The 144,179-nt window shown below is 48.9% G+C and overlaps 1 protein-coding gene across 2 annotated transcripts; it reads left to right on the forward strand.

Annotated features, from left to right (window-relative positions):
• The first annotated feature begins 33,315 nt into the window (after positions 1–33,315).
• LOC142304272 (intercellular adhesion molecule 5-like) lies at positions 33,316–90,314 on the forward strand. Of its 2 annotated transcripts, XM_075346493.1 has the most exons (8): positions 33,316–33,810; positions 58,575–58,847; positions 62,514–62,825; positions 64,598–64,885; positions 72,710–72,979; positions 75,738–75,971; positions 84,788–85,054; positions 89,521–90,314. In XM_075346493.1, exons 1-8 carry the CDS (start codon positions 33,756–33,758, stop codon positions 89,718–89,720), a joined length of 1,899 nt encoding a protein of 632 aa, XP_075202608.1. In that variant the 5' UTR covers positions 33,316–33,755; the 3' UTR covers positions 89,721–90,314. The 2 variants fall into 2 exon arrangements, with proteins under 2 accessions (XP_075202608.1, XP_075202609.1); XM_075346494.1 differs by lacking the exon at positions 75,738–75,971.
• The last annotated feature ends 53,865 nt before the right edge of the window (positions 90,315–144,179 follow it).

The following is a 144,179-nucleotide window of genomic DNA, read 5'->3' on the forward strand; positions in this document are numbered from 1 at the left end:
ATATCTATTACTTTACCCCTGCAGGTCCTATATCTATGACTTTACCCCTGCAGGTCCTATATCTATTACTTTACCCCTGCGGGTCCTATATCTATGACTTTACCCCTGCGGATCCTATATCTATTACTTTACCCCTGCAGGTCCTATATCTATGACTTTACCCCTGCGGATCCTATATCTATTACTTTACCCCTGCAGGTCCTATATCTATGACTTTACCCCTGCAGGTCCTATATCTATTACTTTACCCCTGCGGGTCCTATATCTATTACTTTACCCCTGCGGGTCCTATATCTATTACTTTACCCCTGCAGGTCCTATATCTATTACTTTACCCCTGCAGGTCCTATATCTATTACTTTACCCCTGCGGGTCCTATATCTATTACTTTACCCCTGCGGGTCCTATATCTATGACTTTACCCCTGCGGGTTCTATATCTATGACTTTATCCCTGCGGGTCCTATATCTATTACTTTACCCCTGCGGGTCCTATATCTATGACTTTACCCCTGCGGGTTCTATATCTATGACTTTATCCCTGCGGGTCCTATATCTATTACTTTACCCCTGCGGGTCCTATATCTATGACTTTACCCCTGCGGGTTCTATATCTATGACTTTACCCCTGCGGGTCCTATATCTATGACTTTACCCTTGCAGGTCCTATATCTATTACTTTACCCCTGCGGGTCCTATATCTATGACTTTACCCCTGCGGATCCTATATCTATGACTTTACCCCTGCGGGTCCTATATCTATTACTTTACCCCTGCAGGTCCTATATCTATTACTTTACCCCTGCAGGTCCTATATCTATTACTTTACCCCTGCGGGTCCTATATCTATTACTTTACCCCTGCAGGTTCTATATCTATTACTTTACCCCTGCGGGTCCTATATCTATGACTTTACCCCTGTAGGTCCTATATCTATTACTTTACCCCTGCAGGTCCTATATCTATTACTTTACCCCTGCGGGTCCTATATCTATTACTTTACCCCTGCGGGTCCTATATCTATTACTTTACCCCTTGCGGGTTCTATATCTATTACTTTACCCCTGCAGGTCCTATATCTATTACTTTACCCCTGCGGGTCCTATATCTATTACTTTACCCCTGCGGGTCCTATATCTATTACTTTACCCCTGCAGGTCCTATATCTATTACTTTACCCCTGCGGGTTCTATATCTATTACTTTACCCCTGCAGGTCCTATATCTATTACTTTACCCCTGAGGGTCCTATATCTATTACTTTACCCCTTGCGGGTTCTATATCTATTACTTTACCCCTGCAGGTCCTATATCTATTACTTTACCCCTGCGGGTCCTATATCTATTACTTTACCCCTGCGGGTCCTATATCTATTACTTTACCCCTGCGGGTTCTATATCTATTACTTTACCCCTGCAGGTCCTATATCTATTACTTTACCCCTGCAGGTCCTATATCTATTACTTTACCCCTGCAGGTCCTATATCTATTACTTTACCCCTGCGGGTCCTATATCTATTACTTTACCCCTGCGGGTCCTATATCTATTACTTTACCCCTGCAGGTCCTATATCTATTACTTTACCCCTGCAGGTCCTATATCTATTACTTTACCCCTGCGGGTCCTATATCTATTACTTTACCCCTGCGGGTCCTATATCTATTACTTTACCCCTGCAGGTCCTATATCTATGACTTTACCCCTGCGGGTCCTATATCTATGACTTTACCCCTGCGGGTCCTATATCTATTACTTTACCCCTGCGGGTCCTATATCTATGACTTTACCCCTGCGGGTCCTATATCTATTACTTTACCCCTGCGGGTCCTATATCTATTACTTTACCCCTGCGGGTCCTATATCTATGACTTTACCCCTGCGGGTCCTATATCTATTACTTTACCCCTGCAGGTCCTATATCTATTACTTTACCCCTGCAGGTCCTATATCTATTACTTTACCCCTGCGGGTCCTATATCTATGACTTTACCCCTGCGGGTCCTATATCTATGACTTTACCCCTGCGGGTCCTATATCTATTACTTTACCCCTGCGGGTCCTATATCTATTACTTTACCCCTGCGGGTCCTATATCTATGACTTTACCCCTGCGGGTCCTATATCTATGACTTTACCCCTGTGGGTTCTATATCTATGACTTTACCCCTGCAGGTCCTATATCTATTACTTTACCCCTGCGGGTCCTATATCTATTACTTTACCCCTGCAGGTCCCATATCTATTACTTTACCCCTGCGGATCCTATATCTATTACTTTACCCCTGCAGGTCCTATATCTATGACTTTACCCCTGCGGATCCTATATCTATTACTTTACCCCTGCAGGTCCTATATCTATGACTTTACCCCTGCAGGTCCTATATCTATTACTTTACCCCTGCGGGTCCTATATCTATTACTTTACCCCTGCGGATCCTATATCTATTACTTTACCCCTGCAGGTCCTATATCTATTACTTTACCCCTGCAGGTCCTATATCTATTACTTTACCCCTGCAGGTCCTATATCTATTACTTTACCCCTGCGGGTCCTATATCTATTACTTTACCCCTGCAGGTCCTATATCTATTACTTTACCCCTGCGGGTCCTATATCTATTACTTTACCCCTGCGGATCCTATATCTATTACTTTACCCCTGCAGGTCCTATATCTATTACTTTACCCCTGCAGGTCCTATATCTATTACTTTACCCCTGCGGGTCCTATATCTATTACTTTACCCCTGCAGGTCCTATATCTATTACTTTACCCCTGCGGGTCCTATATCTATTACTTTACCCCTGCGGGTCCTATATCTATTACTTTACCCCTGCAGGTCCTATATCTATTACTTTACCCCTGCGGGTCCTATATCTATTACTTTACCCCTGCAGGTCCTATATCTATTACTTTACCCCTGCGGGTCCTATATCTATTACTTTACCCCTGCGGGTCCTATATCTATGACTTTACCCCTGCAGGTCCTATATCTATTACTTTACCCCTGCGGGTCCTATATCTATTACTTTACCCCTGCGGATCCTATATCTATTACTTTACCCCTGCAGGTCCTATATCTATTACTTTACCCCTGCAGGTCCTATATCTATTACTTTACCCCTGCGGGTCCTATATCTATTACTTTACCCCTGCAGGTCCTATATCTATTACTTTACCCCTGCAGGTCCTATATCTATTACTTTACCCCTGCGGGTCCTATATCTATTACTTTACCCCTGCGGGTCCTATATCTATTACTTTACCCCTGTAGGTCCTATATCTATTACTTTACCCCTGCGGGTCCTATATCTATTACTTTACCCCTGCAGGTCCTATATCTATTACTTTACCCCTGCAGGTCCTATATCTATTACTTTACCCCTGCGGGTTCTATATCTATTACTTTACCCCTGCGGGTCCTATATCTATGACTTTACCCCTGCAGGTCCTATATCTATTACTTTACCCCTGCGGGTCCTATATCTATTACTTTACCCCTGCGGGTCCTATATCTATGACTTTACCCCTGCGGGTCCTATATCTATTACTTTACCCCTGCGGGTCCTATATCTATTACTTTACCCCTGCGGGTCCTATATCTATTACTTTACCCCTGCGGGTCCTATATCTATTACTTTACCCCTGCGGGTCCTATATCTATTACTTTACCCCTGCAGGTCCTATATCTATTACTTTACCCTTGCGGGTCCTATATCTATTACTTTACCCTTGCAGGTCCTATATCTATTACTTTACCCCTGCGGGTCCTATATCTATTACTTTACCCTTGCAGGTCCTATATCTATTACTTTACCCCTGTGGGTCCTATATCTATTACTTTACCCCTGCGGCTTCTATATCTATGACTTTACCCCTGCGGGTCCTATATCTATTACTTTACCCCTGCGGGTCCTATATCTATGACTTTACCCCTGCAGGTCCTATATCTATTACTTTACCCCTGCGGGTTCTATATCTATTACTTTACCCCTGCGGGTCCTATATCTATGACTTTACCCCTGCGGGTCCTATATCTATTACTTTACCCCTGCAGGTCCTATATCTATTACTTTCCCCCTGCGGGTCCTATATGTATGACTTTACCCCTGCAGGTCCTATATCTATTACTTTACCCCTGCGGGTCCTATATCTATGACTTTACCCCTGCAGGTCCTATATCTATTACTTTACCCCTGCGGGTCCTATATCTATGACTTTACCCCTGCGGGTCCTATATCTATTACTTTACCCCTGCGGGTTCTATATCTATTACTTTACCCCTGCGGGTCCTATATCTATTACTTTACCCCTGCAGGTCCTATATCTATTACTTTACCCCTGCAGGTCCTATATCTATTACTTTACCCCTGCGGGTTCTATATCTATTACTTTACCCCTGCGGGTTCTATATCTATTACTTTACCCCTGCAGGTCCTATATCTATTACTTTACCCCTGCGGGTCCTATATCTATTACTTTACCCCTGCAGGTCCTATATCTATTACTTTACCCCTGCGGGTTCTATATCTATTACTTTACCCCTGCGGGTCCTATATCTATGACTTTACCCCTGCAGGTCCTATATCTATTACTTTACCCCTGCAGGTCCTATATCTATTACTTTACCCCTGCGGGTCCTATATCTATTACTTTACCCCTGCAGGTCCTATATCTATTACTTTACCCCTGCGGGTCCTATATCTATTACTTTACCCCTGCAGGTCCTATATCTATTACTTTACCCCTGCGGGTCCTATATCTATTACTTTACCCCTGTGGGTCCTATATCTATTACTTTACCCCTGTGGGTCCTATATCTATTACTTTACCCCTGCGGGTCCTATATCTATGACTTTACCCCTGCAGGTCCTATATCTATTACTTTACCCCTGCGGGTCCTATATCTATTACTTTACCCCTGCGGGTTCTATATCTATGACTTTACCCCTTGCGGGTCCTATATCTATGACTTTACCCCTGCAGGTCCTATATCTATTACTTTACCCCTGCGGGTTCTATATCTATGACTTTAACCCTTGCGGGTCCTATATCTATTACTTTACCCCTGCGGGTTTTATATCTATTACTTTACCCCTGCGGGTCCTATATCTATGACTTTACCCCTGCGGGTTCTATATCTATGACTTTACCCCTGCAGGTCCTATATCTATTACTTTACCCCTGCGGGTCCTATATCTATGACTTTACCCCTGCGGGTTCTATATCTATGACTTTATCCCTGCGGGTCCTATATCTATTACTTTACCCCTGCGGGTCCTCTATCTATGACTTTATCCCTGCGGGTTCTATATCTATGACTTTATCCCTGCGGGTCCTATATCTATTACTTTACCCCTGCGGGTCCTATATCTATGACTTTACCCCTGCGGGTCCTATATCTATTACTTTACCCCTGCGGGTCCTATATCTATGACTTTATCCCTGCGGGTCCTATATCTATTACTTTACCCCTGCGGGTCCTATATCTATGACTTTACCCCTGCGGGTCCTATATCTATTACTTTACCCCTGCGGGTCCTATATCTATTACTTTACCCCTGCGGGTTCTATATCTATGACTTTATCCCTGCGGGTCCTATATCTATTACTTTACCCCTGCGGGTCCTATATCTATGACTTTACCCCTGCGGGTTCTATATCTATGACTTTACCCCTGCAGGTCCTATATCTATTACTTTACCCCTGCGGGTCCTATATCTATGACTTTACCCCTGCGGGTTCTATATCTATGACTTTATCCCTGCGGGTCCTATATCTATTACTTTACCCCTGCGGGTCCTATATCTATGACTTTATCCCTGCGGGTTCTATATCTATGACTTTATCCCTGCGGGTCCTATATCTATTACTTTACCCCTGCGGGTCCTATATCTATGACTTTACCCCTGCGGGTCCTATATCTATTACTTTACCCCTGCTGGTCCTATATCTATGACTTTATCCCTGCGGGTCCTATATCTATTACTTTACCCCTGCGGGTCCTATATCTATGACTTTACCCCTGCGGGTCCTATATCTATTACTTTACCCCTGCGGGTCCTATATCTATTACTTTACCCCTGCGGGTTCTATATCTATGACTTTATCCCTGCGGGTCCTATATCTATTACTTTACCCCTGCGGGTTCTATATCTATGACTTTATCCCTGCGGGTCCTATATCTATTACTTTACCCCTTGCGGGTCCTATATCTATTACTTTACCCCTTGCGGGTTCTATATCTATTACTTTACCCCTGCAGGTCCTATATCTATTACTTTACCCCTGCGGGTCCTATATCTATTACTTTACCCCTGCGGGTCCTATATCTATTACTTTACCCCTGCGGGTTCTATATCTATTACTTTACCCCTGCAGGTCCTATATCTATTACTTTACCCCTGCGGGTCCTATATCTATTACTTTACCCCTGCGGATCCTATATCTATTACTTTACCCCTGCAGGTCCTATATCTATTACTTTACCCCTGCAGGTCCTATATCTATTACTTTACCCCTGCGGGTCCTATATCTATTACTTTACCCCTGCGGGTCCTATATCTATTACTTTACCCCTGTAGGTCCTATATCTATTACTTTACCCCTGCGGGTCCTATATCTATTACTTTACCCCTGCAGGTCCTATATCTATTACTTTACCCCTGCAGGTCCTATATCTATTACTTTACCCCTGCGGGTCCTATATCTATTACTTTACCCCTGCGGGTCCTATATCTATTACTTTACCCCTGCGGGTCCTATATCTATTACTTTACCCCTGCGGGTCCTATATCTATGACTTTACCCCTGCGGGTCCTATATCTATGACTTTACCCCTGCGGGTCCTATATCTATGACTTTACCCCTGCGGGTCCTTTATCTATTACTTTACCCCTGCGGGTCCTATATCTATTACTTTACCCCTGCGGGTCCTATATCTATGACTTTACCCCTGCGGGTCCTATATCTATTACTTTACCCCTGCAGGTCCTATATCTATTACTTTACCCCTGCAGGTCCTATATCTATTACTTTACCCCTGCGGGTCCTATATCTATTACTTTACCCCTGCGGGTCCTATATCTATGACTTTACTCCTGCGGGTCCTATATCTATTACTTTACCCCTGCGGGTCCTATATCTATTACTTTACCCCTGCGGGTCCTATATCTATGACTTTACCCCTGCGGATCCTATATCTATTACTTTACCCCTGCAGGTCCTATATCTATGACTTTACCCCTGCAGGTCCTATATCTATTACTTTACCCCTGCAGGTCCTATATCTATGACTTTACCCCTGCAGGTCCTATATCTATTACTTTACCCCTGCGGGTCCTATATCTATGACTTTACCCCTGCGGATCCTATATCTATTACTTTACCCCTGCAGGTCCTATATCTATGACTTTACCCCTGCGGATCCTATATCTATTACTTTACCCCTGCAGGTCCTATATCTATGACTTTACCCCTGCAGGTCCTATATCTATTACTTTACCCCTGCGGGTCCTATATCTATTACTTTACCCCTGCGGGTCCTATATCTATTACTTTACCCCTGCAGGTCCTATATCTATTACTTTACCCCTGCAGGTCCTATATCTATTACTTTACCCCTGCGGGTCCTATATCTATTACTTTACCCCTGCGGGTCCTATATCTATGACTTTACCCCTGCGGGTTCTATATCTATGACTTTATCCCTGCGGGTCCTATATCTATTACTTTACCCCTGCGGGTCCTATATCTATGACTTTACCCCTGCGGGTTCTATATCTATGACTTTATCCCTGCGGGTCCTATATCTATTACTTTACCCCTGCGGGTCCTATATCTATGACTTTACCCCTGCGGGTTCTATATCTATGACTTTACCCCTGCGGGTCCTATATCTATGACTTTACCCTTGCAGGTCCTATATCTATTACTTTACCCCTGCGGGTCCTATATCTATGACTTTACCCCTGCGGATCCTATATCTATGACTTTACCCCTGCGGGTCCTATATCTATTACTTTACCCCTGCAGGTCCTATATCTATTACTTTACCCCTGCAGGTCCTATATCTATGACTTTACCCCTGTAGGTCCTATATCTATTACTTTACCCCTGCAGGTCCTATATCTATTACTTTACCCCTGCGGGTCCTATATCTATTACTTTACCCCTGCGGGTCCTATATCTATTACTTTACCCCTTGCGGGTTCTATATCTATTACTTTACCCCTGCAGGTCCTATATCTATTACTTTACCCCTGCGGGTCCTATATCTATTACTTTACCCCTGCGGGTCCTATATCTATTACTTTACCCCTGCAGGTCCTATATCTATTACTTTACCCCTGCGGGTTCTATATCTATTACTTTACCCCTGCAGGTCCTATATCTATTACTTTACCCCTGAGGGTCCTATATCTATTACTTTACCCCTTGCGGGTTCTATATCTATTACTTTACCCCTGCAGGTCCTATATCTATTACTTTACCCCTGCGGGTCCTATATCTATTACTTTACCCCTGCGGGTCCTATATCTATTACTTTACCCCTGCGGGTTCTATATCTATTACTTTACCCCTGCAGGTCCTATATCTATTACTTTACCCCTGCAGGTCCTATATCTATTACTTTACCCCTGCAGGTCCTATATCTATTACTTTACCCCTGCGGGTCCTATATCTATTACTTTACCCCTGCGGGTCCTATATCTATTACTTTACCCCTGCAGGTCCTATATCTATTACTTTACCCCTGCAGGTCCTATATCTATTACTTTACCCCTGCGGGTCCTATATCTATTACTTTACCCCTGCGGGTCCTATATCTATTACTTTACCCCTGCAGGTCCTATATCTATGACTTTACCCCTGCGGGTCCTATATCTATGACTTTACCCCTGCGGGTCCTATATCTATTACTTTACCCCTGCGGGTCCTATATCTATGACTTTACCCCTGCGGGTCCTATATCTATTACTTTACCCCTGCGGGTCCTATATCTATTACTTTACCCCTGCGGGTCCTATATCTATGACTTTACCCCTGCGGGTCCTATATCTATTACTTTACCCCTGCAGGTCCTATATCTATTACTTTACCCCTGCAGGTCCTATATCTATTACTTTACCCCTGCGGGTCCTATATCTATGACTTTACCCCTGCGGGTCCTATATCTATGACTTTACCCCTGCGGGTCCTATATCTATTACTTTACCCCTGCGGGTCCTATATCTATTACTTTACCCCTGCGGGTCCTATATCTATGACTTTACCCCTGCGGGTCCTATATCTATGACTTTACCCCTGCGGGTCCTATATCTATTACTTTACCCCTGCGGGTCCTATATCTATTACTTTACCCCTGCGGGTCCTATATCTATGACTTTACCCCTGCGGGTCCTATATCTATGACTTTACCCCTGTGGGTTCTATATCTATGACTTTACCCCTGCAGGTCCTATATCTATTACTTTACCCCTGCGGGTCCTATATCTATTACTTTACACCTGCAGGTCCCATATCTATTACTTTACCCCTGCGGATCCTATATCTATTACTTTACCCCTGCAGGTCCTATATCTATGACTTTACCCCTGCAGGTCCTATATCTATTACTTTACCCCTGCGGGTCCTATATCTATTACTTTACCCCTGCGGATCCTATATCTATTACTTTACCCCTGCAGGTCCTATATCTATTACTTTACCCCTGCAGGTCCTATATCTATTACTTTACCCCTGCAGGTCCTATATCTATTACTTTACCCCTGCGGGTCCTATATCTATTACTTTACCCCTGCAGGTCCTATATCTATTACTTTACCCCTGCGGGTCCTATATCTATTACTTTACCCCTGCGGATCCTATATCTATTACTTTACCCCTGCAGGTCCTATATCTATTACTTTACCCCTGCAGGTCCTATATCTATTACTTTACCCCTGCGGGTCCTATATCTATTACTTTACCCCTGCAGGTCCTATATCTATTACTTTACCCCTGCGGGTCCTATATCTATTACTTTACCCCTGCGGGTCCTATATCTATTACTTTACCCCTGCAGGTCCTATATCTATTACTTTACCCCTGCGGGTCCTATATCTATTACTTTACCCCTGCAGGTCCTATATCTATTACTTTACCCCTGCGGGTCCTATATCTATTACTTTACCCCTGCGGGTCCTATATCTATGACTTTACCCCTGCAGGTCCTATATCTATTACTTTACCCCTGCGGGTCCTATATCTATTACTTTACCCCTGCGGATCCTATATCTATTACTTTACCCCTGCAGGTCCTATATCTATTACTTTACCCCTGCGGGTCCTATATCTATGACTTTACCCCTGCGGGTCCTATATCTATGACTTTACCCCTGCAGGTCCTATATCTATTACTTTACCCCTGCAGGTCCTATATCTATTACTTTACCCCTGCGGGTCCTATATCTATTACTTTACCCCTGCAGGTCCTATATCTATTACTTTACCCCTGCAGGTCCTATATCTATTACTTTACCCCTGCGGGTCCTATATCTATTACTTTACCCCTGCGGGTCCTATATCTATTACTTTACCCCTGTAGGTCCTATATCTATTACTTTACCCCTGCGGGTCCTATATCTATTACTTTACCCCTGCAGGTCCTATATCTATTACTTTACCCCTGCAGGTCCTATATCTATTACTTTACCCCTGCGGGTCCTATATCTATTACTTTACCCCTGCGGGTCCTATATCTATTACTTTACCCCTGCAGGTCCTATATCTATTACTTTACCCCTGCAGGTCCTATATCTATTACTTTACCCCTGCGGGTCCTATATCTATTACTTTACCCCTGCGGGTCCTATATCTATTACTTTACCCCTGCGGGTCCTATATCTATGACTTTACCCCTGCGGGTCCTATATCTATTACTTTACCCCTGCAGGTCCTATATCTATTACTTTACCCCTGCGGGTCCTATATCTATTACTTTACCCCTGCAGGTCCTATATCTATGACTTTACCCCTGCAGGTCCTATATCTATTACTTTACCCCTAAGGGTCCTATATCTATTAATTTACCCTTAAGAGTGCTATACTTTTCTATATGTGACCAGCAGTGATTTCTCATTACTTGGCTGTTACTTCACTCCCGGCTTTCTCAGTTCCCAGCGATTTCCGGGAATTCATTCATTCTCAAAGAAAAGAAAAGTGAAAGGAGAAAATGCAGCGAGTGGATCAGTCTGTGGGGCGGCGGGGGCTCCCCTGAGGCTGGCACAAAATCACAGGAGCCTCTGCATAATATACACAGTGGGAGGGGGAGAAAGTTACGGGGTTTCCATATCCCACAATTAGAGAAAGCTTCCATTTACACAGCACGAATATCATTCACCATAATTTTGCAGCAAGGTAACTCAGTGGTTAGCACGCTACGGTGGCTCAGTGATTAGCACTTTACTCAATGGTTAGCACTGTACAGTGACTCAGAGGTTAGCACTGTACAGTGGCTCAGAGGTTAGCACTATACAGTGGCTCAGTGGTTAGCACTATATAGTGGCTCAGTGGTTAGCACTGCATGATGGCTCATTGGTTAACACCATATTGTGGCTCGGTGGTTAAGACTATACGGTGTCTCAGTGGTTAACACTGTGCGGTGGCTCAGTGATCAACACTAAATGGTGGCTCGTTGGTTAGCAATGTATGGTGGCTCAATGATAGGACTAATTACAATATGTGTTCTAACGAGCAAGCATACCAGTAGAGATTAACTCTTTCTAGCCTGCCTATGAATCAGCACACAGCAGATTGATGCCCGAGTCTGCCTGAGTTGATCCCAGACTCCAGAGAAATCATTGTGTCAGAATCTGCAATGTGAACAGAGCCCGATGCCGCCATGAAAGTCGGCAAAGTTTGTGCAAAACTCCGTATGACACCACCAAAGGCTTTCAAAACGTCCTAAAATACATTCTTCTGGAGCCAAAATAGACATTTAGGGGGTGAAAATCTGTGTAATTATAGGGGCACAAAGGCGGCCATCATAACAGAGGCAAACGTGTTCTCCTTCATTCATTAATATTCTTCCAGTAACAGCATTGCCCAAGTATCACTAACTATCCACGCGTTTTAGAGGTCACATCATCATTAGACATCCGTGCTCCAGACTGACTCCTAGTGACACCAACGGTGAGCCGGACGTTTTTCTTTACCACAACAGAGGCCACGCTGCCAAGTAGGCAAACACCATTATTATCAATTATATATGGAGAGTGGGCTCTCCTTCTATAGACTTCTCTGAGGCCCAAAAAACTCAGTTACGTCTTTGGAAACTTCCCATTACAATGCTATTATCAGGAGATCGCTCTCATACCAACCGTCAGGGCTGAGCTGTGGGAATTTCTATTTGTAGAGCTGCAGACAATCACTGGACAACAACCTGCAACTACGGCACTAATATAGCACTAGAGGACAAGGGGAAATTCCCAGCAATTCCCAGCAATCACCTAGATTGCTGTATCTTAGATATTTCACTCAGATCTTTCCTTCACTCCCTATATCCAATTACTCGCTCATTGATGTCACTTTTCTTTTAAAAATATCTAAAAATTTTGACCTTTTTTATCCTTTCACTCTGAAAAACTCTTGCTGATTTATTCTCGTTTGGACTATAGCGACTCTAAACTGATCTGTCTACCTCTAACTTAAGTCTCCTCTTTCCAATCTATCCTGAATGCAGGAGTCAGTGTCAGATTTCTGTCCAGAAGCTACACAGATGACTCCATGCTGTGCCAGCCATTGCACTGGTTACCTATTCACTACAGAATACAATATGACCTTATGACTCTCACCCACAAAGCTCCCCACAGTTCTGCACCACAAGGAGTGTAACTACTGCAGTCGCAAGGGTCGCCACTGCGACCAGGCCCAGGGGAGCAGCCCCTGATTGAGATAGATGTGTGTCGGAGGCTGTGCATCCAGCTGAAATACATTGCAGCACAGAGATCCGTCAGGTCCCTGTGCTGCGATGTGCCGGCCACCGATTAAAGCCATGGATATTGCTCCCCACACACATGATCGTAGGCATGGGGAGCAGAGAATATGCTTACAGCTGACACTGCTAAAAGTGGCCGCACATGACACTGACATCATGCGCTGCACCGCTTACACGCTGGTCAGTTTTCGGAATGCCAGCGTCGCAGGAGGACGCGGGGGAAGCGCAGGTAGGTGAGTACCATGGCCACCAGTCACACAGGGACGCTTTCGGCAGACAGTAGTTCGGGTGCCGCAGGGAGCAGTACTGTCATTTGCTGCTCCTGCTCTGCACAGGTTCCAGCACAGGGCGCCCTCCCCTCATCTGTTTCCTGTCAGCTCATGCGGTGCACAGGTTCCAGCACAGGGCGCCCTCCCCTCATCTGTTTCCTGTCAGCTCCTGTGGTGCACAGGCTCCAGCACTCCCGTCTTCACCACACAGAGAGGGGGGAGGGGCGCCTGCACTGCTGTGACCAGAAAAGCTGCTTCTAAAGACCCTCTGAACTCCAGGATGCCAAGAAGGAGGTGAGCATAATGTGAATTATGTGTTATGTGCTGTCTGTATATGTTATGTATAAGATATGTGTGTCCTGTATAGTGTGCAATATGTAGCTGTCTGTTTGTGTATACTGTCTGTCTGTCTGTGTATGCTATCTGTCTGTGTATACTATCTGTCTGTGTATACTAACTTTCTGTGTATACTGTCAGTCAATGTGTGTATACTGTCTGTGCATACTGCCTGTCTGTGTATACTGTCTGTCTGTACATCCTATCTATCCATCCTGTCTGTTTGTACATCTGTTTATCTCTCTATCTAGCTATCTATACATCTATTCTAGCTCTCGATACAAAATTCCATATTCCTCATTATGAAAGTGAACACATATTACAGTTGTTTTATTTTTTTTACTGTATGCTGTGCGGTAGTGGGCTATATAGCATGATGGAGGCTATATACTAGGATAGGTGGCTATATACCAGGATGGGGGTCTACATACTAGGGTGGAGGCTATAAACAAGGATGAGTGGCCATATACCAGGATGGGGGGCTATATATCATCATGGGGCCATGATGGGGCCATATATACCAAGGTAGGCCATGATGGTACCATATATACCAGGATGGGCAATGATGGGGAAATATATACCAGGGTGGGGCCATATATACCAGGCTATATACATGATCGGGGTCATACACCAGGATGGGACCATGATGGGGACATATACCAGGATGGGACCATATATTCCAGGATATAGGCATGATGTGGGGTATACACCAGGATGGGGCCATGATGGGGAGATATACCATGATGGGGTCATGATGGGGATATATATACCTGGATGGGGACATTTTTGGGGACATATATACCAGGATATAGCCATGATTGGGTCATACACCAGGATGGGGCCATGATGTGGACATATTTACCAGGATGGGGAACATATTTTCTAGGAGGTGGCCCAGGATGGGGGACATTACTACACAAGAAAAGGGGGAGGGGGGGCAACTTGTATGTCTTTATAGGATTTAGAATGCTACAATGGCCCGTACATCTGATGAGGGGGGAGGGGGACCCAGGTTCAAACTCTGCACCGGGGCCTATCAGACTGTAGTTATGCCACTGTGCACCACCATACATCTCCTTCCTCATCTCTGTCTACCACCATATTCGTGCTCTCCATTCCATTAACATCAAACATAATATGAACCTTCCTCTCCCGTCTACAGGACATTTCCTGTGCTGTGCCATTTCCAATTTATTGTGGTAAAATATAATAAAAGGGAAAACGGGTATATGCCGCGCTTAAAAACCACTGATGCAGAATTAATGTAGAAATTTCTTTTTTATTTCAGCATTTCAACGCGTTTCAGAGACAAGGACCGTCTCCTTCTTCAGGGTAAAAGAAATCATACACATATTCCCAGTCTATTGCTTTATAAGAGGATCTAGACTGGGAATATGCGATCCTCTTATAAAGCAATAGACTGGGAATATGCGATCCTCTTATAAAGCAATAGACTGGGAATATGTGGATCCTCTTACAAAATCCTTTTGTTTGACACCGCAGCAGGGACGCTACGCTACGTCTGAAACCACACAACGACCGTCGACGTCGCTATGATCGCTACTCCGTCGCTGCTTTTTATAACATGTTTGACAGCTTACTAACGATCATCTATGGTCGCTACGTCACAGAATATGGTGACGTTGCAGCGACGTCGTTGTCGTCGTCGTTATGTGTGACCCCAGCTTTACTGAAGCACTAAATTGGTTTTGTAACCTCATTGAGCTTTGAACTTCATAGGCAGGTGTATCCAATCATGAGAAAAGGTGTTTAAGGTGGCCACTTGCAAGTTGTTCTCCTATTTGAATCTCCTATGAAGAGTGGCATCATGGGCTCCTCAAAACAACTCTCAAATGATCTGAAAACAAAGATTATTCAACATAGTTGTTCAGGGGAAGGATACAAAAAGTTGTCTCAGAGATTTAAACTGTCAGTTTCCACTGTGAGGAACATAGTAAGGAAATGGAAGAACACAGGTACAGTTCTTGTTACGCCCAGAAGTGGCAGGCCAAGAAAAATATCAGAAAGGCAGAGAAGAAGAATGGTGAGAACAGTCAAGGACAATCCACAGACCACCTCCAAAGACCTGCAGAATCATCTTGCTGCAGATGGTGTCAATGTGCATCGGTCAACAATACAGCGCACGTTGCACAAGGAGAAGCTGTATGGGAGAGTGATGCGAAAGAAGCCGTTTCTGCAAGCACGCCACAAACAGAGTCGCCTGAGGTATGCAAAAGCACATTTGGACAAGCCAGTTACACTTTGCAAGAAGATCCTGTGGACTGATGAAACAAAGATTGAGTTGTTTGGTCATACAAAAAGGCGTTATGCATGGAGGCAACAAAACACGGCATTCCAAGAAAAGAACTTGCTACCCACAGTAAAATTTGGTGGAGGTTCCATCATGCTTTGGGGCTGTGTGGCTAATGCCGGCACCAGGAATCTTGTTAAAGTTGATGGTTGCATGGATTCAACTCAGTATCAGCAGATTCTTGACAATAATGTAAAAGAATCAGTGACGAAGTTGAAGTTACGCAGGGGATGGATATTTCAGCAAGACAATGATCCAAAACACCGCTCCAAATCTACTCAGGCATTCATGCAGAGGAAAAATTACAATGTTCTGGAATGGCCATCCCAGTCCCCAGACCTGAATATCATTGAACATCTGTGGGATGATTTGAAGCGGCTGTCCATGCTCGGCGACCATCAAACTTAACTGAACTGGAATTGTTTTGTAAACAGGAATGGTCAAATATACCTTCATCCAGGATCCAGGAACTCATTAAAAGCTACAGGAAGCGACTAGAGGCTGTGATTTTTGCAAAAGGAGGATCTACAAAATATTTATGTCACTTTTATGTTGAGGTGCCCATACTTATGCACCTGTTAAATTTAGTTTAAATGCAGATTGCACATTTTCTGTTAGAAAAATAACCTCATTTCAATCCAGAAATATTACTCAGTCCATCAGTTATTATATATATGAAACTGAAACAGCTGCTGCAAAAACCCAAATTGTTATAAAGAAAAAAGGTTAACATTAATAGGGGTGCCCAAACATTTTCATATGACTGTAAAAAAAAATCTGCACATTTGCCAATGCCGCTCATGGTCTTCTCCACAGTGTCTTCAATAACATGGAGCCAGAGATCACGGTTCGTGCATGCGCCGACTCCAGTGCCATTTTAATAAAGACATCAGTACTGTGGCACTGCGCACATGCCGCCAACAGCAGCAATGGCGTCATGGCGCGATATTTAAATAAAGAAAGGTGGGCAAGCCAGGAGGACGCAGGAGGAGCAATATAGACCAACAAAGGCCTGCACCACTGCACACGTCAAAGTGCAGGGCATTTCTGGAACTTAGGGTAAAGATATTTCTGCAACCAAGCATCCGATCTTCCTACAACAGGTATGTCTGGATTCAGCATGTTAGTGCCAGTATGGCACTGCCTTTACTTCATATACCAAAATCCTGGTGGTTGGTTCTCTTTAATGATTCCATGAACTGACATCAATAAAGGGCATGATCCCTGCTATATGGCCCATATTTTCTATGTAAACCCCAAGTCCAGTTGGAATGTGGCGCCCTGGACTAGCCAGGTCGTCACAGATAACACTCAAACACCCCCACCCCCATTAGACAGGGACACCAGCCAAACACAAAACCCTTGTTGCCTCCCTCCAGTGTCTGATGTCCACACCAGGTGGGGCGGAGCCAAGCGGTTGGCCCCACCCACCGAGGAGTTCACAGGCCTGGAGGCTGGAAAAGTGTCAGATAGAGTTTGGCGTTTGAAGTGAGAGGAGTTAGCACTTGGGTGTCTGGGTTTGTGGCCCAGGCACTGACAGCAAGGTTGGCAGATGGTGGTGGCCGTCTGCAGGAGTGGTGGAGCAACGTGGAACCGTAGGAGTGGGGTCGGGCATTGGCCCGCCGGTACCGACCGGGGAGCGAAGTGAAGCCAGCACACGCAGGCAGGGCCATCGGACCCCGACCAGGCTTGGAGCCGCCGACAATAGTCAAATCCGAATGTGACCGGAACCCCAGGGGTTTCCTAACAGCAAAAGTCCCGATTGAAGGCAACTGCCCACATCGTGAGGGTATACAGCTACCGCCTAAGGCTAGAGACCCAAGGGCCAGCGCCTGCAGGCAAACGGGCTCCTCCGGTACCCATACACCGGGGAGTGGACTACCGTTGGGGATCCATAGTAGTCAAACGAGAACATCAAGGTGCAGGGAAAGACTGCCGCCATCACCTGTCCGGGGAGAGAAACAGCAGCCGGCTGCGGGACCCGTCCATCCAGCCGTTTGGTTTACCGAGGACTTTGTACATTTCTTACTGAGTGAGTACACCCGTGCCATCCGGCACCGCGCCGCGCTGTCCCTGCAACCCTGTACCTCACCAACCTAGCCTCCCCGTCACATCATCGGGCCCCGGGACCACCGACCCCTACCCACGGAGGGGGAAAACAACATCCCAGCTGCTCCCTACCATCGCTCCCGGGATCCCCGTCACCAGCAGCGGTGGTGCCCATCTTCACCACGACCCGTGGGTGGCGTCACGGACTAAATCCCCCAAACCAACCACCCCTTTCACTCACGGGCGAGGAGCGCCGCTCGAGTCCCCGGATCCGGCCCACCGCTCGAGCCACCGGGCAGCAGCAACCGCACCAGCGCCGGACCCGAGTGTTAGCGAGAGCGCAGCAGCGGCGGCGTCCTCCCCGCCCGCGACAGGAATACTTCCCAACTGGTATGTCTATGAGATGCCGAGAAAATAAAAGAAATATCCTGGACTCACAGAAATTATGGAAACTTTCCCTGGTGCCCCTTGCCCTGACTCTATAACCCTCCCCCTTCAGTCCTGTTTATTCCTGGGCTCCACTGCAATGTCCTAATTCCAGGGCTGATATATTCAACAGTGCCAAGGAATAAAGAGGATTACAAGCTGCAGGAAAGAGGCGACATGAGTATCAGCAGAGTCTGATCTGGTGCTTTTATTACGCTAGGTTTCTAGTTTGGGGCCTGTATTTGTCAAAAGGGTCTCATCTAGGGCCTGTGTTACTCTAGGAATCAGGTCTGAGTCTGTATCCATCAAAGGGGTCTGGTCTGGGGCCTGTGTTACTCCAGACTTCAAGTCTAGGGACTGTATTTCACTAGGGGGTCTGGTCTGGGGCCTGCGTTACTCCAGGCTTAATGTCTAGGGACTGTATTTCACTAGGTGTTCTGGTCTGGGGTCAGCGTTACTCCAGGCTTCAAGTGGAGGGACTGTATTTCACTAGGGGGTCTGGTCTGGGGCCTGCGTTACTCCAGACTTCAAGTGTAGGGACTGTATTTCACTAGGGGTGTATTTGTGACGCCCTGGACTATCCAGGTTGTCCCAGGTAGTCACACACAACACCACACCCCCCTCCCGGTTAGGTAACACCAGCCAACCTAAAACCCTAGTCATCACCCTCCAGGTTTGATATCCACACCAGGGGGGCGGAGCCAGGCGGTTGGCTCCGCCCACCGAAGAGTTTACAGGCCTGGAGGCGGGAAAACACAGAGAGAAGTCTAGCTCAGGCTCCCGAGGAGTCAAGTTCAAGTACGAGTGCAGAGCAGACAAGTTCACAGGCAGACCTGCGCTCAGGCCTGCCATAGACTACTCCGGTGGCTGGGTCGGAGCCCAGTCACCATTGGCGAGGAGGCAGACGGTGGTGGCCGCCTGAAGGAGACCGGGAATATGACCAGTGGAACCGTAAGGGACCGGGACAGGGTAGTGGCCTGCCTGAACCGAACCGGGGAGCCAACTGGATACTGGAGCACCAGGCAGGGTACTCAGACCCCGTACAAAGCCCTGAACCGACAGGGCCGAGTAGAATCAACTGATTGTGGGCTGGACTCAAGGACCTACCCCACACAAGTCCCTTTAGCAGATAACAGCCCAACCATATAGGGTAACGCCACCGCCAAGGCATAGAGACCCAAAGGCCAGCGTCTGCGGGCAAATGGGCTCCTCCGGCATATACTAGTCGGGCAGCGGACTACCGGTGTCTAGGCACAGGAGTCAAAAGATTTACACAGAGGTGCAGGAGAAAGGTGAAGATCACCAACCTAGTCTGGAAGAAGCTGCAGCCGGCTGCTGGCCCCGTTCATCACTCCGTTTGGTTTACCAGAGACTCCAGTGTCTTGTGTCAGAGTGAGAACACCAGTGCCATCAGGCACCGCACCGCACTGCACCGCAACACTTCACCCTGCACCCCGGCCCACGCCTACCGGACCCCGGGACCAACTTCCCCTACCTACGGAGGGGTCAACACCTAGCTGCACCATTACACCGCTCCCGGGAGCCCTCCATAACTTCACCGCAGCGGTGGTGTCTACGATTACTACAACCCGTTGGTGGCGTCATGAACTATCATCCCAAACCAATCACCCAAATCCCCGCGTGTAGCACCAACTCCCTTACAGAGCGACATGACCCCCGGGTCCATGAGAGGCTCGAGCCACCACCCGCAGTATGAGCACGGATCCGAGCGGCTCAGCGGTACACATTGACTCTTCTGGCGTCTATGAACAGGATAGAACCGTCCACTTACCTGTGGAAGTGCGCCTTCAGATCATCGCCAGCAGCGTCCCGCTGAAAAATTGGAGAATCCGCCATCTTGGGCGCGAAAAGTTCCCATCCGAGCAGTCTTCCCCGAACAGAAAGGGCGCTAAGACGAAGCCCCGCCCCCCGAGAGCGGAGCGGAGCAAAAAGAAAAGAGAGTGCTCGGAAAATACCAAGGGGGTGAAGATTTGGCCTCATGTGACTGAGGAGATAAAAGGTAGGGACGCCAGGACTCTGCTACCTGTCTGGTTCCTGGACATCCGGCAAGCAACATGTCCGCCCCATCTGGCAAGCCCGCAACCCCGGAGCCCGCGCCTGGAACAGCGGCGTGGGTGGAAGCCCGGATCACCTTAATGTGTTGCCGCTTGGAGGCCCAGGTGCGATGCCTCATGGAGCGCTGGGTGGCCAAGATGAGGGAGATTGCGGCGGCCGTGCGGGCACATGAAGTGGAGGCAGAGTTTGGAGAGCGGGTAAGCGACCCACACCCCTGTGTCCTTGAGGGACCAGTCATCGCGGCTGAGGGACCCGGTCTGCTGCCACTCTCCATGCTGCTTCCCTCATCGCCCGTGCAGGTTGCCGCTGCTCCCCCACTCATTCCGCTGCCCCCGCCATCAGCAGCGGAGCCCGTCCCATCCGCCTGTGAGGACTCACCTGGGGAGGCAGCCCGTGGACGACAGCTTGTCCGGTCGGCACTGATCCCGCTCCCATGGAAGGTGCCCATTCCTCAAGGAGAACAGCCGGTCTCGGAAGTGACCGCGCCTGGAGAAGTTCCGGCCCCGGCAGTCCGCCCGGCCAAGAAAGCGAAGAATGCTAACCGGAAGGAGGCCCAGAGGGTAACGCTGGCCGCTCCCAGGTCCCAGGCCTCGGCTGAGGCAGTGAAGGGTTGTCAATGTAAGGCAGCACGGCAGGCCGCGACACAGCGGGGTTCCCCAGCTCAGATAATGCCAGTAGTAGCCGGAGCAGGGGAGCTCCGGCTGGGCCCGACCCCCGCGAAAGAGGAGCAGGCAGACGCTCCATATTGAGAACGGCAGCAGAACCCACTGGGCCGGGAGATCAAGGCCCGGGAAAGGCAGAAGGCCGAGGTGTTGGCCCGTACCATCCGGGAGAAGGAGCATCTCCGGAGCGCAACATACCGGGTACGTGGCCCATCCTACGAGGGCCAGGTCCAGCAATTTGACCCCCAGCGTGGATGGGGGTTCATCTTTGAACCGGGCCTGGAGGCCGAAGTTTTCTTTTCCCGGCGGCACATCAACCCTCATCTTCCCCTGGCTCACCCGGATCGTGACCTGAAGTCTGGTGAGCTTGTCACCTACACCAGGCACTGCGGGGAGAGGGGCTGGTTCGCCCTGGATATAAAGAGGAGGGCGAGCCGCAGTGTTCCAAGGCTGCCCCAGTCCCCTCCCCTGCCATACAGCTCCTCAGGAGAAAGTTAAAGTGCGGTAGCGGTTCCCGGCTACCATGTTAAAGTCACCGTTGTGACCCTGACTGCCCGTCCCTGTTGGGACTTTTGTTGCCCCCGTTTCAAAAAGACAAGGCCGAGAACTTGCAGGCCACCCCAAAAACTTTTGGGTTTGTAAATAATCCCCTCCCCTAACCGGCCTTCCGGTTTCACCACCTCCGGAGAGGCAGACTGGAGGATGGGCCTGCGGGGAGCTGTTGGCCGAGGCACGCCACCACTACAACCGGTGGCCATCCTCCGAGTCAGGGGTCCCCTGGATGTGGGGCCTCTGAAAAGACTATGAAACCCGCACCCGTCCCGTTAAAACACCTGGGCCCGTTCCTGGACTGGGAAAAAGGGGTGCTGCCCACTTCTTAGGGGCAGCATCAAGGTCTAGGTTGTTTGGGTGGGTGACTGAGGACCCAGTTCCCGTGTTATAATAATAATAATAATAATAATCTTTATTTCTATAGCGCCAACATATTCCGTAGCGCTTTACAATTCAGGAGGATCATATACAAACAAGTAACAGTTATAGAAATACAATATTTAGAGGGGAAAAAAATACAACCCTGCTTGTGAGAGCTTACAATCTACAATGAGATGGGGGGAGAGGCAAGGTTCAAGTGCTTATTTACAATGACAATCCAACCATCTCACGGAAATAAGGCTGGATAATGGTTTCCTGGACCAGTGGGCCCGAGCCTTGAGATGCCTTTGGGTGCCATGGAGTTTGATGTGGAGCTATGTTGTGAGAGGTTGTAGAGGGACTATGTGAATCGAATCTGATTAGGGAGTGTGATAGGCCGCCCTAAAAAGATGCGTCTTTAGGGTGCGTCTGAAGCTGAGTAAGTTGTGATTTGTCCTAACTTCTTGGGGTAGAGCGTTCCAGAGGGTTGGTGCAGCTCGGAAGAAGTCTTGGATCCGGGAGTGGGAGGTTCGAATTAGTGTGGATGTTAGTCGAAAGTCGCTTGCAGAGCGTAGAGAACGGGTGGACTGATAGACAGAGAGGAGGGTGGAGATGTAGGGGGGTGCTGCACTGTGGAGAGCTTTGTGGGCGAGAACAAGCAGTTTGAATTGGATCCTATGATATATGGGCAGCCAGTGCAATGACTGGCACAGAGCAGAGGCATCCGAGTAGCGGTTAGCCAGATAGGTGACCCTGGCTGCTGCATTAAGGATTGACTGTAGAGGAGAGAGTCTAGTTAGGGGGAGACCAATTAATAGAGAGTTACAGTAGTCCAAGCGAGAGTGGATCAGGGCCACGGTGAGGGTTTTTGTCGTTTCCATTGTGAGAAAGGGGCGGATTCTAGAGATGTTCTTGAGGTGCAAGCGGCAGGTGCGGGCAAGAGATTGTATGTGGGAGGTGAAGGAGAGATCAGTGTCAAGTATAACCCCCAGGCAGCGGGCTTGCGGCCTAGGACTTATCGTTGTGCCACACACAGAGAGGGAGATGTCAGGTTGAGGAAAGTTGGAAGATGGAGGGAAAAGAAGAAGTTCAGTTTTGGAAAGGTTAAGTTTCAGATAGAGAGCAGACATGACATTGCAAACTGCAGTCAGGCAGTCACTGGTGTTCTGTAGTACAGCGGGGGTGAGCTCAGGGGAGGAGGTGTATAGCTGTGTGTCATCAGCAGTGTTATTAAAATGTTACCGTAACGTTCAAGTATGTCCCTCTCGTATGGGAAGATCCAAAAAGATAAAAATGTTGAAACTTTGTACAGATGTTATTATGCTTGTATTGTTTGTCCAGATGGACGGGCAGCCTGCGGACGGTCTGCATTAAACCAAGGGGGAATGTGATGCCCTGGACTATCCAGGTCGTCCCAGGTAGTCACACACAACACCACACCCCCCTCCCGGTTAGGTAACACCAGCCAACCTAAAACCCTTGTCACCACCCTCCAGGTTTGATGTCCATACCAGGGGGGGCGGAGCCAGGCGGTTGGCTCCGCCCACCGAAGAGTTCACAGGCTTGGAGGCGGGAAAACACAGAGAGAAGTCTAGCTCAGGCTCCCGAGGAGTCACGTTCAAGTACGAGTGCAGAGCAGACAAATTCACAGGCAGACCTGCGCTCAGGCCTGCCATAGATTACTCCGGTGGCTGGGTCGGAGCCCAGTCACCATTGGCAAGGAGGCAGACGGTGGTTGCCGCCTGCAGGAGACCGGGAATACGACCGGTGGAACCGTAAGGGACCGGGACAGGGTAGTGGCCCGCCGGAACCGAACCGGGGAGCCAACTGGATACTGGAGCACCAAGCAGGGTACTCAGACCCCGTACAAAGCCCTGAACCGACAGGGCCGAGTAGAATCAACTGATTGCGGGCTGGACTCAAGGAGCTACCCCACACAAGTCACCTTTAGAAGACAACAGCCCAACCATATAGGGTAACGCCACCGCCAAGGCATAGAGACCCAAAGGCCAGCGTCTGCGGGCAAACGGGCTCCTCCGGCATATACTAGTCGGGCAGCGGACTACCGGTGTCTAGGCACAGGAGTCAAAACATTTACACAGAGGTGCAGGAGAAAGGTGAAGATCACCAACCTAGTCTGGAAGAAGCTGCAGCCGGCTGCTGGCCCTGTTCATCACTCCGTTTGGTTTACGAGAGATTCCAGTGTCTTGTGTCAGAGTGAGTACACCAGTGCCATCAGGCACCGCACCGCACTGCACCGCAACACTTCAACCTGCACACCGGCCCTCGCCTACCGGGCCCCGGGACCAACATCCCCTACCCACGGAGGGGTCAACACCTAGCTGCGCCATTACACCGCTCCCGGGAGCCCCCATACCTTCACCGCAGCGGTGGTGTCTACGATCACCACAACCCGTGGGTGGCGTCACGAACTATCATCCCAAACCAAACACCCAAATCCCTGCGTGTAGCGCCAACTCCCTTACAGAGCGACGTGACCCCCGGGTCCATGAGAGGCTCGAGCCACCACCCGCAGTACGAGCACGGATCCGAGCGGCTCGGCGGTCGCAGCCGAGCCTGCGGGGCGGTACATATTTCACTAGGGGGTCTAATCTGGGGCCTGCGTTACTCCAGGCTTCAAGTCCAGGGACTGTATTTCACTAGGGGATCTGGTCTCGGACCTGCTTTACTCCAGGCTTCAGGTCTGCGGATGAGTATTTCACTAGGGGATGCAGTCTGGGGGTCTGTGTTACGCTAGGGCTCTGTAAGGTATCTGTATTTGACTAGGGGGCTGGTCTAGGGCCTTTGTTACTCTAGAATTTTGATCTGGAGTCTTTATTAATCAAAGAGGTCTGGTCTGTGGCCTGTGTTACACTAGGGCTCTATCTAGGAACTGTATTTGACTAGGGGGTCTGGTCTGAGAACTGTGTTACACTAGCGCTCTATATACGGTCTGTATTTGACTAGGGAGACTGGTCTGAGACCTGTGTTACTCTAGATTTTAGATCTGGGGGTCTGTATTTGACTAGGGGGGCTGGTTTCGGGCCTTTATTACTCTAAGATTCTGGTCAGTGGTCTGTCTTCATCAAAGAGGTCTGGTCTACTGCTTGTATTATGCTAGCGCTCTATCTAGGGTCTCTATTTAACTAGGGCGGCTGGTCTGGGGACTGTTTTACTATAGGCTTCAGGATTGGGGTTGATTTGTTCAAGGGAGCTGGCCTTGGGTATATATTAACTTGGGTTCTGGTCTGGGGTCTTTATTTGTTTAAAAAGTCAGGTCTGTGGCTTGTGTTACTCTAGGGTCCTGGTCTGGGGTCTATATTTGTTTAGGAGGTTTGGTCTTGGGTCCTGGTTTGTTTTGAGCTTTCTAGCTTGGAATCTTTATTTAGGAGTCTGGGTTGGAGTCTGTAAATATGTAGGGCAGACCTATGCAAATTACAGCCCTTTGACTGTTTATATGAGTGTCGCGGGCGGAGGGGCTGCGCTCGCTACGCTCGGGTCCGTGGCTGCTTCTGTTGCTCGGTGGCTCGAGCGGTGGGCCGGACCCGGGGACTCGAGCAGCGCTCCTCGCCCACGAGTGAGAAGGGGGTGGTTTGTTTTGGGAGATAGTTCGTTACGCCACCCACGGGTCGTGGTGATGATGGGCACCACCGCTGCTGGTGACAGGGATCCCGGGAGCGATGGCAGGGAGCAGCTAGGATGTTGGTTCCCCCCTCCGTGGGTAGGGGTTGGTGATCCCGGGGCCCGGTGGTGGAACGGGGAGGCTGGATGGCTGGGGTGCAGGGTTGCAGGGGCAGCGTGGCGCGGTGCAGGATGGCACGGGCGTACTCACACAAGTATTTCACACAGAGTCACTGGTAAACTAGGAATTGCCGGTGTCCACCGGTGTCCACAGCCTTCAGTACAGATGGTGTTTGGATCCCACTCACAGTGCAGCAGAGTAGCAGACCCCTGTTCTTGCCCTGCAGCCAGGTGCCTCTTTCTCCACTCTTTCTCTTTCTTTCCTCCTCAGCCGGGAACAGGGAGTCTACTCCCCTGCAGTGATCCAGGATCTCTTTCGATACCGGCGGGCCACTACCCTGCCCCGGTCACCTCAAGTCCCTTCCTCACTAACAGCCTGTCCCGGCCCTTTTGGAGCACGCTTATGTAGCAGCCCGGGAGCTACAACTCCGGGCTCCTCTCCTCTCCCTCTCCCCACACACTCTGCTCCAGCCCCTCCCTCGCTGCTCTGTTTAGCTCTTACACTGGGGGGGGGGTTTGGGGTGTCTGTCCTGCTGCACTAGTGTGGGATCAGGTTACCAAGGAGGAGAATGGCCTGCACTTTGCTGGATGCCTGCAGGCTCTTTGACACCCTGGTTTTGCCAGGGCGTCACACAAGGACCTGGGAAAGTAAGATGGATGGAAGCAGAGGTCTGCGCACGCCGCTCTCCTAACCTCTTTCCTGATTTCACCAATATCTGCGTCCTCGGCATACAGATACCAGTGATAAAACTGTGGAGGGGGAAGCTGTGGGCAGTGTCTTCCACTATTCAGCCTGTGTGGCCCAGTGTCTCAGCACAGCAGGCATAATGACGTCATTACATTGCACCTCTTGTATAACTGCAGTGTTCGGGACTGTGGGGATTATACTGTGGTGTTCATCATTATGCGCTTGGAGACTGTGGGAGTCATGCTGTGCGGGGGAAACCATAATGAATTGAGGAATTATGCTAGGGGATATTATTCTGTGTGTGAGGGGTCATACTATGTGTGGGAACCATTATACTGAGTTGGGGGCTGTGGGGGATCATACTGCGGGGGTTATAATCCCATGTTTGGTGGACTGTGGGGATCATAATGTGTTGGTAGTGCTGTGGCGTCCATTTTTGTGTTGCGGCTGTGAGGGTGATCATTGTGTTTCGGGGAGTGTAGGGGATGATACTGTGTTGGGGGTGCTGTGGGGGCCATAATATTTTGTTGGGGGTCTATCAAGGTCATCATTCTGTGTTTGAGGTGCTATGAGGGGGTCATACTGCCGCAACCTCCAGCAGGAATGCAGGGTCTCAGAACGCAGAGCCTAATATTGTCACGATGCCTCCAACGGCTCTGGAGATCCACAGGCTGGTAGGTAAATGTAAAAGGAAATACAGTAATAGAGGAAGGTAAGTAAGTGGTCACAGGAGCTGATTCCATAGTACAGCTATGTGTAGTGGCTAAGCTCCCTTGTCTGGTGTGCCTTTCATGTGGTTCCTGGCATCGACAGACACCCAGATCATATGGCATGAGGTAGAAGTCGGGATGAAGGCAATACCACAAGAAACACAGACACCAGAGGTTTCATGAAGAAAGAGAGGGAACTTTCACTCCACATAAGCTGCAGTGCTGACGATGCGCGCTGGAAACCGGTCCATATAACAGTTTCCACAGCCTATATTACAGTTCTTTCTGTATCCACAAAATTAACTCTTCCTCATCCAAGCTCTGAAAGGATCTTGGCATCAGGCATATCTATACCTGTCTTGGCTTTGAGCAGTTTGGGGCCTACCAAGATTTAGAAAAAATGGCAGCCTGAATTTTCTCTTTCCATAGAGAGTTTCCTTCTCCTTACCAGACACAGTCACTAGACCAGGGGTCGGAAACCTATGGCTCGCGAGCCAGATGTGGCTCTTTTGATGGCTGCAACTGGCTCGCAGACAAATCTTTAATAAAAAAAAATACTGTATCTTCTGGTTTGTAAGACGCACTTTTTCCCCAAAAACTGGGGGGAAAATGGGGTGTCTTACAAACCGCATATGGCTTACCGTGACGGCAGTGGTGGCGCAGGGCTGGCGATACTGTGGGCTTCTGGGGTGTTGCAGCAGACTATGGGCTACTTTGAATCTCCTGCAGTTAACGAGATCAACTCCGCGGCCATTTACTTCAAGTCCATCGCATTGATCTGCGCATGCGTCGAGGCCATTTTCTTGAAGTCGATCTTGTTAACTGTGGGAGATTCAAAGTCAACTCCGCGGCCATTTACTTCAAGTCCATCGCATTGATCTGCGCATGCGTCGAGGCCATTTTCTTGATGTCGATCTTGTTAACTGTGGGAGATTCAAAGCAGCCCGCTGGCAGATCAATGGCACCCATCGCCGTGACACCCCATGAGCCCGCAGCAGTATCGCCGACCCTCTGCACACTGACCCTTTTGAGCCGCAACACCCCCTCCTCCGTGCCCGTAGCATCGCCTACCCTGCCTACTGGACCTTCTGAGCTGCTCCCCCACTGCCGCTCCCCCCCTGGTGAGTATGGCTTTCATGGAATAACATTTTAAAATTTGTGGCGTTCATGGCTCTCTCAGCCAAAAATGTTGCCAACCCCTGCACTAGAGGATAGAAGTGATTGAAAGTAGGACCACCGACTCCAGCGTTCATACATCGCTCCCACCAAACTCAGTCGTCTCCTCCTGAGTCTTCAGCCACAGACATGTTTCTTTTTTTCCTGTCAGAAAAAGGACCCAGAAATTTCCTCACTGCTGCTACCATATAAGCCAAATGTAGTTTTGAAAAAGGCCAGCGGAGGTCAGTGTAGGATTACAAATGCTATGACTCTCAGAGCAAGGCTTCAGAAGGCACAGATAATGTCCAACATTATAGAAAAACACATGGCCCATCAGAGGACATTCTAGTAGTGTCTACTCTGGGTCACTACTATACTGTGTAGGAGACTGTAGGGACCATCATACTGTTTGAGGGCTGTGGTTGCCATCATAATGTTAGGCTATGTGAGATCATACTGCGAGGGTGTCATTATTCTGTCTGGGATCATACCTGTGGAGGGCTATGGGAACAATCTGTGTTGAGAGTCTCTCAGGGATCATACTTTGGTGGAGGACATAATACTGTGTGGGGAATTGTGTGGGCAATCATACTTTAAGGAGGGCCGTGGGGTCCAGTATATAGTGTGGGAAGAGTTGTGGACCATCACACTGTGTGGGGGCTGTGGGGACATCATACCTTTTTGGGAGAGGTGTTGATGAAGGTAAGATGTCTGAATAATAGGAGCAGTATGATTTACTGCTTTTTATAAACACTAAATTTATTGTTATCATGGTAATGTTAATATTGAACAGAATATTCAACTGTGAAAGTTGCGAAGGACTGAACCGATAGACTGAAATTACATCCTATTGGTTCGGCCCTTCACAACATTCAATCTCTCATGTGGCCCCATTGGAAAATTAATTGACCACCCTTCATGCAATGGTATTTGTCTGGGGGATTCTGGGATTTTTATTATTTAGGGAGTCAGGTCTAGGTCTGTTTGAGTTTAGGGTATTTTTAATCTAAGTTATGTATTCATGTATGGAACTGGTTCTCCTGTGGAGTCTTTATTAGTTTAATGGGTCTGGACTGGGGTTTAAATTTATTTTGGGGGTCCGGTGTCTTTATTTGATAGGGTCTGAATTTATTTAGAGGTCTGGTCAGGAGTCTATTTTTGTTTAGGGGGTCTGTATTCATTTTACGGTTTCTGATCTGGGGATCTGAATTTATTAAAAAGGGGTCTGGTTTGGGGTTTAAACATATTTAGGAGGCTTTTTTTTAATATTTGCTTCTTACTTGGTCTGGGACTGTATTACTTTATAGGTTCTGGGGTCTATGTGTCGCAGGCGGGGAGGGACGCCGCTGCGCTGCGCTCGCTAACGCTCGGGTCCGGCGCTGCTGCGATGGCTGCTCTGTGGCTCGAGCGGTGGGCCGGATCCGGGGACTCGAGCGGCGCTCCTCGCCCGTGAGTGAAAGGGGTGGTTGGTTTGGGGGATTTTAGTCCGTGACGCCACCCACGGGTTGTGGTGAGGTTGGATACCACCGCTGCTGGTGACGGGGATCCCGGGAGCAATGGTAGGGAGCAGCTGGGATGTTGTTTCCCCCCTCCGTGGGTAGGGGTTGGTGGTCCCGGGGCCCGGTGAGGTGACGGGGAGGCAGGGTTGGCAAGATGCAGGGTCGCCTGGACTGCGCAGCGCGGTGCCGGACAGCACGGTTGTACTCACTCAGCCACAAATGTACGCAAAGTCTCTGGTAAACCAAACGGCTGGATGGACGGGTCCCGCAGCCGGCTGCTGTGACTTCTCCCGGACGGTTGGTGGTGGCTGCCTTTCCCTGCACCTTTGTGTATGTTCGGTCCCGATGGATTCCCACCGGTAACCCGCTCCCCAGCGTGTGTATGTGCCGGAGGAGTACTTTTGCCCGCAGGCTCTGGCCCTTGGATCTCTAGCTGTGGCGGTAGCTATATTTCCCTTTTGCTGGTCGGACGGTTGCCTTGAATCGGGTCTTGGCTGTTAGGAAACCCCTGGGGTTCCGGTCACTGACAGATTTGACCTGTAATGGCGACTCCAAGCCTGGTCGGGGTCCGCAGGCCCTGCCTGTGTGTGCTGGCTTCACTTCGCTCCCCGGTTCAGTACCGGCGGGCCACCGCCCGTCCCCGGTCCTACGGTTCCGCGTTGATCTGCCTCTCCTGCAGACGGCCACCACCGTCTGCCAACCTTGCTCTTAGTGCCCGGGCCACACACCCGGACACGGTCAGTTTACTCCTCACTTCTCACTCCTTTCTCCTCCACTTCCCTAACTGATCTCGACTGACTTCCTTTTTCCGCCTCCAGGACTGTGAACTCCTCAGTGGGTGGGGCCAACCGCCTGGCTCCACCCCACCTGGTGTGGACATCAGCCCCTGGAGGGAGGCAACAAGGATTTTGTGTCTGGCTGATGTGCCTATCTCGGGGTGGGGGTGTGTGTTGTAGTACCTGTGATGACCTGGCTAGTCCAGGGCGCCACATATGTAAATTTAGGGGCTCTGTTCTGGGTTCTATAAATGAGGGGTTTTGTATATATTTAGGGGCTCTATTTTGGGGTCTGTATATACTTAGGGGCTCTGTATATATTTAGGGTCTCTGTTCTGGGCTCTAGAAATAATGAGGGGTTTTGTATATATTTAGGGGCTCTATTTTGGGGTCTGTATATATTTAGGGGCTCTGTATATAATCAGGGGCTCTGTATATATTTAGGGTCTCTGTTCTGGGCTCTCTCTCTCTCTCTCTAAATAATGAGGGGTCCTGTATATATTTAGGGGCCCTGTTTTGGGGTTCTGTGTATATTTAGGGGCTCTGTATATAAGCAGGGGCTCTATATATATTTAGGGTCTCTGTTCTGGGCTCTGTATATATTTAGGGGCCTTGTTTTTGGGCTCTGTATATATTTAGGGGCTCTGTATATAAGCAGGGGCTCTCTATATATTTTAGGGCTATGTTTCGGGATCAGTATATATTTAGGGGCTCTGTATATACTATTTATAGATGCTCTGGTCTCTGAATTACTTTTCCAAAGTCTGTTCTTATTCAGGTGCTCTCTAATCTGGGATATGTAATAACTTTTGGGGTTCCGCAGTTTGTACTTATTCTAGGGTCTTCTTCTTTTCAGGGGGTCCAGAGCCTTTATTCGTTTAGGCCCCTTTCACACATCAGTTTTTTGCCATCAGTCACAATTCGTCGAATTTTGAAAAAAACGGATCCGGCGACTGATGCCGCTGGATCCATTTTTTTCTCATCGACTTATATTAGTGACGGATGGCCTCACATTTCATCCGTCATCCGAAAAATGTTTGTCCGTCAGACGGAGGCGACTTCCACAGTAACTTTTTTTGTGTACGTTGAAAAAACGGATGCCGTCCGTCGTTTGGCAGAATGGAAGCCTATGGGCGCAGGATCCGTCGTAATCCGTCAAGTGACAGAATCCGGCGATGGATTCCGTTTTTTTTTTTAACTGAGCAAGTTACAATTTATTATTTAGCCCCCAGCTAGTCGGATCTGTCGAAAAACGGATCTGTTGCATCAGTTTAGGCTGCTTTCACACATCCGGTTTTTGCCTTGCGGCACAATACGGCGCTCTGCAGAAAAAACGCAACCGTTTTTTTTGTCGACAGTTGCGTTTTTTCCCGCATAGACTTGCATTAGCGCCGTATTGTGTCGCATGGCCTTGCTTTGTGTCCGGTTTTTGCCGGATGCGGCATATTTAGCCCATGCAGCGGCCGGATGGAACGTTGCCTGGCACGTTTTTGGTGCGGCGTAAAAAAACGCATTGCGCCAGATTTACAATGCAAGCCTATGGACGGCGGTTGCGGCGTCCTGTGGCAAAAACCGCATCCAGCCGCCGGATGCGGTTTTTTGCTCTGCGCATGCTCAGTATCAAGCCGCATCTGTCAAAAAATGGACGGGCCGCATGTTAAAACTTATGCAACGGATTCGTTTTTTTCGCCGCATCCGTTGCATAGGTTTTTGAGCCGGATTGAGCCGCACTGCAAAAAACGAATGTGTGAAAGCAGCCTAAGCCACAATCTGCAACAGATCCTTTTATTAGGCTACTTTCACACATCATTTTTTTGGCATCAGGCACAATCCGGCGTGTGCCTGATGCAACGGATCCGGCGCAGAATATGCAAAAACTGATGCGCCTGAGCGTTTTTTTTTACGGTTCCGGTATACCTGATCCATCATAAAACAGATCCGGCGCATCCGTTTTTGCATCCGTTTCGTCCGTTTTTTTTTTTTTTTTTTGCTGGATCCGTTTTTTTTCAATACATTGGAGCATGCTCAGTTTACAAAAACGGATCTGGCGGCCGCATCCATTTTTTGACGCATTACGCCAGATCCGGCGTCCATAGGCTTCCATTGTAGATCACGACGGATTGCGCCGGATTTGGCGCAATGCATTTTTTTTGGCAGAGACAAAAAACGTTACAAGAGACGTTCCATCCAGCCGCCGCATTAGCCAAGTGCGACAGATCCGGCAAAAGCCGAATGCAACGCAAGGCCATCAGGCACAATCTCGCGCTAATACAAATCAATGGGGATAAAACTGATCCGGTGCCGGATCCGTTTTATCCGTTTTTTTCCAGATTGTGCCTGATGGAAAAAAACTCGAGAAAACGGATTGTGACTGATGGCAAAAAGCTGATGTGTGAAAGGGGCAGAGAGTCTGCTCCGCGGTCTGTATTTGTCCAGAGTCTGGGGTCTGTATTCACCTATAGATGTGAGTACAAGTGTCATGTGCTATAGGTTAAACAGGGAAGAATGTAAACATGAAAAGAAACCACTGACCCCCCCCCCCCCACAATAGATGACTCTTCAGCCATAAATGGGATTGCATATTAATGTGACGGTCTTGCATTATTTGGGGAATTCCAATTGGTCTGACTTGGAAATCCCCCCACCCCCCAAATCACTCCCCCACCTCCCTTATATGAGAAAGTGAAACTGCATGTGAGCGAGATACACAAAGGAGGGAAGCAGAGGAAGGGTCTTAGAGACAGGAGGACAGTGCCAGAGACAGACCTCGGGATATAGGAAGAGAGACATAGGATAGGAGCCATCGAGCCAGCAGACTTACGAAGAGGACACAATAGGGCATACGAAGAGGACACAATAGGACGCAGGAGGTTACTTCTTGCTACAAAGTATCATTGTGATTTCCCAAATACTCTGCCCTCCCCCATTCCACCCCCTGCCACTGAGATCACTACTGGAGGCTGGCACTGGGATTGACTGCTGAGGGACAGCGAGAACTGGATTTAAGTCTGGAGTAGATTATAAAGCCCGCCTAACAGAGGAGACCACAAGTAGGACATCCTGGGGACATTCCTTTTCTGTATTCTGGTCGCCATCCTACACCGAACACCTCGCCATCTCCGTATTCACAATTTGGAGTTAGCCCTCTACCGCTCATCTCACTATGAAGACTTGCCAGATTCTGATCGCTCTGATTCCCGTTATACTGGTTTACCAAGGTAGGACCAAAAGAAAGATGGGCATGGTGGTGGGAGGTAATAAGCCTGAGGTCCCTGATTGCCGCCTTTCATTCACACACACAATGAATTTCCCCAAACTTTTCTTAACCCACCACATCTCATTGTGGGTGTACTTTTATATGATGGAAGCGAGCAGTTTTCCCATCGAACTCTTCCCACTGATCTTGGTGTACCTACCAGCAGATCGGACATTGATCTCCGAGATGAATTACAAGACCTCAATGATATATTTTAGACTATTTTTTTCCCAGTTTGTCAGTGGAGAATAATGTAGATTCAGTATTAGAAGGGTAAAGCATGTTTGATAATGATTTACTAACAATAGAGGTGTACATGACCCAAATCATGCAACGGTTTAACCAGTTCTGAGCCCAACCACCAAGATCCATGGACGTCCCACCAGTGGACACGTGGAGACCAAACACTATACCAGTGTGGGGAAAACTCAGTTTTCCTCCAGGGGGACTGCAATTTTAAAACAGGGGTCTTCCTTCTTGGAGATCCCCTTGAAAGGGTATTTCCACTCAACATTTGTCTATCTCATATCTAGTCATGTCTCTGGCCAACGACAATCAGGTACATTTGGGAAAACAAAGTAGGATACGGCATGCTGAGGGCACAATGAAAATAATTTGTTTTATGCCCCGTTCATTTATATAGTTAATCCACCAACCTATTGACCCTCAACCAGATCACCCTAACAAAAACAGACCCCCAGACTGGTACAATGAAGTCCCCAAACCAGTTCCCTCTTAATACAGACCTCCAAAGCAGGTCCACCTTGAAGAGTTTTCACCAACAAAAAAGCTATCCCCTATATAGGGACCACCTAAATAGAGACCTGAAACAACAACCCCCTTTATATAGACTCCAAAACTTTTAACCTCCTTAATAGAGATTCAAATTGAGGACCCCATTAAAGCCCCCGTCACACATAGCGATGTAGTTAGCGAGATCGCTGAAATGTCATAGGTTTTGTGACGCAATAGTGACCTCACTAGCGATCTCGCTACGTGTGACACATAGCAGCGACCGTCCCAGTGCTGCGTTATCGCCGATTGTACCTGAATGTCCTGGTTCATTCTTTGATCGTTGGTGTCCCCCTGGGCAGCATGCATCGCTGTGTTTGACGCCATAACAACGACGAGCGACCTTGTTGGCGACTGAGAACTCCGCATTCTATCGAGGTCTGAGTCGTCAGAATAGCTGCTGTGTGACAGGGTCCCAATGACCGCCGAGGTCCTTATATGGATCGCCATATTGTTGCTGCGTCGTTAATTAGATCTGCCTGTTTGCCAGCTCACAAGCGACCATGTAGTGACGTACCAGTGATCCTGCACAGGTCGTATCATTGTTGGGATCGCTGGAACGTCGCTACATGTAACGGGACCCTTATTCATATCCTAAAGACCCCCCGGACAGTAGACATGAGATAAGTAGAGCCTTAGGGTACCTTCACAATTTAGCGATGCAGCAGCGATCCGACCAGCGATCTGACCTGGTCAGGATCGCTGCTGCATCGCTACATGGTCGCTGGTGAGCTGTCAAACAGGCAGATCTCACCAGCGACCAGTGAACAGCCCCCAGCCAGCAGCGACGTGCAAGCGACGCTGCGCTTGCACGGAGCCGGCGTCTGGAAGCTGCGGACACTGGTAACTAAGGTAAACATCGGGTATGGTTACCCGATGTTTACATTAGTTACCAGCGCACACCGCTTAGCTGTGTGTGCAGGGAGCAGGGAGCCGCGCACACTGAGCGCTGGCTCCTTGCTCTCCTAGCTACAGTACACATTGGGTTAATTAACCCGATGTGTAATGCAGCTACATGTGCAGAGAGCAGGGAGCTGCGCACACTGCTTAGCGCTGGCCCCTTGCTCTCCTAGCTACAGTACACATCGGGTTAATTAACCCGATGTGTACAGCAGCTACATGTGCAGAGAGCCGGAGCCGGCAGCACAGGCAGCGTGAGAGCTGCGGAGGCTGGTAACAAAGGTAAATATCGGGTAACCACCTTGGTTACCCGATGTTTATCTTGGTTACAGCTTACTGCAGCTGCCAGACGCCGGCTCCTGCTCCCTGCTCGCTTCATTTCGTCGCTCTCTCGCTGTCACACACAGCGATCTGTGTGTCACAGTGGGAGAGCGCCTTTGAAGAAAACGAACCAGGGCAGTGTGTAACGAGCCGCGATCTCACAGCAGGGGCCAGATCACTGCTCAGTGTCACACACAGCGAGATCGCTAATGAGGTCACTGCTGCGTCACAAAAAGCGTGACTCAGCAGCGATCTCGGCAGCGAGCTCGCTATGTGTGAAGCACCCCTTAGTACAGATCACAGGCCAGATCCCCTTTATACAGTTCTCATACCAGACCCCCTAAATATATTTTCAGACTTCAGACCTGACCACCAAATAATTCATATCTGTCCATCGCTGGATTAAGGTTGGCGGAGTCCCCATCCCAACTCTGAATCCTGGGCCTCACCAAATCTCTGACCTGCCCTTCCTGACATGCCTATTTTCAGAGGCACTATTTATGGGGCAAGGCATCTTTTTTCTGGAGTGTGGGGGCAGAGATCATTTACAAAAATGTCTATACCATAATTATCATTCTGCATCTAAACTACAGTACTTTCTTCATAGTTTCCCACTATTATCTACTAACCAAGGAGTGTCCTAGGGATACAAGGGTCCGCAAAATGGGCTAACAATATTTTTGCTTTTTTTAAGTGATAAGCGGCACCAGAAGTTTCCCCCAATATTTAATATTAAGGGTCTCGTTTGCGCCAAACAATTTGATTTCCGAAAAAGGTTAAGGTGCCCTTTGGGACAACAAAACTGATAGCCTTAAGGGTCATTTACACGCTGCGACATCGCTAACGATATATCGTCGGGGTCGCGGTGGTTGTGACGCACATCCGGCGCCGTTAGCGACATCGCAGCGTGTGACAGCCTAGGAGCGATGAGCAACTATCGGAAAAACAGCAAAAATCGTTGATCGTTGCAACGTCACTCCTTTTCCAAATATCGTTGCTGTTGCATGCCGCTGGTTGTTCCTCGTTCCTGCAGCACCACACATCGCTATGTGTGACACCGCAGGAGTGACGACCATCTCCTTACCTGCGTCCACCGGCAATGAGGAAGGAAGGAGGTGGGCAGCATGTTCCGGCCGCTCATCTCCGCCCCACCTCTGCTATTGGGCAGCCACTTAGTGACGATTCTGTGACGTCGCTGTGATGCCGAACGCACCTCCCCCTTGAAGGAGGGATTGTTCAGCGGTCACAGTGACGTCGCTGACCAGGTATGTGCGTGTGGCGCTGCCGTAGCGATAATGTTCACTACGGCAGCGATCACCACATGTCGCACGTACGACGGGGGCGGGTGCTATGTATATGTCGCAGCGTGTAAAGCATCCTAAAGTTTAGAAAAGGCCATCGATATGAGAACAGTGGGCAGTCTGACTTCTCTGTCCTCCTCGTTCATCAAATAGAGCTCCATTCATTTGGTAAGAGCTAATCAAAGTTCAGTACATTTCTGGAACTTTGATTACAGATATTTTAGCAACCAAGCATCCGATCTTTCAACGAAAGGTATGCCTGGATTCAGCATCCTAGTGCCAGTATGGCACTGCCTTTACTTCATATAGCAAAATCTTATTGGTTGGTTCCCTTTAATGAGCTTTAAAGTAGCTGAATGGGACTGAGCTATAATGCCAGGCACAGGCACTACTAAACAACATGGCGCTCTGTCCGGTAAACAATGCCGTGTTCAGCAGACTACCCTCTGATCGGCCACTTTGTGCAGGTTTCCTTTTCAGTCTCCCACTGACCAGATTCTGATGGCCTGCAGTGATGGCCAAAAGTATTGGCACCCCTGCAATTCTGTCAGATAATACTCAGTTTCTTCCTGAATATGATTGCAATCACAAATTCTTTGGTATTATTATCTTCATTTATTTTGCTTGCAATGAAAAAACACAAGAGAGAATGAAACAAAAATCAAATCATTGATCATTTCACACAAAACTCCAAAAATGGTCCAGACAAAAGTATTGGCACCCTTAGCCTAATACTTGGTTGCACAACCTTTAGCCAAAATAACTGCGCACAACCGCTTCCGGTAACCATCAATGAGTTTCTTACAATGCTCTGCTGGAATTTTTGACCATTCTTCTTTGGCAAACTGCTCCAGGTCCCTGAGATGTGAAGGGTGCCTTCTCCAAGCTGCCATTTTGAGATCTCCCCACAGGTGTTCTATGGGGTTCAGGTCTGGACTCATTGCTGGCCACTTTAGTAGTCTCCAGTGCTTTCTATCAAACCATTTTCTAGTGCTTTTTGAAGTGTGTTTTGGGTCATTGTCCTGCTGGAAGACCCATGACCTCTGAGGGAGACCCAGCTTTCTCACACTGGGCCCTACATTATGCTGCAAAATTTGTTGGTAGTCTTCAGACTTCATAATGCCATGCACACGGTCAAGCAGTCCAGTGCCAGAGGCAGCAAAGCAACCCCAAAACATCAGGGAACCTCCGCCATGTTTGACTGTAGGGACCATGTTCTTTTCTTTGAATGCCTCTTTTTTTTCCCTGTAAACTCTTATGTTGATGGCTTTTCCCAAAAAGCTCTACTTTTGTCTCATCTGACCAGAGAACATTCTTCCAAAACGTTTTAGGCTTTCTCAGGTAAGTTTTGGCAAACTCCAGCCTGGCTTTTTTATGTCTCGGGGTAAGAAGTGGGGTCTTCCTGGTTATCCTACCATACAGTCCCTTTTCATTCAGACGCCGACAGATAGTACGGGTTGACACTGTTGTACCCTCGGACTGCAGGGCAGCTTGAACTTGTTTGGATGTTAGTCGAGGTTCCTTATCCACCACCCGCACAATCTTGCGTTGAAATCTCTCGTCAACTTTTCTTTTCTTTGCACATCTAGGGAGGTTACCACAGTGCCATGGGCTTTAAACTTCTTGATGACACTGCGCACCGTAGACACAGGAACTTTCAGGTCTTTGGAGATGGACTTGTAGCCTTGAGATTGCTCATGCTTCCTCACAATTTGGAGTCTCAAGTCCTCAGACAGTTCTTTGGTCTTCTTTCTTTTCTCCATGCTCAATGTGGTACACACAAGGACACAGGACAGAGGCTGAGGCAACTTTAATCCATGTCACCTGCTGCAAGTGTGATTTAGGTATTGCCAACCCCTGTTAGGTGCCACAGGTAAGTTACAGGGGCTGTTAATTACACAAATTAGAGAAGCATCACATAATTTTTCAAACAGAGCCAATACTTTTGTCCACCCCCTTTTTTATGTTTGGTGTGGAATTATATCCAATTTGGCTTTATGACAATTTTTTTTATTTTTTTTCATTGAAGACAAATTTAATGAAGTTAATAATACCAAAGAATTTGTGATTGTAATCATTTTCAAGAAGAAACTGATTATTATCTAACAGACTTGCAGGGGTGCTGTCACAAACCACCGGGGGGGTCACTCAGAAATCCCCCGCGCTGGCTACCAGTACGTCACAATCGGGGGGTAACAAGTGGGGGTCACCCCTCCTTTATACCTCCCGACCGACAGACAGAGCACGTGACGCGCTCTCTAGCGCCCCTCTTATAGTCAGGCCAATTATGGAATTGCCCGACAATAAGCAAGGAGGCCGCTATACTACTTATGCCGATTATTGAAGGGTCCCCGGTGAGAGTAGGGTATATATTCCCCCGACCTCCGCGGGCGGAATATATAAAATCTCCCCGAATCTCACTGGCCTCCCCACAATAATCCTTGGCACAACTCGCTGCCACCAACCGCTTCACGGTAACTATTAGCCGAACACACAGACGTGGGATTCAAGATCGAGATAACAGAACAGCCCAAGATTAATTATATAATTTAATCAGCCTAAAGCACACTAGAAACTACAATATATACAATAGGGAATCTACAGAATATACATATGTCAGAGTACAGTTACAGTCAAAGCATGGGTTACAAACAGGCATACACAGTTCAATCAGTTACCTTGTGCGTCTGGCCACAGGGGGGCGCTGTACCCAGGTTTCTAGGATCCTTCCCACAGATGTTTCCTACACGTGCCCCCAGCGAAAAGAACCCTGGAAAATGGCCGAAGTAGGGTTATCAACCTGGGCAGATCCAGGTCCCCTCCTACCTTCGTGACCTCAGAGGGAGCACTGCTCCACCCCTGGCTGGAGTTATGGACAAAATCCACAACATGGAATATGGGCCATAACTTTGCCTGGGAGCGTCGTAGGCGGACGCCAATGCTCTCATTGTGACAGTTATGAATTTAGCTACAGAACGAGGGGACTCATGACCTGTCTGCCAGTTCCCCATTGGCTGATATCACGCCTGGGGCATTTCCCAATGTCCTGCTCCCATAAAAAGGGTGTGCCGACATCGTCCGCATGCGGAGACACCATTTTTATGGTTGCCATATTTATCGGAAATATGGCTTGCGAGATATGAACCATTTTTTACTGGAGTCGTTCTGTCTAGCTAGTTCCATAGCCTTGCTAATGAGATACAACTCTTGTTACAGGGTGACGGCAGGGAGTCATCCTGTGTCCATTGTTCCCACACCACCTCATCTCCATATCACAGGAGATGGCCATGGGATTTGTTGCTAAACCAGTTGTGTGAAGGAAAGGGGGGGTGACACCAGGAGAGGGCTTCCTGACATACTTGAATATCATGATTTATCGTCATATCTCCGGATTTACCTCACACCTCCCCCCTTTTGAGGGCGCTAGGGGGCAGCACCCTCCGGTGTTCCCCCGTGCGCCCGTCCGCGACCTCTCCTTGTCGGGACAGCCCGTCTGCGTTACCGTGGTCACGGCCCCTTTTGTGGCGAATGGTGAAGTTGTATTGCTGGAGCGCAAGGCTCCATCGCAACAATCGCCCATTCGTCCCAGAGACGGTGTGCAACCAGCTGAGGGGATTGTGGTCCGTCTCCACGATGAAGTGGCGCCCGTATAGATAGGGTTGCAGACGCTGCAGGGCCCACACTATGGCCAGGCACTCCTTCTCCATCGTGGAATAGGCAACTTCCCTTGGTAACAGCTTCCTGCTCAGGTACAAGACTGGGTGCTCTTGGCTCGCAGAGTCCACCTGGCTGAGCACCGCACCGAGGCCGAAGTCACTGGCGTCGGTCTGTACTACAAACGGCCGCGTGAAGTCGGCTGCCTGTAGCACGGGCGGGCTGGACAGGGCGTCCTTTAGGGCCCGGAAGGCTGTCTCGCAGTCCATTGTCCAATCGACTGCAGAGGGCAGCTTCTTCTTGGTGAGGTCCGTCAAGGGCTTTGCCAGGCTACTATAGCATGGAACAAACCTCCTATAGTACCCAGCGGTCCCCAAGAAGGACATCACCTGCTTCTTGGTCCTGGGGGTGGGCCAGGATGCGATGGCTTCCACTTTCTCAGGCTCGGGCTTCAGTGTTCTCCCACCTACCCGGTGACCGAGGTACTGGACCTCGCTCATGGCCAGCTGACACTTTCCCGGCTTGATGGTCAAACCTGCCCGGTGGATCCGCCTGAGCACCTGTGCTAGATGCTCTAGGTGGTCCTCCCAGGTGGGACTGAAGACGGCAATGTCATCCAGGTACGCGGCCGCGTACCCTTCAAGTCCCTTGAGCAGGGTGTTGACCATCCGCTGGAAAGTGGCAGGGGCATTCCTCATCCCGAATGGCATCACCGTGGACTCGTACAGTCCAAATGGGGTAATAAAGGCAGAGCGTTCCCTGGCCTTGCGAGTCAGGGGGATCTGCCAATATCCCCGGCTCAGATCCATGATGGTCAGGTACTGAGCCCCGGCCAACTGATCGAGCAGGTCATCGATGCGTGGCATTGGGTACGCATCGGCGACCGTGACCGCATTGAGCCCCCTGTAGTCCACGCAGAACCGAGTGGTTCGGTCCTTCTTAGGGACGAGGACTACAGGCGAGGCCCAAGCGCTGTTGGATGCCTGGATCACCCCCAGCTTCAGCATCTCGTCAATCTCCTGGCGCATGTGTTGCTGCACCTCCAGGGAGACCCGATATGCTGAACGCCGGATCGGGGGATGATCCCCAGTGTCCACGTGATGGACAGCCAAGTCAGTCCTTCCGGGCTGGTTGGTAAACAACCCCCGGAAGGGGAGGAGGGTGGCCCACAGCTGGGACCGTTGGTCTTCCAAGAGCTGGTGGCCAACCTCCACATCCTCAATGGATCCGCCTGCCCTAACCTGGGCTAGCATATCCAAGAGGGTTTCCGCTTCTCCCTCCTCGGGCAGGTTGCACACGGGGAGCGCACATGCCTCCCGCTCATGATGTGCCTTCATCATGTTCACATGGAAGGGCTTCCGCCTTCCACGGGCAGGGTCCAGGGTGACCAGGTACGTTACAGGGTTGAGCTGCTGGTACACGAGGTATGGGCCTTCCCAGGCTGCCTGAAGCTTGTCCTGTGGTACGGGGACCAGTACCCACACCTTTTGACCCACTTGGTAGGTCCTCTCACAAGCGTTCTGGTCGTACCAACGCTTCTGATCGGCCTGGGCTTGAGCCATATTGTCGTGTACCAGTTGCGTCAAGGCCTGCATTTTGTCCCGGAAGCGCATGACATACTCGATAACCGACACTCCAGGGGTGGCCAAATCCCCTTCCCAAGCCTCTTTCACCAGAGCCAGGGGGCCCCGCACACGTCGCCCGTACAGGAGCTCAAACGGTGAGAATCCTGTTGAGGCCTGTGGAACCTCCCGGTAAGCAAATAACAGGTGTGGGAGATACCGCTCCCAGTCACGCCCATGGGAGTCGACCAACATCTTAAGCATCTGCTTTAAGGTGCCATTGAACCGCTCGCACAGGCCATTAGTCTGTGGATGGTACGGGCTGGCCACCAGATGTCGCACCTGGACTTGCTTACAGAGGGCCTCCATCAGCTGGGACATGAATTGGGTCCCCCGGTCAGTGAGCATTTCCTGGGGAAAACCCACTCGGGAGAAAATCTCCAGCAATGCGGTGGCCACCTTGTCAGCCCGAATGGACGACAAGGCCACTGCTTCTGGGTACCGGGTGGCATAGTCCACTACCGTCAGTATGAAGCGTTTCCCGGAGCTGCTGGGGATGGCCAGCGGGCCGACCAGATCCACAGCCACCCTCCTGAAAGGCTCATCGATGATGGGCAGAGATACCAGTGGGGCTTTGGGGCGTGGCCCCGCCTTCCCCACTCTCTGACAGGTTTCACACGAACGGCAGTAGGCAGCCACATCGGCCCCCATTTTTGGCCAGTAGAAATGCTGGTTTAACCTGGCCTTGGTCTTAGCGATCCCTAGGTGTCCGGCCATCGGAATCTCATGTGCGATCCGCAACAACTCCGTCCGGAACGGATAGGGTACCACCAACTGTCGGTCCCTGGGCCACGCCTCCGGTGAACCCTGCTGGACCGTGACCCGGTACAGCCGTCCTTGGTCCCAGACCACTCGCTCCGGGTCCGAGTCCGAGGGAGGCTGTGCCGCCTGCTCCTTAAGAGCTTTCAGGCTGTCGTCAGCTTCTAACGCTGCCTGAAACCCCTGACTAGATGTGGCCAGAATCGACGAGACTGTCACATCTTCAGTCAGTACCCCGGGACCTGTGTCCTGGCCTCCACCTGACTCGGCTGCCACTTGGTCAGAAGGGGAAGAGCTATCGGACCTCCGGGAGGCCCCTTGGCTTCCAGCACTCCCACTGCGGGTGACAGCGGCCACAGCCGCTGCGACCGTGGGTCGTGCCTGCTCCTCCTCCGTTCCTGACCAAGTCGCCGGTTCAGGCAGACCTACCTGGCTTCCTGACACCCCGGTTGTGGGGGAACCATGCACCGAGATCTTACCTGGGAGCACTTCCGCTCCTGGACCGGCCCCAATCTCACCTGCCTGTTCCCCTCCTGCAGCAACAGAACCCCGCTGTGAAATCTCTGGGGACCCCACATTTGCTGTGGTAGCCCCCACCCCACACACTGGTCCTCCCCCTGCAGCACCCTGCTCTCTGCTTATCCCTGCAGAGGGCAACAGATCCCAGCTCACAGGCTGGTTACTTGTAGAGGCATTGTCACACCTTTCTCTGACCCCCTCCCCTCCTGTCACAGCTGCAGCTGCGTGTGTGTCTATGGTGTCTGTGCAAGCAGAAATATCAGAGTTCACTCCCTCCTCCCTTACATCATTCATAGATAACACATTAACATTGTCAGGAGTCATGTCAGTACTGGCTGAAGGTTCAGCCCTTGGGGGGGGCCCAAACTGGGAGGTTATCTGCCCCAAATCTGTCCCAAGTAGCACGTTTGCGGGGATCCGATCACTTACCCCCACCTCCCTCACCCCTCGCCCTGCGCCCCAGTCCACATAAATGTCAGCAACAGGCAGCGCCGGGTCAATGCCTCCAATCCCGGAGACAGCGAGGGTTTTTCCAGGGATCAAGTCTTGGGGGGACACCATCTCAGGCCGCACCAGAGTCACCTCCGAGGCGCTGTCTCGCAGTCCTATGGTCACAGACCGGCCGACGGTGACAGGTTGGAAGCTGTCCAGGGACCTACCACCACCCCCACCCACACAATACACCTTGGGCGGCCCTTGGGACGGGGACGGAGCCGGGGCCTTGGGACGCTGAGGGCACATGGCCTTGAAGTGTCCAGGTAGGTTGCACTGGTGGCACCGTCTTGGTTCTGCCACGGGCCTGGAGAGGGGAGTTGAGGGGGACACCCCCTGCAGTCTAGGGGCAGGTGGGGCAGTCGCAGAGTTCATCTTACCCCCTCTCCAGGTGCTGCTGGTGGCTGCTCTCCTGGCTTCAGGAGCCCGATTGTTGGTGTAGTCATCGGCCAGGGCAGCTGTAGCCGTGGATCCCTTTGGCTTCTGGTCTCGGATGAACTGGCGGAGATCCTCAGGGCAGTTCCACAAGAGTTGCTCCGTGATGACCAAGTCCAGGATCTCTGGTCCGGTGGAAAGCTGCAGGCCTTGGGTCCAGTGGTCGGCAGCTCGGGCAAGTGCCCGCCGGTGGTCAGCCCAGGAGTCCTTTGGTCCCTTCTGCAGGGTCCGGAACTTCTTGCGGTAGGACTCCGGGGTGAGGTTGTACTGTTGGATCAGGGCCCGCTTGATGGTGTCGTAGCCCTGATCTGCCTCAGCAGGCAAGTCCCCAAGGATTTCCAGGGCCTTACCCCTTAAACGGGGGGTCAGGTATTTGGCCCACTGGTCCTTGTCCAGATGGTGCTGCAAGCAAGTCCGTTCAAAAGCAGTCAAGAAAGAGTCCAAGTCTCCATCCTTCTCCAGCACTGGGAAGTCCTCAACACGGACCTTTGGAAGTTTGGTGTCTTGAAGGTCACGTGTGGCTGATGAGGGCTGGAGCTTGGCTAGATGCAGCTGGTAGTCACGGTCTGCCTGTCGCTCCGCAGCCTCACGCTCTGCCTGGCGCTCTTCACGCGCTGCTTGCCGCTCCGCAGCCTCAGCATCACGCGCTGCCTGCCGCTCTGCCCTGCGCTCTGCCAGGAGTTCCTTGTAGCCCTTCTGGTCTCCAGCCTGGAGAAGGGCCATAGCCATTTGAAGAAGGCTATCCGAGCCTCCCAGGCTCGGTGGAATGGCACGTGGTGATCTGCGGCCCGCTGCGGAGCCTGGTGCTTCACTGTCCATTGCAGAGCGGAGGGCTGGCATCTGGCTCGTTGAGGACCCTTGGGTGAGCTGCTCCTCATCTTGTCCATAATTGCTAGGTTGTGCAATGTCCTCTGCAGAACGGTTTTCTGGCGTCGAGCTCCTGGAGGACTCGTGGGCAACCTCCTCATTGCTGTCCACAGCACCGTCCTCCCTCTCTTCGGCTCCTGCCTTAGCATTGGCCAGTTGCATAGCTCTGCTCCTGGTGCCATCAGCCATTCTTGCAGACTTTTGGTCACTGACACAGAACTGACACCTGATGCCTCCACACACCTTACAGTATCTGCACTCTGACACTCTAGTGTTGAGCTAGTCTGAAGACCCCAGCAGCCACAGCTGCTGCAGGCAGTCTTTAGTGTCTGGGAGTATGGGTCTCACACTCACACACACTATTATCTCGATCCCACCGCTATGCCACCAATATGTCACAAACCACCGGGGGGGTCACTCAGAAATCCCCCGCGCTGGCTACCAGTACGTCACAATCGGGGGGTAACAAGTGGGGGTCACCCCTCCTTTATACCTCCCGACCGACAGACAGAGCACGTGACGCGCTCTCTAGCGCCCCTCTTATAGTCAGGCCAATTATGGAATTGCCCGACAATAAGCAAGGAGGCCGCTATACTACTTATGCCGATTATTGAAGGGTCCCCGGTGAGAGTAGGGTATATATTCCCCCGACCTCCGCGGGCGGAATATATAAAATCTCCCCAAATCTCACTGGCCTCCCCACAATAATCCTTGGCACAACTCGCTGCCACCAACCGCTTCACGGTAACTATTAGCCGAACACACAGACGTGGGATTCAAGATCGAGATAACAGAACAGCCCAAGATTAATTATATAATTTAATCAGCCTAAAGCACACTAGAAACTACAATATATACAATAGGGAATCTACAGAATATACATATGTCAGAGTACAGTTACAGTCAAAGCATGGGTTACAAACAGGCATACACAGTTCAATCAGTTACCTTGTGCGTCTGGCCACAGGGGGGCGCTGTACCCAGGTTTCTGGGATCCTTCCCACAGATGTTTCCTACACGTGCCCCCAGCGAAAAGAACCCTGGAAAATGGCCGAAGTAGGGTTATCAACCTGGGCAGATCCAGGTCCCCTCCTACCTTCGTGACCTCAGAGGGAGCACTGCTCCACCCCTAGCTGGAGTTATGGACAAAATCCACAACATGGAATATGGGCCATAACTTTGCCTGGGAGCGTCGTAGGCGGACGCCAATGCTCTCATTGTGACAGTTATGAATTTAGCTACAGAACGAGGGGACTCATGACCTGTCTGCCAGTTCCCCATTGGCTGATATCACGCCTGGGGCATTTCCCAATGTCCTGCTCCCATAAAAAGGGTGTGCCGGCATCGTCCGCATGCGGAGACACCATTTTTATGGTTGCCATATTTATCGGAAATATGGCTTGCGAGATATGAACCATTTTTTACTGGAGTCGTTCTGTCTAGCTAGTTCCATAGCCTTGCTAATGAGATACAACTCTTGTTACAGGGTGACGGCAGGGAGTCATCCTGTGTCCATTGTTCCCACACCACCTCATCTCCATATCACAGGAGATGGCCATGGGATTTGTTGCTAAACCAGTTGTGTGAAGGAAAGGGGGGGTGACACCAGGAGAGGGCTTCCTGACATACTTGAATATCATGATTTATCGTCATATCTCCGGATTTACCTCACAGGTGCCAATACTTTTGGCCAGCACTGTATCATCCCAGATAACGCTTTTGTCCTTTGGATGCCATGAGCCATTTTTATTGGAGGCCAAGGGATATTTATCCACCATGGAGATCTTGGCACCAAAATACTGTATCATAGACCATATCCACTTATATCCCACCCGATCCCAACGGGACTTGCAGTCTGGGTTCTCCATCTAAGACATGATAGAATCTGCCTTGTAGAAAGCTGACTGGCCCACATATATGGCTAATTATATAGGCAAACATTGGACGCCCATTACAACCATTTGGCCCTTTTCTATAAACCCTGAATATGAAATCTTACCTATTTGTCTGGAATATGTGAGGAGATGAGTTATGAATCATCTTCATACGATAGGTCCTGATGACCACTGTCAGATGATTGAAGTTCCTGATACTCCCAATGATTCACTATAGTAACGTCATACGTATAGATTTCCAAATCTTGACAGAACATGAGGAAGTTTCCATAAAGTACAATCATCAGATGACCAGTGTATTGGTTTAGCGTGGATTGCCTGCACCTGGGGCAAGGCATGTATTGCTCCCACAGCCCCCACCCAACCAGAAATAATGCCCCCTTTAGAAAGTAAAAGTTCCCTCCGGTATAGTGTTACTTTTGTGCCCCTCACCCTCCTTGATAAAAAAAAAAGATTCTACTCACCCAATTCGTGCAGTCCTCTTCTCTCTGGACACAGAGCGCAGGCAGAGGTGGCGCAATGCAGTGACGTTATGGTTTCCTGCTCTAACACAAGATTAAACTCTGCTGGTTTAATCTTGATGCCAATATAGTACAAAGTAGAGCTTTGTCAGAGATCCACTAATGTGTCATGTCCGCATGTTATCTCTTGAAGATCTAGGATCAGGACATCTCAACACTTAATTGATCGCAGATCCTCTGTGGAGTCCACAGAGTATTGGAGTGGATTTTCTTTAATTTGATGCTGAAGGGGCAAGGACATTTTTTTTTCTGGCTCTGATTATTCATAGCCTTAATCATAGCTATCACTCCCTTCCCCTATATTTACCCACTCCTAGCTTCACTCCATGACGGTGATAGTTTTTCTATACTGACCACTTTGAAGGAGCCTGTCTCTGAAAAAGCTTTAGTGTTCTGTGAAGTTTCCCTCTGGAGAAACTTAGCAGTGCTATTTGTTGTGTCTTTCCCCACCCATTTTATTCCCTTCCCTGTGTTGTTTTACTCCAGTAGTTCGACTAGTGTCTTACACTGTAGTCAGGGTGAGTTCAGGGCCGACGAGGGTCTATGCATGTGCTGGCACATGGGGGTGAAGGACCCACCTAGGGATGATAGGGAGTGCAGGGTTCAGACAGGTGAGTGTTAGGAGATGACACCCCCCCACCCATCTTCCTATTGTCAGGGCCTTACGTTATTTAAATTTAAAAAAAAAATTCTGTACTCATCAAAGTCATAGATTTCCCTCTAGTGGCAAACGTTTGGAAAATTTTCCTATAACAGTCAATAAACAAGTCCAAGGGGGTTTGGATGGAAGGGGAATAAAGGCGATTTCATAAGGTTCTGTACCTGTGTACACATTAAAAAAAAATTAGCATTAATTTTTTCAGATCCCCCTTTCAAATGTTAAAGGGGTTTTCCTGGACTTCAGTACAACGTGTAGGAATAGTTAAAAAAAAAATCAAATAATTGCTATTTACTGATCCAACCCCTTGCACTCTAGCAATGTCTGCCAAAAAGAGTGACAACATTTAGAGCATTATTCATCTGACCGCTGCAGCTAATCACCTGTATGTGTGCATGTTTAGCATGACAAGCAAATGATTGACCACTTAGGATAGTTCATCAATGTCTGATTGACCGGGGTTCGAAAGTCGGCAGCTTTTCTCGGTGCCGTCAGCAGCAGCAGTTGGCGTAAATGCTCAGTTCCTAGTTTGCCCCGAAACTGATAGCAGCCGCTGCCGAGTACTATACATCTGCCTCCTATTGATTTGAATGCACTCGGCGGCGGCCGCTATCAGTTGACGGGGCGGCTCAGAAACTAGCATTTCCGGCTGTCAGCACCGCACACAGTTGATCAGTGGGAATGCCGGGTGTTTGACCCCAGCTAATTAGACATAAATGTTAAAGTAGTGGCCAACATCTTTAAAGACATTCCTGTACCTCGTAAATACTTCATTATTGAAGGTTACACCCATGCAGAGCCACCTCTCCAAAATGTATCTTTATCAAAGGGGCATGACTCACAGATCCTCTGGGGTGTGTCTTCCGGCTGCCCTGCATAATTACCCTGTGAGCCACACCCCTTTGGAAAGGCCATAAAATGTAACACTGAATAAAAAGTCCTATATCTCTGGAACTGTATGTCGGATTATTAAAATACAAAAATATGACTACTCAGGGGAGCAGAGGGCTTAAAATAAGAGCAAAAAATTGCCACTTTAAATCTGGTGACAGGTAATCTTTAAAGTTAGAGAAGATACAGCTCTGCACTAGAAATGCTTGTGTATGAGCAAATTACAGGAAACCACACAATATATAGTAAAGCCATACGAAACAACCATTAAAGACCACATGCCTTATTTTTAGTTGCTTTGCAAGAACTTATTTCACTGCAGGCAGTTTCTGCTCTCTCGAAACGTGTTACCTCATCCTAGTGATCTGTGAGTCTGGAGAAATATTTCGTCAGAGCCTCATGTACTTATAGGCATATCAGGCATTTTTAAGTCAGACATGACCTAATGGCTATCCCCATTTCAGATGGGCTATGCCACAAATACTTGAGAAATGCAGTCTCACCTTTTGGATCAGAGCCTATCTTGAGAACGAGGCCAGATTGTGCTTTTACCTACCCTGTGGTGTCTGGCTGCAGAAGGTCGCTGCATTTGGCTATACAAACTGCTCCTGGATATTCAATTGTTTTCTCTATGGTGGGAATGGGGTGTTGTCTGTCTTCTCTTGTAGGCTCTACTCTTTCCCCTTTAGACAAAAAAGTTCAGCCTACCATTCACCATATGACCTTTCCATCAAGGTGCACGGAAGAAAGCAGAGGGAGGGTGTCTTTCCCCTTTAGGACTCTGCTGAGATCTTTTCCTTTCAGATGCTAATCATTATTCCTCACCCTCTGTGTTTTTATATATCTGCCTGCATTTTCCCTTGATATGTTGCTGGAGATAGTTAGTTTCTATACGATCTTGAGTACAAACAGTCAGCTTGTAATCATCTGGACAAACGTTGCATGTTGCTGTTCCTCTATATAAGTCATTTTGGAGATAAGTTGTTTGTATTTTCCCTGTGTGTTCTTTAGGACTTAATGGGGTTGACTAGTGCTCATTCTGCCCCTTTATTACATAGGATCAAATTCAGGGTCAGCCAGGGCCAGGTATCCAGGTATAGACACAGGGTTTCCCTCTTGCCTCCCCTCCATTCTGGAGATTACTGAATATCTAGTGTGACACCTAGTGATTGGACTTTGAGCTCAGACGATTTCTGCCATAATGACTGGGTCAGTGAAGCCAAAAAATTAGTTCATTTTGACCAGTGATAGACTAACAAACGTTCATAATTCTACAAAATATTGGTTGGTCTTCAGGCGGTAGGTAGCAGCCAAAAAAATCCAGTTTTGGGCTATGTAGTTCATGATAATGTTTGCGGCCATAATTTTTATCTAATTTCTATGGGGGCCCTATTAAAGGTCCGTCTGCCATTTTTAATATGGGGTACACAGTAGCGCAATGTGTATGTTGGAAGGCTGTTACTCTTATGCCTACTAGATAGACGGCAGGTTATTTGCAAAAATATTAATGCCCCCAAAGGTCTTTTTTGAGAACATGTAATAAAAAAGAGCAAAGATAAAGAAAATAATAATAAAAAGAACCTTACATAAACCATAATATTAACTCAGCCAAGCACTGTGTAATCCGAGCCAAGCGGCTTCCTCTTCCAGCTAATCTCCTCACCTTCCTCTGGGCCATGACTTCTCAAACAATGAGCAAAGGAAGGGCCAGATTGTCACGGTACTTACTGGTGATTACCTCAGATCTGCCAGAGTTGTGTGCAGGGGACAGTATGGGGCACATCTGTGGGGCCGTAGGTCGGAGGAAGACCCCTTAGAAGTAAAGCCACCATAATATAGTCTAGCCATGATTTTTTTTTACCTCAGCTTCCCACAAAACCCTACCAGGGGAGACCTCTGGGTGAAATCAAATAATTGGGTACTCTTAGGCCCCATGCATTACTATGGGCCCTGTAATATGGCTGTGTGCATGATGCCTTACATGGTGGTCCTAGACATCCTCTCTTTGATGTCCATTGGTATTAAAAGGACACCTCATTGAAAAGGACTCACTTGGTGAAACAACCCCTATAACAATCCCATCAGGGGGCACCTCGTTGATGTATCGCCATCATCCAACGTTGTCCCTGCTGACAATTATATTGGATTTTTCCATAGTTCTTCACACTCTAGAATAAGATCCATGAATCATCATGGACACAGCTTTATGGCCAGAAACTGCACAAGTCTCCATAGTACGGACAACAAACAAAACCTATCTATAGTCCTGCCGTCTCGTGTTACTTACACCCCCCACCACCACCACCATCTACTAATTGTACATGATCAAAAAGAGAGGCTAAAAGGAATGGGTGGAGCAAAATATGACTGCAGGATCTGACTACACGCAGCTTTGTAGTCTGTTACCATGGTGACACATAGGGCCAAATCATCAAAAAAGGAGTGAGAGCTTTGAAAACTTTCAACTTTTGTGCAATGGGGAGTTGTTCCAATTTTTTGGTGAAGTTTGAATCAGTTCTATCAAAATCGGCAAGGAGGAGAAGCCGTGACGGGACGTAGTCATGTACATGTATCAAATTAATCAAATGTTCTAGCATTTTGTATGACAGAATTGCTACTCTGATCCCTGGCTGAAAAAGTAAACAAAGGCATCTATAAATTAATTTAGCACCCGTCACGCTAAGTGTGGGAAGATACCAAGATAACGGCATAAGGGAAGGGAAACCCTGTGTCCAGGGAAGGGGAGGGGGTGACTTCTCACCAAGCCTATGACTGGGCCCTGGGTTCCCTCACTGCCCTAGATACTTTGTGCACCAATGCGCCGAGCAGGATACCTGACCCTAGGTTAACCCTGATCTGGTAGCAATGGATGGGATGAGCACTTAAGCTGGGGTCACACTAAACGACAGCAACGTCGCTGTTACGTCACCATTTTCTGTGACGTAACAGCGACCTTGTAAGTCGCTGTTATGATCGCTGCTTAGCTGTCAAACACAGCGACGCAGCAGCGATCATAACGTCGCTACATGTGCAGAGAGCAGGGAGCCGTGCACACTGCTTAGCGCTGGCTCCCTGCTCTCCTAGCTACAGTACACATCGGGTTAATTACACGATGTGTACTGCAGCTACATGTGCAGAGAGCAGGAGCCGGCACTAGCAGCAAGAGCGGCGGACGCTGGTAACGAAGGTAAATATCGGGTAACCAGGGAAAGGTCTTCCCTTGGTTACCCGATGTTTACCTTGGTTACAGCTTTCCGCAGCTGCCAGACGCCGGCTCCTGCTCCCTGCTCGCTTCATTTCGTCGCTCTCTCGCTGTCACACACAGCGATCTGTGCGTCACAGCGGGAGAGCGACGACGAAAAAATGAAGCAGGACATTCAGCAACGACCTCACAGCAGGGGCCAGCTCGTTGCTGGATGTCACACACAGCGACAGCGACGGTACGTCGCTGCAACGTCACAGAAAATGGTGACGTAGCAGCGACATCGTTGTCGCTATGTGTGACACCACCTTTAGTCAACTGCACTAGTCACTAAAGGACACACAGGGATAACAAACAAAGGAAAACAATAAACAACTTAACTCCAGATGACTCAGGGAGAGAAGCTGCAGCAACCACCAAGATTCCCCAGATGTATGCAAGCCACCTGCTTGCATTGAAGACTTAATAAAGATATATGAAATATCACGAGTACCTAGGAATAGGAAGTGAAGGTATATAAAGACAAGGGAAGTACTGATGAACAGCAGCTGACAGGCTGAGGAGCTCCACACAGTCCTAAAGGGAAAGGGATGAAAACCAAGCAGAAATAGTAGAAGGTCAGGGAGCAGTTTGTGCAGCCAAATGCTGTGACCTTCTATAGCCAGACACCACAGGACTATCTGTCACCTGGGACAGCACCTTTTACTCCAGCAAAACTGGCGTAGTGCGCTAGTCTTGATGAATTAGCCCCATAGTACTCCTTAAATCGTGTAGTAAATAGTGGAAAATATTGGACTACCCTTTTAAAGGTTATACCATATTGATGACTGTGAGGAGCCAACTGCGGACTAAAGACTATTGCACCTATGGACGTATAGCGGAGTACACGACTCTCTGGGAGTCGGACTTTATTCAGGACGGAGCGCTGATTACGTCGATTTCATTGTGTATTTTCTTGTTCGGCACTGTACGGTGCACAATAAAATGCTAATGGATCGGGAGGGGCGCCGTCCTTTTAATTTTATTTTCCAAAAGTAGTTTGGTCAAAATTGGTTGTGGCAGTAAGGGGTTAATTCAGAGCAATTGTAATTGTGCTCCTTAGGTCCTATTATTGGAAATGAGGTTTGGGATGCTGCGCTCCATGGGAGAGGGCATGTGGAGTATGTTTGGTATGATAAGCATGTGATGGGAGTTCACGACTACACACTAGTGAAGCCAGCTGCTCGGCCCCGGTCTGTCCTGTATCTCACGGCTTCTACATTGTATGTGCTCATGGCTAATTTTCCAATCATAGGAACCTTAAATCCTTAGGCGCTAACCATAATTTTTTGGGTATGCTACAAGACAGGGGCTACCTTGATGAAGCACCTCCGGAAAGATGCTCCAGCTCCCCATTGACTTCCATTATTCTTCAGTACACAAGTCGCACCCATCCGAGCGTCCGACTGCTCGTTACGAGTATGGTAGTGCCTGCTCCTCACTAATCATGATCCATATTAAAAATAAACCAGAACTATATTTCACACTGACCAATTAGGCTTTTTTAGAGTCTAATTTCCTGATTCAGGAAATGCACATGTACATTAGCAGCAATAGACCATTTGTTTTGTATTGAGGCATCTAATCAGCGTGTGCAATGGTCATCATGAAGAGGGAGCAATGACATCTCCTATTGTGATAGGTGGATCCTGTGTTATCAGTTGCAATGGTCATCATGAAGGGAGGGGGAGCAGTGACATCTCCTTTTGTGGTAGGTGGATCCTGTGTTATCAGTTGTGTACAGTGGTCAGCAGCCGATACAAGTAGAGGGCCCCTGTGCACAAACAATATATGCGTGGTTTTTACAGTCCAACAGCTTATCATAATGTTCCTTTGGGTCCCGAAATCCTTTGGGTTCCAGGTTACACCAATGATATGATAAAGGTGTTACCTGTAAGCTATATCCTGCCTCTGCTGATAATGAGACTGCTGAAAACTCTTTCTGAAAGAATAGGAAGAATGAATATAAAATAGGTCATTCCCTTTAAATCTCCTACTGAAGTGTATACAACGTCTTGGTGCCTCCTTGGTTACACTACAAACAGTCCAGAGCGTCATGTAACATCTGTTAGTCCTCTATATAATCCTCAGTATCACAGATATGATCATTCTCAGACTTCGCTCCAAGTGTCACTTTATTCCTAAAACCCACAAGTTCTTCATTATATTAAGACTGAACATCTGTTAACGTTCATTTATTTCCTGTGACGTTGTCCTCAGTGGTGGTCCGCTTATCATACTATGGGGTCTTCACTTCAGATGCAGTCTTTATTTCTTTATTACATCTATTTGCCTTAAAACACAATTTTTTACGCAATTTGTGACTTTGCGGATAGCTCTCACCTTCACCTCCAAGATATGAGCCAAAGTGTGATATTTATTTATTTTACTTTTTTTTTTTTTTTTTACATAAAATGCCATTATATGGGGTATATAAACTCATTTTTTGCAATAAGGTGTTATTAAACATTTTGCACTGTTACACGATTACAGCACGTTCAACTTTGATGTGGTCTGTGGTGATAAATCACCTGATAGCAGCTCATAAAAATACAGAAAAAAAGAAGAGTTACAAGCTTCAGATTGTCATAGTGAGCTCACTGATGGATCCTCAGTTAACTCGTTCTGTAGCCAGCCATACACAGTGTAACACAGAGGCTATATAAGATAAATAGTGCACAGATTTTAATGAAAGATCAATTATAAAACTGATTTTTAGCCCAAAATACTCGCATTTAAGTAAAATAAAAAAAATGCTATCAAAAGGTATTGCGCTTCCTTGTGGTGTTATGAGCAAACACTGTGGTTTTCAGGACTTTCTTACTTAAATGCACGCATGTGGAGCTAGGAATTATTTTTCCAATTTGGGTTAATTCATAATGTTGCACCAAATCAATATAAAGAATCAATCATAAAAAATAAAAAATGTTGCCCCATTTGAATGGTGTTGATTACACTGCTGTCAATCATTGGGGTTAGGGGCGCGGGGAGCACCTCCATAGGAGTGTAGCGGAAAAATAGGGAGGACAATTTTTTTTCCTTTGTTTCTTCCTCCCTGTTATTCCCGTACACACCAAGATGTCAGTTAAGCTCCTGTGGGCGTGCTCCCTCCATCCCATCCGCCCACACAGTGGCAATGATTGACAGCAGTCACGGACGAGACCGGAGACTGCTGATAAGGAAAACAGGGCCACAAACTCTGTTGTAAAACACATACATTTAGCATATAGGTCTAATGTAGGCACTATTATAAGGGTTGTTCAAGTTTGGCATGAAAATCTGCAGTCACTCTCTGTGAATCTTCACAGTGTGCCTGGTGCGTGCTTGTCAGGATTCTCCTGGAGCAGACAGTCATGTGACCGCATGTACATGATTTGCATACTTTTGGCCACAATCTGACTAGACATGTCCAATACTTTTATTTGCAGGACCTGTGTGAGGTCATACCCATGTGACATGGTACCAGCTTTGTTGCCTGAGGCCCCGCCCCTGCTGGTGACATGGGTATGACCTCAGCACAGTAAAAGTAAATCGATTGTCTAATACTTATGCTAATTCTAACAGAGGGAGGGGATAACTATGAACACCCCCCCCAGATATTATCTGATCCTCAGCTGCTGTCACTCAAGAAGCTGCCGATTTTATAAACTTTACTTTCTTGGAATTCAAAACCTAAACATTTGAACTGACCACTGCAGTATAGAATCAGCCTGATAGTGCCAGTATAGCATTGTATGTATAGAATCAGCCTGATAGAGCCAGTGTAGCACTGTATGTATAGAATCAGCCTGATAGTGCCAGTATAGCATTGTATGTATAGAATCAGCCTGATAGAGCCAGTGTAGCACTGTATGTATAGAATCACCCTGATAGTGCCAGTATAGCACTGTATATATAGAATCAGCCTGATAGTGCCAGTATAGCACTGTATATATAGAATCAGCCTGATAGTGCCAGTATAGCACTGTCTGTATAGAATCAGCCTGATAATGCCAGTATAGCACTGTATGTATAGAATCAGCCTGATAGTGCCAGTATAGCACTGTCTGTATAGAATCAGCCTGATCGTGCCAGTATAGCACTGTCTGTATAGAATCAGCCTGATAATGCCAGTATAGCACTGTATGTATAGAATCAGCCTGATAGAGACAGTATAGCGCTGTATGTATAGAATCAGCCTGATCGTGCCAGTATAGCACTGTCTGTATAGAATCAGCCTGATAATGCCAGTATAGCACTGTATGTATAGAATCAGCCTGATAGTGCCAGTATAGCACTGTCTGTATAGAATCAGCCTGATAATGCCAGTATAGCACTGTATGTATAGAATCACCCTGATAGTGCCAGTATAGCACTGTATATATAGAATCAGCCTGATAGTGCCAGTATAGCACTGTCTGTATAGAATCAGCCTGATAGTGCCAGTATAGCACTGTCTGTATAGAATCAGCCTGATAATGCCAGTATAGCACTGTATGTATAGAATCAGCCTGATAGTGCCAGTATAGCACTGTCTGTATAGAATCAGCCTGATCGTGCCAGTGTAGCACTGTATGTATAGAATCAGCCTGATAGTGCCAGTATAGCACTGTATGTATAGAATCAGCCTGATAGTGCCAGTATAGCACTGTATGTATAGAATCAGCCTGATAGTGCCAGTATAGCACTGGCTTCAGCTTATATACGAAAATCCTGGTGATTGGTGCCCTTTAAGGACTTCCTATACGTTTCAATCTATGACACCACACTAACTACACTGTTTTTACACTTCCCCCCATTTAAAAACATTATTAAATATATTATACCCTTAACTCCAATTGGTTTATATTAATTTTTTTTTTATTTTTATCTGGCACTATGTACAATCTGTGTCTCACCCTACAAGCCTTTTAAGTTATGGACACATGATCTCCAGTTTATGAGATCCTATTGTCATTTCTATATCCTTTAGCAGGGTGGGGAACCTTTTAACTGCCGGGGGCCATTTGAAAATTTCTACCATCCTTTGGGGGCCGCACCAAATTATCAATGTGAAAATTACCCGGTTACAGTTGGTACGGCGATTAATTTTCAGTGACATTGATCATGTTGCTTCTCACAGCTGCTTTTCCAGGATTGTCTCAGTCTGGAGCACAGTCAACTCTTTGTGATAATAAGATTGGTAAATCATATACATCACATAACAGACACCGGGACTGCTGTACATACATCACAGGAGGGGCTGGCGGCATATACATCACATAGGAGACGCTGGTACTGCTGTATATACACATCACATTGGAGACACTTGGACTGCTATATATACATTACAGGAGATGTCCCAGCCCCTCCTTTGATTTGTATGACCCAGCCCCTCCTGTGATGTAAATGCCCCAGCCTCTCCTCTGATGTGTATGCCTCCAGCATCTCCAATGAAATGTATTTGCCCCATCCCCTCCTGTGATGTACATGGCCCCAGCATCTCCAACTTGATGTACCTATATGCCCCAGCCCCTCATGTGATGTATATGCCTCAGCCCCTCATGTGATGTATATGCCCCAGCCCCTCATGTGATGTATATGCCCCCAGCGTCTCATGTGATATACGGTATACGTATCGCGGACCAGGCAACAGGGACTAAGATCCCAAATGAATATCCAGGGCGGGTAGTTTATGCTGTGACATTAAATTTCTTGAAGAAGCAGAGCACTCTGTATATAGGCCTTCAGCGTCTATGAACGCACTGTACATTAAAAATATATATGTAACTCAAGGGACAAATATTACCCTTGGGGGACTTCTTATAGCGAGAGTTATGTGACGTTAGTGGTGTCACCCTGAGATGTTCTTCCATTCTACCTTTTGGTTTCTTTTGCAGTGAGATCTGAGGACTTTGTGGAGATCAAGGCTCATAGTTCTCAGCTGTTCGTGCCATTTGGAGAATTCGTTTGGGTAAATTGCTCAACTTCAGATCCTAAAGAAACCGAATACGAAAGCAGATTAAAGAAGAATATTACCACAAAGGGGCCAAACTGGATAGCAACTCAAGTTATTGTAGATGACTGGGAGAACTCAACTTTACATTGCCTTTATATTGGAGACAAAACAGCAGTCCCATCAGTACAAAGTCCAACCACAGTATTGGCGTACGGTGAGTGGTATTTTATGTATTAAAAACAAAAATCGGGGTATTTTTTTGTTAACATTTTACTAGAAAAGTCTCCTGACAATAAGGACCCTGAAGACAGAAGAGTGTCCTGCTACAAGGATCTCCTGTAATGAAACAGAAGAGTTCAGTTTCTTTGCAGCACGACCGCAGGATAAATGAAGCATTACACATCTGTAGCGGCAGCTTCCTTAGTGCGCTGGCGCTCCGCGGCATCCTAGCACCATGTCCCTGCTCCCTCCTCTATCCCTCCTCTATCCTGCATGGCCATCCTCATGCTGCGCAGTCCTCTGCTTACCTGCATGGACACCCCCGTTACGTGTGGTCCTCTGCACTCCCTCACGGCCATCCTCGTGTTGTGTGGCTCTCGGCTCACCTGCCACGTGTCACGTGGTCCTTTGTATCCCTTCATTGCTATCCTTGTATAGTGCAGTCCCCAACTAATCTCTCCCCCCACCAAAATGCCCATATGTTTGTCAGTCCCTAGCTCATGCTTAGGCCCCAGGCCCTACGCATGCTGTATGGGGTTTCCTGACCTCCAGCCTAGGTGTCCCCAGCCTATCACTAGGAGACACCAAGTGTTTTAGGCTCCTCCTCTGATGGGAGGGGCCAGAGCAATATATTAGGATTCAGAGCCTAGCAGTGTGTGGGTCCTGTCTGTCTGCTCTTGTGACGCCCTGGCCTAGCCAGGTGGTCACAGACACAACATCATACACCCCCCCCTTCCCCGAACAGGTCACACCAGTCACACATTAAATCCTTGTTGCCACCCTCCAGGGTTGATGTCCACACCAGGTGGAGCGGAGGCAGGCGGTTGACCCCGCCCACCGAGGAGTTCACAGGCTGGAGGTGGGAAAACACAGTAGGCAGTCCAGTTGTGGTCAGTAGAGAGTGAGGAGTGAAACTGTTGGTGTCTGGGTTGGAGCCCAGGCACTTCCAGCAAGGTAGGCAGACGGTGGTGGCCGTATGCAGGAGTTGGTGACGGTCAGCGGAACCGTAGGACCGGGGTTGGGCGGTGGGCCGCCGGTACTGAACCGGGTAGCCGATTGGAGCCAAGCACCAGGCAGGGTACTTAGACTCAGACTAGGCTTGAAACCGACCTTTAGTCAAATTTACTGATTGCGGTCTGGACCTCAGGGGTTCATTCCCACCCAAGTCCCGATTGAAGGCAACAGCCCAACCAGTACGGATAAGCGCCACTGCCAAGGGCCAGAGATCCAAAGGGCCAGCGTCTGCGGGAAAACGGGCTCCTCCGGCACGTATACGCCGGGGAGCGGACTACGGGTGCCCAGGCATTGGAGACAAGATACAAAACACAGGTGCAGGGAAACGACAGCCACCATCAACCCATCCAGGGAGAACACTGCAGCCGGCTGCGGGCCCCGTCCATCCAGCCGTTTGGTTTACCAGAGACTCTGTCCATCTGTGTCTGAGTGAGTACACCTGTGCCATCCGGCACCACGCTGCGCTGCACCGCAACCCTGCACCCTGCCAAAACCCATCCTATGGAACCCTGCCTCCTACCGGATCTGAGCGCGATCTCCCCGAGCAGCCCCCGCGACGGGGAAACTGGCCCCCGCCCCCGACACTCTGGTCTCCCAGCCTCCAGCATCAGTCCTGCATGCAACCAGTAATGAATGCTCTGCTGTGCCTGTCCTGTCTCTGTCCTGGTACCTGCAGGAATCTTGCACCTTTGCCTGTAACAGTCTGCACCAGTCGTCCTCTATGCCTCAGCCATCTCTGCTGCACCTGGGTCCAATGTCCTGTGCCTGATGCCCCATACATGGTGATACGTGCCTGATGACCTGGACCGTGATGACCAAAGTTCTGCCAGATGTCCTGTCCAGGCTGCACCTGGGTTCAATGTCCGCTGCCTGGTATCCCTTGCCTGGTGACCTGAGCCTGATAACCCGTGTCAGAGGTTCTGCACCTGACTGTACCCGTTCTGCCTGTTCTCTTCCACACTGTGTTCCTGTTCTGCCCCGTTTGTCCTGCCTGTGCCCATCCTGCCTGTTCTGTCCATTACCTGACTCCGCCGGTTCTGCTGTCTCCCTGCACCACTCCGCCGCCACAGTCCTGGTTGCTGCCCTGGGAGTGGCACCTGGCGTACTGCCTTGTGGTGGGCGCTTTATTAAGCCCCTCCTATGGAACGATAAGCCTGGGTCCACCCTGTGGTCCAGTAGGTCCTCTCCTGCTCACCGCCCTCACCGGCGGTGAGCGTTACAACATCTGGGTCCTCCAGAATGACAGACCTTTACTGTAGCTAATTTCTCTTTATGGCTAGTAGAGGGGGGTTGGATTTGAAACCTTTTCTCTAGAGGACGGCATCATGACTTCGGGGTTCTGATTGAGGCAGGACCTAGTGTGCCGTCCCAGCAGCGGATCGAACCACTCGGATCTGTGGGCAATGTCCGTTCGTGGTTCGAGGGTCTCCAGACCCGGGGGCTTAAGGGCCACACTCTAAAGTGAAAGGGGATATTTACAGAGAGATGATAGTTCGTAATGCCACCCATGGTGTGCGGTGATTGGGAGTACTGCCGCTGCCATTGTTGGGAGTACCCGGGGCGATGGATTGGGGCAGCAAGGTGTCGTTACCCTCCATGGGTAGGGGTATAACCCGGGGCTGGAGGATGATACTGGGTGCTGTGGCGGGGAGATCACTCCTGTACTCACTCAGCCAGTAAGCAGACGCTGACAACTAGGTAAACCAAGTCTCTGGGTGCCGCTGCCTCTCAAGGGGAGCTCGTCCGGGTCCCGTCCCCTGCAGTGCTGCCTGGTGATCCATGACCTGCCTCCTGGCACAAAGTTGAGATTTTACTGAAGTGGCCCGGTAGTCTGGAACTTGCCGGACCCCGCTCCCCACTGTGGCTAAGTGTGGGAGCCTGCTCTCAGGGCTCACGCTTGGCATCTTGTGGGCTGCGTATGTGGAAGGCCCTATCCCCCTTGTTGCGCTAGTGCCCCGATTCTGGAGCTAGTGGGAACAGTCCATAAAGGCTCCGTTTTCCGCAGGTTAATTGCCAGGTTGCCTGAAGCTTCTCCCCGACCTAGGGTCCATGTACCCCGCCGTGCCTTTGATCCCAGACCGGAGATAGGACCAGGCTGCTGACCGTCTTCTTGACAGGTCCTAGGCACCTCACCTCAATCCCCTATATCCGGGGGTCCGACTCCTCTAGGCCCAGACACCTCCTGCAACCTAGACAGCTACTTTCGGGAGCCACCGCTCCTTGCTTCCTCCACTTCACTCCACTTCACTGACACTCTCCTGACCCTCCCATCCTGACCCCTAGGTGGGCGACCCTACTCCGCTCAAGCCGCCCACTGGTGTGCCTGGTGGGTGTGGTGCAGGGTGTATCGAGGATTTGATTTGCTGTTGGAGGCAGTACTGTATGATAGGGACCCAGAACCAAGAGGGATTTGAATACTGCACTGAAGAGAAAGAGTGTGCAGTACCCTGTGACGCCCTGATAGTCCAGGGGCGTCACACTAGCGCCATACATGTCATTTGATAAGAGGTTATTTCCTGTGTGAAGAGGAAGCAGAATCCAGTAGGAAGCTATGGAGCAGGAGTGGCGGGGATCGGAGCACTGAGTATTTTTTCTCTTCACTTGTCACCAAAGTAATATATTAATAAAACAATTGATGTCATTGCAGCCGTGCCGTCCAACGTCACTGTAGACCTGGAGACTGCGGTAGAGGAGGGTAAGGAATATACGATCAACTGTACGGTCCAAGACGTCGCTCCTTTGGAGTATCTTACCATAAACGTCTTCAGGGGAGAAGATGTCATTGACCACAAATCCTACAATGGACCTCATGTGGTCGGCAAAAAGACAGAGAGTCACGTCTACAAGTACACAGCGAGCCGGCAAGACCACAACAAGAACTTCACCTGTGAGGCCGTCCTACAACTGGGGGCAGAAACCAAAAGCGTCAGGTCCCCGGAGATCACCGTCCAGACCTACAGTAAGTTGTATAAGTGACTTATGCTCCATAGTCCTCAAGGGAACCTTAGAAAATGACCTCAGAATTTTGTGTTAAATGTATTTTGAAAAAAAATTTGCTAATTTTTTTAAACATTTTTGGTTAAAAATAAAAAAATAGAAACTTTGCAGTTTTCACACTGACTACTGGAGCCATTTGGACCATTAACTTCCTGCTGTTTCAGGAAATGCACACGTACATTAGCAGCAATGGTCTAACTCCGACCCTAACTTTTGTATTGAAGCGTCTAATGAGCGTGTGCACAGGTCATTGTGGATGAAGAGGGAGCAGGTGAGCTGTGACACCACCTATTAGGATTAGATTAATCCTGTGTTAGCAGCTCTGTCCGAGCAATCCTGCCTCTGATGAGACTGCTGAAAGCTCTTCTTGAAGTATAAATAGCTTTTGTGACCAAAGTACAATTTGCAAGATTACTAATGTGCAAAGGTCATTGTGAAGGAAGGGGGAGCAGGTGAGCTGTCACATTGCCTATTGTGATTAGATTAATTCTGAGTTATCAGCTCAGTCCGAGTAATCCCGCCTCTGATGAGGCTGCTGAAAGCTCTTTTTGAAGGACAAATAGCCCTGGTGGCTAAAAGTTACTAATGTGCAAAGGTCATTGTGAAGGAAGGGGGGGGGGGCAGGTGAGCTGTGACATCACCTATTGTGATTAGATTAATCCTGTGTTATCAGCTCTGTCCGAGTAATCCTGCCTCTAATGAGACTGTTGAAAACTCTTCCTGAAGGATAAATAGCCCTGGTGGCCAAAGTACAATTTGCAAGATTACTAATGTGCAAAGGTCATTGTGAAGGAAGGGGGGGCAGGTGAGCTGTGACATCACCTATTGTGATTAGATTAATTTTGTGTTATCAGCTCTGTCCGAGTAATCCTTCCTCTGATGAGACTGTTGAAAACTCTTCCTGAAGGATAAATAGCCCTGGTGGCCAAGTACAATTTGCAACATTACTAATGTGCAAAGGTCATTGTGAAGGAAGGGGGGGCAGGTGAGCTGTGACATCACCTATTGTGATTAGATTAATCCTGTGTTATCAGCTCAGTCCATGTAATCCTACCTCTGACGAGACTGCTGAAAACTCTTCCTTGAAGCACAGGAAGAGATTAAATAGCCTTTGTGGCCAAAGTACAATTTGCAAGGTTACTAATTAATTTTTTTTTCTTTTTTTTACCTAAAATCCTGATTTAAACGATTCATCATTTTCTGATGATAGCGTCCCTTTAAGCGCCTAAAAACTTAAAAAAGAGCCATGTACACAGCAGACCCTGGGAGCATTAAAGTGCTCTGGGCCCCATAATGTGTCCCTTTAATGAGTTTTTTATATTATTTGCCTGTCTAGTCATTAGACACAAGGTGTGAGGTACCTTTATGAAAAAAAATAAAAAATATTGCAAAGCATGTAATTCTGTCACCCACCACTAGGGGTGTTCATTGCATATGAATGTATTATTGTGTCAACAGAGCTGTAAAAAATCCCTATGCTGTGAGCTCCCCCTAGTGGCAGCTGAAGATACATTTTTATCATGTTACCATATGGATGGGGTGAAGGGGAACAGAGAATTTGGATTTTTTTAAAATTAAATTAAAGATCCTAGAGTTTTATAAGAATCCTTATTACATGTTATATCTCACTATATATATATATATATATATATATATATATATATAACAACAACATGTATTATATTTCTGAATCCTTTGTCGTACATTAATACATCCTTTTTATTGTAATATAAGCATTGCCAGAAAGTCCAGATATAAGAGTGCAGGAATGGATAGAAAGAGGGACCGTAACGACGGCGGAGTGTCTGATCGCCAATGCATTTCCCCCTGAAGAGGTGAAGGTGAAGATGTTCGTTGAAGAGACCCAAGTTGTTGTCGACACAGCTCAGACCAATGAAGGAAATGTAAAGAGCTCGGCTGAGCTGAACACCACTGACTTAAGTTTGGGATCCAAGACCATCAGATGTGAATCTGACTTATTTACATTGACTAAGGACGCAACAGCGAAAGTAAATATTTATGGTAAGTCCAGCCGTATGGAAAAATCACAGATGAGCCCCTACCCAGTCCAGGTATTTGATGTGTGATATGTCAAGCAGGTACAGCAGCCAGTCCAGGTATTTGATGTGTGATTTGTCAAGCAGGTACAGCAGCCAGTCCAGGTATTTGATGTGTGATATGTCAAGTAGCTACAGCAGCCAGTCCAGGTATTTGATGTGTGATATGTCAAGTAGCTACAGCAGCCAGTCCAGGTATTTGATGTGTGATATGTCAAAAAGGTACAGCAGCCAGTCCAGGTATTTGATGTGTGATATGTCAAAAAGGTACAGCAGCCAGTCCAGGTATTTGATGTGTGATATGTCAAGCAGGTACAGCAGCCAGTCCAGGTATTTGATGTGTGATAAGTCAAGCAGGTACAGCAGCCAGTCCAGGTATTTGATGTGTGATATGTCAAGCAGGTACAGCTGCCAGTCCAGGTATTTGATGTGTGATATGTCAAGCAGGTACAGCTGCCAGTCCAGGTATTTGATGTGTGATATGTCAAGCAGGTAGAGCAGCCAGTCCAGGTATTTGATGTGTGATTTGTCAAGCAGGTACAGCAGCCAGTCCAGGTATTTGATGTGTGATATGTCAAGCAGGTACAGCGGCCAGTCCAGGTATTTGATGTGTAATTTGTCAAGCAGGTACAGCAGCCAGTCCAGGTATTTGATGTGTGATATGTCAAGTAGCTACAGCAGCCAGTCCAGGTATTTGATGTGTGATATGTCAAAAAGGTACAGCAGCCAGTCCAGGTATTTGATGTGTGATATGTCAAGCAGGTACAGCAGCCAGTCCAGGTATTTGATGTGTGATATGTCAAGCAGGTACAGCAGCCAGTCCAGGTATTTCATGTGTGATATGTCAAGCAGCTACAGCAGATGAATCCTCGATTATTACGTTGTTATTATTAGGTGTGCTAAACACAACCCCAGATTTGCAAAAGTGTTTTCCCTTGAGATGCTCAATTCAGGTCGTTTAATAATGCTGAGACAGCAGTAGTCCGTAAAATTGCCATTTTGTGCTGAATTTGGAGCAACCACTGTAATGATGTAACTGCAGGTGATTGAGGACTCCCTCAAAACGGCATAACACAGAGGGAACTCCAGAGTAGCAATATAACGGAAGGCCCTGATGCTAGGGAAAGAGAAAATGGGTCACCTCCTAACACTCACCTGAGGCTGATCACTACATTCCATAACATCCCTAAACGAGTCCTTCCCCCGTTCACCATCACATGCCTAGGCCATCGCTTGGTCCACTAGTGAAGGTCAGTGAGATACTAGTCATGTCACTGCAATACTACAACACGAGGAAGGTAAGACAAACAGGTGGAGAAACACAACAAATAACACTCCACAGCTTCTCCAGTAGGAGCTTTTCAGTTGCAACAGAAGCAACACCTGAGCTTCTCCAGAGACAAGCGCCTTCAAAGTGGACAGCATAGGTATGAGCTATAGCCGACATAGGGAGCAGTGAAAGAGCAGATATTTATAGCAGAAGAGAATGGCTGCAGCTGAGATTACAACTACTGTACCTGTTAGATCACTGCAGGATAGAAAGGACCCAAAACCTCTTCAGTACTTGGTGTAATTAAATACGCTCCAACTCAGAGTAAACGATGAGTGGGCACTAAAGAGGATCTGTGATCCACAGTACGCTGAAACTGTTACGGGGGGCTGTCTGATAATAACCTAAAGGAGTATCAGACAGTCAGGGTCCACCGTGCAAAGACTCTGCTGCAGACTATGGCAGAGAGCAATACCTCTGTTAACTCACAGAAGGATATAATAAGTAAGTAAAGCAATTCCTCGCTTACTTGGAGGGTGTGTGGAATGATCTCTGTTAATAATCACAGAGACAAAGGCAATGTGTGCGAAATGGCACCTACCTAGGTCCGCTCTTCTAGTGGTGCAAAAGAGACGAACAGCAGCGTAAGCCGCACAAAGCTCCAGTGCTCGCAGCAACCGTAACAGAAACCTTATGATCTCAGATGCCCCCTAAGATCACATTAGGTCATGACTCACTCATGACAACTACTTATTATATTCATTGTGTTATATAAATTGTTCTTGTTTGCTTGGTTTATTGCAGACAAGAGAAACTTTAGAGTAATTTTGATTTGTGGCTATACCATGAGAATTGGGCCCAATGGTGCAGTGTCAGAACAAAGAGGGGGGGCTTCCTTATTTCCTTTCCATGAGAAATCTAAAAATTGCAGAGGCTTTTTTGCCGCATGAGCAGCCACCAATCCATTCCTGGAAACGTTTAACGGGAACCTGTCACCAGATTTGACCCCTATAACCTGCAGCCACCACCAGTGGGCTCTTATATACAGCATTCTAGAATACTGTATATAAGAGCCCAGGCCGCTGTGTATAACATAAAAATCACTTTATAATAATCACCTAAGGGGCGTTGTGGTGCAGACTGGTCGGATGGGTGTCTCTGTTCTTCGATACTGGCACCTCCTCTTTCAGCCATCTTTGTCCTTCATCTGAAGCCTGGGTGCATGACACGTTCTACATCATCCACACGCGCGGGCATTGAGGTCCTGCGCAGGCGCACTACAATACTTTAATCTGAGAAAAATTCTTAATACATGAGCCATTAAGTAAACATGTGACCGACGTGGATACACCGGTAGCATGTATGCACTACTCACAATCAATATGCAAAGGAGGAGAACAAACGAGTATTTGTGCAAATAATCAAAACTTTTATTATTGAAAAAACACACACATAGCAGCAAGAGATGTCAAGTTAAAAACAACTACCAATAGATCAAGGGGGGCATGAGGTGTTTGATAATATATACATCAGTAGCCGTGGGAGAGATGGAGATTATGCGGTAATATGTCTAGGAAGAGTTTAACAAACACAGTGGAACAGTGGCACTCAATATTCATAATCCCAAATAGCCGTGGGAGAGGTGAAAAAATGCACACTAAAATCAATTAGGTAATATCTAGACATAAAGCGGCAGAATCGGTCATAGGTAGCCGTGGGAGAGATGGAGGGCGTGTATGTTAAAATATGATGGAGTAGATAAAGCCCTAAAACACCATTATCTATATCCCAAATAGCCATGGGAGAGGTGGAGTGGATATATAACAATGTATTAAATGATACACTAGGCACCCTGGGGTAGTCAAACACCCTCAGCACCCTGCTCCCCAATGTGATGACTGGGTATATCAAAGGGAGACCGCAGTCGACCTGAGTATGTATGGAGATCTCTCTCACTCGTTCAAAAGCGGTGTCCCAATAAATTGTGGATACATTTAGGAGAAACACAAGGGGGCAAGGTTGCCGAGGGGGTTCAACGACAACCAGAGTGAGTAGAGTACAGCGATTATACAAATTGGCCTAGAGTATAAATCAAGATGGCAGAGGGTACCTGAGTAACACATATATCATAGAAATAAAGTGCAAGTGCATAGGACCAAAATACAATATCCCTATGGCATCAAGACATGGAAAAAGAATAATATCCACAAGTAAAGACGGCTAGATGGCACAGGCTACTGGGGCTGAAGAGTGGTTAACACATAATGCACATACCCAAACAAGGAAGGATCACCACCAACGCGCGTTTCGCGGAGGTACTGTTGCTTTCTCAAGGAGGAAACCCTCAGGGAGCAGGATGCTGAGGGTGTTTGACTACCCCAGGGTGCCTAGTGTATCATTTAAAACATTGTTATATATCCACTCCACCTCTCCCATGGCTATTTGGGATAGAGATAATGGTGTTTTAGGGCTTTATCTACTCCATCATATTTTAACATACACGCCCTCCATTTCTCCCACGGCTACCTATGACCGATTCTGCCGCTTTATGTCTAGATATTACCTAATTGATTTTAGTGTGCATTTTTTCACCTCTCCCACGGCTATTTGGGATTATGAATATTGAGTGCCACTATTCCACTGTGTTTGTTAAACTCTTCCTAGACATATTACCGCATAATCTCCATCTCTCCCACGGCTACTGGCTACTGATGTATATATTTTCAAACACCTCATGCCCCCCTTGATCTATTGGTAGTTGTTTTTAACTTGACATCTCTTGCTGCTATGTGTGTGATTATTTGCACAAATACTCGTTTGTTCTCCTCCTTTGCAATACTTTGATCTGACCTGCTAAGGGCCAATCAAAGTGTGCCTGCGCGGGACCTCAATTCCGGCTAGAGTGGATGACGTACGACGCGTCACTCAAGAAGGAGGACAAAGATGGCCGAAAAAGGAGGTGTTCGTACCATAGAATGGAGACACCCATCCAACCAGTCTGCACCGCCCCTTAGGTGAGTATTATAAAGTGATTTTTAGATTTTTATGTTCTACACAGTGGCCTGGGCTCTTATATACAGCATGTTAGAACGCTGTATATAAGAGCCACTGGTGGTGGCCACAGCTTATAGGCCCCAAATCTGCTGACAGGTTCCCTTTAACAGCATCCTGCTCTTGAGGTGGATGCAGGACTCGCACCTATGGGCATTTATTTACACCAAAAATGACCTAGATGGGAGCACCCCTATCTGCTGAAAATGTTCAAAGAAGGATTACATTAGTGCCCAACCAACCCCATTTTACAATGTAGCCACCATATTGAAAGAGGGAAAAATGGTTCTACGAACAGACCCATAATTCAACCTTCAAACACCAGAAATTACTTTGTATACTAATGCCATATTCAGAGCCAGCGTAAAGTGTATGTGTTACCTTGAGCACTAGCTCTACACTATTCTTCTTGTCTACTCCCGGGGAGTAACTACGATGGGTGCAGGGGCTGCTGTCATATCCAGGCCTGGAGCTTAAGGGGCCAAAATAGTCCCTTTAGTCTACCTATAAAGATCAATGCTATAGAACATTGGCAATAATTGGGGGCCCCGTTGGAGCATTTGGGCTCAAGAGCTTCAAGTTACGCAACTGGTCTATCTCTTCTTTGGCTCGTTGAGCATTAGTTATGTATTTTCAGATCATCAAAAAGTCCTTTTATGCAGAGTACATTTGGCCATTTGCCAACATTCATTGTTCCTCCTGGGTGGATCCTTTCCAGGCTTAGGCTATGTTCACACGTTGCGTTTTTGCTGCTTTTTTTTTTTTTTTTTGCAGCCAAAATGCTGAAAGCATTAACACTCTGCTTCTTTCAAAAACGCAGCAGTTTTCCATATAAGTCAAGAAGAAAACAACAACTGCGTGTGTGAGATTTCTGTAATTTAGTACTAAAAAGCCGCTTATAGTTTGCATAAAAAGCAGCACAAACGCAACGTGTGAACATAGCCTTAGTGCGACTATAAACAACACATCTTTGAAAAATGGCAATTTTTGGCCCAAAATACCTTGCTGACCTATAATGGGATCTGTCTAGGTTTTGCCATGGTGTCCGCATTTTCGAGGTGATGAAACACTGGGAGAACTGTGTATATTGGCGCCATATTAGGTGCCAGCGTCAGGTGTAGGTGGCACCTTGAACATTAGAATCAGATTGGAGGTCCTTTCTACCCCACCCTTAATAATAATAATAATAATAATAATATATTTATTCACTTATATAGCGCTATTGATTCCACACCGCTTTACATACATCAGCAATAGGGATGATCTAATACCACAAATATTCGGCTTCGCGAATATTCGCTGAATAGGTCGCCGCTATTCCACTATTGCGCAATGTAAGTCTATGGGAAACCCGAATAATAACTATTCGGGCTTCCCATAGACTTACATTGCGCATCGAATATTCGCATGGCGTTGACCTATTCGTCGGATATTTGCGAAGCCGAATATTTGTGGTATTCGATCATCCCTAATCAGCAACACTGTTCCCATTGGGACTCACAATCTAAATTCCCTATCTGAATGTCTTTAAAGTGTGAGAGGAAACTGGAGAAACCCACGCAAACACGGGGAGAACATACAAAGTTCCTGCAGATGTTGTCCTTGGTGGGATTTGAACCTAGGACCCCAGTGTTGCAAAACTGCAGTGCTAACCACTGAGCCACATAGAAGACTAAGGAGAGATAGCTCTTGTCATCAGCTTAATATGGCCTCCAGTCACATTAGACCAAAGTAAGCTGAACCCACCAATACCAGTAGGCATGGACCACCATCCGATGTAGCTCAGTGGTTAGTACTGCTGCCCTGCATCACTGGGGCCCTGGGTCCAAATCCCATCAAGAACATTTGCAAGGAGTTTGTATGATCCCTCCGTGTTGACTTGGGTCTCCTTCCACACTCCAAAGACTCATCTGAATGTTCACGTGTATGGGGGAGTCAGGGGCGAAAAATATTGGCCGAACAAAACCCCTCCAAATATAAATGTGTGGCAACTGCTATGGACAATAAATAATCATTTTCATCATAATCCACTAATAATCATGTGTTGTCGCTGACTGTGTACAGTAGATGTGACGCCCTGGACTATTCAGGTCGTCACAGGGTTCTGCACAATCTGCCCTTCCCGTGCAGGACTCAAACCTCCATGGTTCTGGGAACCTAACCTGCAGTGTTGCCTCCACCAGCATTCACAAATCCTAGATACACTTTGCACCACACCTGTCAGGCACACCAGTGGGCTGCTTAAGCAGGACAGGGCCGGTCAGGCAGGGATGTGGGAGGTGTCAGTTCAGTGGAGTAGTAACCCTCGAGCTGTGAGGAGCTCTGAGGAAGCTGGGAGTTGTAGCTCCCAGGGGAGAAGCAGACTAGGTCGCAGACGGTGGTCTGGACCTAGAGGAGTCGGACCCCCTATCGCAGGGGATTGAGGCTAGTTGCCTGGAACTCGTCAAGGACGAAGGCACGTCGGGATACACGGACCCTAGGTTGGGGAGAAGCTTCAGGCAACCCGGTAATTAACCTGCGGAGGACAGGGCCTTTATGGACTGTTCCCATGAAGCTCAGAGATTGGGGGCACTAGCGCAATGAGGGGGATAGGGCTTTCCTAGCAAGCTGCCCACTGAAATCCCAAGCATGAGCTCCTGAGAGCAGGCTCCTACACTTAGCCACGGTGGGGAGCGGGGCCCGAAAAGCTCCAAGCTACTGGGCCACAACGGACAATCTAAATTAGTGCCAGGAGGCAGGTTACGGACCACCAGGCAATCCTGCAGGGGACGGGACCTGGACGAGTTTCCCTCAAGAGGCAACGGCAGTCAGAGACTTGGTTTACCCTGTTGTCAGCATCTGCTTCTTTGCTGAGTGAGTACCCGACTGACCCCTGCACTGTGTCCCTGCATCACCATCTAGAGTCCCGGGACCTACCTCTACCCGTTGAGGGTAACGTCACCTTGCTGCTCCACTCCATCACCCTGGGTACTCCCAACGGCAGCGGCGGTACTCCCAATTACTGTACACCACAGGTGGTGTCACAAACTATACCAATCCCCTGTAAATACCCCCCTTTTCCATTTGAGTGTGGCCCCTAATCCCCCGGGTCCGGAGACCCTCGAGCCACAAGTAATCACCACCCCCCGGATCCGAGCGGTTCGATCCGCTGCAGGGACGGCACATAGACATTTACAGCATATCTTGCTGTCCAGTGTCTCAGCTCTTATGCCTCCGTTACTGATGACCACACACCTCTATTGCCTTTCCAAGCTAAGAACGTGTCTATAAAGATCATCAGGATCTCAGGAAGCCAAGTGGGCTCTGGAAACCAGCCAAGGTTTGTCTGGCACCGACGCCTGTTGTGGAATTCCCCACAGTCGTTGCCCTCTTTGGATACTTCTTAGCCTAATCATGGTGCCATTATTAGACCATAGACTTGAGGGGCTGTCTATACCCATAGTAACACTTTCCCAATTTTCTTTTCAGATCATCCTACCTTGGCTTTTAATCTATCCAGCAACATTGTAGACCTGGATGAGGAGGTGACAGCCTCTTGTAATGTAACTAATGAGCATCCACAGGCTTATGTTATGCGCATTATTATGGACCATCGAGAAGAGATGACGGCTGAGGACTCTACGATCATCCACACAATCACCGCAAACCAGAGGACTCCGAGGATAAGCGTCACCTGCACGGCATTTATTGCAAATTCAAGCATATCCCAATCCTCCACACAGACCCTAGAAGTACATTGTAAGTGGTGTGTAGACATCTTTGACAAAACTGGAGACCACCAAATCCTGGAGCTGATAATACTCATTATAAAGGTGTAAATGTAGACCCATCAAGGTATATAGATTGATGTTACATCCTTGTATGAACCTGCTCCTACAACCTTTGCCTCTAGCGCTTGGCAGAGCTGCACTCATACTTCGGATAGCGCTTGGCAAAGCAGCCACGATTCTGCGAAACATAATGATGGGGCTTGGATTGTTGTGCCGCTCAGCTATCCAGCCTGAATGCTTCAGCAGAGCAGCTAATCAGCAGGTGTAAATAGCTTTCAGCTGTGAAATTTGGCCAGCGTCACACCTTATTTAAACTCCCAGCAGTTTTTTGGCACTTGTTGTGCTGTCCAGCCATCAAGCCTGAGTGCTTCTGCACAGCAGCTAATCAGCAGGTGTAAGGAGTTTTCTGCTGTGAGATTTGAGCAGGGCCACACCTTATTTTAACTCCCAACAGTTTGCTGCGACTGAGTGCTGAGTGCTTCTGCATTGCTGCTACTCAGCAGCTGTAAATACCTTTCTGCTGTGAGGTTTGGCCAGCGTCACACTTTATTTAAACTCCCAGCAGTTTTCTGGCACTTGTTGTGCCACCCAGCCATCAAGCCTGAGTGCTTCTGCACAGCAGCTAATCAGCAGGTGTAAATAGTTTTTTGCTGTGAGATTTGAGCAGGGCCACACCTTATTTAAACTCTCAGCGGTTTTCTGGCACTTGTTGTGCTGTCCAGCCATCAAGCTTGAGTGCTTCTGCAGAGCTGCTAATCAGCAGGTGTAAATAGGTTTCTGTTGTGAGGTTTGGCCAGCGTCACACCTTATTTAAACTCTCAGCGGTTTTCTGGCACTTGTTGTGCTGTCCAGCCATCAAGCTTGAGTTCTTCTACACAGCAGCTAATCAGCAGGTGTAAATAGGTTTCTGTTGTGAGGTTTGGCCAGCGTCACACCTTATTTAAACTCTCAGCAGTTTGCTAGGACTGGTTGTGCTGCCCAGCCATTGAGCCTGATTGCTTCTGCAGAGCAGCTACTCAGCAGGCGTAAATAGCTTTTAGCTGTGAGATTTGGCTAGGGCCACATCTTATTTAACATGCTATGAAGAAAAAGACATGGATCGCACATCCCACAAAAATACAATGGTCTAAAGATGCTAGGCAAAAAATTAATTAAATAGAACATGAGGTTCTTTTGTTACCATTCTGATCAGATTGTATTAAGCCCACTGCCACGTCACGGCAAACCTCTTGTGTAGGTCCCTATCCTAAACCTTATAGTGTGGCACCGTGCACCAACCACTGCTGCAGCGACAAAGCACCAGCAGGGCAGGCGACCCGGTGCCTCACAGCACCCATGCTGCAAGGCAAAGCCCCCAAGGCTCCAGGTCGCAGTGCCCCACCGACACGACACCACCACAACAGCGGCCACTACACAGTACCAGCACTCAGTGAGAGGAGCTGTGCACTCACCTCCCACTGACTCCCATATGTGGACTGGGAGCAAAAAAAGGCTGACCCCTCTTGCAGTCTCCTGCTGATTAAAATCACCTGTGTCAAATAGGGGGAGTGCAGATCCAAGCAAAAAAAGAGGGGGATAGGATGTTGTATAACATGCTATAGAGAAAAAGACATGGATCGCACATCCCACATCTTATTTAAACTCCCAGTAGTTTGCTGGGACTTTTTGTGCCACAAAGCCATCAAGCCTGAATGCTTTTGCAGAGCTGTTAATTAGCAGGTGTAAATAACTTTCTGCTGTGAGATTTGGCCAGGGCCACACCTTATTTAAACTCCCAGCAGTTTTCTGAGAGTTGCCGGTTATAGATACTGACCCTGATCTCTGTCTTGCCATACCCCGCTGCTGCTTGTTGCTGACCCAGGACTGGTTTAACCTTATATTTCCTGGAGAATTCTGCTTCTCTCCCTGTGTTTCCGGTTCAGACCTCGGCTATCTCCTGATCTTGTCCTTGACTTCTGACTTTGTCCTATGTCTGTCACCTCTCCTTTGCAATGTCACTCCAACAGCCGGCAGCCCAGGAGACCCTGTTGTAAGTCCAGAGCCCTGTACAGAGGTTTCTCTGGGGCCTATTAAGTGGAGTGTCAAAGTGTGATATATTAAGGGGAACCTGTCATGTAAAAAAAAAACCCTATTAACCTGCAGATATGGGGTTTATCTGCAGGTTAATAGTGTTCCGAATCTGCTTGACGCCTGCACTTCGAGCCCCGCTGCCAGGAGGAAATTAATTTTATTCCTCCCAACAGTGTTTGGTTTCCAGTCATCTGGGGGGCACTGGGGCGGGTTCAGTCACCATGTAGTATATAGTTAACAGCATCTGTAACCTTGCCTCCATTACTGACTGACAGCCGACTCTAATACACATCTGGCTGTCAGTCAGTGCCGGGGGTGTGGTTACTGTGGCGGCTCCAGCTGGCCACTGGACAGAACCTGGCGCCACCCCTATGAGAAGGCAGGAATAAACATAGGGGTCTATGTGCTCGTCCCGGGAAGTTTCAGAGAGCTATTAACCTGCAGATGAACCCCATATCTGCAGGATAATAGGGTTTTTTTTTTCACAGGACAGGTTCCGTATGAAGAGTTTGCCCTTACAATAGACACATATGAAAGAGATATTTTTTCCTCTGTGGGTATTTCATGGATATATGTGATCATTTGGCAGACTACAGACATAAAAGCTCATGGGGTGTGTCGGCCAACAATAATTTGTGATATGTTTTTCATTTTAGATCCCCCAGAGTTCTCTGAAACCTTGTGCCCCTCATCAGTACTTTTGGTAGAAGGAGGCAGACCATTTTCGTGTCAGGCGGACGGAAACCCACAGGCAACAGTAAGATGCTATAATGGGAACCATATAATCCGTAACTCGGAAACGTTAACGAGAGACATGTCCGGATTATATACCTGTCAGGCAGCAAACGACAAAGGAGAGAAGGAGAAAGCTGTCAGCATCACCGTGCAATGTAAGTCTTCTGCCGTGACCCTGACATCTGCTCCGTCCTTGACGCAGAATGTGCCGCTACCTGTGGTTCCTGGAAAGTACAACATTACCAATATGTACAGTCATATGAAAAAGTTTGGGCACCCCTATTAATGTTAACCTTTTTTCTTTATAACAATTTGGGTTTTTGCAGCAGCTATTTCCGTTTCATATATCTAATAACTGATGGACTGAGTAATATTTCTGGATTGAAATGAGGTTTATTGTACTAACAGAAAATGTGCAATCCGCATTTAAACAAAATTTGACCGGTGCAAAAGTATGGGCACCTCAACATAAAAGTGACATTAATATTTTGTAGATCCTCCTTTTGCAAAAATAACAGCCTCTAGTCGCTTCCTGTAGCTTTTAATGAGTTCCTGGATCCTGGAGGAAGGTATATTTGACCATTCCTGTTTACACAACAATTCCAGTTCAGTTAAGTTTGATGGTCGCCGAGCATGGACAGCCGCTTCACATCATCCCACAGATGTTCAATGATATTCAGGTCTGGGGACTGGGATGGCCATTCCAGAACATTGTAATTGTTCCTCTGCATGAATGCCTGAGTAGATTTGGAGCGGTGTTTTGGATCATTGTCTTGCTGAAATATCCATCCCCTGCGTAACCTCAACTTCGTCACTGATTCTTGCACATTATTGTCAAGAATCTGCTGATACTGAGTTGAATCCATGCAACCCTCAACTTTAACAAGATTCCCGGTGCCGGCATTGGCCACACAGCCCCAAAGCATGATGGAACCTCCACCAAATTTTACTGTGGGTAGCAAGTGCTTTTCTTGGAATGCCGTGTTTTTTTGCCTCCATGCATAACGCCTTTTTGTATGACCAAACAACTCAATCTTTGTTTCATCAGTCCACAGGACCTTCTTCCAAAATGTAACTGGCTTGTCCAAATGTGCTTTTGCATACCTCAGGCGACTCTGTTTGTGGCGTGCTTGCAGAAACGGCTTCTTTCGCATCACACTCCCATACAGCTTCTCCTTGTGCAACGTGCGCTGTATTGTTGACCGATGCACATTGACACCATCTGCAGCAAGATGATGCTGCAGGTCTTTGGAGGTGGTCTGTGGATTATCCTTGACTGTTCTCACCATTCTTCTTCTCTGCCTTTCTGATATTTTTCTTGGCCTGCCACTTCTGGGCTTCACAAGAACTGTACCTGTGTTCTTCCATTTCCTTACTATGTTCCTCACAGTGGAAACTGACAGTTTAAATCTCTCAGACAACTTTTTGTATCCTTCCCTTGAACAACTATGTTGAATAATCTTTGTTTTCAGATCATTTGAGAGTTGTTTTGAGGAGCCCATGATGCCACTCTTCATAGGAGATTCAAATAGGAGAACAACTTGCAAGTGGCCACCTTAAATACCTTTTCTCATGATTGGATACACCTGCCTATGAAGTTCAAAGCTCAATGAGGTTACAAAACCAATTTAGTGCTTCATTAAGTCAGTAAAAAGTAGTTAGGAGTGTTCAAATCAAGAAATTGATAAGGGTGCCCATACTTTTGCATCGGTCAAATTTTGTTTAAATGCGGATTGCACATTTTCTGTTAGTACAATAAACCTCATTTCAATCCAGAAATATTACTCAGTCCATCAGTTATTAGATATATGAAACTGAAAGAGCTGCTGCAAAAACCCAAATTGTTATAAAGAAAAAAGGTTAACATTAATAGGGGTGCCCAAACTTTTTCATATGTATGTTTTGTGAGGTAGCGCGGTCGGCTGCGCAGCAGAAGACACGGGATCCAGGCATCAAGGTTCACAGCACACGGTTTTAATGTCCAAACAAAAAGTCCATAACAAAATACATGTGCCTCTCCAGCAGAGGGCTCAGGAAGTTCTGGTCACTTCCCCCACACCCGGCACACCTGCCCTCGTTCCTGTTTCCTTTTAACCCTTCCTTAAGCCTGTAGGGAAACAGCATTAACCCTATAGTGGATTTACTTTCTATCATGGAGTGAGCACAACCTGGGCGAGACATACCGGCCGTCATAGATAACCCCGGTCACAGTCTCACATACCCCCCCCCTCAGTTCAAGCGTGCGGGGTTGAACTCCAGCCATCAAGCACGGGCCGCGGGACAAGGCATCGGCGTTGCCCTGCAACCTACCGGCCCGGTGTTCAACCGTAAACCGGAAGTTCTGCAGAGAAAGGAACCACCGGGTAACCCGGGCATTCCGTTCCTTGGCGGACCTCATCCAGACCAGTGGAGAGTGATCCGTCACCAAGCGAAACTGCCGTCCCAGCAGGTAATAGCGTAGGGACTCCAAGGCCCACTTGATCGCCAGGCACTCCTTCTCCACTACGCTATAATTCCGCTCGGGAGGGGTGAGCTTCCTACTCAAGAAGGTGACGGGGTGTTCCTCCCCCTGAACCACCTGAGACAGCACTGCCCCCAGGCCGACCTCCGAGGCGTCAGTCTGTACAATGAACTCCTTCCGGAAATCAGGGTTGACCAGAACGGGCTGTCCGCACAGGACCCCCTTCAGGGCCCGGAAGGAGTCCTCGGCCTGCGGAGTCCACCGCACCATGACGGACTTCTTGCCTTTGAGAAGGTCCGTCAAGGGGGCTGATAGTCCCGCAAAATCCTTTACAAACCTCCTGTAGTACCCCACGATACCCAGGAAGGCCCTAACCTGCTTCGTGGTCAGGGGTCTAGGCCACTTCTGGATCGCCTCAACCTTGTTAATTTGGGGCTTAATCACTCCTTGGCCTATCACGTAGCCCAAGTAGCGGGCTTCCGTGAGTCCCAATGCACATTTCTTGGGATTGGCTGTCAATCCGGCTGATCGAAGCGCGTCCACCACCGCTTGTACCTGTTCCAAGTGGGTCTGCCAATCGGAGCTGTAAATAATGATGTCATCCAGGTACGCTGATGCATACGCCTGGTGGGGTTCCAGCACTAAGTCCATCAACCTCTGGAACGTGGCCGGAGCGCCATGTAACCCAAAAGGCAAGACAACATAGTGGAAGAGACCCTCCGGCGTAACAAAAGCGGTTTTCTCCTTGGCGGACTCCGTTAGGGGCACCTGCCAGTACCCTTTGGTCAGGTCGAGCGTGGTAAAATATCGCGCCTGTCCCAGCCTATCAATCAGCTCATCCACCCGGGGCATGGGGTAGAGATCGAACTTGGATATTTCGTTCAATCTCCTAAAGTCATTGCAGAACCTTAAGGAGCCATCGGGTTTTGGTATTAGGACAATCGGACTAGCCCATTCACTCCGGGATTTTTCGATGACCCCCAGGCGTAACATTGTCTTTACTTCCTCCGATATGGCTTGTCGTCGAGCCTCCGGTACCCGGTATGACTTCAGGCGTACCTTCAGGTGGGGCTCGGTGACAATATCATGTCGTATCAGACTGGTCCTACCGGGCAGCTCGGAGAAGACATCGGGGTTCTGCTGAACCAACCGTCTGGCCTCTCGCCTCTGTTGCTTGGTGAGGGCTTCTCCAATCCTTACTTCCGGTTCGTCCTCTCCGGAGGTCGCTGGAGCCGGATGTGAACGACCCGAAGAGGAGGGAGGTGGGGAAAAAACAGCCATCAGGCTTTCCCGTTCCTGCCAAGGTTTTAATAGGTTGACATGGTATATTTGTTCAGGTTTCCGCCTACCGGGCTGCAATACTTTATAGTTAACCACCCCTACTCTTTCCTTTATCTCGTAGGGGCCTTGCCACTGAGCCAGGAATTTACTCTCCGCCGTGGGGATCAATACCAACACCCGATCCCCGGGTTTAAAGGTCCGCACGGTGGCTTGTCTATTGTAGCGGCCGCTTTGCGCGGCCTGAGCCTCCTGTAAGTGCTCCTTCACAATTGGCATGACCGCGCTTATGCGGTTCTGCATACCCAAAATGTGTTCAATCACACTTTTATGGGGGGTGGGCTCTTGTTCCCATGTTTCCTTTGCCAGGTCCAACAATCCCCGGGGATGTCGCCCGTATAACAATTCAAAAGGCGAAAACCCCGTGGATGCCTGTGGCACCTCTCGTATGGCAAACATCAAATAGGGAAGCATCATATCCCAGTCTTTCCCGTCTTTTGAAATCACCCTTCTTAGCATGGTTTTCAGGGTTTTATTGAAACGCTCGACTAAACCGTCCGTTTGCGGATGATACACAGACGTACGCAACTGCTTGATCTGGAGTAGCCGGCATAGCTCTTTGGTCACTTTAGACATGAATGGGGTCCCCTGATCCGTAAGGATCTCCTTGGGCAATCCCACCCGGCAGAACACAGCAAACAACTCCTGAGCTATAAGCTTTGCTGCAGTATGTCTGAGAGGTATCGCCTCGGGATACCGGGTGGCATAGTCAACGATCACTAGGATGTGTTGGTGCCCTCGAGCGGACTTTACGAGGGGCCCCACCAGATCCATCCCTATCCGTTCAAAAGGGACTTCTATAATGGGTAATGGTACCAACGGACTGCGAAAATGGGTCAGGGGTGCAGTAAGCTGACACTCCGGGCAGGTTTCGCAGAACCGTTTTACCTCCCCAAAGACCCCGGGCCAATAGAACCTTTGCAATATTCGCTCCTGCGTTTTCTTGACCCCTAGGTGGCCACTCATCAGGTGTTTATGAGCCAAGTCGAGGACCCGCCGGCGATGCGGCTGGGGCACCACCAACTGTTCTACCCCTACGCCCCGTATTTCATCTACCCGGTAGAGTAAATCCTGCTTAAGAGCGAAATGGGGGTACCTTACCTGGGCACTGGGCAGCTGTGCCACCCCGTCAACTACTGTCACCCGACTCCGGGCATGTATTAACGTAGGGTCCTGGAGTTGGGCTGTCCCAAACGTATCCGGGGACGCCTCCAACTCCGGGATGGGCTCGACCGTCTCAGCCTCTCCTGCCAATACCTCTAGGGGTGACCTATCGGGTTCACACTCTGTCCCTATCATCGTGACCCCTACGGCAGGTGTCCCGGATTCAGGATTGTAGGGCTCAGGTCCCGGACCGACCAATATCTGAGGGGACTTAGGGGGTCCCCTCCATAAAGTCCAAAAATAGGGCAGATCCCTTCCTAGGATCACGTCATAAGGAAGAGTGTTAAGAAGTCCCACCTCATGTTGCACCTGACCGCAAGGTGCTGTGATGGTGACAATCCCCGTGGGATAGTCGTGGCGGTCCCCATGTATGCAAACCACCCCCACAGTGCGTCCTGTGGCCTTTACTTTAGCTCTCAAGGTGGATCGCACAAGGGTCACTAAGCTTCCGGAATCCAACAATCCTGTAACCGGACATCCATTCACCTGTATTTGACACAAGTGGGGCTCTGTCTCTGGGGGAACCAGGTCAGCGGTACACACCACCTGAGCATACATTGAACCCCGCCGGGTAACCCCACAATCCATGGGCTCCGTGGTGAGTGGACACTGGGCTTCCATATGTCCCACCCGCTGGCACCGCCAACATCTAATGGGGACGGAAACCCCCTTGACGGGTTGTCGTTTAGGGTACAGAACCTTCCGGACCTCAGGAATGGCGGCCGCGGCCTCAGACGGGACGGTAGGGGACTCCTGTACCGTTGTCAGCGGTGGGTCCTTGGCCCTAGGCTTGGAGGGGCCGGACCGACGGGCGGTACGCAAAGTCTCAGTGTCCCGTATCAAGTCCTGCGTAGCCACATGCCGCTCTACCAGGGACACTAATTGGTCCAGGGTACTCGGGTCACCCTGTCCTACCCACCGTTGAACGGTGACGGGTAAAGTGCGCACAAAACGATCCACTACTACCCTTTCCACCATTTGCGCCGGGCTCAGAGTGTCAGGCTGCAACCACTTTTTTACAAGATGTAACAAGTCATAGGCCTGGGAGCGTACGGGTTTGGCTTCCTCATAGAACCACTGATTTACCCGCTGAGCCCGTACATAGGTATTCACCCCCAACCGAGCCAGTATTTCGGCTTTCAGGGTCACATAGTCAATGGCGTCCTCGGTACCGAGGTCCAGGTACGCTTTTTGGGGTTCCCCCGTCAGATAGGGCGACAATACCTCAGCCCACTGCGGGGTCGGCAGCTTTTCCCGCTCGGCCACCCGCTCAAACACCGCCAGGAACGCTTCCACATCATCACCCGGGGTCATCTTTTGCAACGCTTGTCTCACCGCTTTCCGGACGCTGCCGTCGTCACCCGGTCCCGGGGTTGTTGCTGCCGGTCCGGCACGGATCGACTTGGCCAGGAGAACCATCTGTTCTTGGTGCCTTTTTTCCTGCAATTGTAAGGCTTGCTGCTGACGTGCATTGGCCTGCTCCATCTGTTCTTGGTGCCTTTTGTCCTGCACTTGCAAGGCTTGCTGCTGACGTGCATTGGCCTGCTCCATCTGTTCTTGGTGCATTTTGACCTGCACTTGCAAGGATTGCTGCTGACGTGCATTGGCCTGATCCAACTGTTCTTGGAGTTTTTTTTCCTGCACTTGCAAGGATTGGAGCAGGTGTGCATTGGTCTGTTGCTGCTGTGCATTAGCCTGAGCCAAATGCTTTAGTATGTCCTCCATGGCGTCGCCGGGTTTGGGCTGTAGTATAGCCGCTCGAATCCAGGACATGCGCAGCTGGGTCACCAGGGATGGATGCTACACCTCACCGGCTGTCATGCCCGCCGATTCTCCACTATATGTGAGGTAGCGCGGTCGGCTGCGCAGCAGAAGACACGGGATCCAGGCATCAAGGTTCACAGCACACGGTTTTAATGTCCAAACAAAAAGTCCATAACAAAATACATGTGCCTCTCCAGCAGAGGGCTCAGGAAGTTCTGGTCACTTCCCCCACACCCGGCACACCTGCCCTCGTTCCTGTTTCCTTTTAACCCTTCCTTAAGCCTGTAGGGAAACAGCATTAACCCTATAGTGGATTTACTTTCTATCATGGAGTGAGCACAACCTGGGCGAGACATACCGGCCGTCATAGATAACCCCGGTCACAGTCTCACAGTTTGTATGTGTATGTGTATGTGTGTGTGTGTGTGTGTATCTCCCCTAAAGGGATCTGCACCGCCGCATTTACAATCACAAAATTTTCCGCAGCTGCCTCATTTGACTCGGGGAACGTCATAGACTATGCTTTGAGGGGAAATTTTAACCCCGCACTTTACAGTTATTAGCTAAAAAAAACCTTACTTACTTACAGTTTGGATGTGTGAGGTAGTATATTGGCTGTATTGATAGCCTGGATATTTATCAGGTGGCCAATAGCAACCAATCACACTCTGCTATTTTGCTACAGGTCATTAATAAGAGCAGTGATTGGTTGCTATAGGCAACGAAGAATATTCTTAGTAAAAGAAGCTTATGTGTGAGGTAATATGATTTTGGGGGAGAGTGGGAAAGTGGGAGAGTGAGAGAGTGAGAGAATGAGAGCATGGGAGAGAGAGTCGGAAAGTGAGGGAGTGAGAGTGGGAAAGTGAGAGTGGGAAAGTGAGAGCGTGGGAGAGAGAGTGGAAAAGTGAGGGAGTGAGAGTGGGAAAGTGGGAGAGTGAGAGAGTGAGAAAGTGGGAGAGTGAGAGAGTGAGAGCATGGGAGAGAGAGTGGGAAAGTGGGAGAGTGGGAAAGTGAGAGCGTGGGAGAGAGAGTGGAAAAGTGAGGGAGTGAGAGTGGGAAAGTGGGAGAGTGAGAGAGTGGAAAAGTGAGGGAGTGAGAGTGGGAAAGTGGGAGAGTGAGAGAGTGGGAAAGTGAGAGAGTGAGAGTGGGAGAGTGGGAAAGTGGGAGAGTAAGAGAGTGGGAAAGTGAGAGCGTGGGAGAGAGAGTGGGAAAGTGAGGGAGTGAGAGAGTGAGAGTGGGAAAGTGGGAGAGTGGGAAAGTGGGAGAGTGAGAAAGTGGGAAAGTGGGAGAGTGAGAGAGTGGGAGAGTGAGAGAGTGGGAGAGAGGGAAAGTGAGTGGGAAAGTAGGAGAGTGGGAAAGTGAGAGAGGGGGAGAGAGAGAGGTAGAGAGAGGGGGAGAGAGAGAGGTAGAGAGAGGGGGAGAGAGAGAGAGACTTAGTTACTGTCCTGGGTGCTGCAGCTATTCTGGTAATAAACTTTACAGCACGTCCCAGTTTTCTGCAGCCACCAAAGTGGAAATTAAGCATTACATGATTCCTATGGAAATCAGTATCATGCATGGATACATTGACGACATTTAATACATTGTACATTTAGTAACATTATTACCCACAAAGCTGATAGAAGAAAGAAAAAGTGTGAAAAAAAAATCACAGATAAGCAGCTTTCTCCCTCCTATAGGTGGCGATGGAGAGTCAAACTATTTTGCATATTTTTGCAGATTTTTCCCAGCAAGCATTGCCTAAATTCGCCATAATTTATACCATTTCTTCAGAAGGAAAATCAGTGTCCTACAAATTCTCTGCATATTCACAACATGGGGAATGTCTATTACTGTGTATAGAATATCTGCTCTATGTCAGGTTGCGCTCCCCCCGAACCCTGGCAACCCTTTCTCGGGAGGAGAGTCGACAGTCGATGGCTTCTAGTTCTTGCCGGGGGTGACAGCAAGCTTGGGCCTTTCCTTGGCTTTAGCTAATGGAGGATACTAGTCCCAGACCCTCGCTATGGCCTTCTGGCTTGGAGGGACAGGGAATGGTTTTTGGGAACCTTCCCCTTTTGAAGAGGGTTCCAAGTAGACCAGCATCCTAGTGCACTTTTTATGTTGCACGTTGTCACTTTTTAAGGGCACAACTTCAATAAAAAAAATTATGCTCCATGTCACCTTTCTATAAATCTTTCTCTCTCTGCATTTCTCCTTGAAATTTAGAGATATCTTTGGAATGTTTTTTTCTTTTTTCCTCAGATGCACCATCGAGTCCAACTGTGACTGTATCAACCAATGCAACGATTCAAACAGGATATCCGCTAAACATCACGTGCCAGTCGGATGGGTTACCGGCTCCTACATACAGCTGGCAGATCCCCAATAATGCCAAGGTGGTATACTCCCCGGATAGAAGCTCAATTATCATCCACACAGCGGCATCCACCCATAATGGAACATACACCTGCCTGGCCAAGAACGCACATGGGGAAATGAGCTCAAAACAGGAGGTGACAATCGTACCCGGTGAGTACTTTTAATGTTGAAGGTAGACTTAAGTCCATCGAGTTTAACCCATAGCTTAAAATGTTGATCCAGAGAAAGGAAAAAGAAACCCCATGGAGCAGATAGTAAACTCCACATTACAGTCCCTGACAGAAGTTCTGTCGCTTATCCATGTTATGTAAATAAAAGCTTATAATCTGACTTTAAATTCATCCATTGGTTTTATAAATTACTCTTTTTAAAGCTGAAACCCTCCCAAATTTGGTTTAGGTTATGAAAATAAAGTTGCTGAAAAGCTGATATATTGATCATTTAATGAACACAGAAAGGTTAGATTTTGGCAAGACAAAAGTTTTGTCGCCCACAGAAAGTAATGTGAAATTCACAAATAATTAACTTCTAATACAAAGATATGTTGCATAACATTGGTGAATGAAGTTGTGGTGCTATTAGAGCCATATTTGGGTGACTTCCATGAGCTTGAAGAACTACATCCATGAGGTTCAACAATGAGTCATACAATTTATTAATGAGGTCATCAAGAATAGCAAAGAATGCATCTTACATGCCTCCCAGAGTTCATCTAGATCCTTTGGTTTTGTCTTCCAAGCTTCCTCTTTCATCCTACCCCAAACATGCTCAATGATGTTCATGTCTGGTGACTGGGCTGGCCAGTCCTTGAGCACCTTGATCTTCTTTGCCAGGAGGAACTTTGTTGTAGAGATGGATGTATGAGATGGAGCACCATCCTGCTGCAGAATTTGACTACTTTTATGATTGGGAATGTAAGAGGTAGCTAATACTTCTTGATATTTTAGGCTATTGATATTGCCTTCCACCTTGCAAATGTTTCGCACATCCCCATACTGAATGACCATGATCTTTCCACCACCAAACTTAACTGTTTTCTGGATCCATACGTGCTCCAGTAGGTCTCCGGCAGTATTTGCGGCGGCTGTGGTGTAATTTAACTGAAGATTCATCAGAGAAATCCACCTTCTGCCACTTTTCCAGCATCCATATGTTTATCAGGCTGTGGGATTTGGCAAATGCCACATGTTTTTTTTAATTACCTTTTGTTTAGTGCTGGCTTCTGGGCACTGATTCGACCATGTAGGCCATTTCAAGATAGAATCCTACAAACTGTTCTAGTTGACACAGGAACTTGAGGTGACCAGGCCTGTTGGAGCTCTGCTGCAGTGTTAGAGGGGCTGGCTTTGGATTTTCTAGCCAACAAACGTTCCTCATGAGCAGTTGCCTTGCGGGTCTGCCGGACCTGAGCTTATCAAAAACATTTCCAGTCTCTTCAAATCTTTTTTTAATTCTTTGTACTTGACGCTGAGACACATTAAAGGTGCCAGCCACCTCTGCAGTGGATCTGTTCTTCAGCCTCTTGATATTCAAAGCTTTGGTCGCAGAGTGGATTTTTGGCATTTTGTCAGAGGTCAAGTTGCAGTTCAACTGAAGGTCTGGAGTGCTGGGTTTCTTTTTATACAACACTCACTAATTAACCAATCATTTAGTGAGCACAAGTGATCATGTAAACTAGGATTGGGTGCATTATATGACTAGGCGACAAAACCTTTGTGTTGCAAAAATCTGACCTTTCTGTGATCATTAAATGATCAATATTTCAGCTTTGCAGCAACTTTATTTTCATAACCTAAACCAAATTTGGGAGGGTTTCAGCTTTGAAAAGAGTAATTTATGAAACCAATGGATGAATTTAAAGTCAGGTTATAAGCTTTTATTTACATAACATGGATAAGCGACAGAACGTCTGTCAGGGACTGTAGAGCAAAAAATTGTATGAGAGGTTGTATGAGGCTAGAAAAGAGAAGAGCTACTTTTGTCTGTAGATTATGGAGTGGTGGCGAGTATGTGCGGCCACTGTCTCATTTACTGTCTGTAGTTGTGGTGTTTGCACATGCTCACAACGAGAGAGAGAGAGAGAAAGAGAGCCCGGGACCAAAGACTCAGGATGGCTGTTACAGACAGACTAAAGGCAAGCTGGCCACTCAGCAGGATCCCAAGAATCCCGAAACCCTATAACCTCTGTACAGGGATTTGAAATTACACAAGGTCCAGGAGATCGCTGCCTATGGAAGGCTGCAGTCCAGAGAAGCGTAGTCGTCAGCCAGGGTCCAAACCAGGAGGTACAAAAATGGACAAAATCGGTAGGCAAGAGGGTGGTCAGGAATTCATGCTAAGGTCAAACCGGAGATCGCAACGAACTACAGAACACGGCAAGCAGGAGAGTAGTCAGTGAACAGGCAAAGGGTCAAACACAGGGATCAGAAGTTCAGGAGCAGGGTGTGAACCAGAGATAAGCAGAACTACAAAACTATATCTAGCAGGGACCAGCAGACAGGAGGGGGAATTAGAAGGGTGCGGTGTCTTCCCATTGGCTGTAGCCGAAAGGTGGTCACTTCAGCTGGAAGACACACGCCACCTACAGTCAGCCAGTGGTACTGCCGGTTTCAGAGAAACCCTGCTAAGTGATATAGGCGGAGACTGTACCCACCAGAGCCACTGGCACCGACTCCCCCCCCCTATCATTACCAGCACTGTCCACGGCGGAAATACAGCAGCGCCTGGTGGCCGAAGCAGAGGTCACAGGAGCGGACTCCGGTGGGGACGTGACAATAGGAAAGTGATAGCTGCACTTGTCAATCAGCAACATGAGCACTTAGGTCCTACTCAGTAGCTGCAGGAATTAACTCCTGCAGAGCTGAAAACCAGTAAACCTGAACCAGGCGACGCCCAACTCTTGCTGAGCAGTTCAGAAGCCTCAGGTTGCTTTCAGACTCTGCAGTGTGAACAGAGTCTGACGCCACAGTGCCAGCAGGTGTATGCGGGACTGAACATCGCATGACAATGGGTTGGTTATTTATATATTGTGCTGTCCTGTTCTAGAGTCCAGTTAATTTCTCCATGGTAGCCGGACTAGGATAGTCTTTATGTCTGTGGTCGCTATTCTTCCTTCAGCATTTGGGAGCCTTTGGTGCTTACTAGGCTCCCAATATCATGTCAAAAGTCATGGGGCCTAGTAGACATCATTTGGGCTCGGACACCGACCATGCAAGATAAGACTGCCTAACCACGAAGATTAGGACTAGACACCAAATCAGGACAGTGTAAATATATTGGCTCAACTCTAGTGATGTTGATCATCACTTACCCCTTAGGTGTCAGTCTGTAAGGGGGGTGCAGGGCTTGCCCCCCCCAGACCTGCAGGCTGGCTGCGACCTGTAGTTCCACTGTATATGTTGTGTCACTGTATTGTGTGGCCACTCATTTCCCTGGTCCTGTGAGTTGGGGAGGGGATAGTGGGGAGGAGCAAGGCTGACAAAGTGAAGCTGCAGGAGCAGATTGAGTGCAGATAGATACCGTGCCTGCAGTAGGTGCGAGGAAAGTCCTTCTTATTGTGCAAGATTACTGGGCCCTAAGGGCCAATCCTGGACCGGCGGAATGAGGGATCCTTACCCTGAAGGATTGTTTGAACCTCGTCCCCTGCTGTGGGTACAATCCGACAAGGTTGGGAATGCAACCCTTCCCCTGCTGGGGATACTCTACGAACCCCCCTGGTGACTGAAGGACAGTTGCGCCCTCCGGAGAAGGGTACATCTGGTCTCGGCCAGAGCATAGCTGAAGAGGAATATCCTGTAAGTCCCTTCTAGGCAGTAGGCAAATCCCTGTGGGTGGGATGGAAGAGCTTAGGAGCTACAATGACTTGACCCGTTCTAATGTGATGTCTGTCAGGGGGATGAGGGGCCTAGGAGTGCCCGAAGGTACACAGGTGCCAGGTAAGCTGGCGGCCACCAAATTATATCAAGTAACTGGGGATGTGAAGTTTATGGAGAACCCCTGTGGGACCAATTCTGGTGCCCTGTTTGTTAAGACTGTTGTAACTGTGAATGTGAATCTTATGGAGAACCCCTGTGGGACCAAATCCGGTGCCCTGAGACTGTTGTTAGTAAAGTGAGTTTGTTTAACAGAAATCCCCATGTGTGTTTCTTCCTGTCTCAGAAGATTGATGGAATTGCGAGTGGAAGACACGAGAATCCCCCTTTAAAGGGAACCTGTCACCACTTTTTTGGCGTATAAGCTGCGGCCACCACCACCGTGCTCTTATATACATCATTCTAACATGCTGTATATAAGAGCCCAGGCCGGGAGTATAACATAAAAAACACTTTATAATACTTACCTAATGGTCGTGCGGTGGGCCTTATGCGTGTCTCTGCTGTCCGGTGCCGGCGCCTCCTCTTTCGGCCATCTTCGTCTGTTCTGCCTTCTTTCACGTAACGCTGGGAATCTCCGGCATACAGCTAAACCCTCGTTCACATTTCAAAGTCTTCACTGTATTTCTGCCCTTCTATTTGTGAACCTGTGTGCTCAGAATGAACAATTCTAGATATTTCTATCACAATGAAGTAATAGTAACATGTGTAATAATTGATCTGTATTTCTTCTTTCTTCTACAGTTGAACTTCCGATTGTATGGATTGTAATAGGAGTCATTGCATTTATCGCCTTAGCCATATTTATAGGAATTGTAGGGTATATTTATTGGAAAAAAGGACGGAAGGGATTTTATGCTCTGCTGACCTCGCACAACAACCGTAAACCTGCTCAGCACAACATCCCAACAGAATCCCCCAATAATAAAACAACGGGCGTCTAAAAATGAGACCGTCACCGAAAGTCCTATTGGAACCCAATAACCTTGAACAATGTGAAAATGGACTACTACATGATCTGCCCTCCTGAGGGCGCTGCAGTCAGCGAGGATGACCTCTGACGTCCACCTCCAATGCAACAACCATCTTTTATTTATATTGAACACTAGCGAATAGGAAAAGGAGGTGTGCCTGCTGTAACCAATCAGATACAAGCTATTGCTGGATGCTATGAACAAGGACACGGTTACCTATAGCAACTAGAATGCGGCTGACGATTTAAAATAGAATGTCAGAAAGGTTCTTTTCGCCATAGCAACAGAACGATTCCCACTTCGCACCTATCTGTATATGGACTCCTCTCCCCATAACCTTCTCAGAGAAATATTTTTGTATTTTTTTTTTTCACTTACTACTGTAAATCTTGTATTTATGTTGATATGTGTACCCCTAGTTAGATTTTACCAAAGGTGGAAAGATAAAAAGAATTTGGACTATGAAGAAGCTAGCCAATAGCAAAATGTACACCAAAAAAAGATGGATGGATGCAAATAGATGTGTATACAGCTGTACAAATGTAAATAATTTTATTTATCTTCTACGTGTTCAGAGAAAATTATTGGAAAATTATGATATATCGCTGGCATATGCCATGGCATACTGATCGGTTGGGTTTTTACCTCTGGGAAACCCTCTAAGGCCTCCTTCACACATCCATGTCTCCGGTACGTGTGACGCCTGTTTTTCACACGTACCAGAGAAACGGACACATGCGTGGGCTTGTGCACACGTCGATGTTTTGACATGGACCGTGTGTCAGTTAGCTCCGCACGGTGACATGTCTGGTTTCTGCCAGTAGCACAGGTGTCACATGGACCGCACACTGATGTGATCTGTGTGACATCAGTATGATACGTAACAGAGTAAACACAAGTGACATAAAAATAAAGATTTTGTATACTTACCTGTCTCCGGCGCTGCTTACTCTGACTCTCCTGGTACTTCCAGGCCCGCTCATTATGCCTCATGAATATTCACTCCACTCACCACGAACCAGGAAGTAACAGCAGCACCGGGGACAGGTGAGTATGCCGGCTCATGCTGTCTGTGTGCTATCCGAATGTTACACAGATAGCACACGGTGAACACACACACACACACGCACCCTCACCACGGACCGTGCAAAATGTTAATGTTTTGCACGGACATGTGAAGGAGGCCTCATACAGGGTTTTCTTCCTGCACAGCGGTAAGCACTATACAAGAGAATGGGGCATTATTGTAGTTCCCTGCGTAAAATCACTTTATTAACGACCCCCACTGCCATCATTTAGGCATTCCTTATTCAGACCTTTGTATGTCATGTACTTGTTCATCGGTGTCTTTCACATACACAACACATGCCCAGTATATGGCGCTGTTCACATGTGTACCACAAAAAAATCAAGACATGATCATTTTGGATCAAAGGTGCAGATCAAAATTAGTCATACGCGTCTATGGGTCCAGGAAAATCACCGACTGTGCATGGAACAGCATTAGTGGGCAGTCGGTGTGATTTACATTCTATTGGATAGGAGGAGATTTGGATTTTTTCCCCCCATCTTTGAAAAATCATTGCTGAAACACTAATGGTAATAACTGACCTAATGACCAAACAGTGATGAAACTTGGAATGTGTTTTTACATACAAGAAAAATCACTACCTTCTGAATTAGGACTTTGGCCAGTGGTCCTCAGCCTCTGGGTTGTGGGCCCGTGATGTGTGGCTTGCAGTCCTGTGATGTGTGGGTCGCGTTACCATGATGTGTGGCTCGCGGGCCCATTATGTGTCGCTCACGGACTCGTGATGCGTGGCTCGCGGGCCTGTGATGTGTGGCTCACACACACCTTATATGTGGCTCACAGGCCTGTAATGTGAGGTTCATGGGCCTCTGGTGTGTGGCTTGTGGGCCTGTGATGTTTGGCTCATGGGCCCATGATTTGTGGCTCGTGATGTGTGGCTCGCGGGCCTGTGATGTGTGGCTCATGAGCTATTTTTTTATGGCTCTCACCCCCTGATGGGCTCATGGGCTTGTGATGTGTGGGTCATGGGCCCATGATATGTGGCTCATAGGCTCGTGATGTGTGACTTGTGCGCCTGTGATATGTGGCTCGCGTGCCCATGATGCGTGGCTCATGGGCCCTTGATGAGTGGCTTGTGGGCCATTGATGTGTGGCTCGTGGGCCCGTGATGTGTGGTTTACAGGCCCATGATGTGTGGTTCATGGGCCAGAGATGTATGACTTGTTGTAGGCCCATGATGTGTGGCTCACGGCTGTCTGCCAGTTTGGTGTATTAGATCAGGTCTAGGAAATGCCTATAAAGAGCAGATCTCCAGACGATGACGTTTCTGAGTAGCTCCGCACATAAGAGCAGAATTGGATGCCCACATATTGGGTGGGGGAGAGATAACTATGGTAAGCTGGAGATAGAATGACACTGCCAGGTAGGGTTTGCTCACATCTGCACATAAATCCAATGAGTGTAATCCAATAAAAATATCAGAGGTCACTGTAAGGGCAGGTTCACACATCAAGGAAATAAAAATCTTCATCTATTCCATGTCATTGCAGTCCAATCTTTTCCAAGGACCCATAGATGCACATTGACGATTTTGACCTGACACTTGGACCAAAATTGGACAGGTCTCACTTTTTTCTCGGAGCACTTGGGCACAGAAAGAAAAACAGACTTCTGCAAAACTCCATAAACCATCATGTATACGAGTGCAATCTGCGAAAACCACGGATAACACTCACCTGAGCCCATCTGGCGTATGCACGAGCCCAAAGAAAGCCTAAAGCGGGCTTTGTACGCAACAACATCGCTAACGAGAGGTCATTGGTGGTCACGGAATTCGTGACGCATATCTGGCCTTGTTAGTGACATCATTGCGTGTCAAACTCAGGAACGACCGTTAACGATCAAAATTACTTACCAAATCGTTGATTGTTGACACGTCGTTCCTATCGCAATTACCGTTGCTGTTGCAGGTTGTTCGTCGTTCCTGCGGCAGCACACATCGCTACGTGTGACACCGCAGGAACAAGGAACCTCCCCTTACCTGCGGCCGCCCGCAATGAGGAAGGAAAGAGGTGGCCGGGATGTTACGCCCGCTCATCTCCGCCCCTCCGCTTCTATTGGGCGGCCGCTTAGGGACGCCGCTGTGACGGCCCACTTAGAAAGGAGGCGGTTTGCCGGCCACAGAGACATCGCTAGGCAGGTAAGTATGTGTGACGGGTGTTAGCGATGTTGTGCGCCACGGGCACCGATTTGCCCGTGACGCACAACCGACGGGGGCGGGTACGCTCGCCAGCGATGTCGCTGTGTGTAAAGCCCGCTTAAGACAGTGAACCTCACCCTAGGTTCACACGTAGTGGTTTTGGAGCTTTTTTTTCTGCAGCTAAAGCCTTCACTATTTGCTGCGTTTTTTGCTGTGGAGTTGTTTTTTGGTGCAGCTAATGTGTGATTTATCTACAGTACGTTAGTAAAGTTAGTTGTATTCATAAAAAATGATGTAAAAATTAAATAAACACTGCAAAACCGCTGAAAGTATCGACATCCTTCAAAAAAAAAAACCCGCAGCAAAAGTGCAACGTGAGAACACGTCCTTAAGGGTGCTTTACACGCTGCAACATCGCTAGCGATAGTACCTGCCCCTGTCGTTCGTGCGACATTTGGTGATCACTGCCGTAGCAAACATTATCGCTATGGCAGCGTCACACGCACATACCATTGCAGCGACGTTGCTGTGACCGCCGAACAATCCCTCCTTCAAGGGGGAGGTGCGTTCGGCGTCATAGCGACGTCACGGCAGTGTCACTAAGCGGCCGCCCAATAGCAGAGGAGGGGCGGAGATTAGCGGGACGAACATCCCGCCCACCTCCTTCCTCATTGTGGTCGGCCGCAGGTACGGTGATGTTCCTCGTTCCTGCGGTATCACACACAGAGATGTATGCTGCCGCAGGAACAACAAACAACCTCACTACTCACCAGACAACGATTTTTGGTAAATGAACGACGTGTCACAAACCAACGATTTTTGCCTCTTTTGCGATTGTTTAAGGGCGCACATAGGTGTTACACGCAGCGATGTCGCTAACGGCGCCGGATGTGCGTCACAAACACCGTGACCCCGACGATATATCGTTAGCGATGTCGCAGCGTCTAAAGCATCCTTTAAGGTGGTAGAAAAACCCCAATTAATGGGCAAACAAGGAAGGATCTCATAGTGACTTGAAAATCCATTTTAAAAATGTCAAAAATGTGATGTTAAAATGTATTATGTGTATATTATCCCCGTCTCAGGGAGATTCTCTGTTACATTTGGTTCATAATATATTTAATTAATTTGTAACATAATTGTTTGTTTTATCATGGTTAAAAAAAAACAAGATAATGTTTCTATTAAGGGCAAATTTAATTGCATTATGTTACCTTGCTATAGTAATCATGATTTACTGTACATCCTGTATTAAACTCCAGAGCTGCACTCACTATTCTGCTGGTGCAGTCACTGTGTACATACATTACATCACTGATCCTGAGTTACATCCTGTATTAAACTCCAGAGCTGCACTCACTATTCTGCTGGTGCAGTCACTGTGTACATACATTACATCACTGATCCTGAGTTACATCCTGTATTAAACTCCATTAAACTCCAGAGCTGCACTCACTATTCTGCTGGTGCAGTCACTGTGTACATACATTACATCACTGATCCTGAGTTACATCCTGTATTAAACTCACTCCAGAGCTGCACTCACTATTCTGCTGGTGCAGTCACTGTGTACATACATTACATTACTGATCCTGTACTGATCCTGAGTTACCTCCTGTATTATACTCCAGAGCTAAACTTTCTATTCTGCTGGTGCAGTCCCTGTGTACATACAGTGCCTTGCGAAAGTATTTGGCTCCCTTGAATTTTTCAACCTTTTCCCACATTTCAGGCTTCAAATATAAAGATAAAAATGTTAATGTTCTGGTGAAGAATCTACAACAGGTGGGACACAATTGTGAAGTTGAACGATATTTATTGCTTATTTTAAACTTTTGTAAAAAATAAATAACTGAAAATTGGGGCGTGCAATATTATTCATCCCCTGTAAGTTAATACTTTGTAGCGCCCCCTTTTGCTGTGATTACAGCTGCAGTCGCTTGGGGTATGCCTCTATCAGTTTTGCACATCGAGAGACTGAAATTCTTGCCCATTCTTCCTTTGCAAACAGCTGGAGCTGAGTGAGGTTGGATGGAGACGTTTGTGAAGAGCAGTTTTCAGCTCTTTCCACAGATTCTCGATTGGGTTCAGGTCTGGACTGTCACTTGGCCATTCTAACACCTGGATACGTTTATTTGTGAACCATTCCATTGTAGATTTTGCTTTATATTTGGGATCATTGTCTTGTTGGAAGACAAATCTCCGTCCCAGTCTCAGGTCTTTTGCAGACTCCAACAGGTTTTCTTCAAGAATGGTCCTGTATTTGGCTCCATCCATCTCCCCATCAATTTTATCCATCTTTCCTGTCCCTGCTGAAGAAAAGCAGGCCCAAACCATGATGCTGCCACCACCATGTTTGACAGTGGGGATGGTGTGTTCAGGGTGATGAGCTGTGTTGCTTTTACTCCAAACATATCGTTTGGCATTGTGCCCAAATAGTTCTATTTTGGTTTCATCTGACCAGAGCACCTTCTTCCACATGTTTGGTGTCTCCCAGGTGACTTGTGGCAAACTTTAAACAACACTTTTTATGGATATCTTCGAGAAATGGCTTTCTCGTTGCCACTCTTCCATAAAGGCTAGATTTGTGCAGTGTACATCTGATTGTTATCCTATGGACAGACTCTCCCACCTCAGCTGTAGATCTCTGCAGTTCATCCAGAGTGATCATGGGCCTCTTGGCTGCATCTCTGATCAGTCTTCTCCTTGTTTGAGATGACAGTTTGGCTGGACGGCCGGGTCTTGGTAGATTTGCAGTGGTATGAGACTCCTTCCATTTCAATATGATCGCTTGCACAGTGCTCCTTGGGATGTTTAAAGTTTTGGAAATCTTTCTGTAACCAAATCCGGCTTTAAACTTCTCCACAACAGTATCACGGACCTGCCTGTTGTGTTCCTTGGTCTTCATGATGCTCTCTGCGCTTTAAACAGAACAACTGAGACTATCACAGAGCAGGGGCATTTATACGGAGACTTGATTACACACAGGGGATTATATTTATCATCATCAGTCATTTAGGACAACATTGGATCATTCAGAGATCCTCAATGAACTTCTGGAGTGAGTTTGCTGCACTGAAAGTAAAGGGGATGAATAATATTCACGCCCCAATTTTCAGTTTATTATTTTTTTAAAAAGTTTAAAATAAGCAATAAATTTCGTTCAACTTCACAATTGTGTCCACTTGTTGTTGATTCTTCACCAGAACATTAAAATTTTTATCTTTATGTTTGAAGCCTGAAATGTGGGAAAGGGTTGAAAAATTCAAGGGAGCCGAATACTTTCGCAAGGCACTCTATCCGAACCTCCCACTCCCGGAACGAGGACTTCTCTTGAGCTGCACCAGTCCTCTGGAATGTTATACCCCAGGAAACTAGGAGGAACCACAACTTACAAAGCTTCAGATGCTCCTTAAAAAAACTTTTTTTTAGGGTGGCCTATCACACTCCCTAATCGAAGTTAATTCATATATTTAGGCCCTTCACTATTTTAGAACACATTCTCCCTCACACTCCACTGTACACAAAGCATTATGAAGATTGGCTGGTGACGGGCTCATGCAGCCTTTATCTTTCACCCCATATTACCCGCTCACGAGGTATGGGGTTACCCATCACCGGGCCGTGGTTCTTCTCATGGGTCGCCGTGGTGGCCTTGCCCGGTTCTGTGACCCCGGCAGTGTCAATAAAACGGGGGATGGGAATGATGGGGGTAATTGTTTGTGACCCCACCTGTGGTGTGCGGCCAATTATTAGCCACCGCTGCAGGACCTCCCTCTTCTGGGGCGGATGGTGACACAACTCGGGTGTTGCAGCTCTCCACAGGCAGAGCTAGGCCCCAGGGAGGATGATAGGAGTGGTGGTGACCTATGGCGAAGGGGCGCAATGTTAGAAGTGCTGGCAGTAACAGGACGTCACAGAGGCTGCAGTTCAACTTCTTTAGTCACTGGAAGCACACTGCCATTGGAGCACTGAGCTACGCTGTGATGGGCCTCAGCCGATCCCAGATACTTTGGAGGTCGAGGCCAGTGTTTCCTTCTGTGCATTTCCTTTCAACAGTTTCCCTCCACCCCCAGCTCCTGGGCCGTGGAATGGGTCACGGGTGCCTTCTGCACTCCCCGCGAACCCTGGGATCCCCCTTCCTTCCTAAGAACCTGGTCCGAGCCTCCAGCTCCAGACCATGAGCCCCGAACTGTCCATGTCTATGCTAATCTCCTCCTGAGTCCGACCTGGCACTTGCTGCGCCCGGAACAGACTGAATACTGTTTGTGATTTCTCCTAACTTCCCCTGTTGGTGCCCTGCCTCCCGGGTTCCTGAATTAGTGGGCAAGAGGTCCCATACCTCATGATGGCCACCCCAGCACCTACCCTAGCCCAATCCCAGGGGAAGAGCTCCCATGTTATGTGTTGGTTGAATGCATTGTGATGCACACCGGTGAATAACCTCCTCCCTACCCGGGATGAATACTGCACCTCGGTTGAGGTGCAGTACCCTGTGGCGCCTGAGGCCGCAGGGGTGCCACACATATTTTAGAGATGGCTGGATTGTTGTAAATAAGCATCTGCACCTTGTATCACCCCCATCTCACCCCATTGTTGATTGTAAGCTCTTACGACCAGGGTTGTTTTTATTTTTGCTTAATTATTGTATCTTCTATAACAGTTAATTGTTTGCATTTGAACCTCTGAATTATAAAGCGCTGTTGAATATGTTGGCGTTATAGAAATAGAGATTATTATTCGACAGGATGTCCCTGAAACAATAGAGAAAACATAGATAGACTTACACCTAATGGCTTATCTGAGTTTTTTCAAGTCTCATTTCACCATAAGGCAGTTGTCCCTTCCATTTAGTGCCTGTAAGTGTAGTCAATAATTACGCTTTATTTCAGTAGAGTATTTAGATGGCATAAATCACAGATGAGAGAAAATTGCAGGAAAGCAATGACCCCTTCACTAACATTGGTCCGAGTGCAGTGTAAGATCTTCTGACATTGCATTCGTACCATTTATACCCTGGTGTGAGTGACGCCTCATATTTGGCATTTGGGTTGAGTCCGAATCGCAGTTAGTGCAGAGGACACAGTGTCCAGATCTCTTTGGGTTTGCAAGAAATAATACTGGAGACTTTCCAAGATCTTATCCAACATCAAAGCACGTAAACCAGCAGAGGAAACCACCTGTGGTGGAAGTAAGTGGTCAGGACAATGTCATGGGATGTTGCTATTAGGTAATGTTATTGGAAGAAGAACCAGCCAGGAACTCCCTACAGATCCCAAAATTTTGTAAAATAATTATACTCATGCATTTTTTACTCTAAAGGCGGCGTTACACGCTACGATTTATCTGACGATCTCATTAGCGATGTGACACGCCCAGATCGTGGTTACGATTTGCCGAGATCGCTCATAGGTCGTTTATTAGCGGTCACGCGTACACATCTCACAAACGACGCAACATCGTTCAGCGATATATTGTTTGACCAAGGAGGTAGTGTGGATGTTGTTCGTCGTTGGCAGGGTGTCAAACGTACCAATAGGTCTGCTGCATTCCAAATGACGAACAATATTTTGAAACTGAACGACGTGTCAACGATCAACGATTTTCAACCTATTTGCGATCGTTCGGAGTCGCTCGTAGGTGTCACACGCAACGACGTCGCTAACGATGGCGGATGTGCGTCACGGAATCCATGACCCCAACGACACATCGGCAGATAAATCGTAGCGTATAACAGGGCCTTAAGGCTGTGGTCACATGAGCGTATAGGATCCGATGTGAGAATTGGATGGATTATGCTAACAACACTCGGCTCAATCTTTGCTGCGAGCATGACCGAGAGTCATCTAATGTGATCTCATTCCCTCTTATGTGAGAATTGTATCACAGCTGCGTAGAAGATAGACAGATTAATTTCACCATCTCCTCCATTGCCTGTCTCACACTCATTTGATTTATACGCTCGTGTGCAAGAACTGTCAGGGTGCAGTAACAATACCGTATAACATGAACGACAATCACATCAAAATCCTTGGCCTGCTAGGTGGCTCTCCTGACCCGAGCGTGAGAGCTGCATAGAAATACATGCTGTCACATTCAGGTCAGGAGAGCCTGTACGACCGTCTGGCTGCGTCCTAATGGTTATACCTAAATATTCCATAGAACTCCATATATTTTTCCATATACTGTAATTCTCACATAATATAACCATACAAAAACCATCGGAGTCATGGGTCCATAATAACAACAGTAGCTTAATTTAACACTAGCTGTACTACCTGGCGTTGCCCGGGATAGTAACAGTCTCTCTATCTCTTTCCCAGTCTCTGTCTGTGTGTTGCTGTCTGTCTGTCTCTGTCTGTCTCTTTCATTGTCTGTCTGTTTCTATCTCTCTGTCTGTATTTGTATTAGTCTATCTGTCTATCTCTGTGTCTGTCTCTCTCTATCTCTGTGTCTGTCTCTATGTGTGTGTCTCTCTCTTTCCCCATCTGCCTCTTTCCCCGTCTGTCTCTTTCCCCGTCTGTCTCTTTCCCCATCTGTCTCTTTCCCCGTCTGTCTCTTTCCCCGTCTGTCTTTGTCTGTCTCTTTCCCCATCTGTCTCTTTCCAGGTCTGTGCCTTTCCCCGTCTGTCTCTTTCCCTACCTGTCTTTGTCTGTCTCTTTCCCCGTCTGTCTCTTTCCAGGTCTGTCTCTTTCCCCGTCTGTCTCTTTCCCCGTCTGCCTCTTTCCCCGTCTGCCTCTTTCCCCGTCTGCCTCTTTCCCCGTCTGCCTCTTTCCCCGTCTGTCTCTTTCCCCGTCTGTCTCTTTCCCCGTCTGTCTCTTTCCCCGTCTGCCTCTTTCCCCGTCTGCCTCTTTCCCCGTCTGCCTCTTTCCCCGTCTGTCTCTTTCCCCGTCTGTCTCTTTCCCCGTCTGTCTCTTTTCAGGTCTGTCTCTTTCCCCGTCTGTCTCTTTCCGTGTCTGCCTCTTTCCCCGTCTGCCTCTTTCCCCGTCTGCCTCTTTCCCCGTCTGCCTCTTTCCCCGTCTGTCTCTTTCCCCGTCTGTCTCTTTCCCCGTCTGTCTCTTTCCCCGTCTGTCTCTTTCCAGGTCTGTCTCTTTCCCCGTCTGCCTCTGTCTGTCTCTTTCCCCGTCTGTCTCTGTTTGTTTCTCTGTCTGTCTCTATCTCTCTGTCTCTTTCCCCGTCTGTCTCTGTCTATCTCTTTCTGTCTCTCTCTATCCATCTTCCCACCGACATCATATTACCTCACACATAAGCTTCTTATACTAACACTGTCCTTTGTTCCTATAGCAACCAATCACAGCTCCTATTAATAACCTGTAGTTCCAGGCTCCATTCACTTTAATGGAGGCAGCTTTTTGGAAAGTAACTGTAAAGCGTGGAGTTAAATTTTCCTGTTAAAACATAGTCTACGACATTCCCTAGGTCACATGAGGCGTCTGTGCAAAATGTTGTGATTGTAAATGCGACGGTGCGGATTCCTTTAGCGGACATACACACATACACACACACACTCAGCTTTATATATTAGAGTAACAATTGAATGGCATAACATAGGTAAAAAAAACCATATAAATAAAATAAGTAGGATGAGACTTGGGTGAACAAACAGTGAGTCCAAAAGTCACATACAAGGTAAGGAGGGCTGCGGAAAATCACAGTAAATTATTCTCATGGTGAGGGACATATAAAGCCTAAGAGGTAGTGTACTCATGTGAGTGTGACTATATAGGTTCCCTGGACTTATATAGTGGTTTTTACCTGGACAGAGGGATGGAACGGAAGTTCAAGAATTAGTCATGCATGGGTGTGTGTTCTGCATATGCTAATTAGATAAAAGAAAAAATGTGTGTGTGGTGATGGAAATTCTATACTATGGTATATATGCTTGAAGGGATATGAAAAGAATATTATTGAAAGGTTCAATAATATTCTTTTCATATTCCTTCAAGCATATATACCATAGTATAGAATCAACTTCCGTTCCATCCCTCTGTTCAGTTAAAAACCACTATATAAGTCCATCGATCACCAGACATAGACCACTTATGATTAAGGTCTAGTTTTTTTGCTTTTAATTTTATGGAGTCCGAAACGCGTTAAGTGCTATGCATTACATCTTTCATTATGGTCTTCATATAAAATTTTAACCATGCATCAATAAAGAAAAACTTTTTAATATATTTGGAATCGGTGCTGGGTCCATTTCTCCCTTTCCAAGTGTTGTCTAGCTGAAAAGGTGCCATATGTAGTGTTAGCTTTGTCTTTCTTTCTCAGTTATAATTAATCCCATATGTTCCATGGATATGTCCCCTCTCTAGAGATGCCTTATGGATTTTGATTTGTATGTATGACACATAGTTTGTCTAAATAGGTTTATACAATATCTAATTAATACTGTCAAAAGTCCCAATTTAATACATATCCCATACAAAATGCTCAAATAATACTGGCACACTGCATAAGCAAAAGTCCAATTAAAGGGAATGTGTCACCAGTTTTTTCTACTTGAGAGCAGCATATTGTAGGGACAGAAACCCTGATTCCAGTGAAATATCACTTACTGGGCTGCTTGCTGCAGTTTTGATAAAATCACAATTTTATAAGCAGGAGATTTTCACTAGTAGAGCTACAGTCAAATGGTCCTCCATATTCATGAACTCTGTATAACCCCGCCCATACCAATGATTGGTTGCTTTCTACCTATGGAAGTGTACCGCCTCCGTGCCAGCGGCCGAGCCGCTCGGATCCGGAGCCATGGTGGCTCAAGGGGTCTCCGGACCCGGAGGTTCGCGCGGACACTCGAATTTAAAACAGAGGGGATAGGTATGTACAGGGGATGTGTAAGTTTGTGACGCCACCCACGGTGCGTGGTAATGTCGGCGACCACCGCTGCTGTTGAGGAGCCCGGTGACGATGGTGTAGCAGCAGGATGTTAAACCCTTCTGTGGGTAGGGGGTTTGTGCCCCGGGGCCAGTTGGGTGTTGGTGACTGGGGTGCCGTTGGGTAGAGGAAAAGGGGTTTTTCAGCATACTCACTCAGTCCAGGAATAACAACTCCATCAGCTTGTAAACCAGAATTCTGAGCACCGCTGCAGCAGGGAGGGAGCACGCTGGGATCCGTGCCCTTGGTGTTGCTGTTAGCCTGTGGCCTTTTCCATGGCACCTTCTCACTAGTTGGACCCTCAAGCTTGAAACTTTTTGGGTCCCGCTCACCCGTATGGCTAACGGTGTGAGCTTGCTCTCAGGGTTCACACGTAGGATTTCTTTGGACTGTAATTTGGGAAAGTCCTATCCCATCGGTGCGCTAGTACCCCGATTTTGGAGCGTGTTGGGGATGAATCTTGAAGTCTTCACCCAGGTTGAGTAAATAACCAGGACGCGTGAAGCTACTTCCTGGCCTAGGGTCCACGTAACCCGTTGTGCCCTGGCCCCTGCCCGGTGATGGCTCAAGGCCGCCGGCTGCCCTCCTCGGCAGTCCATGCCCCTTGACGCGATCCCCTGTGACCGGGGTTCCAGCTCCTATAAGGCCCAGACCAACATCTGCAACCTAGTAATTTCAGGAGCCCTGCTCCGGACCGGTGACCTCTCCCCGTCAGATAGCACCTTCTACCTCATACTCCTTTCACTCCTGTTTCACTTCCCTGTCACTTTCTCACTTTCCCCTACCAACCCCCATCTGGGCGGCCGGCCCTATTCCCTTCAGGCCCCCCAATGGTGTGTCTGGTGGGTTTGGTGCAAAGTGTTCCTAGGATTTTGATTGCCAAAGCTGTTAGCAACACCAAAGGACCAGGATCCGTAACCAAGGAGGAGTGGATACCGTGCAGAAGGACAGATTGCACAATACCCTGTGACGACCTGATAGGCCAGGGCGTCACACACAGTGTATACAGAAAGCTGCCAATCAGTACTGTGGGAGGGGCTATACAGGGCTCAGCATTCAGAGAACTGGTAGATCTGCAGCAGAGAAAACAGGGATTATATCAAAACTGCAGCAAGCAGCCCAGTAAGTGACACATTGTTGGAATCAGGGTCTCTGTCCCTACATTATGTTGCTCTCAGATGAGGGAGCAAAAACCTGATGAAAGATTGCCTTAAAATGTCAATATAAAAAATTGTATATGTTTAATTTTTTAAGAATTAATTTCATTTTAAGGGTACTTTTTTTTTCATGAACTTCACATTTACAACATTGATATGGTTTGGGGTCATAAATCAGCTGAGAACAGCTAAAATAAAGAACAAAGGACAGATAAGACGTAGACACTCCCCAATTGGACTGAGCTCACAGAGCGACACACAGGACAGAGACAGTAAAAGGTGAAAAATGTTTTATGAAACCCAATTACAAAAATGATTAGCATGTATGTATGTAAAATTCTGTTAAATAGATATTAATAGTGCCATAAAAGACTCTGGTGTTAGAGAATGCCAGCAGATTGCCCGCAAAACAGAGGCAGGAAATTTCATGGCTGTCTTCAGCCACCAGGGGGAGCTAAATCTATACAAATCCTCTCTGTACAGCTCTCCCTCAAGTGAACGGGAGCAATATAAGAGCACAGCAGATGCGTCTCTTTTGTGCAGGCATATTAATAGCATAAGGACTCGTCCCTTTGTCATGATAGGTGTATGATATTTTGATATTTTGTCATTCAGGCTTGATCTCATAATTATATAACATTTTTGCCAATTCTTAGATATAACATCCATTAGGTTCCTGGAAAAAGTGGAGACGTCCCAACTCTTGGAAGTGTTGGTACCTCTCAAAGCCCTGAGGAAAATTCTCTAAAATCCAGGAATTGGGGAGTTTTCTTGTGCCACCAAAGAAAAGGACCAAGGGTTGAAAAGTGCAGAATGGGCGGAGATTGGGTATAACATTGGGAAGATCCTGCGGCTAGGGCAGTCATTTTCGAACTACCGATCTACATGGTTGTCAACGATCTACATTCGGAAGGATAGATCCGGATCGTGCAGCCGGATTCCCGGGTCCAGGTCGGGTCCAGGTCGGACCCGGATCGGACCCTGAAACCGCGCGGATCTGGACTTTTACAGTTCAGATCCGCTCAACACTAGATATGGGTTTCTAATTCTTGTCCTGAATTGCAAAAATGAATAGCGCCATATGATGTCGAACAATGCCTAAATAAATAGTACACAGATATGGAGTAAATGTTAGGCATTCGCTGTCTCTAATGTAACCCCACAGTTTCTTTTATTAGTGCCGTACTATTCCCCTATGAGCACCCATAATGTACCAGTCTCACGTAGTATCAATTGTGCAGTTCAAATTTGGAGAGAAAAGGGTTAATAAACCACACTGCCATAGAAAGGAGGATCCATGTAGAAGTAATGATTTCATTTGTCTACGCGTTTCATAGCCTTATGGCTTCTTCCTCAGGACAAATCATATACCTACATCCAGTGGCGTAACTAGAGTTTGATGGGCCCTGGTGCAAAATTTACTCTGACACTTAGGGTACAGGATAATGACACTGATACTCGGGGTACAGGATAATGATGCTGACACTTGGCTCTTACCCAAAGCACCCAGCTTTCCCATGTTCTGATATCCATCTTGTCCTCGGCACCCAGCTTTCCCATGTTCTGATATCCATCTTGTCCTCGGCACCCAGCTTTCCCATGTTCTGATATCCATCTTGTCCTCGGCACCCAGCTTTCCCATGTTCTGATATCCATCTTGTCCTCGGCACCCAGCTTTCCCATGTTCTGATATCCATCTTGTCCTCAGCACCCAGCTTTCCCATGCTCTGCTATACATCATTCCATCAGCACCCAGCTTTCCTATATCAGAGCATGGGAAAGCTGGGTGCTGAGGGAAAGAGCCTTTTTCCCTCAGCACAAAACATTACTATCCCATACTTGTATCTTTGTCCCCCCTCATATATAGTTCTCCAAATACTATAATGGCCCCCACATAGCCTTCCATATAGTATAAAGGGTCCCACATAACCCTTCATATATTAGAATGTACTTCCATAGTCCTCCATGTATTATAATGCATTTCCCATAGCCCTCCATGTATTATTATTCACCCCATAGTCCTCCATATATTATACTGCACCACAGTCCTCCATGTTTTATAACGCACCCCCATAGTTCTCCATGTATAAAGTATCCTCCATAGTCCTTCATATATTATAATGTAGCCCCCATAGTCCTATATGTATTATAATGCCGCCCCATAAACCTTCATATTGTATTATGCAGCCCCATACTCCTCCATGTATAATGCACCCATATAGTCCATGTATAAGATGTCCTTCATGTTTATTATGCAGCCCCATAGACCTCCATGTATAATGCATCCCCATAGACCTCCATGTATAATGCAGCCCCATAGACCTCTATGTATCATGCAGCCCCATAGACCTCCATGTATCATGCAGCCAGCCCCCCCCAGGGCCTCCATGTGTCATACAGCCAGCCCCCCCAAGGACTCCATGTGTCCTGCAGCCAGCCCCCCCAGGGCCTCCATGTATCATGCAGCCAGCCCCCCCAAGGCCTCCATGTGTCATGCAACCAGGCCTTTCCCCCAAGGACTCCATGTGTCCTGCAGCCAGCCCCCCCAAGGCCTCCATGTGTCATGCAACCAGGCCTTTCCCCCAAGGACTCCATGTGTCCTGCAGCCAGCCCCCCCAGGGCCTCCATGTGTCATGCAGCCAGCCCCCCCCAGGGCCTCCATATGTCATGCAGCCAGCCCCCCAGGGCCTCCATGTGTCATGCAGCCAGCCCCCCAGGGCCTCCATGTGTCCTGCAGCCAGGCCCCCCCAAGGACTCCATGGGTCCTGCAGCCAGGCCGCCCCCAAGGACTCCATGTGTCCTGCAGCCAGCCTCCCCGTGTACTCACTGATTTATTAAAAAAAAATAAAAAAACAAGTACTCACCTCTCTTCTCCTTCCACCGCAGCTCTGTCCTCACCTCTACTTGTTTCACCGCTGCTCGTCCTCATTTCTGTCCTCGTTCCCCCGTGGCTCCGGTCGGCGTCCTCCTGCGCTCTGTGCTCTCACCATACACAGCAGTCGCACAGGAGTGACGTCATCGCGCAGGCACGGGGGAAGACTGATGATGCATAGAGCTGCGCCGGCCGCTCTATGCAATATCAAAGCAGTGTGCGGTGACAGGAGCGTGGTGACACCACTGCTGACACCAGGCAGGGAGGCCCGGTGTCAGCGGCAGCGACCGGGTCATATAGCGGCTGCCGCGCTGCGTGGTCTGCGGCAGAACAGGGCAGCTCCTCTCACAGAAAGGAGCTGGCTGCTGATCTGCCGGGCGGCCGCGGGCCCCTAACCTCCTGGGCCCGGTCGCAATCACGACCGCGGTAGTTACACCCTTGCCTATATCATATAAAGTATATGATTTGTCCAGGAGAAGAAGCCATAAGGCTATGAAACGCTTAGACAAATAAAATCATTCCTTCTACATGGATCCTCCTTTCTACGGCAGCATGGTTTATTAACCCTTTTCTCTCCATATTTAAACTGCATCTCCACATGGGTTCTGATGCAGCCGTATTTACACCATTACAGTGGTTGAGACTCTCACAACCACACCAAGTGAGTCTACTCTTACAGCACCATTGCTGACAGTGTTTTAGGATAAGACCCTATTTACACTTACTGTCTTTTCCAGCACGTTTAATCATAGTATCAATTGTGCTACAGACATATATCCCAACCAACCTGGTCCTGATTTGAGGGCTCAGTCCCGCTGTCCTGGCAATCAGGGCTTTTGTCCCAACTTCCTCTCACCTCTCCTCCTTGGGGGCAGGGCTGTATCTCTGCACACAGACATAATTTAAATAAACAGCTTTCTTCTACGGAAGAGAGCCACAGCCCACACTGAGATAGGAGGATTTGGTATACTTGACCTATAGTGCAGGCAGTAAACCCAGAAGCAGATTACACAGGAACACAGAGATACCTCTGTAGATTGAAGTGCAGTATTCTAGAGGAGAAGAAATAATCAGATTGTTTTTTCCTACAAAATTACTAAAAATAAAACAAATAATATAAACAAACATAAATAAGTCTGCTGATGTCACTTGGATAATTTTTTATACTTTAAGCTGCTGTGCAGGCTCTGACTGTCGCGGGCGGAGGAGGGGACGCTGCGCTCTCCCACTGCTCGGGTCCGGCTGCTGCTGCTGCGGCTGCTGCTCGGTGGTGGCTCGAGCGATGGGCCGGATCCCGGGGACTTGAGCGGCGTTCCTCGCCCGTGAGTGAAAAGGGGGAATTTGATTTTGGGGATTTGTTATTGTCCGTGACGCCACCCACGGTTGTGGTGAGATTGGTGACACCACCGCTGCTCTGGACGGGGATCCCGGGAGCGATGACAGGGAGCAGCCTGGATGTTAGTTCTCCCCTCCGTGGGTAGGGGGTTGGTTGTCCCGGGGCCCGGTGAGGGGGTAGGGATGGATGGCAGGCGGGTTACGGGGCCTGGCGAGGTGCAGGGACGCGGGGGCAGCGTTGTGCCGCATGACACGGTGGTACTCACTCAGCCAATGATGTGCACAGAGTCTCCGGTAAAACAAACGTCTGGATGGACGGGTCCCACAGACGGCTGCGGTGTTTCTCCTCCCGGCAGGTTGATGGTGACTGCCTTTCCCTGCACCTGTGTAGTGTGTACGGTTCCAATGGGTTCCCACCGGTAACCCGCTCCCCAGCTTGGATGGGTGCTGAAGGAGCCCCTTTTGCCCGCAGGCTCTGGCCCTGGGAACTTTAGCCTTGGCGGTGACTGTGTTTCCCTCTCTCGGTTGGACTGTTGCCTTCTGTCGGGACTTGGCTGCTGGTAAACCCAGGAGGTTCCCTTCGCTAACGGATTTGACAAATTCACGGCGACTCCTAGCCTTGTCGGAGTCCGTAAGCCCCTGCCGGATGGTGCTGGCTTCTCTTTGCGTACCGGTCCAGTACCGCCGGGCCACCGCCCGTCCACGGTCCTTACGGCTAGCTCCAATAGGCCACTCCTGCAGACGGTCACCACTGTCTGCCAACCTTGCTGATCCGTCCGGGCCACACACTCGGACCACTTTCTGTCTGCTCCTTTACCACGCCACTCCTTCCACTTTCACTTCCAAAACTCAACTCTAGACTTTTCCCACCTCCAGGACTGTGTACTCCTCGGTGGGCGGGACCAACCGCCTAGCCCACCCCCTGGTGTGAACATCAACCCTGGAGGAAGGCAACTGACCGGGAGTGTGGGGTGTGTTGGTGTAGTGCTTGTGACGTCCTGGCTTGCCCAGGGCGCCACATTCCCCCTTAGTAAAATGCAGACCGTCCGCGGGCTGCCCGTCCATCACCGGTTTTATTTTCCCAACTGAAAAAGATAAACGGTAAACACATATTACAAGTATATCAACCTCTTCCCACATCGGGAGGCACATTTACTTAAACGTTGCTAACGGTAACGGCTTCCGCTCTCTCCCACCCAAGCAACCTGGCCCTGATGCTGCCCCTAAGCAAATGGGCAGCACCCCTTGACCCCAGTCCAGCACAAGTTACCCGAGCGGGTTCTGTCCTTTTCAGGGGACCCACGTCCATGGGGAACCCTGAAACCCCCGGAGGATCGCCACCGGTTGCGGTAGTGGCGTGCCTGGGCCATCAATTCCCTCCAGGCCCATGCTCCAAATCAGCCTCTCCGGAGGCGGTAACGGTTTAGCCATAAACATTTTTATTTACAGACCACAAGTTTGTGGTTGCCCTGCCAGTTCTCGGGCTTGTCCGTAGTAGTTCCTACGCAGTGGTTTGTAAGGGGTCCCAACGGGGACCAGATGCCGGCAACGACCGGTTCAAATCAGGGATGGTCAATCAGGTAACATCTCGGTAATTACTCTTATCATTTTCAAAACTTGTAAACGGTACTTTCAACACACACAGACACAGTTGGTGGTCCCAACGGGAACAACTTGCAACGGGACTCCGCTGCCATCACTCAGATTCTTCGGCGTCGGTCGGGGGAGGGGGCGCGGTAAACACTCGGGCCTCTTGGCTGCCCCTCAGCTTTGCATCCAACGCAAACCACCCCCTCTCCCCGCAGTGCCGGGTGTACTGCACCAGGTCTCCCGGCATCAGGTTGCGGCCTGGGTGCTCCTCCGGCAGGTGGGCATTGACATCCCGCCGGGCTATAAAGACTTCGGCCTCCAGGCCCAGCTCATAAATAAAGCCATAGCCCCGGCGGACATCAAACCGCCTCACCTGCCCTTCATACAGGGGGCCCCGGACATGGAAAGTCGCTTGCCGGAGGCTCTCTTTTTCCCGGATCGTGCGGGCCACCAACTCTGTCTTCTTTCTCTCCCTTTCCGCGATCTCCGAGCCCAGCGGTGTCGGCTCCCTGTCCCAATACGGGGCTGCTGCGAGCTCCGGCGCACGGGTCAGGCCCCGCGAGACCTTCTGGACACTGCCCACCACTGGCAATCTAGGTGGAAGGTCCCGCGGTGACTTGGCCTGGGGTGATGCCTTGCAGCGGCAACCCGGCGCAACCTCAGCCGAGGTGTGGGGGATGGGCACAGGGTTCCTCTTTTGCCGGGCCTCCTGCATGGAGCGGCTTGTCGGCTCCGGCTCGGGGGAAGTCTCCGCAGATGCCTCCGGTTCAGGCTTCGGCACCTTCCATGGAAGCAGTTCCGATCGGTCGCGGGCTCCGGCTGCAGGCCGATCCACCAGGGCGGACGTGCGGGGTACCGCTACCGGATGCGGTGGTAGCGGGCCTAGTGGCGGGGTCGCAGCGGCCAATACGGGTAACGGGAGAGGTAGCTGGGCGAGCGGGTGTGGACCGGGTCCCTCGGCCGCGATGACCGACCCACTAGGGGCACAGGGGCGTGGGTCACTCACCCTCCCTTCCGAAACTTCCTCTTCCTCGCGTCTCCGCACGGTCGCCACAACCTCCGCCATGTCGGCCTCCCACTCCTCCAGGAGGAGCTGCATTTTGACCTGCAGCCGTTGTTGGAGCTGAGCGGTCCGGATCTCCACCCACGCCGCGGTTCCAGGCGCGGGGGCTACGGGACGGCATAAACATGGCTCTGGCGGCCTCTTCCAGGAACCAGCAACAAGATGGCCGCAGGGTCTTGGCGTCCCTGCTTTTATAGCCGCGGGCTACATGCGGCCAGACGCCATCAGTCCCCCTTAGTCTCTTTCCGGCTCCTCCTCTACAGGGGCGGGGTTTAGGCCTTCGCGCCTCCACTGCTCGAGGAGACGCACGAGCGGGAATTTTTCGCGCCCAAAATGGCGGCTTCTCAACATTTTTGGCCGGACACCTCCGGCAGTCACAAGGCGCACCTCAACCAGACGGCAGAGTGGTAAGATCCTGTTCGTGACGCCAAGTTGTCGCGGGCGGAGGAGGGGACGCTCTCCCACTGCTCGGGTCCGGCTGCTGCTGCGGCTGCTGCTCGGTGGTTGCTCGAGCGGTGGGCCGGATCCCGGGGACTCGAGTGGCGCTCCTTGCCCGTGAGTGAAAAGGGGGAGTTTGATTGTGGGGATTTGTTATTGTCCGTGACGCCACCCACGGTTGTGGTGAGATTGGTGACACCACTGCTGCTCTGGACGGGGATCCCGGGAGCGATGACAGGGAGCAGCCTGGATGTTAGTTCTCCCCTCCGTGGGTAGGGGGTTGGTTGTCCCGGGGCCCGGTGAGGGGGTAGGGATGGATGGCAGGCGGGTTACGGGGCCTGGCGAGGTGCAGGGACGCGGGGGCAGCGCTGTGCCGCACGGCACGGTGGTACTCACTCAGGCAATGATGTACACAGAGTCTCCGGTAAAACAAACGGCTGGATGGACTGGTCCCACAGACGGCTGTGGTGTTTCTCCTCCCGGCAGGTTGATGGTGACTGCCTTTCCCTGCACCTGTGTAGTGTGTACGGTTCCAATGGGTTCTCACCGGTAACCCGCTCCCCAGCTTGGATGGGTGCTGAAGGAGCCCCTTTTGCCCGCAGGCCCTGGCCCTGGGAACTTTAGCCTTGGCGGTGACTGTGTTTCCCTCTCTCGGTTGGACTGTTGCCTTCTGTCGGGACTTGGCTGCTGGGAAACCCAGGAGGTTCCCTTCCCTAACGGATTTGACAAATTCACGGCGACTCCTAGCCTTGTCGGGGTCCGTAAGCCCCTGCCGGATGGTACTGGCTTCTCTTTGCGTACCGGTCCGGTACCGCCGGGCCACCGCCCGTCCACGGTCCTTATGGCTAGCTCCAATAGGCCACTCCTGCAGACGGTCACCACCGTCTACCAACCTTGCTGATCCGTCCGGGCCACACACCCGGACCACTTTCTGTCTGCTCCTTTACCACTCCACTCCTTCCACTTTCACTTCCAAAACTCAACTCTAGACTTTTCCCGCCTCCAGGACTGTGTACTCCTCGGTGGGCGGGACCAACTGCCTGGCCCACCCCCTGGTGTGAACATCAGCCCCTGGAGGAAGGCAACAAGGGTTTTTATCTGACTTTGGTGTGCCTGACCGGGAGTGTGGGGTGTGTTGGTGTAGTGCTTGTGACGTCCTGGCTTGCCCAGGGCGCCACATGACTACACAGGCAGAATATGTCAGAAGTGTATCATGGCCTGATGTGATCTTGAGGTGATCTGGAATCAGAAGGTGACAGTGTGTTGTTGATCGGAGATCTGCTTTAGTGCCCACTCGTTGTTACCCTTAGTTGGAGCTTATTTCATTCCATCTGGTACTGAAAGGGTTAATGTTCATTTCTATCCTGCAGTGATCTAACAGGTAGCTCTAACCTCAGCTGCAGCCACTCCCTTCTGCTATAAATATCTGTTCCTCCCTATACCGGCTATAGCTTATACCTATGCTGTCCACTTTGAAGGAGAGCGTCTCTGGAGAAGCTGAGATGTTGCTTCTGTCTCAACTGAGAAGTTCCTGCTGGAGAAGCTGTGGAATGTAATTTGTTGTGTCTTTCCACACCTGTTTGTCTTACCTTCCTTGTGTTGTGTTTTTGAAGTGGCGACACTAGCCTTCACTATTCAGGGTGCGTTCAGGACCAGGGAGGGACTAGGCACGTGATGGCACACGGGGGAAAGGACCCATCTACAGATTTTAGGGAGTGCATTGATCAGCCTCAGGTGAGTGTTAGGAGGTGACCCCGCTCCCTTCTCCCTAGCACCAGGGCCTTCCATTGGATTGCTACCTTGGGTTTCCGTGTGTGTTACGCTGCTCCACTGGAGTCCTCTCGAACCTGGTGTAACACCTGCTGTCACATTGTGACATTATACTGGTACAGGTAAAATATATCTTTGTACCGTGTTAGCCAGTAGATATAAAAAATTGTTTAAAGGAACCACTGAGGACTTCAGTTCTTTTAAACAATTTTTTATACTGGTACATAGAGATACATTGTACAGAGCAGTGTATTTCTATGTCCCTGTATTCTAGGCGAATAATAAAAGAAAGATTTTTTTCTTCCTATAAAATTACTAAAAAATAATAAAAAACTATTAAAATAATTACATTTTAATACACTTTTTAAAAAAAATTAATAAACATTACAAATCATCAAATAACATGGTCATTTTTGATGTCCTTATAATCATAAAAACCAGCACAACACAGTGATCTGATTTTTTACATGGCGGAGTGATTATTATTCACTATTAAACCCATAAAAAATTGAATAAAAATGTAACGCTAAAGCCGTGATCATGTAGAGGGGAGTTGGGTGATGGCTCCTCAGGTCACGACTAGAGATGAGCAGGACGCACAGATGACATCGCTCCTGTCCTGGATAATCAAAAGCCGGGGACACTGGACGGCAAGAGATTCATGACATCTGTCCAGCCGCCGGGAACCACTGACCTGAACGCCAGACCGGAATCCCGTGAATCGATCTACCCATCTCTAGTCACAACGTCCTAGAAACAGCTGACAGCCCCGGATTTGGATCTATGCTCTGTAGCCTTGAGCGTTTGCAGAGTGTCCCTCACTACCACCGCCCCTCTGACATCTTCTCCTGTCAAGATAGAAAGAAATGACAAAGGGGTGTGGCCTGGGGTGTGGTTAGGGGTATGGTCAAAATTTACCACTATGCACCCCTCATAATGTATCCTCTTTATGTTCTTTAAAAGTTGTTAGGTATACTACAGAGCTGGCACACGACAGTGACTCAGATTCTGAAGAAATGTCAGATAATCCCTTTAGTAATAAATATGCTGTAGGCCACTGATTATTGTGCAGACAAAGCAGGACCGGCCCAGGGACATGGTGTAAACTTCAGGAAACTAAATCAATTGGAGGAAAAATTACAAATTCCCAGTTGGGTCTGAATTTAGAGTTAATGGCAGAAATAAATGGTGTGAACTGCCGACCCTGTGCCCGGTCATTAATTGTCACCGGGGCGTGAGCTCATATATTATCACTACTCCAACCTGCAAACAGACGACACATCATAACATCATCCCAACGGAGAAATAAAATGTGCTGCGGACGTGTCACTTTATACAGGCGAAGCAGAACCAGATAGAATTCCTCCTAAGCGGTATATTCACACATTGCATTTCTACCACAAAAAAAACAAAAACACATTTTACTGTACCAACAAAGTCAATGAGATTTCAGAAACAAAGACTGACCGTCACCACAAATGTGAACAAGGGCAAGCTGCTACGACTGCAATGAATACTAATAAAAAAGTAAAAAAAAATACTGCCATATAGTCTATACTTGTAAAATTTAAGTACTTAGGACACAAATTGAGCAATTCCTGTGTGCCCACCAGCCACAACAAGGTGGCCTTTTCATTGATGGAACCCAAACATACTTCTACCAATTTAAAGGGTAGATTAAATCCAGCACTTTTTAAAAACAGGTTGATGGGAGGAGGACCTCAGCCAAATATGAAAGCCATCATACCTCTAAATGTGTGTAACGTGGCACGGGGCGGTAGCCGTAGGCGAGGAACTTGTCTCTTATGCCCAGGCACGTTACATAAAGGTGAGAATCCTTTCTGGGGTGTGGACTTCGTATAAAGGGGTGCATGCTACCAATGACTTTGGTTGGTCAAAACCAGATGTTAAAACTTAAAAGGTTCAATGAGGGAGACTACTAGTGCAAAAATAAAATCTTCTACTAAACAGCCACTTGGTGGGAATTATCTACAATAATGGGTGCATAGCTTCACAAATGTGTCCTTTACAACACGGAGCATGTTCATACAGTCTCTTTACTTCTTCAAGCTCACTTGTTTCTGCCTTACCTAGTCTCCTTTCCACCATACACCTCAGCGCACTACTACACTCCAGTGCGTGAAGGTCCTAGGACCTCACCAGCGCCATGCTCGTACCCGCCCGTAATCTTGCGCCTGCGCATTTAGCTCACCGGCACGAGCTAGGGCAGCTATGTTTTCTGCTATGCCCGCGATATGGCAGAGCGATCTGTGCCTGCGCGAGCCGACCTAACTGCACAGGCGCGAGATTTGAAAATACGACGAGGAGCATGACGGAGGGCGCCATCCCATTAATCAAGACAGGAGGAAGGCGATCATCGGCAGGAGGGGGGAAAGGAGCAGAAAATGAGCCCGCCCATCTGGCCAACACAGGTAACTAGCATACCTAAGGGCCAAGTTTTATAAAGGTATAAAAATACCTTTATAAAACTAAAAAGGGTCTTGAAGGGGCGTCAGGGCCAAGGTGCACTGTGGAGACACGGGGGTCAGTGGGTGTTGTCGTCCGCTGGCCTGGCCGCCTTTAGAAAGACAGCATGGCCCAGGGCTCATCCCAACTGAACGCGGACCTCCTTAAGCGTGGCCGGAACACTACTCAGACAACACAGGGTGAGGGAACCACAATATTAAGACTTTATTGGATCTCCAAACAATTAACGAAACATAACCAGCAAAACACACAAATGTAACAGGCAACAGAGTCTCACCCTTCCACTGGCTCACCAGGGATTTAGAATATCCGTGCCTCAGAGGTTCCAGGGCTACTTACTCCAATCCAGCAGCACCCCACTTTTGGCGGGCACCCACCGAGAATGGAATAATGCCAGATTTAGGAAGCTGGGTGAGGTCTGCAAAGTCTGTAGTGAGATGACTGGATTGTCCCAAGCTGGATTCCTTCCTTAGGTAGTCCTTGATATCTCAGCCGAATCCTTGCATTCAATGCTAAAGTCAATGTAGTATTATAATCCAGGTTCGGCTATGGCTTGCCAATCGGATCCGCAGGTCCTAGATTGGTAACATGTAGTAGAGTCTCTCTGGGCAATGGACAGTCCTCTTTCTTATACCACTGAGCTCTCCATTCAGACCATTGGGGTCTTCACGATTGGTGATAAAGACTGGGCTCTTATTGGCTAGATTTCAAGCCATATTCAAATATCCAGAGACAAGAGTGAGACAGGTAAGTTACATCATCACATCTAGCAATTCACTTAGGTTACCTTCACACTTTAGCGATGCAGCAGCGATCCGACCAGCGATCTGACCTGGTCAGGATCGCTGCTGCATCGCTACATGGTCGCTGGTGAGCTGTCAAACAAGCAGATCTCACCAGCGACCAGGGACCAGCCCCCAGCCAGCAGCGACGTGCAAGCGACGCTGCGCTTGCACGGAGCCGGCGTCTGGAAGCTGCGGACACTGGTAACTAAGGTAAACATCGGGTATGGTTTCCCGATGTTTACCTTAGTTACCAGCTCACACCGCTTAACTTAGCGTGTGCAGGGAGCAGGAGCCGGCACTGGCAGCGTGAGAGCTGCGGAGGCTGGTAACGAAGGTAAATATCGGGTAACCACCTTGGTTACCCGATGTTTACCTTGGTTACAGCTTACCGCAGGCTGTCAGACGCCGGCTCCTGCTCCCTGCACATTCAGGATTGTTGCTCTCTCGCTGTCACACACAGCGATGTGTGCTTATCAGCGGGAGAGCAACAATAAAAAAACGAACCATGGCTGTGTGTAACGAGCAGCGATCTCACAGCAGGGGCCAGATCACTGCTCAGTGTCACACACAGCGAGATCGCTAATGAGGTCACAAAAACCGTGACTTAGCAGCGATCTCAGTAGCGATCTCGCTGTGTGTGAAGTACCCCTTAGTAATACAATGGGGAGTTCGCATAATTGATTTATCTGTGTGTCTGGCCTTCATTAACCAAGGCAATTACATGAGTTAACAAAAGTCTTATAAAAACAATGAGGGCTTATCCCCATCTATAAACAAACTATTGTCACGTCTGGCTGAATTTTAAGAAGTTTAACCCTTGCTAAGCACTGACAGAGTCCAGGTTGTCACATGCACCTTCACAGAAAACAGCCCAGGAGCTGCAGAAGGGGATTCTTTTAGTTTAATAGGGAAAAAACTGGCGACAGGTTCCCTTTAATGAACTGTGTGTTCCTGTGCTACCTTGCACCGCAGCAAAAGCGAGTCAACCCCCCCATTATGCACTGTGTGAACGGTGTGCAACCTCACAACTCCTATGATGCACAAACTTTTGTAATGGCCCTTTCTAGGGTATCTAAAGGTGTATGAGATCATTAGGCCTACAATAATCCATAATCTTCCCTGTGAAAAGGAGAGCAGTTGCCTTGGGCACTAAATCCTTCTTTGACTCCAAAAAGATCTGCTAAGAAGGGGGGTTTTGCTGAACAATAGCACATGTGGAATGTATTGTTATAGTGATAGACTGACGTCCCACCAGACCTGAGCCTGCTGGATTATCAGAATTGAACCAATCCATTGTAAAGCAGCTGCTTTGCTTCCTTTGGTCACGTTGAGATGTACTTGCTCAGAAGTCCCTGGAAATGTGATCATATAGTGACAGTTTCGAAGCAGTGCCACGTGGGCTCTCAAATTGAGATGCTTCAACTTTGTGATTGTGATTCTAGTGGAGGAAAGTGAAACCTGAGAAATTGGGAAGTTAATGTGGAATTTGTTTACATCTAACCTTATATTTCATTCCATATGGCAAAATCATTTGATTCTCTTTAAATGTTATTGTTTTTCCATTTTTGTGCGTCAATGTTGCCTCACGGTTTTTGGGCATCTTTTTGGTGTATCCCTGTGCAGGACAGCACTGCCTAGGGTAATCATTCCAATATTACACTGCACCAGAGCACAAAGCTTAACATTATCTCATGCCCATCAGAGGAGAAAAAAGCTGTTGTGCAGAGAGAGAAGAGCCTGCGCTGTAGATAGCTAGCAAGTAAGGATGAGTAGCACTCACTATAAAGTCGCACTAACACAGAGCTGAATGAGGGCCATAGTGCAGCACATAAAAAATCTTACATATAAGTGGTTGTCTGTGTTTTGTCCCAGGTGACACAAATCAACCCAAGTGCATTACTGAGAAAGTGTATATATAGCCATAACTGTGAGAAGTATAGAGAGTTATCCCTGCATATAAAGATTACATATACCACATAGGTGAAGATAAACAATCATGTAAAAAATAGTTTGAATACTATGATTTGTAAGATGGCTGCCGGACATATAGTTGATGGGAGGTATGTATTGCAGAGGCAGTTATCCTCTGTGATGTAAGCATGGATGCAAGCTCTAGTACACTTAGTACTGAGATAATTTAAGACCAGGTTTTACAAGCAGCTGTAGAGTCAAGCGGGTCTGGCTGCTCACATACCCCTCTCTTTGATGTGATGCATGTGTGTCGCCCTGGACAAGCCAGGGGCCACAGAGAACAACACCAACACACCCCACGCTCCCAGCAGGCACATCAAGGTCAGACACAAAACCCTTGTTGCCTTCCTCCAGGGGCTGATGTCCACACCAGGGGGTGGAGCCAGGCGGTTGGTCTCCGCCCACCAAGGAGTTCACAGTCCTGGAGGAGGGAAAAGAGTCAGATTAGTTCAGGAGTTGGAAGAGTGAGGAAGTGAAGTGGTACTAGAGCAAACAAACAGTCTGTAGAGCGTCCGGGTGTGTGGCCCGGGCGAGACAGCAAGGTTGGCAGACGGTGGTGACCGTCTGCAGGAGTGGCCGATTGGAGTCTACCGTAAGGACCGTGGACGGGTGGTGGCCTGGCGGTACCGGACCGGTACACAAAGAGAAGCCAGCACCAGTGGCAGGGGCCTTTCGGACCCCGGCAAGGCTAGGAGTCGCCGTGAATTTGCCAAATCCGTCAGTGAAGGGGACCTCCTGGGTTTCCAAACAGTCAAGTCCCGACAGAAGGCAACAGTCCAACCCAGTGAGAGAGACACCGCCACCGCCAAGGCAACCGTTTCTCAGGGCCAGCGCCTGCGGGCAAAAGGGGCTCCTCCAGCCCATATCCAAGTCGGGGAGCGGGTTACTGGTGGAAACCCATCGAAACCATACAGACAGTGTAGGTGCAGGGAAAAGACAGTCACCGCTAACCTGCAGGGAGCAACAACACCGCAGCCGTCCGAGGGACCCGTCCATCCAGCCGCTTGTTTACCGTGAACTGTGTCCTCATCATTGGGCTGAGTGAGTACCTCCGTGCCGTGCGGCACAGCGCTGCCCCTGCGACCCTGCACCTCATCAGGCCCCCGCAACCCGCCTGTCATCCATCCCTACCCCATCACCGGGCCCCGGGACAATCAACCCCCCCCTACCCACAGAGGGGAGAAGTAACAACAAAGCTGCTCCCTGTCACCGTCCCCGGGATCCCCATTCAGAGCAGCGGTGGTGTCCACAAAAATCACCACAACCGTGGGTGGCGTCACGGACAATATCCCTAAAACCAAATCACCCCTTTTCACTCATGGGCGAGGAGCGCCGCTCGTCCCCTCCTCCGCCCGCGACACATGTCTTAAAATGGAAATGAGGAGTTTCTTTTGATGTCTGTGTGTGGAGGTTGGCAGATCTCCTGTGGGATGTCATGTTGTGGAATCCTGTGCGCGCAAACCCCACAGAGATACATACGGACTGTGAGGTAGCGTGGTCGGCTGCGCAGCAGAAGACACGGGATCCAGGCATTAAGGTTCACAGCACACGGTTTAATGTCCAAACAAAAGTCCACAACAATATACATGTGCCTCTCCAGCAGAGAACTCAGGGAGTTCTGTTCACTCCCTCACACCCGGCACACCTGCCCTTGTTCCTGTTTCCATTTAACCCTTCCTTCAGCCTGTAGGGAAACAGCATTAACCCTAGAGTGGATTTACTTTCTATCATGGAGTGAGCACAACCGGGGCGAGACATACCGGCCGTCATAGATAACCCCGGTCACAGTCTCACATACCCCCCCCTCAGTTCAAGCGAGCGGGGTTGAACTCCCGCCATCAAACACGGGCCGCGGGACAAGGCATCGGCGTTGCCCTGCAACCCACCGGCCCTATGTTCAACCGTAAACCGGAAGTTGTGCAGAGAAAGGAACCACCGGGTAACCCGGGCATTCCGTTCCTTGGCGGACCTCATCCAGACAAGTGGAGAGTGATCCGTCACCAAGCGAAACTGCCGTCCCAGCAGGTAATAGCGTAGGGACTCTAAGGCCCACTTGATCGCCAGGCACTCCTTCTCCACTACGCTATAATTCCGCTCGGGAGGGGTGAGCTTCCTACTCAAGAAGGTGACGGGGTGTTCCTCCCCCTGAACCACCTGAGACAGCACTGCCCCCAGGCCGACCTCTGAGGCGTCAGTCTGTACTATGAACTCCTTCAGGAAATCAGGGTGTACAAGAACGGGCTGTCCGCACAGGACCCCCTTCAGGGCCCGGAAGGAGTCCTCGGCCTGCGGAGTCCAGCGCACCATGACAGACTTCTTGCCTTTGAGAAGGTCCGTCAAGGGGGCTGATAGTCCCGCAAAATCCTTTACAAACCTCCTGTAGTACCCCACGATACCCAGGAAGGCCCTAACCTGCTTCGTGGTCAGGGGTCTAGGCCACTTCTGGATCGCCTCAACCTTGTTAATTTGGGGCTTAATCACTCCTTGGCCTATCACGTAGCCCAAGTAGCGGGCTTCCGTGAGTCCCAACGCACATTTCTTGGGATTGGCTGTCAATCCGGCTGTTCGAAGCGCGTCCACCACCGCTTGTACCTGTTCCAAGTGGGTCTGCCAATCGGAGCTGTAAATAATGATGTCATCAAGGTACGCTGATGCATACGCCTGGTGGGGTTCCAGCACTAAGTCCATCAACCTCTGGAACGTGGCCGGAGCGCCATGTAACCCAAAAGGCAAGACAACATAGTGGAAGAGACCCTCCGGCGTAACAAAAGCGGTTTTCTCCTTGGCGGACTCTGTCAGTGGCACCTGCCAGTACCCCTTGGTCAGGTCGAGCGTGGTAAAATATCGCGCCTGTCCCAGCCTGTCAATCAGCTCATCCACCCGGGGCATGGGGTAGAGATCGAACTTGGATATTTCGTTCAATCTCCTAAAGTCATTGCAGAACCTTAAGGAGCCATCGGGTTTTGGTATTAGGACAATCGGACTAGCCCATTCACTCCGGGATTTTTCGATGACCCCCAGGCGTAACATTGTCTTTACTTCCTCTGATATGGCTTGTCGTCGAGCCTCCGGTACCCGGTATGACTTCAGGCGTACCTTCAGGTGGGGCTCGGTGACAATATCATGTTGTATCAGACTGGTCCTACCGGGCAGCTCGGAGAAGACATCGGGGTTCTGCTGAACCAACCGTCTGGCCTCTCGCCTCTGTGTCTTGGTGAGGGCTTCTCCAATCCTTACTTCCGGTTCGTCCTCTCCGGAGGTCGCTGGAGCCGGATGTGAACGACCCGAAGAGGAGGGAGGTGGGGAAAAAACAGCCATCAGGCTTTCCCGTTCCTGCCAAGGTTTTAATAGGTTGACATGGTATATTTGTTCAGGTTTCCGCCTACCGGGCTGCAATACTTTATAGTTAACCACCCCGACTCTTTCCTTTATCTCGTAGGGGCCTTGCCACTGAGCCAGGAATTTACTCTCCGCCGTGGGGATTCATACCAACACCCGATCCCCGGGTTTAAAGGTCCGCACGGTGGCTTGTCTATTGTAGCGGCCGCTTTGCGCGGCCTGAGCCTCCTGTAAATGCTCCTTCACAATTGGCATGACCGCGCTTATGCGGTTCTGCATTCCTAAAATGTGTTCAATCACACTTTTATGGGGGGTGGGCTCTTGCTCCCATGTTTCCTTTGCCAGGTCCAACAATCCCCGGGGATGTCGCCCGTATAACAATTCAAAAGGCGAAAACCCCGTGGATGCCTGTGGCACCTCACGGATGGCAAACATCAAATAGGGAAGCATCATATCCCAGTCTTTCCCGTCTTTTGAAATCACCCTTTTGAGCATGGTTTTCAGGGTTTTATTGAAACGCTCGACTAAACCGTCCGTTTGAGGATGATACACAGACGTACGCAACTGCTTGATCTGGAGTAGTCGGCATAGCTCTTTGGTCACTTTAGACATGAATGGGGTCCCCTGATCCGTAAGGATCTCCTTGGGCAACCCCACCCGGCAGAACACAGCAAACAACTCCCGAGCTATAAGCTTTGCTGCAGTATGTCTGAGAGGTATCGCCTCGGGATACCGGGTGGCATAGTCAACGATCACTAGGATGTGTTGGTGCCCTCGAGCGGACTTTACGAGGGGCCCCACCAGATCCATCCCTATCCGTTCAAAAGGGACTTCTATAATGGGTAACGGTACCAATGGACTGCGAAAATGGGTCAGGGGTGCGGTAAGCTGACACTCCGGGCAGGTTTCGCAGAACCGTTTTACCTCCCCAAAGACCCCGGGCCAATAGAACCTTTGCAATATTCGCTCCTGCGTTTTCTTGACCCCTAGGTGGCCACTCATCAGGTGTTTATGAGCCAAGTCGAGGACCCGCCGGCGATGCGGCTGGGGCACCACCAACTGCTCTACCCCCACGCCCCGTATTTCATCTACCCGGTAGAGTAAATCCTGCTTAAGAGCGAAATGGGGGTACCTTACCTGGGCACCGGGCAGCTGTGCCACCCCGTCAATTACTGTCACCCGACTCCGGGCATGTATTAATGTAGGGTCCTGGAGTTGGGCTGTCCCAAACGTATCCGGGGACGCCTCCAACTCCGGGATGGGTTCGACTGTCTCAGCCTCTCCTGCCAATACCTCTAGGGGCGACCTATCGGGTTCACATTCTGTCCCTATCATGGGGACCCCTACGGCAGGTGTCCCGGATTCAGGATTGTAGGGCTCAGGTCCCGGACTGACCAATATCTGAGGAGACTTAGGGGGTCCCTTCCATAAAGTCCAAAAATAGGGCAGATCCCTTCCTAGGATCACGTCATAGGGAAGAGTGTTAAGAAGTCCCACCTCATGTTGCACCTGACCGCAAGGTGCTGTGATGGTGACAATCCCCGTGGGATAGTCTCGGCGGTCCCCATGTATGCAAACCACCCCCACGGTACGTCCTGTGGCCTTTACTTTAGCCCTCAAGGTGGATCGCACCAGGGTCACTAAGCTTCCGGAATCCAACAATCCTGTAACCGGACATCCATTCACCTGTATTTGGCACAAGTGGGGCTCAGTCTCTGGGGAGACCAGGTCAGCGGTACACACCACCTGAGCATACATTGAACCCCGCCGGGTAACCCCACAATCCATGGGCTCCGTGGTCAGTGGACACTGGGCTTCCATATGTCCCACCCGCTGGCACCGCCAACATCTAATAGGGAAGGAAACCCCCTTGACAAGTTGTCGTTTAGGGTACAGAACCTTCCGGACCTCAGGAACGGCGGGCGCGGCCTCAGCCGGGACGGTAGCGGACTCCTGCACCGTTGTCAGCGGTGGGTCCTTGGCCCTAGGCTTGGAGGGGCCGGACCGACGGGCGGTACGCAAAGTCTCAGTGTCCCGTATCAAGTCCTGTGTAGCCACATGCCGCTCTACCAGGGACACTAATTGGTTCAGGGTACTCGGGTCACCCTGTCCTACCCACCGTTGAATGATGACGGGTAAAGTACGCACAAAACGATCCACTACTACCCTTTCCACCATTTGCGCCGGGCTCTGAGTGTCAGGCTGCAACCACTTTTTTACAAGATGCAACAAGTCATAGGCCTGGGAGCGTACGGGTTTGGCTTCCTCATAGAACCACTGATTAACCCGCTGAGCCCGTACATAGGTATTCACCCCCAACCGAGCCAGTATTTCGGCTTTCAGGGTCGCATAGTCAATGGCGTCCTCGGTACAGAGGTCCAGGTACGCTTTTTGGGGTTCCCCCGTCAGATAGGGCGACAATACCTCAGCCCACTGGGGGGTCGGCAGCTTTTCCCGCTCTGCCACCCGCTCAAACACCGCCAGGAACGCTTCCACATCATCCCCCGGGGTCATCTTTTGCAACGCTTGTCTTACCGCTTTCCGGACGCTGCCGTCGTCACCCGGTCCCGGGGTTGTTGCTGCCGGTCCGGCACGGATCGACTTGGCCAGGAGGACCATCTGTTCTTGGTGCCTCTGTTCCTGCAATTTCAAGGATTGCTGGTGCTGTTGCTGCTGATGATCCAACGTCCGGAGCAGGTGTGTATTCATCTGTTGTTGCTGTGCAGTAGCCTGAGCCAGCTGCTTTAGTATGTCCTCCATGGCGTTGCCGGGTTTGGGCTGTAGTATAGCCGCTTGAATCCAGGACATGTGCTACCGGGTCACCAGCAATGGAAGCTACACCTCACCGGGCTGGCATGCCCGCCGATTCTCCACCATATGTGAGGTAGCGTGGTCGGCTGCGCAGCAGAAGACACGGGATCCAGGCATTAAGGTTCACAGCACACGGTTTGATGTCCAAACAAAAGTCCACAACAATATACATGTGCCTCTCCAGCAGAGAACTCAGGGAGTTCTGTTCACTCCCTCACACCCGGCACACCTGCCCTTGTTCCTGTTTCCATTTAACCCTTCCTTCAGCCTGTAGGGAAACAGCATTAACCCTAGAGTGGATTTACTTTCTATCATGGAGTGAGCACAACCGGGGCGAGACATATCGGCCGTCATAGATAACCCCGGTCACAGTCTCACAGGACGAACTGAGTTATTTTAGTCCGCTTTTCTATACAACAGTGCTTCAGTTCCTTAGGGTACCGTCACACTTAGCGACGCTCCAGCGATCCCACCAGCGATCTGACCTGGCAGAGATCGCTGGAGCATCACTACATGGTCGCTGGTGAGCTGTCACACAGGCAGATCTCCACAGCGATCAGAGACCAGCCACCAGCGACCCGTGTAACGACGCTGTGCTTGGTAACCATAGTACACATCGGGTTACTAGTTCTCCCAGAAAAATATCACAATTGCACGTTTTCTTATGCACATGTTTATTTCCTTTGTGTGTATTGGATCAACACAAAAAATAAGAAAAAAAAGAGCAAAGTACTGTAATGCATAAGGAAAGGTCAAAGAACGCCCTCGCGTGCACAGTACAATACTTTAATCTTCCCTCAGCAAGGCAGATCAAAGTGCGGATGCGCAGGAGTGTGATGGCAGCCTCTATGTGGATGACATAGGACGCATCCTCAACACAGGGCTGGGAAGGAGGATGGTGACTGCACAAAATAGAGGATGCGCCGGACCAAGAAGAGTGATGCCTATTAGACCCAACCGCCCCTTGTGCGGGCGTCACACGATACAATCTATCGTGCGATCGCATGAGCTATAGTACCTGCCCCCGTCGTTTGTGCGTCACGAGCAATTAGATGCCCGTGGCGCACAAAGTCGTTAAACCGCCGTCACACGTACTTTCCTACTGAGCGACGTCGCTGTGGGCGGCGAACATCCACTTCCTGAAGGGGGTGGGGCGTTTGGCGTCACAGCGACGTCACACAGTGGCCGTCCAATAGAAGCAGAGGGGCGGAGATGAGCGGGACGTAAACATCCCGCCCACCTCCTTCCTTCCGCATTTCCGGCGGCGGGAGCCACGGGACTCAGGTAACCTGTGTTCATCATTCCCGGGGTGTCACATGGAGAGATGTGTGCTGCCCCGGGTACGATGAACAACCGGCACAAAGAAAAATAAACAATTTTTTAAAAATGAGCGTCGTGTCAATGATACACGATTTGCAAACGTTCTGCGTCGCTCGTAGGTGTCACACGAGACGACGTCGTAAACAATGCCGGATGTGCGTCACGAAAACCGTGACCCCAACGACATATCGCACGATAGATCGTGTGACGCCCGCATTAGGTGAGTATAATAAAGGTGTTTTTTACGTTCTACAGAATGGCATTGGCTCTTATATACAGTATTCTAGATTGTTGTATATAGGAACCCTCTGGTGCTAGTCGCAGCTTATAAAGGAAAAATCTGGTGACAGGTTCCCTTTAACATCACAATCCTGCCCAATCCTTCCCTGGTGGGAGGGAGAAGGGGGAAATTAGACTAGGTTTGGTCAGGAACAGGACCAGGAATGGGACAAAGGCCTTTCCACCATTAGGAGTATCCCTGAAATTAAGGATACCATAGGGTCCCGCAGCGTGAGGGCAGCATAGGGGCCCCTATCCCTTGTTATTCAACAAGCCACATCGTGACAGTAGAGGGGGATAATTACTTCATGGGATCTAGGCTCAATGCTTCTCTTAGTACATCCCATAACTGTGTTTGCCTTTTTTACTGCTGCATCACACTGTTAACTCATGTGTAGTCTGTGATCTATTAGTACACCCGTCTTTTTCACACATGCTGTTGCTTATTTCTATTCCTCCCATTCTATAGATATTATTTTCATTTTTATTTTGCCCAGATGTAGAATTTAGCATTTCTTCCTGTTAAATTCCATGATATGTAAAAAAATAAAAATGAGACAGGTGCGTAACAGTACATACCTTCTTAGGGTTCCTCCCAGATGAGTGATAGTAGAAAAATGGTGCTTAGCATGAAATATCTCAAGCAAGATTGCAGCTTTTAAGGCATCCAGTAGCTCTCCACATGACCAAAATTGGTTGATTTTATACTCCGTGTTTTCATCAGAGTGCATTACATCTCTTTAGGTCTTACTACAGCATTTCTATTGGGCTGAGGTCTTGACTGGGCCAATCCAACACAGTGATAATTTTCTTTTCTGGCTATTTTAATGTAGATTTGCTGGTGTAGGTAGGATCATAGTCTTGTTGCATCATCTGAGTTTGGCCAAGCTTTATCTTTTGGATAGATGACCTCACATTTGACTCTACTATTGGCCGACTCAATGACTGCAAGTTGCCTTTGTCCTCTGACGGCAAAACAAACCCAAATCATCACCTCTCCACCAACACTCATCATTTGGTATAAGGTGTTTATGCTAATGTAGGGGGGTGTAACCCCTAGGAAGGACTTTGATTCTCTGTGTCTTTAAGAGAACAGGGCTCCTCCCAACTGCGCTCAATGGGTTGGCTCACACCACCCCTTGTGTGTGTGTTCTTTTTGGTCTGGCCTGGGAAAAAGTGCGGGAAGAGAAGAAGAGCGGGACAGCGTCGGAGAGGTCATGTGAGAAGGCGCGGCCAGAGAAAGTTGGCACCCGACCTGGTAGAAGACATCACCTGGATGAGCCCAGCACCCGGTGAACCAAGGGAAGAAAAGTCCTTCACCGTCTGTCCTGAGGGAAGGGCACACCAACGCACCGTGGAACCTGAGAGAGGATCGGTCTTGTGGATAGTGTCGTGAGTGTGCATGTGGGTGCAGCGGTTAGGGAATAGGATTGGCCTCTGTAGTCAGAGTACGGTGTCCGCATGGGTCCTTTGTCAGATTGCTGTTTATACAGTATATATTAGTAGTTTATACAGCTTCTCAGCAGCTTGTGCTTGTAACCCCCTTTAAATAAACATCTACCCTGGTTTTATCCGTCAACCGGTCTGATTCCGTGACTTGCTCTCCACCGCGTTAGTTACTCGGTGATCACTTCACTAATATCCTGTGTTGGTTTTTACTAAACATGGTGCAGGGCATTATAACAAAACATGCCAAGTTTGGTCTCAACTGTTCAAAGGACATGGTTCTGGAAAAAAAAAATAATTCACATGCAACTTTACAAACTTTATTCTTGTTGCCATGTTTATTTTAAAAAGAAGAGGTTTTCTCCTGGACACCTTTACAAACAAGCCATACCTGTTGAGACCTTTTGTAATGTCATGAACGTGAACACTTAACATGCTAACCGAGGCCTTTATAGTCAGAGCTTTACTTTTTGAGTTTTTTGCAATTACTCTGAGTATTGCATGGTCTTACCTTAGGGCGGCGTTACACGGTAAGATATATCGTGAGATATGTCATTGGGGTCACGGAATTCGTGACACACATCCGGCATCGTTAGAAATGTCATACCGTGTGACACCTCCGAACGACTGTTAACGAGCAAAAATACTCACCTTATCATTGCTCGTTGACACGTCGTTCATTTTCATAATGTCGTTCCTCCTTCTGCGTGCCGGTTGTTCGTCATTCCTGTGGCAGCACACATCGCTATGTGTGACACCCCGGGAACGCCGAACAACAACTTACCTACGTCTTGCCGGCAATGAGGAAGGAAGGAGGTGGGCGGGATGTTACGTCCCGCTCATCTCCGCCCCTCCACTTCTATTGGGCGGCCGCTGTGTGACATCGCTATGACGCAGAACGTCCCTCCCCCTTCAGGAAGAGGATGTTCGCCGCCCACAGCGACGTCATTAGGGAGGTAAGTGCGTGTGATGGGGGTTAACGAATGAATGCCCGTGATGCACAAACGACGGGGACGGGTGTGATCGCTCATGCGATCGCAGGATAAATCGTTGCATGTAACGCCGCCCTTAGGCTGATTTTTCTGGGAAGAAAGACAGAGACTATGCCAGAGTGAAGGAGGTTCAGCTGAGGAGAATGTCAGCAGATCATTGCAAGTTGCTGAAAATGTAACCATCTATGTTCATATCAACCTGTTACTTGTGTTAGACCGATTATGTTTGGGATCTCTTTTAAAGGGAACTTGTCACCACTTTTTTGGCCTATAAGCTGCGGCCACCACCACCGGGCTTTTATATACAGCATTCTTACATGCTGTATATAAGAGCCAAGGCCGCTGTGAGAACATAAAAAACACTTTATAATACTTACCTAACGGTCGCTCGGTTGGCCAGATGGGTGTCTCTGTTCTCCGGTGACGGTGCCGCCTCTTTCGGCCATCTTCATCCTCTTTCTCTAGCATGCCGCGTCCGACGTTGAGTTTTGGTTTCCCCTATTTGTCTATTTCAGTGAGTTTAGCCACTCCTGTCCTGGCTACCACCTGGGGAGTGGGAGAGAGGGTATTAGATCAGTGCTGACCAGGAGCATTGCCAGGAAGGCGGTCCAGATGGCCTCAACTTTAGAGGTATCTCTGGGAACTGGGATAGTTAGGGCCCCCCTAGCCAGAGGGCCAGTATAGGAGCCCTGGTCTCCTGTTAGCTCCATACTACCCATGACATTCTTTGTGTGATGAATGTTGCATGATGCACATACTAGACACAGTCATCGGTGCATTGGTGGTCAGGGATCTGTGAAAGGAAGTAGACGTGGTGTCTGAGCACAGAACTGTTCCCATTCTAAGTGACTCATAAACCCCATGGGTTGTGTATAAGTGAAGCAGGCGGTAGCAGGGACTTGGATGAAATTTCAGACAAAAGTCTATTGGTGCACTCTGACTTCAGTAGAACTTCGGCATACATAGAGGTCCCTGACCTGGTTATAGGTATCACTAGGGAAGATTTTACTACTATTGTCAAACTTGCAGAGGTCTGCGTCACTTGATTTATAACCCTACAAATGATCCAACGTTTATAGCATAGGTTATATGGCATCACATATGCTTATTGCTTTATAGCCAACTTACATGCCTGAAGTATTATCTCCAAACTCAGGGTTGTTAGGCCCTGGCACCTTGAGCATGTGCCCAGTGTACCTACAGTCTAAAGTCCCATTTGTAGACAACTGAATACTAGTGTACCACCCCGGGGCTCGGCCGGCTGCCGATCCGCTCGGATCCGTGCTCGTCGGTGGGTGGCTCGAGCTCTTCATGGACCCGGGGGTCACGTCGCTCTGAAAGGGGTTTGGCGCTACACGTAGGGACTTCGGTGGGGAGGTCCATGGCCGGAGCCGCAGTTGTTTGTAGGGGATTTGAGTTCGTGACGCCACCCACGGGTTGTGGTGAATGTGTTGACCCCTCCGTGAGTAGGGGGATGATGGTCCCGGGGGCCCGAGGGAGGTGCTGCGTGGTGCGCAGCCCGAAGGCACTGTTGTACTCACTATCACAAACATGCTGGAGTCTCTGGTAAACCAAACAAGATGGTGGACGGTGCCCGCAGCTGGCTGCGGTTTTCCCCTTTTCAGGTTGGTGGTTTCCGCCTTTCTCCTGCACCTCACTTTTGTAGAAATGATGACTCCTATGCCTGAGCAACGGTAGTCAGCTCCCCAGCCTGGTGTGTGCCGGTAGAGCCCTTTTGCCCGCAGTCGCTGGCCCGTCGGGTCTCGATGCCTGGGCGGTGGCTTTCTACCCTTATGGTTGGGCTGTTGTCTTCAGTAGGGTCTTAGGTGGGAAAGGGCCTAAAGTCCAGTCCTCAATCAGTTGATTTGACTCAGCCCAGTTGTTTCTGGGCCTTGTACTGGGTCTGAGTACCCCTCCTGGTGCTCCGGTTTCAAATCGGTTCACCTGGTTCGGTACCGGGGGGCCACCACACGTCCCCGGTCCTTACGGTTCCACCGGTTGTAATCCCAGCTCCTGCAGGCGGCCACCACCGTCTGCCTCCTTGCCAGAGGTGACTGGGCTCCAACCCAGACACCTGGTGTAGACTATGGCAGACCTGGACACAGGTCTGCACTTGAACTCCACTCCACTTCACTGTTCAGACTAAACTCCTGTTGTGCTCACACTGTGCTCCCCACGGGAACTGCACTGTTTTTCCTGCCTCAGGGTCTGTGTACTACTCGGTCCGCCCCCTGGTGTGAACACCAAACCCGGAGGGAGGTGACAAGGTTTTGTAGGTTGGCTGCTGTCACCTTATTAGGGGGAGGTGTTTGTGCAAGGGCCTACCTGCGACGACCTGGCTAGTCCAGGGCGTCACATTCCCCCTTGGTTTAATGCAGACCGTCCGCAGGATGCCCGTCCACCACCGGTTTATTTTGTTGCTTTATAACTGCAAAAGAGTAAAACAGGTTACAAGTATAATAAACTTTGTACAATTCAAGCACGTTTTGAAATCTTCCCTTTCGGGAGGCATATTCTTAAACGTTGCAAACATAAAACATTTTTATTACCAACGGGAACGGGTCCTTCTGTTTGCCCACCCAAACAAACCTAGCCTTGATGCTGCCCCTAAGAAATGGGCAGCACCCCTTTTCCCCAGTCCAGGAACGGGCCCAGGTTTGCTTTACGGGACGGGTGCAGGGTTTCACACCTAGTTGTCTCTCAGGGGCCCCACGTCCAGGGGACCCACGGACCCGGAGGTTCACCACCGGTTGCATTGGTGACGGGCCCTCGGTCATGACTTTCCCGCAGGCCCATCCTCCAGTCTGCCTCTCCGGAGGTCGTGAAACGGAATAGGTCGGTGAAGGGATTATTTACAAGCGGGACTTTGTTGCCAACGTAGCCTCCTCTAGTCACTTTCCCACAGTCCACTACAGGGCAGCACGGGTCCCCAATGCCACATTCACTCACAGTGACACTGTCCACAAAGACTGTCCACTGCCTGCAGAGCGGGTACGGTGAACCGGGCTCTGAAACAGGAACTGTCCTCACTCCTTTAACTCCCTGCCATCCTCCACCAGGGGCTCCGACCCCTGATGGCGCCCACTCGGACTCCAACCGCAGCGGCGTTCAACAAGTCGGGTGGGGTCCTCCTCCTTCCACCCATGTGCTGGATGGCGTCTCCCGGTAATATAGGGACGTTCAACAAAGGCAGGAGGTCTTTGCAGAAGCGAGTCTTTTAAAACTTACAACTTTAAAACTTTAAAACGTTGAAACTTCAGGGGTTAACTTGCGGTACTTCTCACCATTGCAGGGGGCCGTACTGCGCCATCGTCGGATGGGTTATCGGGGTCCCCTTCCAGGTGCAGTAGGTTCCGGGGCTGTAGGCCGCTACCGGGAACGGCGGCGGGGGCACCGTACACGGTACCTCTTCCTCCATGAGTTGTGCTACCCCGGGCTCGCTGGTCATGGTACTGGCAGGCTCCAGCTCCCTGCTGATGAGGGTCGACATGGGGGTCTGCGTGGCTTTATCTCGGAGCTGCACGGCTGCGGCGGCCCTCTGCTCACGGGCCCACACCACGGCAATCATCCTCCTTACGTCCGCTTTCCAGTCGAGCACCTGCTGCAAACTTTGCGCCCTCACCTTCACGCAGATTCAACCCAGCTCCTGCTCCAACCATACAGCAGTTCCGGCAGGGAGCTCACCCGGGCCGCAGTCCTCATCCTCAAAGGCTACTCCACCTCTGCTCCTTCTGGGTCCCGCCGCTCCAGCAGCGGGCGCCACTCCGCTCCCGTCCGGGAACGCCGACATTTTTCCATGTGTCCCCCCGTGGTCTTTTCGGGGCACTCTGCTTTCTTTTTGCACTGCTCTGTTCTCAGGGGCGGGGCTTTACTTTTGCACCTTTTTGCTTGGAGAAGACGGCTTGGGCGGGAAACTTCGTGCCACAGGATAGTGACAAGATGGCGGATTCTGCAATTTTTCAACGGGAACTCCGCTGACGATAACTTCAAGGCGCACTCCCACAGGTAAGTGGATGGGTTCAATCCTATTCGTGATGCCAGAAGAGTCGATGTGTACCGACCCGGGGCTCGGCCGGTTGCCGAGCCGCTCGGATCCGTGCTCGTTGGTGGGTGGCTCGAGCTCTCCCAGGGGTCACGTCGCTCTGAAAGGGGGGGTTGGCGCTACACGTAGGGACTTTGGTGGGAGGTCCACGGCTGGAGCCGTGGTTGTTTGTAGGGGATTTGAGTTTGTGGCGCCACCCACGGGTTGTGGTGAATGGATGGACACCACCGTTGCCGTTGACTAGGCTCCCGGGGACAGTGTTGCGTAGCTTGGTGTTGACCCCTCCGTGGGTAGGTGGATGATGGTCCCGTGGGCCCGAGGGAGGTGCTGAGGCGGGGGATTGGATGTGTGCTGGCGTGTCGGTGCGGTGCGACGCCCGAAGGCACTGTTGTACTCACTATCACAAACACGCTGGAGTCTCTGGTAAACCAAACAAGATGGTGGACGGTGCCCACAGCCGGCTGTGGTTTCCCCCTTTTCAGGTTGGTGGTTTCCACCTTTCTCCTGCACCTCACTTTTGTAGAAATGATGACTCCTATGCCTGAGCAACGGTAGTCCGCTCCCCAGCCTGGTGTGTGCCGGTAGAGCCCTTTTGCCCGCAGTCACTGGCCCGTCGGGTCTCGATGCCTGGGCGGTGGCTTTCTACCCTTATGGTTGGGCTGTTGTCTTCAGTCGGGTCTTAGGTGGGAAAGGGCCTAAAGTCCAGTCCTCAATCAGTTGATTTGACTCAGCCCAGTTGTTTCTGGGCCTTGTACTGGGTCTGAGTACCCCTCCTGGTGCTCCGGTTTCCAATCGGTTCCCCTGGTTCGGTACCGGCGGGCCACCACCCGTCCCCGGTCCTTACAGTTCCACCGGCTGCAATCCCAGCTCCTGCAGGCGGCCACCACCGTCTGCCTCCTTGCCAGAGGTGACTGGGCTCCAACCCAGACACCTGGTGTAGACTATGGCAGACCTGGACACAGGTTTGCACTTGAACTCCACTCCACTTCACTGTTCAGACTAGACTCCTGTTGTGCTCACACTGTGCTCCCCACGGGAACTGCACTGTTTTTCCTGCCTCAGGGACTGTGTACTACTCGGTCCGCCCCCTGGTGTGAACATCAAACCCGGAGGGAGGTGACAAGGTTTTGTAGGTTGGCTGCTGTCACCTTAATAGGGGGAGGTGTTTGTGCAAGGGCCTACCTGCGACGACCTGGCTAGTCCAGGGCGTCACATTAGCAGAAGTAAGATTTCTGCTCTAAATATATTACATTAGTCACCACTAGTTCACCACATCAAGTTCAAATATTACCAAAAACTGTATTCTAGAATAATAGTATGTTGCTGGATCCATTGCTCCTTGTTATCACCCATTTCATATTCAAAATAGCAGTTACACTCAAGTAAAGGGAAGGAGAAAAAACAAGAATGTAGATGGTGAATATTGGAATGTAAATACGCATTACTGCTAAGAAAACATGAAAAAATGTATTTGAGAAATATGAGTTACTTAGCAAACAAAGGTGACCAAATTCACTTGTGCCCAGACACCACGTCAAGGTGTAACTCTCATCTGGGTCCTACTCTAAATGCTATGCCTCTTTTGTCCAAACTGAACTATTATATGGGCTAGAATATGTAATGTCCTGGAGGTGGATTCACGGGACCGTGCACTGGATTCCCCCAGAGAGGCAACCAAGAGCTAACACCTATACAGGGACTGTCTGGTCACCCCACCAGAGGGCATAAATGCACGGCAGCCGGAACACAGGGAGTACAGGGTACGGGTCCTTCAGAGATCAGCACGGGAGATGACTAATAGTCCAACGGGAACCGGAGGCAGGACAGATGACGGGAACCGGGTACAGGTGCCGAGTAGTCACAGCCGACGGGGTCCGGATCCAGCGGGACGTGCAGGCTGGAGCTTCCAGGTAAAGTCCAGGTGACGGGTTCAGGCTGACGGGAGTTGGCAGGATCCTCAGCAAACAGTCACTGGGACACCTCCTGGGTAATCGGCACTCTGGGACCAGGTCAGGACGGCAGAGACAGGGTTAATCTGGGTACAAGACACAGAGGGACCTGAACACCAAGCTATGGGAACATGTTGATCAGGCACCGCCCATCTGGAAAGGAAGTCCTAATATACCCTGTACCTGTAATTGACCATATCCTGTTTCCGGGACGCTGGCCCTTTAAGAAGAGGTGAGTGAACGCCCTAATGCGCATGCGTGAGGCTCGTGTGCCGGAGACCAGAGCAGGAAGCGGTGCAGGAGATGCAGGGGGACCAGACAGAGTGTCCTGGGTCGCAGGGAGACGCCGGGACCGGCGGGCAGGAGGCACGGAGGACTCAGAGGAGGGAGAGTGAGGGGGCAGCCGCGGGCAGAAGGACCGGGAACCGGAGCGGTGAGTGACAGACAGCGCCGTGACCTGGGGAGTGTGACAGAATAGAACCTACAAAAGGAAAATTAAAAATACTTGAAATAACTGGGAGTAGTGCGCAGACAAAGGACAGGACTCCATAAGGCCCCTTGCACATTGCATTTCAGTGGCTCCGTCGGGGCATTCGTCCGAAATCCCGCTCCTCCCCCCACAAAACATGTTTCAGACGCATGCGCCGACAAGGCCATTGAGTATAATGGAGCAGACTGAGCAAGCATATGCTCTGTCTTGCACCATTTTCAGGTGTATACGCTTTCTGCAGGCGGATGCCCAGACGTAGCAGAGTACGTTAGGGTGTCCGCCTGCAAAAAGCGTATACACCCGAAAATGGTGCAAGACAGAGCATATGCTCAGTCTGCTCCATTATACTCAATGGCTTTGTCCGAAACATGTTTTGTGGGGGGAGGGATGGGATTTCGAACGGATGCCCCGACGGAGCCACTGAAACGCAATGTGAAAGGGGCCAAATACAAACTAGAAAAAATTGCCGCCACTTCCTAATCTCATAGTCTGAACTGTTCAGAACAGATCAAACTATGAGATTAGGAAGTGGCGGCAATTTTTTCTAGTTTGTATTTTGGAATCAACCATTTCATGTTAGGTGGGAGTTGACCATAGTGTTCTTCCATGGACTCACTGAGCGGAACCTCAGATAAAGTCTCCCTCGCCCCATGGTCATTACTTCACCTCTCATATCTCCGGTGGTTCCAACCTCTCACAACTCCACACATTTATGAGTCAGTGAAATCAGAAACGTATTTCAGAGGTTTCTTTAGAGATAAAACTTCTATTAAGATAATAACTGAGGCAATTGCATATTTTCACAAATTCCACAGCCCGATTGTATCATATATCATGACATCTGTACTTGACCTTGTGTTAAATGGACTGACGTACAGTAAGTAATAGGCTCAGGAAACTGGTGGGGTTCCTGTTACAGTACACAGACTACGGGGGGGGGGGGGGGTGGGAGATGTTACATGTATTATGTTCTGAAAAGAAAGTGACTTAATCATTCAATAAAAGATAGGTAAATCTGATAAATACTGTTACAACTCTCTCACGGGGATGTTACGACTGAACCCTAACATTCTTATGTATAAAGAAAAGGCAGTATCCAGCAAGCCAGTAGGTGAAAAAGATATACTTGATAATTTGTTTTGTAAAATTATTCTTAAATCTTGAAAAAAACATCAATTTTGACGATTTTATCATTTATACAAGACTGAAAACTGTCAGATTTATGCACATACTGATAACAAGTGCACCTGGTTGCTCCCCTGTTGTGAATACTGTCTGGTGGAGTTCTGCTCCTGGACTCCCTCCTGTGGTCGCTGAGGTTAGTGGTTAGATTCTGTTCCCCAGTTCTACACACCTGGTTTTCAGCTCAAACCTTGATTTTGAATATAGGTGTGTGCTGGCTGTTTTTCTCTGCCAGTTGTCTGAAATTCCAGAGACTATAGGAGTCTGTCTCTTGTCCCTCTGGCTTCCCCACTACCAATCTAAGCTAAGTTCATGGTTTTGCTTCATACTTTTCATGTGTTATTTGCTTATGCTTCTGTGAATTATGTTTGAAGGTTTTTTTGTATCGTATCCTGTTTTGTTTGTGCCTTCAGATGAGGAAGATTTATCTTCCTTGTCAGTCTTTGCTATTTATTTTAGCAAGGGTTATGGCCCAGTCACACTAAACAACTTACCAGTGATCCCAACAACGATACAACCTGATAGGGATCGCTGGTAAGTTTCTAGGAGGTCGCTGGTGAGATGTCACACTAAGCGACGCTCCAGCGATCCCACCAGCAACCTGACCTGGCAGGGATCGCTGGAGCGTCGCTACACGTGGAAGCATGCTGCGCTTGGTAACTAAGGTAAATATCGGGTAACCAACCCGATATTTACCTTGGTTACCAGCGCACACCGCTTAGCGCTGGCTCCCTGCACACCTAGCCACAGTACACATCGGGTTAATTACCCGATGTGTACTCTGCTACGTGTGCAGGCAGCAGGAGCCAGCTTCTGCGGACGCTGGTAACCATGGTAAACATCGGGTAACGAACAAGCCCTTCCCTTGGTTACCCGATATTTACCTTAGTTACCAGCGTCCGCCGCTCTCACACTGCCAGTGCCGGCTCCCTGTTCCCTGCACACATAACCACAATACACATTGGGTTAATTACCCGATGTGTACTCCGGCTACATGTGCAGAGAGCAGGGAGCCGGCACTGAGAGCGGCGGACGCTGGTAACGAAGGTAAATATCGGGTAACCAAGGTAAGGGCTTCTTGGTTACCCGCTGTTTACCGTGGTTACCAGCGTCCGCAGAAGCCGGCTCCTGCTGCCTGCACATTTAGTTGTTGCTGTCTCGCTGTCACACACAGCGATCTGTGCTTCACAGCGGGACAGCAACAACTAAAAAATGGTCCAGGATATTCAGCAACAACCAGCGACCTCACAGCAGGGACCAGGTTGTTGCTGGATGTCACACACAGCAACATCGCTAGCAAGTTGTGCATCAGCAGCGATGTTGCTAGCGATGTTGCTTAGTGTGACGGTACCTTTAGTCAGCAGGGTAATTGCTAGTTTTTCCCTACAATTTCACCAGAGTCTTGTACGGATTGTGAACGTGCGAGTATTAGATTACTCCTTTTTTGCACATTCCGTGTAGGAAGTTTTGATAGGGTTTTTTCTTACCGACCGCAAGAGTTCCCTATCCTGCCTTTTTATTTAGTATAGAGTGGCCTCTCTTTGCTCCATCTTGCTCTTACTGTGCATGTCTTTTCATCTTCGCTCACAGTCCGTATATGTGGGAGGCTGCCTATTGTCTTTGGGGAAATCTGTTCTGAGGCAAGATAGTTTCTTTTCACTTTCTGCCTTGTAGGTTATGTAGTCCTCCGGCTGGGTTTGAGGCATCTAGGATTGTCAGGTATGCTGCCCGGCTACTTTTAGTGTGGTGTTAAGTTCAGGGCTTGCGGTCGGTACGTTATTACCTACGACTCTGGTGGATTGTGCTCATTGTAGTCATTGAACATCGGATCATAACACTCCACGCCTCAAAAAACCTTTGAGACTCAACCATGTGCTACTAGAATTAGCCGGTGAGTCCAAAAACAGACTGGGTGATAATTTGTTTAGCAAAGGGGGCACTATTCTAGCTTTGTCAGTTATGACCTTTTTCAAAACGGGATCCTAATGGAGAACTGGCATGTATTTTTTCACTACAGATACATGACAATGGGCATTGTCGAGTCATTATGGCCGAAAATACCTTACCCAGCACCTCGTTCCCCGAGAAATGACCAGACTGCACACCGACATGGATTTAAATGGCCACATCAGCCTTTTATTATAACAAACAAATATAAACATGTAAAATACAGAAACCTGGAGGGTAGTCCTCAAACCCCCAAATCTGCCAACGGGTGGTACAATCAAATAGCATAGCTAGGTTCATCCTTTACGTCTAGCCATTCAAGCACCAGCTTAGAGGCACCAGTTAAGCAACATGGTTTCACTTTACCACATGTCCCCATCCCGCGGCCCATCCGGGCCTACCACGGGAATACCTCCACCTGCCAGCATATAAAATTCCACTTGAGGGGTCCAGAACCTTGTGCCCCACCCCACCGATTCATCATTAGTCACAAAATTACCAACTTTGAGGACCCTCCTCTTCCTGCTGCTATGACAAATAAAGACAACCACCCCAACTTCTTAGCAACCAATCACATTTTTTTTTTTATTAAATATAAATTATAACAAATTCCTGAAATACCGGACACAATAGGGAGGGTGGGTGGGAGATTGTTTCCTCGTCGTGCCTAAAATGGCTGCCTTCCTTAACGGACTCTGCTTTATAAACCCCCCCATTAACTCCACCCCTCCTCCAAACTACGCCCCAAATGCCTATTCAACCCATAGATTTACTCCCTGCCATTTTAACCCCTTCCTAACCACAAACACATAATTTCTGAATAATTCCCGCCAAAGCCTGTCATGTCGGCCTCCCTTTAATGGCGTGGGCCCAGTAAGAACTCACTATTCTGTCATACTGTAAACTATACGGTGTTGAAAAGTACATTTTATTAAGCGAATCATCTTTATTTTTCATATTTTTCTTCAGGAGATCTTTTCTATTAATATCATTAACTATATTAGTGGCTTTGTTTAATGTCCAACTAGGATATCCCCTAGTAAGATTTTCTTACTTAAAAATATATTGGTATATTGTTCTGAATTATGTATTGTATAAGATATTTTTGTTCTCATGTATAAGAATGTTAATTTTTGTCTGCTATATTATTACCACTCTTTGTAAGAAGTCACGTGAATTTGCCGTTTTTTTTAACTTCCTAGGGAGTCAGTATTTTCTACCGTGATTATGATGAAGACGTAGCCGAAACGCGTCTCCTGTTTATCCCTAGTGGACGATAATTTTTCACTCTTGCCATTTATTACCTGTGATAAAATTGAATCTAAAGATTTTTAAGAATAATTTTTCAAAATAAAGTAACAAGTATATCTTTTTTACCTACTGGCTCACTGGATACTGCTATTTCTTTACACTTGGATGGTGGCACGGACTCCTGCCTTTTGTTCCATCGTAGAGCAGCATAATGAACTATTTCTTACAAGGGGAAAATATACTATTGGTAAGCTGGCTTTATTAAAGAATATTTATTCTTTACTTTTTTTCTTCTAACATTCTCATGGGGATTGACAAACCAGGGTAGATGTAAAACCAGAGATCCACAGATCCAAAACAGGCGAGTTCTTGCCCTAGACCTGACCCTAATTTGTCCCTGCCTGACATGCGGAGGTTTGCACCTAAGATAATTTATTGGTGACCCCTCTTGTCAACAGCTGATCCTGAGCTTCCCTAACTGCACCCTAAGCAATAAGCCATGTGTGTGGCGCCCTGGACTAGCCAGGTTGTCACAGGTAACACAAACACACCCCCACCCCCACTAGACAGTAACATCAGCCAAACATAAAACCCTTGTTGCCTCCCTCCAGGGTCTGATGTCCACACCAGGTGGGGCGGAGCAAAGCGGTTGGCCCAACCCACCGAGGAGTTCACAGGCCTGGAGGCGGGAAAAAGTGACAGATCAGTTCAGGGAGTTGAAGTGAGAGGATTCAAGGGTAGAGTGTCTGGGTTGGAGCCCAGACACTGACAGCAAGGTTGGCAGACGGTGGTGGCCGTCTGCAGGAGTGGTGGATCGACGTGGAACCGTAGGACTGGGGATGGGCGACGGCCCGCCAGTACCGACCGGGGAGCGAAGTGAAGCCAGCACACACAGGCAGGGACATCGGACCCCGGCTAGGCTTGGAACCGCCGTCAACAGTCAAATCCGAGTGTGACAGGAACCCCAGGGGTTTCCTAACAGCCAAAAACCCATTAGAAGGCAACCGCCCACACCGTGAGGGTAAACAGCTACCGCCTAAGGCTAGAGACCCAAGGGCCAGCGCCTGCGGGCAAACGGGCTCCTCCGGCACCCATACACCGGGGAGCAGACTACCGTTGGGAACCCATCGTAGTCAAGACAGTACACTAAGGTGCAGGGAAAGACAGCCGCCATCACCTGTCCGGGGAGAGACACAGCAGCCGGCTGCGGGACCCGTCCATCCAGCCGTTTGGTTTACCGAGGACTTTGTGCATCTCTTGCTGAGTGAGTACGCCCGTGCCATCCGGCACCGTGCCGCGCTGCCCCTGCAACTCTGCACCTCACCAACCCTGCCTCCCCGTCACACCACCGGGCCCCGGGACCACCGACCCCTACCCACGGAGGGGGAAAACAACATCCCAGCTGCTCCCTACCATCGCTCCCGGGATCCCTGTCACCAGCAGCGGTGGTGCCCATCTTCACCACGACCCGTGGGTGGCGTCACGGACTAAATCCCCCAAACCAACCATCCCCTTTTCATTCACGGGCGAGGAGCGCCGCTCGAGTCCCCGGATCCGGCCCACCGCTCGAGCCACCGAGAAGCAGCCGCAGCAGCGCCGGACCCGAGCGTTAGCGAGTGCAGCGCAGTGGCGTCCTCCTCACCCACGACATGTGCAACACAAAAACAACAGAAAACATAAATAAAGTGCATACAGACAGAGGGTGAGACACAGGGCTGGGAATTTGCAAATACAGTTGTGGCGCCACTGAGTACATCAGGGTGCCACAGGGTGCTGCATCCTTACCCAGGGTGCAGGGCCAACCCCCCATGGTTCCAGGTTCCTAAGAAACCGGTGTCACTACCAACAGCACCACAAATCACAATCAACACCTCACATCATGACCTGTCAGGCTCACCAGTGGGTTGGTCTAGCTGGAAAAGGGCCACCCACCTCTGGGTCAGGCAGACTGGTGGGAGGGAAGTGAGTAAGTTGAGTTGAGTCGAGTAGAGGACAGGAGTCGAGTAAGAGCCCTCAAAGAGTGAGGAGCTGGGGAGAGTGAGCTCCCGGGGAGCTAGACCGTGGTTGGGTCACAGACGATGGTACGGGACCAGAGGAGTCGGGGACCGGTGGCAGTGACATTGGAAAGGGTGCGACGGACATAGTCTGGGAGGACTGTCGGCACCAGCAAGCCCAAAAGAAACTGACCGGTACCAAGCACAATGGGGTACAGGACCCTCGGTCAGGAACGATTCAACGTCCTGGCAATTAACCTGCAGAAGAAAGAGACCTTCAGGGACTTTCCCACAGAGCTCAGAGATTGGGGGCATCAACACACTGCGGGGGACAGGGTTTTCCAGCCAAAAGTAGCCCACTAAAGTCCCAAGTGCCAGCTCCCAAGAGCACAGCTACACATCACAAAGGTAGTGGGGCCCTAACAGCTTCAAGCCAGGAGCCACAGACAGATAACTAAATTGTGCACGGTGGTGGGCTCTGGACTATCAAGTGACACCGGTAGGAGCGGACACCTGGACGGGATCCCCCGCAGTGACTGTGGCACACAGAGGACTTGGTTTACTAGCAGCATGTGTCTCCTTTGTAATCCTGATCCTGCACCACGACTACCCACAGTGAGTACCCTGCTCCCCTGCACCCTGCGCTCCCAAATAAACATCAACACCCTTGATCCCGGGGTCTTCCCTACCTGTGGAGGGACTAATATCAGGCTGCTTAACTCCATCTGCCCCGGTACTCCTTACAGCAGCGGCGGTACTCCCATTACCGCAACCCACAGGTGGCGTCATGAACTTATCCTTTGTAAATACCCCCTTTTCACGGATCCAAGTGTCCGCCAAGCCAGGCCTGGGCCCCTCGAGCCACCACGATCCCGGATCAGCTCGACCAACACCGTGGCAGTACACAGTCATTCAGGAATGGTGGAATACAAGAAACCAAAAAGACTAATGTGGAAACCCTCCCAAACCTAAATGAAATAAAGAAAAAGAACTGGGAAGGGATTCACACAAAAATGCATGGAATAGCAATAGAAATGTCTCAGTAAGAAAACCTTGAGACGAGTTTAGAAGAGATGCTGGGTCATGTAACAGATGTAAAGCAGTTATTTAATATTAAAACCTGGGAGGGCTGAGTTGGCGCCAAGACTTTGAAACAAAGCATACGTGTGAGCAGCAGAATGGGTCTATAACCATGTCAAGGACAGCAGACTAAGGGGTACTTTGCACACTACGACATCGCAAGCCGATGCTTGCGATGCCAAGCGCGATAGTCCCCGCCCCCATCACAGCAGCGATATCTTGTGATTGCTGTCGTAGCGAACATTATCGCTACGGCAGCTTCACATGCACTCACCTGCCCTGCGACGTCGCTCTGGCCGGCGAACTGCCTCCTTCCTAAGGGGGCGGGTCGTGCGGCGTCACAGTTACGTAAACATCCCGCCCACCTCCGTCCTTCCGCATAGCCGGCGTGAGCCGCAGTGACGCAGGTAAGCTGATGTTCCTCGCTCCTGCGACTTCATACACAGCGATGTGTGCTGCCGCAGGGGAACGAGGAACAACATCGTACCGTCGCTGCAGCGGCATTATGGAAATGTCGGACCCTACACCGATGATACGATTACAACGCTTTTGCGCTCGTTAATCGTATCATAAAAGATTTACACACTACGATATCGACAGTGACGCCAGATGTGCGTCACTTTCGATTTGACCCCACCGACATCGCACCTCCGATATCGTAGTGTGCAAAGTACCCCTAAGACATCTTGGGAGATCACGTAGAGATACCAACACTGCTACCAATTTGTCACAAACAGCACTCCGCTGCCCTCAATTGTGAGGACAATATCCAGTTGACTGATGATTGATGGAGGAGACATCAGCAGCTTCCACTACTAGACCGATTATTTGGGAACCCACAATGAGTATGTAGTATATAGACAACCAATTCCAAGCCATGAAAACTATATATCTCAGTACAGCCACTGCCAACTCCACAATATCAAAAGAAACTACTGCTAGCTGCCACCACCAATCGTTTCGCAGATCGATTGGACACCCGTTGCAGATATCGTATGGCATCGGGGATGTGGTCTATAGAGCAAGAGGAACAAATTAAATTTATTAATTTAAATTTATATATATTTAATCCGAAAGTAGGCAGTGTTTATAAAAATATATAAAAGATGTTACAAAGGGGAACAAAACAATACATCATGTATAATTACATAAAATAAATGGGATAAACAAATGAAAATTACCAAAGTAGATGTCACTGTAATAGCTTCAGATTTATGGAGGGAAGAAATCCAATGGAACATAGAATAATACTACAATGTACCTTCAGGCAATGAACAATGAGTCAATTCAAACGTCTGTATTTCGTAACGAAAAATCACTTTTACATACTTCTCCTTCCTGATCTCATCTGGGAGTTGTTTGTGGGATGTGCTCGGCCCTACAGAATTTCATGAGATCCAAATATTATATCTTCTCCCAGGTGGGGTATATTCCCATCATCTTTCCTATCACGGTTTTATCTGTAGATAGGAAACATGGCATGTATTGCATCATCCATTTAGCTGATATTAAGTTGTAGAGGCCTTATGGTGACTTGGGTGAATGCGTTCAGTTTGTCCCTTCACTCTAATGCCTAAAATCTTTCTGCCATAAATATTGGATTGATGCAAAACTCCAATAGTCATATTTAGACACTGGAGACAGTGTGTACCAAAGATTCTTTAATGAAAGCAAGATTATGCCTGGGAAGGCAGTCCTCCTCCTCTGTGTAAACTAATCTCTTTCCCTGCAAATTTCCCTCCCATAATACCTGTCCACACCAAGGGGTCCTAGCAAAACAGGAGCCAGATGTAGTGTTATCTCTCCTTTCCTTTCTCCAGTTATAATTAGTTTCCTTCTCCCTAGCTATACTTAATCCCATGTGTTCAGTGTGGGGGTTGATATGTCCTCTCTAGAGGCCAGAGAGATGTCTTATGAATTTTACAATTTCTTTATGACAAACTACCATTATTGTAGAAGTACCTGTGAGAAGACCTGAGTTATACCGAAGACTGAACTCCAAAGACTAAACTTTGTTTCCAGAAGAAGAATAGAGTGAGTTGTGCCGATACTTCCTTTCCAGACGTGTACGGTACTCAGTGAGGGGAGTTACCCACTAAAATTGGCCTTTATGACTTAGCAGCTCCTTTAGAGACTGTGTATTGATAGACTGAATTATCTAGATAATGGGGATTGTGCCGCTTCTGCGACATAAAGCCTGGGACTAAGGTGGGCTTTGCACGTTGCGACATCGCAAGCCGATGCTGCGACGTCGCACGCGATAGTCCCCGCCCCCGTCGCAGGTACGATATCTTGTGATAGCTGGCGTAGCGAAAATTATCGCTACGCCAGCTTCACATGCACTCACCTGCCCTGCGACCGTCGCCCTGGCCGGCGACCCGCCTCCTTCCTAAGGGGGCGGGTCGTGCGGCGTCATAGCGAAGTCACACGGCAGGCGGCCAATAGCGGCGGAGGGGCGGAGATGAGCAGGATGTAAACATCCCTCCCACCTCCTTCCTTCCGCATAGCCGCCGGCGGCAGGTAAGGAGATGTTCCTCACTCCTGCGGCGTTATACACAGCGATGTGTGCAGCCGCAGGAGCGAGGAACTACATCGTACCTGTCGCTGCAGAATAATTATGAAAAAGTCGGAGCCTGCAACGATGATACGATAACGACGCTTTTGCGCTCGTTAATCGTATCATCTAGCACTTACACACTACAATCTCGAAAGTGACGCCGGAAGTGCGTCAC

The sequence above is a fragment of the Anomaloglossus baeobatrachus genome, chromosome 4 (assembly GCF_048569485.1).
Source record: "Anomaloglossus baeobatrachus isolate aAnoBae1 chromosome 4, aAnoBae1.hap1, whole genome shotgun sequence".
In the NCBI taxonomy this organism is placed as follows: Eukaryota; Metazoa; Chordata; class Amphibia; order Anura; family Aromobatidae; genus Anomaloglossus; species Anomaloglossus baeobatrachus.

Coding starts and splice junctions, on each gene's coding strand:
- LOC142304272 (XM_075346493.1), top strand. CDS start 33,756: ATGAAGACTTGCCAGATTCTGATCGCTCTGATTCCCGTTATACTGGTT. Junction 58,848..62,513: donor AACCACAGTATTGGCGTACG/GTGAGTGGTATT, acceptor ATGTCATTGCAG/CCGTGCCGTCCAACGTCACT. Junction 75,972..84,787: donor TGTCAGCATCACCGTGCAAT/GTAAGTCTTCTG, acceptor TTTTTTCCTCAG/ATGCACCATCGAGTCCAACT.